Source organism: Crinia signifera, chromosome 7 (assembly GCF_055691185.1).
Source record: "Crinia signifera chromosome 7, ASM5569118v1, whole genome shotgun sequence".
Classification (NCBI taxonomy): domain Eukaryota; kingdom Metazoa; phylum Chordata; class Amphibia; order Anura; family Myobatrachidae; genus Crinia; species Crinia signifera.
Genome location: NC_139223.1, coordinates 71,126,746 through 71,270,924, shown reverse-complemented (window position 1 = coordinate 71,270,924; position 144,179 = coordinate 71,126,746). Strand labels below are relative to the sequence as shown.

The window sequence follows — 144,179 nt, the reverse complement described above, 5'->3', positions numbered from 1 at the left end:
AGTGGGATTGTCCTGTCCTGACTCGTTCCCTGATGACTCTAGTTCTGAACTACTATAATGATTGGTGTTGGGTGGTGTAGGTTTTTTCTTATTGAAATTCCACCTGTAAACCCGATCACTAAGGAAGTCGTTTACATCTCTTTGCATCTTCCCCTTCTTTCTGCTAATGACCTCCTTTTCAAGGTTATCTATCTCGCTTTTGAATTTTAGGAAGGTCTTTTGAAATTTATCTAACCCTTCAAAGGGTTTAAGTTTGTTACTGAGGGTGGAGATATCTGCAGAGTATTGATTCAGAACGGTTTCATCATGTTTGACTAAAATGTTGATAAGTTCAAAGGAACAGTTAGTGAGGGCTTTTTCCCATTCATGCTTGAGTGCAGGTGTTGCTAGCTCGAATGAGGGAAAGACCCTGGGTCTTAATCCCCTGGGTGTCACCTTCTGCTTTATATAGCTCTCGAAAGTCATTTTGTTCCAAAATGTCTTGGTTTGTTTTATCAAGATCATTTTGAGTTGTTGGAGATCATTCATCCAGTCTTCCTGTGAGGTGTTAAATTGAGACAGGTCTTTTTCTAACATGGTTTCCCTGCATTGTCTGAGGGTGGCTTGTCTGAGGTCTAATTCGTTGCTCAAACTGAATGGGGGTGTCACGCTCATGGGTGTCTCTGGGTTGAGCATGGTACAGTAATAAAATATTTGATGAGGGTAAGATTACACTCAGAAGTCAGTCGGGTTGAAAGTTCAACAATTTCTTAGAAATATGCAGTAAATAGTATTAATTCTAAATTAATGTCCGTGCTGAATAGTGAAGAACGTGAAGTAACTTCACAAACAAGTTTGGGCACAAGAAGGGGGGTTACTACTCGCACAGGACCCTCATAGTGGTTTGAGGATTATGGGTGGACCCCCAAAATTATGTATACACTTGAAGTTATGTAACGTGTACTGCAGGGGGTGTGCTACCTCTGGACATCAAAATTGACACAAGCAAAAAGGAGAAAAGTATGTCCTGATGTGGTGCACCTACTAGGACTCAACGAATAAAAATTAACTTTTATTAAACATTTTAAGAATAGCGAAGTATAAAAACACACAAACAGAAAACATGAACGTGTTTAAAAAACGGCGCCTCCCTAATCCCACACTTTGTTTGGGCTGTAAATAGTGTTAATACAGGAATACTGTTACCGACACCATTCGTAATGTTGTGAATTCTTAATATCTTGGTGTTTATCGGCTGTAATCCTCTGTGCATAGGCGCAGTCTCGGTGTGATAATAAAATTACCGTGGGGTGGCACAATATTGTGGTGCAAACCACACAATCAGAGGTGTTAACCTTCTATGCCTATCCGAGTTACTCCTATTGGTGCAGATGCAGGTATGACTTAATCTACTCTAAACGAGTTGACACTAGAGTCGACCACAATTTTGGCCCACTCTCATGCTTTAATTTAAATAGTGGCAGGTCATATTCAGTGGCAAAATCAAATATCTAGAGCTCTCCAAGTACACGTGGGAGAGAATTCTCTTTTTGAAATATGTCAACACCGATATCGACCGAATATCAGCCAGCACTTTAACAGAAAAGGCAAGCGAATTTGTAGATTTTCATCTACGACAATACGTTGTCACCTTGCCCTCCTATGTCAGAGATACCATGGATGTCCTCAGAAAGATACAGGATGTGGTTTTAAATCAGAACTCTTGGCTGGTGACTTGTGATGTCGAAAGCCTATACACGAGTATACCACACCGACAAGGCATCCATGCAGCACGCTATTTTCTCAGCATGGACAGGAATAATGATTTACATGATATCATTATCCAACTACTACGTTTCGTGCTTGAGCGAAATTATTTCGTGTGCAATGAGGCCTTCTACCTCCAGGTACGGGGGACCGCTATGGGGAGTACTTGTGCTCCGACATACGCGAACCTGTACCTGGGGTGGTGGGAACGAGAGGTGGTGTTTCATGAGCAAAATGAACCGTACACTAATCACATTTTATTATGGCTAAGATACATTGACGACTTGTTAATTATCTGGGAAGGGGATGCAGATGTCTTTGTTAAATTCATTAATATTCTAAACACCAATGAATTTAACCTGCGTCTCACTTACGAGATGAGCCAGAAAGGGGTCAACTATTTAGATCTACGTCTAGACATAGAGGAAGATGGGACCATCTCCTCTGATATGTACCGGAAAAAAACCGCCACCAACTCACTCCTGCATTTTGAAAGTGCCCACTTTCCGCCTGTCATTAAAGGACTCCCTAAAGGGGAATTTTTGCGCACAAAGCGCAACTGTTCACATGAGAATACGTTTATTAAGAGAGCTGACGAACTGGGCGGGCGCCTTAGAGTGAGGGGTTACAGTAAACGGGCTATCAAAACTGCGTACAACAATACTAAAAGGATTAAAAGGGATTCCCTACTCACACCCTCTAAGAAGGACAGCACACAAGATCAGAAAGTCAGATTTATAGGGACTTACTGTCAAGAATGGCGTGACATCCAGAGGATTCTTAATCGACATCTGGACATTCTCAAAACAGATCCTGACTTGTCCCCAATTCTAGGTAATAGAATTGAAATTAGCTGGCGCAGAAGTAAGAACTTACGTGACATATTAGTCCATAGTCACCTGGATAAGACCAAGGGTCCAGACAAAATGAAAGTCGGCTCGCATAAATGTGGCACCTGTAAGGCCTGTACCTACATGATTATCAAAAAAAGCTACCAAGATAAATTCAATTTTACTTGGAAAATCAAGGACCACATCACCTGTGACACGGCAGGGGTGGTGTATGGTCTCCAGTGCCCGTGTGAAAAAATCTATGTAGGCAAGACCATCAGACCCCTCAAGAAACGGATAATGGAACATGTCAATAGCATCAAAAATGCCCCCCGAGACAAAAAAGCCATGAAAACTCTGACTCCTGTGGCCCGTCACTTTTACCGCTACCACCAACAAGATCCCTCTGGGCTTAAAGCCTATGGCCTACTTAAAGTTAATCTGGGCATCAGAAGAGGTGACCTAGATAGTGAATTATTAAGACAGGAAACCAGGTTAATATTTTTACTCGATACTATGTTCCCAAAGGGACTGAATGAAGAGAACAAATACACAGCATTTCTCTGAATAGAATGATTAGAGGTTTACACCATATATTAATAATCTTGACCTATGTCATATAAAATTGTCAACCACATATTATCTGATGTAATATCCATCTCTATATTTCAAACCGGACCCTTTTTGTCATCAAACACATTTATAATATAACTCACCTTATATGGCCACACTGTATCTGTCTTGCATCACTGTGTAGTTCTTTTCACTTTCAATTTTTTTTTTTGTTTTTTTTTTGTTTGTTTGCACATTATCACTATTATGTTTAGTGTGGGACAACAACTATTGCTCACCTGATTTCTATCTCTACTTTTGAATGAATTATACTATATTCACTTTATTATATGATATATTACATATATCTTAATCCTTTCACCAACCATTAACACTTGACACTCCCAGAGATTCACATGTCTGATAGATTCACATCTATCAGACATAAATTTGTCATCATCTTTTTCCTATAAACTTTTATTTTATTTTTCACGACTAAACACTTCTTATTGTTCTGTCACTAGGGCAGTATATGACAATTGCCCTATTATAACAAATGATATGATATTTTTACAGATGATATGTCATCATAGTGAGATATACATAGGTATACATTTTGAGGTGTACTTCATCATAATTCAGGGTTTTCCCTTCATTACCCAACATCTGTGATATACAGAGTAGTCATACTCTTTTTCTTCACCTCTCCTCCTGCCTCTCTTCATTGAGTCATCAATATAAGATGACTACCACAGTCACTGAGCAAAGCTCAGAATGTAGATTAATCTTATCGGAACTTAGGAGCAAGGAGCTCTATTATGGATTTTTCCAACTGTTCTAAATTTATCTCTATAACCTCGGATGCTGTAAAACAAAATAAAATAAAATAAGATGACAGGGAAACAGCCGTTCAATTATACTTACCTGTGTAATAATCCCACGTCCTGGTGTACACAACGATATCAATGAGGAATGCAGAATCAGCTGTCATCTGCGTATACATTCTGCATTATCAGAACACATGTCATTGAATGGGAATAACCGCTCACTACGTCAATAGATGGAAACTCCATTGACAAATACAGAGAACCAATCAATGTCGCGGCACACGCGGGGCGGCCACATCATTGGATGCGGGAACCGCCAGTCATCAGTATTGACTAGCCGCGCCCACGGCTGGATCAGCGGTGCACGATCTTTGGGATCAGAGAGGCGGTTGGCTGCGGCAACTGCCAATCACGCCTCTCATTACCACGCCTATTATAGGGAGGGTATTTAAACAGCTCAGATTGGCCAGTCGGGTTGGCCTTGAAAAAGCTACAGCAAAGCGCGCGCCGGCTAGCGGTGATGCTCTCTATCCCACACTTATTGATAGGATGTATTTTGATCTGTAATTCTTCTTTACAGGAAGCCCTGCTTATGTGCATTAGACGCATTACTTGATTGTGTGAGGACAGCCTCACGAGTGTGATTGGGCGCAAGTGGTGTCATTCTCAAACCACAGTCTCAGGGGAAAACTCTCAGTGTTACCACTCCCACGTGGCTACACTGTTGCAACTTGTTACAACCATAGGTGCCTGCACTATTTAGAAAAGCGTTATCAGACACAGCCCATGCATTATATGTGCTGATTAAACGGAGACTGGTACATCCAGCAGTTACTTACTGCTCAGTGTCTACAACGCTTACTGCAACTCTGCCATAACATTGTGTGTCATTTATGATCTGTTGAATGAACCTATAACACAGTAAACTACTTTAGCAGTCCAGTTCTATCTCTAGGGCTTATACTAAGGAGCTGACATGTATAATTGATGTATATAAATTGACTCTGGCATTATTATAGCCTAAGATTTTGATACCAGTTGCTGGCCGGCATTCAGTCGACAGAGGTGTCAACGCATTGAAATAAAAGGATTTCTCTCTTGCAGACATACGAGAATTTCTATATATTTGACCCTACTACTGATTATGGTCAGCCAGTCACGAGATTAATGTATAATTAAAAATCAGTATTTTGGTCGACATCAGTGTCAACTCATTTGAGAGAATTTGAGTCTCATTCGCATCTGCAACATAAGCAGTAGCCCAGATAGAGATATAAGGACATTACGTTTGATATAGTGACTGACATAAAAATACTGTGTTACTGTACTGTCACACCACAATCATACTGATACCATAAATTATACCAGTATGACAGGGCACAAGTGGTAACATTTTCTAGTTGCAGTTACAGTAGGGACACGTGGCCTCATCACTCCCACCTGACTGCACTATCGTTGTTGCAAATTAATAATTTATACAGAGCAACTCACAGTTGTATCCCACCAGAGACTTCCCTTCTGTCCTTGATATCCTTTTTGATGCTATAAAGTGACATAGGCTTTGTTATAGCCATTGATACTGACACTAAAGTGCTGGCTGATATTCGGTCGATATCGGTGTTGACATATTTCAAAAAGAGAATTCTCTCCCACGTGTACTTGGAGAGCTCTAGATATTTGATTTTGCCACTGAATATGACCTGCCACTATTTAAATTAAAGCATGAGAGTGGGCCAAAATTGTGGTCGACTCTAGTGTCAACTCGTTTAGAGTAGATTAAGTCATACCTGCATCTGCACCAATAGGAGTAACTCGGATAGGCATAGAAGGTTAACACCTCTGATTGTGTGGTTTGCACCACAATATTGTGCCACCCCACGGTAATTTTATTATCACACCGAGACTGCGCCTATGCACAGAGGATTACAGCCGATAAACACCAAGATATTAAGAATTCACAACATTACGAATGGTGTCGGTAACAGTATTCCTGTATTAACACTATTTACAGCCCAAACAAAGTGTGGGATTAGGGAGGCGCCGTTTTTTAAACACGTTCATGTTTTCTGTTTGTGTGTTTTTATACTTCGCTATTCTTAAAATGTTTAATAAAAGTTAATTTTTATTCGTTGAGTCCTAGTAGGTGCACCACATCAGGACATACTTTTCTCCTTTTTGCTTGTGTCAATTTTGATGTCCAGAGGTAGCACACCCCCTGCAGTACACGTTACATAACTTCAAGTGTATACATAATTTTGGGGGTCCACCCATAATCCTCAAACCACTATGAGGGTCCTGTGCGAGTAGTAACCCCCCTTCTTGTGCCCAAACTTGTTTGTGAAGTTACTTCACGTTCTTCACTATTCAGCACGGACATTAATTTAGAATTAATACTATTTACTGCATATTTCTAAGAAATTGTTGAACTTTCAACCCGACTGACTTCTGAGTGTAATCTTACCCTCATCAAATATTTTATTACTGTACCATGCTCAACCCAGAGACACCCATGAGCGTGACACCCCCATTCAGTTTGAGCAACGAATTAGACCTCAGACAAGCCACCCTCAGACAATGCAGGGAAACCATGTTAGAAAAAGACCTGTCTCAATTTAACACCTCACAGGAAGACTGGATGAATGATCTCCAACAACTCAAAATGATCTTGATAAAACAAACCAAGACATTTTGGAACAAAATGACTTTCGAGAGCTATATAAAGCAGAAGGTGACACCCAGGGGATTAAGACCCAGGGTCTTTCCCTCATTCGAGCTAGCAACACCTGCACTCAAGCATGAATGGGAAAAAGCCCTCACTAACTGTTCCTTTGAACTTATCAACATTTTAGTCAAACATGATGAAACCGTTCTGAATCAATACTCTGCAGATATCTCCACCCTCAGTAACAAACTTAAACCCTTTGAAGGGTTAGATAAATTTCAAAAGACCTTCCTAAAATTCAAAAGCGAGATAGATAACCTTGAAAAGGAGGTCATTAGCAGAAAGAAGGGGAAGATGCAAAGAGATGTAAACGACTTCCTTAGTGATCGGGTTTACAGGTGGAATTTCAATAAGAAAAAACCTACACCACCCAACACCAATCATTATAGTAGTTCAGAACTAGAGTCATCAGGGAACGAGTCAGGACAGGACAATCCCACTCCAGGAACATCACATAGGAATTTTTTAGGGGCAAGCCCTGGATTCATCAGGGAAACTCTAGGCAGAGACATGGCAGGACAAGGAGGGGGCAGAAGAAAAAAACGAGAGGTGCGAGACTGGAGAGAGGACCACAGGGAACGGCGGAGATACCGCAATTAGAGGATTCCCTTAAAATTATAAATCTTACCAGCCATATACTCACTGACTCTCAGACTACGGTTTTACAGAAGGGCCTATCCTTTTCCCCGTCAGAATCCTTTGATAGGTTTAATTACGAGAAAGATGTTCATCTCTTTGCTCGTAAATTACTCCTTAAGAAATTTTACAGTAAAAAGGATAGAGATGGGGACTTAGGGGCTAGAGAGATTTACCATGAGACACCAGACCCCACTAATCTAGGACCTATTTTTAATTTGTGGTACACAGAGGAAGAAAGGCAAGCTCTAAGAGCATTGGAAGATCTCCAAGAGGAGAGTATCTGTGGCATTATTGAAGAGGAAACATCTCTAGAAGGTGACAGTCACATCCCTCAACTTAAGAGGAAGTCAACTTTTTACCCAGATTTCTCTATATGCCCTGTCGTCAAAACTTATGTCGATGTAGTCAGTAAAGACCTAGATCAACTACAAAGAGACAAACGCTGTTACCAATTTAAAAACAATCTTAGCAGTGACGAACAAAGGGCCATAAAGGAGATTAAAAACTGGACCGACACCATAGTAAAACCCTCAGACAAAGGGGGGAATGTGGTGCTATGGTCTAGGGAACAGTACATTACAGAGATGGAGAGACAACTGGGGGATGCCACATGCTATAAAAGATTGACATTTAACCCCACAGATGACTTTCTTAAATCTTACTCTGCAATGCTAGATGCAGCCTTCAAAAATGGTACTATTACAAAGAGACAGTATGAATTCCTACTAGTTAAAAATGTACGTATCCCTACGCTATACCTTCTTCCAAAGGTCCACAAACATGAACAGATCCCACCTGGAAGACCCATTGTCTCTGGCATAGGAGGTTTAACAGAAAAGGCAAGCGAATTTGTAGATTTTCATCTACGACAATACGTTGTCACCTTGCCCTCCTATGTCAGAGATACCATGGATGTCCTCAGAAAGATACAGGATGTGGTTTTAAATCAGAACTCTTGGCTGGTGACTTGTGATGTCGAAAGCCTATACACGAGTATACCACACCGACAAGGCATCCATGCAGCACGCTATTTTCTCAGCATGGACAGGAATAATGATTTACATGATATCATTATCCAACTACTACGTTTCGTGCTTGAGCGAAATTATTTCGTGTGCAATGAGGCCTTCTACCTCCAGGTACGGGGGACCGCTATGGGGAGTACTTGTGCTCCGACATACGCGAACCTGTACCTGGGGTGGTGGGAACGAGAGGTGGTGTTTCATGAGCAAAATGAACCGTACACTAATCACATTTTATTATGGCTAAGATACATTGACGACTTGTTAATTATCTGGGAAGGGGATGCAGATGTCTTTGTTAAATTCATTAATATTCTAAACACCAATGAATTTAACCTGCGTCTCACTTACGAGATGAGCCAGAAAGGGGTCAACTATTTAGATCTACGTCTAGACATAGAGGAAGATGGGACCATCTCCTCTGATATGTACCGGAAAAAAACCGCCACCAACTCACTCCTGCATTTTGAAAGTGCCCACTTTCCGCCTGTCATTAAAGGACTCCCTAAAGGGGAATTTTTGCGCACAAAGCGCAACTGTTCACATGAGAATACGTTTATTAAGAGAGCTGACGAACTGGGCGGGCGCCTTAGAGTGAGGGGTTACAGTAAACGGGCTATCAAAACTGCGTACAACAATACTAAAAGGATTAAAAGGGATTCCCTACTCACACCCTCTAAGAAGGACAGCACACAAGATCAGAAAGTCAGATTTATAGGGACTTACTGTCAAGAATGGCGTGACATCCAGAGGATTCTTAATCGACATCTGGACATTCTCAAAACAGATCCTGACTTGTCCCCAATTCTAGGTAATAGAATTGAAATTAGCTGGCGCAGAAGTAAGAACTTACGTGACATATTAGTCCATAGTCACCTGGATAAGACCAAGGGTCCAGACAAAATGAAAGTCGGCTCGCATAAATGTGGCACCTGTAAGGCCTGTACCTACATGATTATCAAAAAAAGCTACCAAGATAAATTCAATTTTACTTGGAAAATCAAGGACCACATCACCTGTGACACGGCAGGGGTGGTGTATGGTCTCCAGTGCCCGTGTGAAAAAATCTATGTAGGCAAGACCATCAGACCCCTCAAGAAACGGATAATGGAACATGTCAATAGCATCAAAAATGCCCCCCGAGACAAAAAAGCCATGAAAACTCTGACTCCTGTGGCCCGTCACTTTTACCGCTACCACCAACAAGATCCCTCTGGGCTTAAAGCCTATGGCCTACTTAAAGTTAATCTGGGCATCAGAAGAGGTGACCTAGATAGTGAATTATTAAGACAGGAAACCAGGTTAATATTTTTACTCGATACTATGTTCCCAAAGGGACTGAATGAAGAGAACAAATACACAGCATTTCTCTGAATAGAATGATTAGAGGTTTACACCATATATTAATAATCTTGACCTATGTCATATAAAATTGTCAACCACATATTATCTGATGTAATATCCATCTCTATATTTCAAACCGGACCCTTTTTGTCATCAAACACATTTATAATATAACTCACCTTATATGGCCACACTGTATCTGTCTTGCATCACTGTGTAGTTCTTTTCACTTTCAATTTTTTTTTTTTTTTTTTTTTGTTTGTTTGCACATTATCACTATTATGTTTAGTGTGGGACAACAACTATTGCTCACCTGATTTCTATCTCTACTTTTGAATGAATTATACTATATTCACTTTATTATATGATATATTACATATATCTTAATCCTTTCACCAACCATTAACACTTGACACTCCCAGAGATTCACATGTCTGATAGATTCACATCTATCAGACATAAATTTGTCATCATCTTTTTCCTATAAACTTTTATTTTATTTTTCACGACTAAACACTTCTTATTGTTCTGTCACTAGGGCAGTATATGACAATTGCCCTATTATAACAAATGATATGATATTTTTACAGATGATATGTCATCATAGTGAGATATACATAGGTATACATTTTGAGGTGTACTTCATCATAATTCAGGGTTTTCCCTTCATTACCCAACATCTGTGATATACAGAGTAGTCATACTCTTTTTCTTCACCTCTCCTCCTGCCTCTCTTCATTGAGTCATCAATATAAGATGACTACCACAGTCACTGAGCAAAGCTCAGAATGTAGATTAATCGTATCGGAACTTAGGAGCAAGGAGCTCTATTATGGATTTTTCCAACTGTTCTAAATTTATCTCTATAACCTCGGATGCTGTAAAACAAAATAAAATAAAATAAGATGACAGGGAAACAGCCGTTCAATTATACTTACCTGTGTAATAATCCCACGTCCTGGTGTACACAACGATATCAATGAGGAATGCAGAATCAGCTGTCATCTGCGTATACATTCTGCATTATCAGAACACATGTCATTGAATGGGAATAACCGCTCACTACGTCAATAGATGGAAACTCCATTGACAAATACAGAGAACCAATCAATGTCGCGGCACACGCGGGGCGGCCACATCATTGGATGCGGGAACCGCCAGTCATCAGTATTGACTAGCCGCGCCCACGGCTGGATCAGCGGTGCACGATCTTTGGGATCAGAGAGGCGGTTGGCTGCGGCAACTGCCAATCACGCCTCTCATTACCACGCCTATTATAGGGAGGGTATTTAAACAGCTCAGATTGGCCAGTCGGGTTGGCCTTGAAAAAGCTACAGCGAAGCGCGCGCCGGCTAGCGGTGACGCTCTCTATCCCACACTTATTGATAGGATGTATTTTGATCTGTAATTCTTCTTTACAGGAAGCCCTGCTTATGTGCATTAGACGCATTACTTGATTGTGTGAGGACAGCCTCACGAGTGTGATTGGGCGCAAGTGGTGTCATTCTCAAACCACAGTCTCAGGGGAAAACTCTCAGTGTTACCACTCCCACGTGGCTACACTGTTGCAACTTGTTACAACCATAGGTGCCTGCACTATTTAGAAAAGCGTTATCAGACACAGCCCATGCATTATATGTGCTGATTAAACGGAGACTGGTACATCCAGCAGTTACTTACTGCTCAGTGTCTACAACGCTTACTGCAACTCTGCCATAACATTGTGTGTCATTTATGATCTGTTGAATGAACCTATAACACAGTAAACTACTTTAGCAGTCCAGTTCTATCTCTAGGGCTTATACTAAGGAGCTGACATGTATAATTGATGTATATAAATTGACTCTGGCATTATTATAGCCTAAGATTTTGATACCAGTTGCTGGCCGGCATTCAGTCGACAGAGGTGTCAACGCATTGAAATAAAAGGATTTCTCTCTTGCAGACATACGAGAATTTCTATATATTTGACCCTACTACTGATTATGGTCAGCCAGTCACGAGATTAATGTATAATTAAAAATCAGTATTTTGGTCGACATCAGTGTCAACTCATTTGAGAGAATTTGAGTCTCATTCGCATCTGCAACATAAGCAGTAGCCCAGATAGAGATATAAGGACATTACGTTTGATATAGTGACTGACATAAAAATACTGTGTTACTGTACTGTCACACCACAATCATACTGATACCATAAATTATACCAGTATGACAGGGCACAAGTGGTAACATTTTCTAGTTGCAGTTACAGTAGGGACACGTGGCCTCATCACTCCCACCTGACTGCACTATCGTTGTTGCAAATTAATAATTTATACAGAGCAACTCACAGTTGTATCCCACCAGAGACTTCCCTTCTGTCCTTGATATCCTTTTTGATGCTATAAAGTGACATAGGCTTTGTTATAGCCATTGATACTGACACTAAAGTGCTGGCTGATATTCGGTCGATATCGGTGTTGACATATTTCAAAAAGAGAATTCTCTCCCACGTGTACTTGGAGAGCTCTAGATATTTGATTTTGCCACTGAATATGACCTGCCACTATTTAAATTAAAGCATGAGAGTGGGCCAAAATTGTGGTCGACTCTAGTGTCAACTCGTTTAGAGTAGATTAAGTCATACCTGCATCTGCACCAATAGGAGTAACTCGGATAGGCATAGAAGGTTAACACCTCTGATTGTGTGGTTTGCACCACAATATTGTGCCACCCCACGGTAATTTTATTATCACACCGAGACTGCGCCTATGCACAGAGGATTACAGCCGATAAACACCAAGATATTAAGAATTCACAACATTACGAATGGTGTCGGTAACAGTATTCCTGTATTAACACTATTTACAGCCCAAACAAAGTGTGGGATTAGGGAGGCGCCGTTTTTTAAACACGTTCATGTTTTCTGTTTGTGTGTTTTTATACTTCGCTATTCTTAAAATGTTTAATAAAAGTTAATTTTTATTCGTTGAGTCCTAGTAGGTGCACCACATCAGGACATACTTTTCTCCTTTTTGCTTGTGTCAATTTTGATGTCCAGAGGTAGCACACCCCCTGCAGTACACGTTACATAACTTCAAGTGTATACATAATTTTGGGGGTCCACCCATAATCCTCAAACCACTATGAGGGTCCTGTGCGAGTAGTAACCCCCCTTCTTGTGCCCAAACTTGTTTGTGAAGTTACTTCACGTTCTTCACTATTCAGCACGGACATTAATTTAGAATTAATACTATTTACTGCATATTTCTAAGAAATTGTTGAACTTTCAACCCGACTGACTTCTGAGTGTAATCTTACCCTCATCAAATATTTTATTACTGTACCATGCTCAACCCAGAGACACCCATGAGCGTGACACCCCCATTCAGTTTGAGCAACGAATTAGACCTCAGACAAGCCACCCTCAGACAATGCAGGGAAACCATGTTAGAAAAAGACCTGTCTCAATTTAACACCTCACAGGAAGACTGGATGAATGATCTCCAACAACTCAAAATGATCTTGATAAAACAAACCAAGACATTTTGGAACAAAATGACTTTCGAGAGCTATATAAAGCAGAAGGTGACACCCAGGGGATTAAGACCCAGGGTCTTTCCCTCATTCGAGCTAGCAACACCTGCACTCAAGCATGAATGGGAAAAAGCCCTCACTAACTGTTCCTTTGAACTTATCAACATTTTAGTCAAACATGATGAAACCGTTCTGAATCAATACTCTGCAGATATCTCCACCCTCAGTAACAAACTTAAACCCTTTGAAGGGTTAGATAAATTTCAAAAGACCTTCCTAAAATTCAAAAGCGAGATAGATAACCTTGAAAAGGAGGTCATTAGCAGAAAGAAGGGGAAGATGCAAAGAGATGTAAACGACTTCCTTAGTGATCGGGTTTACAGGTGGAATTTCAATAAGAAAAAACCTACACCACCCAACACCAATCATTATAGTAGTTCAGAACTAGAGTCATCAGGGAACGAGTCAGGACAGGACAATCCCACTCCAGGAACATCACATAGGAATTTTTTAGGGGCAAGCCCTGGATTCATCAGGGAAACTCTAGGCAGAGACATGGCAGGACAAGGAGGGGGCAGAAGAAAAAAACGAGAGGTGCGAGACTGGAGAGAGGACCACAGGGAACGGCGGAGATACCGCAATTAGAGGATTCCCTTAAAATTATAAATCTTACCAGCCATATACTCACTGACTCTCAGACTACGGTTTTACAGAAGGGCCTATCCTTTTCCCCGTCAGAATCCTTTGATAGGTTTAATTACGAGAAAGATGTTCATCTCTTTGCTCGTAAATTACTCCTTAAGAAATTTTACAGTAAAAAGGATAGAGATGGGGACTTAGGGGCTAGAGAGATTTACCATGAGACACCAGACCCCACTAATCTAGGACCTATTTTTAATTTGTGGTACACAGAGGAAGAAAGGCAAGCTCTAAGAGCATTGGAAGATCTCCAAGAGGAGAGTATCTGTGGCATTATTGAAGAGGAAACATCTCTAGAAGGTGACAGTCACATCCCTCAACTTAAGAGGAAGTCAACTTTTTACCCAGATTTCTCTATATGCCCTGTCGTCAAAACTTATGTCGATGTAGTCAGTAAAGACCTAGATCAACTACAAAGAGACAAACGCTGTTACCAATTTAAAAACAATCTTAGCAGTGACGAACAAAGGGCCATAAAGGAGATTAAAAACTGGACCGACACCATAGTAAAACCCTCAGACAAAGGGGGGAATGTGGTGCTATGGTCTAGGGAACAGTACATTACAGAGATGGAGAGACAACTGGGGGATGCCACATGCTATAAAAGATTGACATTTAACCCCACAGATGACTTTCTTAAATCTTACTCTGCAATGCTAGATGCAGCCTTCAAAAATGGTACTATTACAAAGAGACAGTATGAATTCCTACTAGTTAAAAATGTACGTATCCCTACGCTATACCTTCTTCCAAAGGTCCACAAACATGAACAGATCCCACCTGGAAGACCCATTGTCTCTGGCATAGGAGGTTTAACAGAAAAGGCAAGCGAATTTGTAGATTTTCATCTACGACAATACGTTGTCACCTTGCCCTCCTATGTCAGAGATACCATGGATGTCCTCAGAAAGATACAGGATGTGGTTTTAAATCAGAACTCTTGGCTGGTGACTTGTGATGTCGAAAGCCTATACACGAGTATACCACACCGACAAGGCATCCATGCAGCACGCTATTTTCTCAGCATGGACAGGAATAATGATTTACATGATATCATTATCCAACTACTACGTTTCGTGCTTGAGCGAAATTATTTCGTGTGCAATGAGGCCTTCTACCTCCAGGTACGGGGGACCGCTATGGGGAGTACTTGTGCTCCGACATACGCGAACCTGTACCTGGGGTGGTGGGAACGAGAGGTGGTGTTTCATGAGCAAAATGAACCGTACACTAATCACATTTTATTATGGCTAAGATACATTGACGACTTGTTAATTATCTGGGAAGGGGATGCAGATGTCTTTGTTAAATTCATTAATATTCTAAACACCAATGAATTTAACCTGCGTCTCACTTACGAGATGAGCCAGAAAGGGGTCAACTATTTAGATCTACGTCTAGACATAGAGGAAGATGGGACCATCTCCTCTGATATGTACCGGAAAAAAACCGCCACCAACTCACTCCTGCATTTTGAAAGTGCCCACTTTCCGCCTGTCATTAAAGGACTCCCTAAAGGGGAATTTTTGCGCACAAAGCGCAACTGTTCACATGAGAATACGTTTATTAAGAGAGCTGACGAACTGGGCGGGCGCCTTAGAGTGAGGGGTTACAGTAAACGGGCTATCAAAACTGCGTACAACAATACTAAAAGGATTAAAAGGGATTCCCTACTCACACCCTCTAAGAAGGACAGCACACAAGATCAGAAAGTCAGATTTATAGGGACTTACTGTCAAGAATGGCGTGACATCCAGAGGATTCTTAATCGACATCTGGACATTCTCAAAACAGATCCTGACTTGTCCCCAATTCTAGGTAATAGAATTGAAATTAGCTGGCGCAGAAGTAAGAACTTACGTGACATATTAGTCCATAGTCACCTGGATAAGACCAAGGGTCCAGACAAAATGAAAGTCGGCTCGCATAAATGTGGCACCTGTAAGGCCTGTACCTACATGATTATCAAAAAAAGCTACCAAGATAAATTCAATTTTACTTGGAAAATCAAGGACCACATCACCTGTGACACGGCAGGGGTGGTGTATGGTCTCCAGTGCCCGTGTGAAAAAATCTATGTAGGCAAGACCATCAGACCCCTCAAGAAACGGATAATGGAACATGTCAATAGCATCAAAAATGCCCCCCGAGACAAAAAAGCCATGAAAACTCTGACTCCTGTGGCCCGTCACTTTTACCGCTACCACCAACAAGATCCCTCTGGGCTTAAAGCCTATGGCCTACTTAAAGTTAATCTGGGCATCAGAAGAGGTGACCTAGATAGTGAATTATTAAGACAGGAAACCAGGTTAATATTTTTACTCGATACTATGTTCCCAAAGGGACTGAATGAAGAGAACAAATACACAGCATTTCTCTGAATAGAATGATTAGAGGTTTACACCATATATTAATAATCTTGACCTATGTCATATAAAATTGTCAACCACATATTATCTGATGTAATATCCATCTCTATATTTCAAACCGGACCCTTTTTGTCATCAAACACATTTATAATATAACTCACCTTATATGGCCACACTGTATCTGTCTTGCATCACTGTGTAGTTCTTTTCACTTTCAATTTTTTTTTTTTTTTTTTTTTTGTTTGTTTGCACATTATCACTATTATGTTTAGTGTGGGACAACAACTATTGCTCACCTGATTTCTATCTCTACTTTTGAATGAATTATACTATATTCACTTTATTATATGATATATTACATATATCTTAATCCTTTCACCAACCATTAACACTTGACACTCCCAGAGATTCACATGTCTGATAGATTCACATCTATCAGACATAAATTTGTCATCATCTTTTTCCTATAAACTTTTATTTTATTTTTCACGACTAAACACTTCTTATTGTTCTGTCACTAGGGCAGTATATGACAATTGCCCTATTATAACAAATGATATGATATTTTTACAGATGATATGTCATCATAGTGAGATATACATAGGTATACATTTTGAGGTGTACTTCATCATAATTCAGGGTTTTCCCTTCATTACCCAACATCTGTGATATACAGAGTAGTCATACTCTTTTTCTTCACCTCTCCTCCTGCCTCTCTTCATTGAGTCATCAATATAAGATGACTACCACAGTCACTGAGCAAAGCTCAGAATGTAGATTAATCGTATCGGAACTTAGGAGCAAGGAGCTCTATTATGGATTTTTCCAACTGTTCTAAATTTATCTCTATAACCTCGGATGCTGTAAAACAAAATAAAATAAAATAAGATGACAGGGAAACAGCCGTTCAATTATACTTACCTGTGTAATAATCCCACGTCCTGGTGTACACAACGATATCAATGAGGAATGCAGAATCAGCTGTCATCTGCGTATACATTCTGCATTATCAGAACACATGTCATTGAATAGGAATAACCGCTCACTACGTCAATAGATGGAAACTCCATTGACAAATACAGAGAACCAATCAATGTCGCGGCACACGCGGGGCGGCCACATCATTGGATGCGGGAACCGCCAGTCATCAGTATTGACTAGCCGCGCCCACGGCTGGATCAGCGGTGCACGATCTTTGGGATCAGAGAGGCGGTTGGCTGCGGCAACTGCCAATCACGCCTCTCATTACCACGCCTATTATAGGGAGGGTATTTAAACAGCTCAGATTGGCCAGTCGGGTTGGCCTTGAAAAAGCTACAGCGAAGCGCGCGCCGGCTAGCGGTGACGCTCTCTATCCCACACTTATTGATAGGATGTATTTTGATCTGTAATTCTTCTTTACAGGAAGCCCTGCTTATGTGCATTAGACGCATTACTTGATTGTGTGAGGACAGCCTCACGAGTGTGATTGGGCGCAAGTGGTGTCATTCTCAAACCACAGTCTCAGGGGAAAACTCTCAGTGTTACCACTCCCACGTGGCTACACTGTTGCAACTTGTTACAACCATAGGTGCCTGCACTATTTAGAAAAGCGTTATCAGACACAGCCCATGCATTATATGTGCTGATTAAACGGAGACTGGTACATCCAGCAGTTACTTACTGCTCAGTGTCTACAACGCTTACTGCAACTCTGCCATAACATTGTGTGTCATTTATGATCTGTTGAATGAACCTATAACACAGTAAACTACTTTAGCAGTCCAGTTCTATCTCTAGGGCTTATACTAAGGAGCTGACATGTATAATTGATGTATATAAATTGACTCTGGCATTATTATAGCCTAAGATTTTGATACCAGTTGCTGGCCGGCATTCAGTCGACAGAGGTGTCAACGCATTGAAATAAAAGGATTTCTCTCTTGCAGACATACGAGAATTTCTATATATTTGACCCTACTACTGATTATGGTCAGCCAGTCACGAGATTAATGTATAATTAAAAATCAGTATTTTGGTCGACATCAGTGTCAACTCATTTGAGAGAATTTGAGTCTCATTCGCATCTGCAACATAAGCAGTAGCCCAGATAGAGATATAAGGACATTACGTTTGATATAGTGACTGACATAAAAATACTGTGTTACTGTACTGTCACACCACAATCATACTGATACCATAAATTATACCAGTATGACAGGGCACAAGTGGTAACATTTTCTAGTTGCAGTTACAGTAGGGACACGTGGCCTCATCACTCCCACCTGACTGCACTATCGTTGTTGCAAATTAATAATTTATACAGAGCAACTCACAGTTGTATCCCACCAGAGACTTCCCTTCTGTCCTTGATATCCTTTTTGATGCTATAAAGTGACATAGGCTTTGTTATAGCCATTGATACTGACACTAAAGTGCTGGCTGATATTCGGTCGATATCGGTGTTGACATATTTCAAAAAGAGAATTCTCTCCCACGTGTACTTGGAGAGCTCTAGATATTTGATTTTGCCACTGAATATGACCTGCCACTATTTAAATTAAAGCATGAGAGTGGGCCAAAATTGTGGTCGACTCTAGTGTCAACTCGTTTAGAGTAGATTAAGTCATACCTGCATCTGCACCAATAGGAGTAACTCGGATAGGCATAGAAGGTTAACACCTCTGATTGTGTGGTTTGCACCACAATATTGTGCCACCCCACGGTAATTTTATTATCACACCGAGACTGCGCCTATGCACAGAGGATTACAGCCGATAAACACCAAGATATTAAGAATTCACAACATTACGAATGGTGTCGGTAACAGTATTCCTGTATTAACACTATTTACAGCCCAAACAAAGTGTGGGATTAGGGAGGCGCCGTTTTTTAAACACGTTCATGTTTTCTCTTTGTGTGTTTTTATACTTCGCTATTCTTAAAATGTTTAATAAAAGTTAATTTTTATTCGTTGAGTCCTAGTAGGTGCACCACATCAGGACATACTTTTCTCCTTTTTGCTTGTGTCAATTTTGATGTCCAGAGGTAGCACACCCCCTGCAGTACACGTTACATAACTTCAAGTGTATACATAATTTTGGGGGTCCACCCATAATCCTCAAACCACTATGAGGGTCCTGTGCGAGTAGTAACCCCCCTTCTTGTGCCGTTACTCTTTTTAACATTTCCCACCCCTGTAGAAGAGTATCAAAAAATAGTAAAAAATCAATGCTCAGTGGATTTCAGATGCTTTCACTTGACAGGTCCATTTGGTCTCTTTTCATACAGTACTGTATCTTGTACCTAAAATTACTCCCTTCATAATTTAAGAACATTTATTTCTGTGACCAATTATTTGCATTTGCTATGGATTTTATTAAAGACTGTGAGAAGATAAGGTTATTCTTACTATTGGGAGAGTTGAAGACTATATAAGGAGGTAAAGCGGTGTTCACATAGTGTGATTTTGCTTGCAATTCAATCAATTCGATTGGGATTGGATTGAATTGACCGGCAAGCAAAACGCATTTGATTTGGACAATTCAGTACAGATCTGTACTATAGGGTGTTACTGGCACAGTACTTTTCTATTTGATTTCGATGCAGCGCGACTGCACATTGGGATCGAATTGGCATCGAATGCGGCTGAAAACCATTTGATGTCCATTTGATTTTGCTTATATAAGTTCCTATAAGAACCAAAGGATTGCACAAATGCGGTAACTGCAGTATGGACAAAACTGTAAAATATAATAAAGAATATCTAATTTCAGACTTCATCACTTGACACACATTGGAAGTCTTTTATTTAACAGAATGCAGCTGCAGTCTGGTGTATATAGGAAGAATCTCAATAGCACTAAAAACTAGAATAGCAGAGCATATCCGCAACATAAAGAAGGTTTGGAGACCCACTCTCTAGTAATTCATTTTTAAAAGGAACATATTTGTTCTACGCATTATGGGCCTGATTCAGACCCATTCGCTAGGCTGCGTGTAATCGCAGACCCCCCCTGGTGCCCGAATCCCCATGCTACCAAGCGAGGGGATGTGTACTCCAACACATCTCCCACATGCGGCCAAACAGAGGAGAACTCATTCGGTGGTTGCTGCCCATCAAATGATTTCTGCAGCCTTCGCTCTGTAATGTAAATCCATACTTACTTTTCAGATGTCCTGTATCTGCCGATTTGGGGACGGGTGCTGACGTCATATGACGTCAGCCACCCGACCCGAGTAGGCATCGCCATGCCTGTGTTCTCAGGGGAACGTCCAGTGTTGAAAACAGAGCAATAATCTAAGAGATATCTTAGAACACAGCCATTTTGAAAAAATATCCAGGCCTACCATCATGAAAAAAGGCTCATACAAATGTGAGACATACAAGGCCTGTACCATAATGGTCCAGAAGGAGTCATGAAAGATTCTGTAAGACATGGAAAATGAGTGATCACATGTAAGACACTGGGGGTTATTTATAACCCGGAGTGTCCCTGTGGTCGACGCTACATAGGGAAGACCAAAAGACCTCTAAAAAAGAGGCTACTGGAACATTTATTGAACATCAACAATGCATCAAGAGATCAACAACATTTTTAAATGCTCACACCGGTAGTGAGACACTTCCTTAAGTTTCATCAAGGAAAATCTACCGGTTTGAAAGCCTATGGCATGTTGAAGGTGGATATGGGCATAAGAATGGGTGAAATTATTAAACAAAGACACTAGTCTCATTTTCCTTATGGGAAACATGGCCTCAAGGGCATGAATGAAGAAAACAACTACAATGTTTTTCTGTAAATTATAATTTTCTCCAGTGCAAACCGTCCCCCATAAACACATCTCCCTTGCAAACCTGTGTCTCTTCCTCCTCCCTTCTGAGGAAATATATATATTTGACATTAACACTGCTCATTCGTATTTTTCCTTTTTCTCATTAAGCAAATAAACTTTCTGACACGAACCGTTTCCCATAATACTTTGCCCTGTAATTTTCTTTTCCTCCTTCCTCTCAAATATATTCACATTAATCTTATTTCTCAGCATTTTCTCCTTCCTTGTGGAATATATGTATATTAGAGGGTCCTATGAACAATCTAATATGTATGTTCATGAGATGTGAAGATTTATCTCTCCTCCTTCTATTGGATTACACATATCTGACATCCATACCTGGATTCTACACTTCCCGCTTTACTATGGAAAACACATATATAATAAGATCTCATAGATGACCAACCATGTAGATCCTTTCCTGGATATAAAAATGCCCCAAACAACTTAGGTATACTGTTAAATAATGAGGCTGGAAATGAGTATAAATATTACCACATACTGACCTCGTTTAGACTTTAGGATTTAACACACTGACACCCACATAACTATTCTTTGCAGTGTAATATACAGCTCTAAACACCTAACCCCAAATATATGCACACACTTTCCCTCACAGTAATTCTCCATAATAATGTCACCCTTTTCTTTATATTCTAGGTAACACTCTCATTGCACATCTATTTAGGCTGCTGCTTGGGTACACTATTACAATATGTTCCAGTAACACATACAGTGTATCATATATTTGTTTTTTTTCACTGTCACAGACTTCTTTATATATTTATATATATATTTTTTTTACCATTGTTTGCTTTCAAAATATGCACTGTTAATTTCACATAATGATATACGCTCTCTCTCTCTCTATACATATATTATATGTATATTGGATTGTGTTGTTTAGATCCATATTTTTCTTCCTAATTTTCCTATCACTTAGTTCGGCTGCGAAGGGCTGCACCCATGGGAACAACACATTTGCCTACCCTCCTGCATTCTGCAGGAGACTCCCTGAAATAGCAGCAATCTCCCTCTCTCCCTCATTAGTCTAGCAATCTCCCTCATTTCACCTAGCCCACAATACACTGTTACATTTTTTGGGGAAAAAGGAATGAGAAATAGAATCATCTGTGCCACTTCCCAGCACTTTAGTAAGTACAGTATCTCTTACTAACTGCTTTGGGGCTTATCTACATTTGTATATAAGTCATTTTAAAAGATTTTCCTTAGATGTAGCAGTACACACCAATGATTGTGCCACGTTCACAATCTCTATTCACATTCTCACCATATATGGAACTAGACACGCCCTTTGGGTGGAGCATTACACGCCCCCTCAATGGGGCACTGTGCAAAATTCTACTACCAACTATAATCTCCCTGAAACTAGTTTTCAAAAGTAGGCAAGTATGGGGAACACCCACGGTTTTTTGGGTGTCCCCATGTAAATTTGGCAATGACGTGGGTGTGGGGACAGGCAGCTGATGTCAGCTGCCCGCCCTCTTCCCATACAGAGAGCCCGCAGATCTAAGACACCATAGAGGTGTCTTAGATCTGCGAGTGCTTGCAAAAACATTCGATGGTCGGCAACCATCTAATGATTTTGTCCCCGCACGCAAGGCCATGAATAGATGTTTAGGCTAAATATCCATTCACATGCACACTGGGATATTTGGCGTGCGTGCAGGGTCAGGCGTGCATGCAGGTGGCACATACAGTACATATACATATAGAGTGAACACTGGAGAGCCACATCGAGTAAGGAGTATATTATAATGAACATTACTAATCATCTCCTGGAGGGAATGTTTTTATATATAATTAATAGTGACTGAAAAAATGTTAACCTCTTATGCAGATAATCATATTAATGTCCACCATGTTGCTAATATTCACACTTCTACCATATTTAGGGTGTCATAAATCACATCCATATCTTCTGAATTTAACTATATTAAAACCCATGTTTATCTTAACTCTCTCATGTAGAAAAACTCTAAATATAGTTGTCGACCAACCTAGATATTCATATTCAGATATGCTCAAAAAAAAAAATATATATACTGTATATATATATATACAGTATATATTCCAAATGGTCCGGCACTCCATATCCTGCGAGATATACTTGCTCCCGGTGCCCTCCACTGACTATGGTGAGTCAATATGCAGGTAGATAAATAGCGGCACTCGGCAGGCTTACTTGGTGATATAAAAATCCTTTATTGCGCCCAACGGCGTTTCGGGGATCTCTCCCTCGTCTTCAGGGGCTTGTGGCTTAAACGCACTATTACATACAGGGTTTAAATAGCATACTATTTAAACCCCCCGTTGCATTCCACCAACTTCAGATATTATATTCAATAATCCAAAATTGAATCTTGTGTTGACAACATTTAATAGAAATACTGATAGGCCCACATAACTATTATCTATCAATAATCATTTTCACTCCCCCCACCCACACTGCTACACCCACGGCTGTGTATGTGCATGCGCAGTCGCAAACTAATGCTCCCCTGTGCGAATTTGCAGGGGAGCGAAGGGACTAGAATAAGGTCCTCATATGTATATGTTAGAGCTGCGGTTTGGTGACAGCAAGAAGCTGGATGTGATGTCCGTCCACCATCCATAGCTGTTTCACCTACGACATACTTCTTTCATATTACTACTCACACCTGGCTTTATTAACCTGCTTCATGTACTAAATAAAAATTACGCATATCGGTCAGTTACAGCAGTGCCTGCATCATAAGATTTTCTCACACCTCACATATCAGTGGATGCAATGTACCATTCTGGAACGTCACAATGAGCCTGTTTCAGGTCATGACGCAACTTGAAAAAAAGAATTGATGGCTGGAATTTTAGGCATGCACAAGACCCATGCTATGCATGTGCAGTATGGGTGTTAGCGTCCCAGGCGCTCGGCTGCCGGGGGCTGGTGCACAGAGGGTGCACACAGCGCTTCCGCCTGGCTCAGCCGAGCGCCCGTATGTCACTTCCGCCCAGCGGAGTGACAGGACTTCCGCCCAGCACGGACGCGCGGCTCAGGGCTCCTGGCGTTCCCCTGCAGCTGCTCAGCGGTTGCCTGGCAACCGGGGACGACGAGGGGCTCGCGCGCGGTCATCCTGACATGTAGTTCTTCCGGAGGCGGGCTGTGTACGGCGCCATTGATTGGCTGCACCATCCTTCTTAAGGGATGGGCGCAGCCAACATGGCGCCGGTTATAGCCTTCCAAAGCTATTCCTGGTCGCGCTTCCAGCCTCCCGGTCTTGTCTCCCAAGAGTCTCTGGTTCAGGAGTCTTGGTGCCTTGATTCATCTTGTCCAGCTCCCTCTCCTAGGGCCACGTAAGTGCTCCTGTGGAGCCTGGTTATTTTTCAGTATCTTTTTTGGTGGCAGATTGCCCTTATTTCTGTTATCATATTTTTGGCTGCCCAGCCCATCTCTTTTGTTTAGGGTTAGGTCCCTGTATTCTCTATCAGCCCTGCTGGTCTCCGTTAGCAGTGGGGCTGGTTCAGGAATTCTCTAGATTCTCTCCCACCTTGGGGGTTCTCGTTAGGCAGGGTATTATTCCTGTTATTACTCTAGTCGTTTTGGGGAATTTATTGTCTTTTGTCTTTGTTTGTGGTAAATCCCCGTGTCCTTCCACGTGATTGCGACTGGGTCACATCCCCGTTCTTGGCCTGGTGTCGGCAGACAGGGCGTCATCTCCAGTTAGGCCCAGTAGTCAGTTTACGTCTTGAGCATACCTCTGACGATCGCTAGCCCTTTGTCCCCACATAAGACCTAGCTGCATCAGGGTTGGAGCATGCCTAACTCGCTCCTTCGAACCCGGGGCCACAGGTGGACACTAGCGCTCGCAGGGGCTTGACATCTGCCAGAAGTACTCAACAGAGTGAGTGTAGGGTTCGCTGTGGCCGTTCTAACCAGCGGTCCCGGCTACGGGCTCACGCCTGACGTCCTGTACCTAGCCTCCTGGCATAACAATAGGTCCTGTGTCATTGAATACACTATGATACATATGTCAAATGATTGACAGTCTGTCGCTGCTTAAGCACAGGGATGGGAGGGGCGGTGATGACCTCTTATCTCCAAAATGGAAGTGTTTCACTTTCGTTTTAAGTAAAGGAGATATCGGCCAGGATCTCTGTCTTCCGAGGGAGATTTACTGGCTTCTTGGTGGGAGCTGCAACATGTGTGACCCCATGGTGTCAAAGGTGATCCAATGCTGCATTCCTGAACACAGCACTGGATAATAATTTCATGCAGGAGGCATCTACTTCTTAGACGCCTTCTGCTGCATTACCATATATAAGCATTGCTGCTGCATGCACCAGCAATGCATCATCCAACCACATCGGAATCAATACTATTGCAAAGTAATTTACCCCTTTATTTGCCATATTTAAGTGAATATTGTAGCCCAGACATTCCTAACAAGCAAATGTAAGCATGTATTAAGAGGTGTTGGAACTAGAATCAACACGCTTCCTAGGACTTACAATATAGCTGTCTTAAGAGCATAGTTCACCAAGATTACACAGCAGTTAAAACCATTGCTGGAAGCAGTGTTCTAAATAGAATTTTTGAAAGGGCACAGGATTATCAACACAAGACAACTGGCAGAGATGTGGTTCTAGCAGAGCAAGAAACAAATCATCAGACACAATTACATCTAAGAACATTCAACCTCACATGCAGAGCATTCTATCTGACCTTCTCAATCCAGAAGAAATGGCTTGTTAACCATGAAACACATTGATTGTTAGTCAATAAAATCCCTTTCTCACTTTGATCCTGCTGCTTTTGATTGTCTTGCTTGACTTGCAGAAGGAGAAATACACGATTCTGAATTCAGCATGTTGTGATCTATATAGCAAGGGCGTGCATGAATAGATTTACGCTAACAACCTTGGTCAACCAAAATTATTGTGTATCTGGCCTGCTTCAGTTTGGATTTAGTAGATACAAAAATCCCTTTTAAAATCAAGCCTATCACTTTAAAGCAAATTCAAAAGATCCAATGACAATGTAACAATCCTCATGCACATAATTTATAAAAGTAGCTGAGAGCGCTCATGTATGAACTTTGCAGTTACATACAAAATTGTCAGTAAACCATCACTAACTGGAACGTAATGGGGTATATTCAATGCGGGGGGAGGGCAAGCGGCTGACAGCGAGCTATACGGTGAGCAGCGGCGTTAGCCCACCCACAGTATTCAACACTCTGCTCCCCACACTCGCCGTTTCCACCTCGCCTGCTCCCTGAGGCGAGGTGGAAACGGCGGCTATCAAAACTGCGAGGCTCACCGCTAAATACAGTGGGCTTCCTCCTTTTCCCCGGAACATAGAATACGGCAATTGGCTGGCGAGGGGGCTGGGCGGTGTGAATTGCTTTTCTGCCATCCTCGCCGTACAAACCACCCTCGCTGCCGCTCCCCGAGGGCATTAAATACTGCCCATAAAGTTAAAAGCGAATTACTTAATTGCTGATTGGTCACACAGATGTGAATCTGAATTTTAGTATATTTGATGGAAGGGGGAGGCCAATCCATCTATCAGGTGTGTCCCAAGCCTTAGGGTACGTTTACGTTAGTTGTTTTTTTTATGATCTCAATCAAAATTGTATTTACACAGCTAAAACACACATTTACTAACTTTAAAATCATCTGTCAGTAAATGTCTACTTTAGCCTCTTGAACCATACATTAATTGTGATCAATTTTGATCGATTGCCATCAATTTTAAATTGACCTTTAGTAAGAAAAACCCTTAGTTGCCTCTAAAATGAATCTTGACTGCACCATTCACTTATTAATTAGGTTTACATTCATAAATTGGAGTCTACAGTAGTCTCTGTCTATACAGCACCCATTTATCAGTTTACACACAAATTGTTAAAGATGTATATTACAGGTCACACCTTGTTGGTGTCATTTCCATTACAGATTGAAACCTTGGGGGTCATTCAGATGCACTTGTCGCAAGTGGCCAGCGTTTAGTTATACCGAAACCCTACTAGAGGCAGGCTCATAATAGCCATAGAATTACTCAGCGGTGCGATGGAAAAAGTCTAATCAAGCTTGGAGCTTTGTTAACCCCCCCCCACACACACACACACACACACACACACCACGACCACCCTAAAATGCTCAGGCACATCTAGCATTTTTCCAGCATTTTCCTAGGCACGCCTTCTTGTTTTTAGCAGTCCCACTAAACGGCCAGTTTCCCCTCCCAGATGCCTACTTCCTGTCAATCACCTTGCGAATAGAAAAAAATAGCAGGATTTCATCACAGGACAGCCCCACGCAAATGCATACTACAGATTCTACACATGCGCTTTGTATCGATAACGGCCGCTGTGCAAATTCCCAGCCATGCTATAGGGTCTGAATTACCCCCCTTAGATCCAGTGGACTTTAAAAAAAATGTCACTGAAATGAAATATTGTGGTTATAAGTTAATGGAATAAACTTTATCCTTAAAGTGTTCAAACATTGCAAAAATATGTCTGTTTTTCACTGATAATTACTGAAGTAGGTATGATTAGAGATTATAGACATAAAGTTTATCTTTAAAGAGCCAGAAAATTGCCTCTCATGAATACCTTATTTTTCACAGTGCCAGAGTCTTTGCTATCTCTTGTGCCAGTACCATCTTTGCAAAGACATTGCTAAGGGCATCAGGTACAGGGAGGGGCTCCCTGCAATGACACAGTGGGACAGTCTATTACTTTGCAGGGTATGCAGAGTGGGGACATCCTTGAGGAGTGGGCCTGTGTGCAAATCACATCCTGCACTCATTATAGATCCTTCTTCAGAGTACAAAGCTGAGACATGACCATTCAGTATGCCATCGCACCCCATCCCAAATGCTGCTCCTATTAAAAAGACAGTATCAAATGAAAGCACGCTTTGACAAAAACACTTCTTATTTCAATATTACTAATAAGTCTCATTAATTAACTAGCAAGTTCCAAACACTTTAAACTAAATTAAAAAGTCTCACCACCTTTTAATCCTTTATATATTTTCCACATTTGTAGCTGTATGTTTCGGACCGACTGGTCCTTTGTCAAGACAAACTGTACAGCTGTACAATTTGTCTTGACAAAGGACCAGTCGGTCCGAAACATCAACTATTCGTTTCATTTGGGCCCTTATTCTGATCGGTGCGTACTTTCCCGAATTCTTACTGAGCGGGCCGCACGCAACGCTATGCGGACATCGTCCGTAGAAACGCCCATTGAGCCTCTGCATTCGGACGGACTCACTCTTTAAGAACAGGGCGTGTGTACGGACGACATACAAACCTTGTGTGTGCGGTGGACACGCACAGATTCTGCACAGTCTTACAGCGTAAGCACGGTCTTACCGCGTCAGAACGGACGGGAAGCTGGCCGTACGCACCGATGCGGAGTATTTACGCTAAATACAACACTATTTATCTGAGCACACACATTGATCACATTATGTGATCATATGCAATTAGCCAACCTCATTAAAAAGGGATTGTTTTCTATTTAAATCAATTACATCCTAATACATACTGAACCACATTACTACTACATTAATTACACACATTAACCCTTACAGCATGTGAACCTAACATACATCTATATACAGTATGTACATTTTGCTAATTTAAAAGATTATAAACAAGTTACACATATACTTTTCCATTTAAAAAAAAAAACACAGACAACTTCGAACTGTAACAAACTATTTATTTAAGGTACAAATGTATTAGGTGAAAAAAAATTAAATAAATTAAATGGCACCATCTAGCAGCTGGTCCAATTCCGCCATGACCTGGCGCATGTGTCCCCTGATTCTTAAGAGGGCCCCACGTAGACCCTCTTCTGCTTGGGCTGGCTCATCTGTGGACATATTAAAAAGGGTCAAATTACTAATGATAATCATGCATACATTTTACATAGTCATACCTAAATTTTAAACATGCAACGTGACAGGTGTGTGTGTATATATATTTATATATATGTATATAGACACATATATAACTATATATATGACACATACAGCTATACATACATGCATACATACTACATGGAAAGCCTGTTTTTTCCCCTCTACCCTTTACTCTGTAGAACACCTCACAGTCATAGTGCTCCTTCTGAATCCAAACCCACCCATGACTAAGCTTTGAGAAGCATGTCATGCGCTGCACCAATCCCAACTCATCAAAAAGCGCTCAGTGTCTGTTACATGATGGAGCGTAGCATGGGACTTAGTCAACTCTCAGGAATGCCCAGTACATTTGTGCAATCAAGCATGGCTTGCCTGCTAATGGTCTGCTCCAGAAATCATTGTCATAATGCCAGTTAGGTGAAGCTGCAGCACTAACCCACTCCCATGCACAAAATCATTACTAAGACCAAATCAACACACAATTATGGTGCCAACCATACATGCAGACCGCAGGGGGGGTTTAGCTAGAGAAGGGCCCAGGGGCACTGACCACTTGTTACTCCATTCTATGCCATGCCTGTCCATACTCCATTTATGTCATACGTAATCTAGTTTAGAAAGATCAATCACCAGTAAACTCTACTCACCTATATGAGGCTACAGATTGTATGCTTGCAGCAGGGACATGTAACCCTTACATGAGCAAGTCATCCCTTTCTTCCAGGATACAGATTAACTACACAGGTTCAGTGGCTCTTACAATCGACCTGAAAGCCATCCGCACAACCTGTGTCATTAATATGTGTCCAGGATGAAAGGGATGGTTTGGCCACCCTATATAAGTGTGTCTGTTGGTACCCTGTTTGTTATATGAATTTATAGTTTTAAAAAACACAATTGAATCACCAGTGCTACATAGCAAATAGTAGATGACAAAAGGAATAATTAATCCTTATGTATACATACCAATTTCGGCCGCCTGCACGACCTCACAGGCCTCCACCTCCTCCTCTTCTTCAGGGGCCTCCTCTGGTGGCACCTCCTCCTCTGCTGGCAGCACCTCCGCCTCCACAGCCCACACCTCCTCCTCCACTTCCTCTGCCACCTCCTCCGCCATCCCTTCCTCCGAAACCACCTCCTCGGCCCTTGCTTCGGCAACCTCCTCCTGGGCCACCTCTGCCTCCTCCCGGGCCTGTCTTGCTCGATCCCGTGCTGTGTTTAAGAAAAAAAATGCCAATTAGGGGTCATTTGGACAGATGTATTAAGCCTTAAAAAAATTAAATCCAAAGGTTATAAGTTGAGATAACTGTACAGCCAATCAGCTCCTTAGTGTCTTTTACACAACACAGCCTGTAACATGGCAGTTATGATGTGACATTTGGGCCATTGTAAACATCACAATCTATAATCCTACACAATCACATATTTTATGACCATTACAGGGTGTCAAACAGGAAGTAGCACACATATAGTGTATGCCATGTTTAACTCATGATCAGGCTGGTTACCTTATTGTGGTTAGGAAAAAAAACAGTTTGTATCCCTATTGCACACTGAATGAGAAATATACATATAATAATTTCATTTGTGTGCTGCCCTGGAGTAGTCAGCCTGTGTCGGCATGTTGGGGGCCCACACCCCAGACCCATACCCAGTGTTAGGGACCCCCAGTGACAGAGACGCCTTGACGTATGGCCTGGGGGCTTAACCCTATATCTGCAGATATATGCAACCAAGATCTCTGTATTATCTGATGATTATTATATGTATATTTCTCATTCAGTGTGCAATAGGGATACAAACTGTTTTTTTTCCTAACCAGATTTACCCCTCCCTGTTGGCACCTGAATGACAGACCTCTGATTGAGCAGCTTACCAATAAAAGTGTTGTGCAGTTGAGAGGCATAGATGGGTCAGCAATAGGAGGGATTGCTGACACCTGAGTGCCATTGGAGAAGCCAGGGGTATCTCCAGGTAAGCTGGCTCTCAGATGTTGTAAGCCATTATCATGTGGCCTTACACTGGGCTATTAGGCCCATAAATTTGTTATTGTGCATGGGATGGGTTTGGGAGTGTGATTCCCCCTTTGTTGGTATGGCTGGTCTGCTCCAGGGTAGCACACCCTAACACTTTATTAACATTTATGTTTTTTCCCTATTGTATGTATTATTTTAATCACACCTTCACCTCCCTACATAGCACTTATGTGCTTCTTATTTAACACCTACTAACTTTCATTTGTGTGCTGCCCTGGAGTAGTCAGCCTGTGTCGGCATGTTGGGGGCCCACACCCCAGACCCATACCCAGTGTTAGGGACCCCCAGTGACAGAGACGCCTTGACGTACGGCCTGGGGGCTTAACCCTATATCTGCAGATATATGCAACCAAGATCTCTGTATTATCTGATGATTATTATATGTATATTTCTCATTCAGTGTGCAATAGGGATACAAACTGTTTTTTTTCCTAACCAGATTTACCCCTCCCTGTTGGCACCTGAATGACAGACCTCTGATTGAGCAGCTTACCAATAAAAGTGTTGTGGTTACCTTATTGGCTTAAATAATGTCATGTAAGCAATCATGTACAAATGGCCATTTAATGTATAAACACTCACATCTCGCAATCCTGGCCCTGATTTGCTGGAGCAAATCCGGCTGCCGACGCCTCAGGTCTGACCACCGCCGCTCCAGCTGAGCGATGGTCCGCCGCACCTGTGTGCGGGCGTATATGCGCCGGCGGGCCACCGCATAGGCATTCCGCTTCTGCCTATTTGTAATAAATGGGCCGGCCCGCCCCAGCCTGGTCTCCATAACGGAGACCAGTGTCCTTAGCTCCGCTGGCGAAAAAGGTGCTGCTCTGCCATAGGCCGCCATCTTAGCAATGGCACAATTCAAGCAATCATGTCCTGTCATTGGTTGATCAGAGTGATATTTGGTATTAACTTTATTGTTCATTTTGACAGTAACAGCGTGTATGCGCCACAACAGACGGCTAACCCATTGCATCGCAAACCCACACTTGCTGTACCTTTGCATAGTTGAGCAGACCATGCCATTACTTACTATCTCCTAAACAGACAGTGTAAAATAAGTTAGGAACCCATTATATATAATCTATTACATTCACCAAACATGGGTATAAGCAACAGGTGAAATAGACTGCATCACTAGCCACTTACACCTAACTCAACAAGGTACTAAACAGCTTTTTTATAGTGAAAGCTATGCAGCAGAAACATAGCAAATAGTGGCAGACCTTTTCCCAATATTAGGCCATGGTGCCATGTGTACACTTACCTTCTACTGGCCCACACTAGAGATGTGGAATGAAAAGTAGCTAGCATCAAGGCTGAATTTGGAGACCTTTCACATGTGATTTGGATGCTAGCACTGATTACTATTGCCTAAGTGGTGGACTGGATTTACATATGGAATGGTTAGTGTCATTTGTACTACATACCAAACAAGTGCTCAGTACAGATGTACATTCACATATACATTTCATGTCTGACCTCAGTTTTATTTGGTCATTGGAGTACATATCTGCAATTACCTACTTAATCAGACTTACTAAGTTTGCTAGGTTTTTTTATTTTTTTTTCGCAGCTAGGGGCGTGGCCTATGCGACGCTGCCGTACGGAACGCGGCCGTACGGAACGCAGGGTGTCGCTGATGTACGCCAATTACAGAAATAGGATATAAAGGTGTGTTAGACAAATGCAATGTTGTTGCAAACATGGCTGGCTCAGATACAGAGGAAGACCAGGTGTTGCAGGACCTGTTTGGCAACATGGACTCCAGCACCACCTATGTCCCCATCAACCCAGAACAGCCATTGGGAGAACAGCAGCCAGATGGGCCATCTACATCAGGCCAATCGGCAGCTGGCCCATCTTCAGCCTCAGCAGAATCATTGGGAACACAGCAGGTGGCTTCCCAACAGAGTAGCCTGCCCAGCACTTCGAGCACAGCGACAGGTGGCCGTGGCCGTGGCAGTGGCGGTGCCAGTGGCCGTGGCCGAAATAGGGCAATAGAGGAACCAACCACCAGAAACATGGCATTCGAAGCGCAGGAGCTTGCCATCCTGGTGCCCCGCGCACGGGATTGGATCGAGTGTCCACAGGACCGGTTGACACACACAAGGAGATGGAAGATCTGGGAGGACATAACGGCGGAGATTAATGCGGTGGCTCCACAAGTTCGTGAGGCGGAGCACGTTAAGAAGAGGCAAGTTCATGTGTGTTACATTTGAGCAGTACAAGACCAGAAATGTTTACATTAGATGTTAGATGGAGTAGGTCAATGGCCGGTCACGTTGCTTGGAGGCACAGACATGTTTGCCATTTCATTTAATTGATAGTTATTGTAAGTGAGTGTGAGTGTATATTCTAAGGGTTGGTTTTCAAATTTAATATAAAGTAAGTTTGGTGTCATGAGGCACATGTTGTAATCTGTTGCAGATTGCAATGGGTGCTACAGCAAACATGAGGAGTGACATGTATTAATATGTAAACTTTGATTGCAGGTGGCACGACTTCAAAACCAACCTCAAGAAGAAATTGACCCAGCGGTGGGAACACAGCCACACCTCTGGGGCTGGCCCCATGCCATCAAAGCTGAAGCTCACCCCCCTGGAAGAGATGGCAGAGTGCTGCATTGCAGTCGAGGAGGTCCGGGGGTTGAGCACCATGGACAGCGAGTCCCCAGCGGAAGTCATGGCTTCTTTGCTTGAAGGTAATTATTTGCCATGCCATAAGTAGCTGGTTCTAATTTTGCATGGAATGTGTTGTAATTGTAATGTTCTCTTTCACCAGCATCCCCACCGCTTGGTCAAGAATCTCTTGAGGAGGTTGAGGAGTCTGTGCCACCTGCCACCAGTACCAGGCCCGTGCAGCAGCAGCAGCCACTGTCCGAGGCTGAATTGAGCAGGTGGGGGCAGGTGCTTGGCCATATTCAGCAGCAGGGAGAGTCGGCATCAGAGCGGGTGCGTAGGACCGAGGAGGTCTTGTAGGGTTTTGTCAGCAGCCACCAGAGTATCGCTGGGAGCCTGCAGGCTATGGCTGTCACCCAGCAATCAATTGCTGCTAGCCTGCAGGTGCTGTCTGATCAAGCCCTGCGGCAAAATGACCTCCTCCTCCACCATAATGAGCTTATGGTGGAGCTAGTTGCCAGCAATAGGGTCCTATTGTCATCAGTTTCTGGTGCATTCCCACCATCAGCACTCCCTGCTGCCAGAGGGGGAAGACCATCCCCCCCCTCCCCAGCATCTGCTCCACCTGGCCCACCATCTGACCGTGGCCGTGGCCGAAGAGCTGCTGCACGTGGCAAGGAGCCTGCCAGGGGCAAACGTGCCCGCAAATGAACTTGTGTCCGCATTAATCTCCACCCTTATGTCTTCCCAAATCTTTCATTGAGCTGTGTGTGTCATCTTCCTGTGTCCATTTCCGTGCAGAGGGTACCCACATTTGCCCTCGTTTCGAATGTCATGTTTGGTTCCCCTGTTGCCCTGTTTCGGCTACCATTACTGTGTGCTGTACTTGAAGTGTTGGTGCTATACTTTTGTTGTGAAGCCACCTGATGTGTTCCTAATGATTCTGCTGTGGCTATGTATGTCTACAATACATGGATTTATTATATATTATTTACTTTTATTCCTGATATGCTACCTTTTAATTTGTGATGGTTTCTATTTTATTTTATAAGTTGATGTAATAAATGTTTTCCCCCCCCCCCCCAAATGTGTGGTTTAATTGATACATGTAGAAGTGACATGTGTATTTGTATTATTAATATTAAGTTGTGTTCATTAGTTGCAGTTTAAAAGTGTGTGAAAAGTGCAGCATATATGTGTGTGCTTAGTAATGTTCCATTGAAGCTGCAATGGTTCCAATTGAAGCAGTGACAAGCGTGTAATTAACAAATAATGAGTAAAGGAGTGGATTGTATTGTGTTCAGCTGACAATGGTTTCAGTGATTAGGCGTTCCGATTGCCTAGCGCATGACCGAGTGGTGTCCGCAAAGCAATACTTGCTTATGGACACCGCATATTTCTTGCCTTTTTGTTCGCGTGCATTCGGTGTGCTGTCCGAATGCACGCCTACCAAAATAAGTGCACTCCCCCATGTCCGCCCATGTTTCCGCCCAGTTTAGCCCACTTTGAAAGTACGCCCCTGTGTCATTCCGCATGACGCCCATAATACGCCCATATTTCCCGAGTGATTGCGGTGCACATTTCTGTACGGTATTAGTGAGAACAAGTACGTAGAACATGCGTGGCACATGCGCATAGCGTTCCCCACGCATGCGCAGACGGCTAAAAAACGCCATCCGAAAGTATTCAGAAATATACGCACCAACCAGAATAAGGCCCTTGGTGATGTATTAAATTTCTCTGATTTGAGACTATCGGAACTTATCAACATATGATGAAAGTCTCGACGAAAGCTGCTGTCAGCTTAAGCAGAGGTAACATCCAAAGTGGCAACAGTGTAACAGTGGCCCCTGTTACACTGTTGCCACTTTGGATGTTACCTCTGCATAAGCTGTACTGCCTTGAGAATGGTCCTAAGGGACCAAAACGTCGGCAAGTATTCTACCTTGACTGAATAAATCTCTTTTGGGATTGGAATCCCCGGTAATCATATCTACAAAGTCTGGTGAGTGCTGTTTTCCCAAACTTGGGAGTATCTGTATTTATATAGCCTTGTGAGCCCTGGCCACATTGTTATGTATACAGCACCCCAGCGGCTGTCTATTTGAAGGTTGAGAGTGTAGGTTTTTGTATGTATATATATATATATATATATATCTGGAGAAAAGGGGATGGATTCCTTCCATCCCCTTTTCTCCAGATACTGTTGGTTCTGTTTGGATCCCAGGACCCATCCAGGTTGGAAGCAGCGGTCAGCCAAACCAGTGATCTAGTGCTATTAGGAATTTGAAGGACAACAGTGTCTGATGAACTACTTGTGTATGAGTATCCATTATTGGACTTTTTGATAAAACCCAGGCTGTCAAGCTAGCGCACCTCCATACCCCCTTTGCAAATTATATATATATATATATATATATATATATATATATATATATATATATATATATATATATATATAGAAAGCAAGGTTCCTAGTACACCATCAGGTAGCCAGGAACAACACGTCACTGCAGCGCTTGATGAAGAAAACGAAATCTTTATTGCATAGCCTCAACGGCTCGTTTCGGGGTTACTACCCCTTTCTCAAGAGGCAAAGCACGCAGCTTTATTCTACTTCTTCGTGGGAAGTGCCGGTCCAGTGTCTGTATATATATATATATATATATATATATATACTGTATATATAAAATACAAACTGATGTGGCACAACCAAACAGGCATAACAGGTCAGTGAGTCGGTGCCCTCCAAAATGAGGACCAACTGGTGTGGTCCCCAACATGTACAGACGGTGGGGGATGGCGGCACTCGAAAATAAATACCCGACACACAGGCAGATGTAGCCAAATAGGCTACATCTGCCTGTGTGTCGGGTATTTATTTTCGAGTGCCGCCATCCCCCACCGTGTATATATATATATATATATATATATATATATATATATATATATATATTTATATAATGGAGAAAGGAAGAGGGCGGCACTCAGAGGTGTAAAATCTTTAGTGAAAAAGGTCACATAAAACCGACGTTTCAATGCTACTAGGCCTCTTTTTCAAAGTGTGAACCTTGAAAAAGAGGCTTAGTAGCCTCAAAATGTCGGCCTAGTAGCCTCAAAATGTCTTTTTCACTAAAGATTTTACACCTCTAAATCCGTGAGTGCCGCCCTCTTCCTTTCTCCATTGTACATCATGCTCTGGGAAGGCAACACGGAAGGGAACCGTCGACCTACTTCCAAGTAGGGTTACCATCCGTCCGGGATTACTCCGGACAGTCCGGTAATTAAGCCTGGTGTTCGGAGTCCGGAAGGGTTGCATTCCCGGACTATTACTCCGGTAATGGAGTCCGGCTGGCCGCTGTTTGTCTCCATGGTAGTCGTTATCTGCCCGCCCCATCCTCGGTCTGGCATAGTCCACGGTGCTGACAGCCAGTAGCAGGGAAGGATGCTGCGGGGAGGGCGGGCCTGTCGATCCACTTCTGCCAGCCACACAGCCTGTCTCCTGCCCTACTTCTGCCCAGCCGAGCAGCAACATCCATTCCGTGAGACAGAGATCTGTCTCACGGAGAGCGATGGGACCTTCACTGAGCAGCACTGCCACGGTAACCAGCCTGCCCAGCACTTCTTATGCCTTTATTGCTCTGAGCTGAGATGTCTACAGAACGCCAAGCCCTGCAGCACAGACTGACTATCGGCAAAGTCGGTGAGAAAACACTTCCTTCCCTCCTGCTTCTATAGGCTTGCTGCTCATTATTGCAATAGACTTCACATACATGAACTGCTTCCTGAAATCACATGCGTGTGTGCTTATATGCTAATTAGAAGCTTGAAAAACTTTCAATAACGATTGGCAATTCTCCGCTTGGCATTTACTCTCCCTCTATCAACCCCTGCTGTGCTATAAGGCTTTTGATTGGATCTTTAATTATTCTGGGCTCACAAACCTTCATTTTAGCTGGGGCGCCAGCATAAAGTGTGTGTTTATAGATATAGGACATATAATCCTATTACCAGACAGAAGGATTCAGGCTGTGGTGACATTTTAACCATTTGAGAATGAATGTACTTTTTGTAGTGTAATTATATTCCAATCTCTATTTATGTACCTTCCTTGAATTGTTTTTATTATTTATCCATCCATATATTTTTTATTTATAAAATGTATATTTTCATATTATAAGCGTGTCCTGTATTATTGTACTTAGCGTGGATTATTATTAATATCGTATTACAAAACTTTTTTACCATTACTACCCAGACAGCGCAGTGTAAAATATTCTTGTATTTTTGCAGCTCAGGTGGGGCTCGGGCTTGCATTGCTGATAGGATGCTCGGTGCTCGCTCAGCTATTGGCTAGTCTAGTCTCATTTGACTCTGAGACAGACAGTCTGTGTGAGCCGAGCACCGAGGGCAGCGATGCAGATGCTGATTGCGCTGTGTGTGCGAGCAGCCACCTGGAGCCGACCCACTGTGCCTGTGCTTCAATCAACTTTTTGTGTGCCTCCCCTCCTATCCCCTGTGGCTTCTGCTGTGTAGCAGAGTGAGTCAGTGGTATAATGCATTACCGTGTTTGGTATAACATGTAATGGGTATTACGGCATGTGTAATGGGCATCGCTGTGTGTGGTGTAACGAGTAATGGGCATTGCGATGTGTGGCATAACATGTAATGGGCATATCAGCATGTAATGGGCATTAGGGCATTTGTAATGGGTGTGTGATATGTAGGTGGCATTACAGTGTCAATATTTGGCATGCGCCTGCAGCGCATACTGTCCCTGTTTTTAGTTTGTCTGACTTCTACACTTTCATGCTGGCTCATAGATTTAAAAAAAATATTGTCGAACCCATGCATAATGTGCAATGGGCATTATAGTGTCCGTAATGTTTAATGGGCATTACGTGTGTGTCGTAACATATAATAGACATTACAGGTGTAGCATAACATGGACATGGCGGTGTGTGTCGTAATGGGCATTACGTGTGTAGCATAACATGTAATGGGCATTGCGGTGTGTGGCGTAACATGTAATGGGCATTACGTGTGTAGCATAACGTGTAATGGGCATTGCGGTGTGTGACATAACGTGTAATGGGCATTATGTGTGTGAAAGATCAAGAATTGAATTGAAGCAAAGGTTAAACCAAAAACCATGATAAGGCGGGTCAAGCGGCGGGGATGGGGGCGTGTCAATGGGTGGGTCACTGTCCGAGAATCTCTCAACAAAAAGGTGGTAACCCTACCTCCAAGAAATATATATATCCAGTGTGAAAACACTGTGGAAGGCACCAGGGCAAGTAAACTGCTCTACTACAGGAGTGCCGATCATTGTCATATATATATATATATATATATATATATATATATATATTATATATATATATATATATATATGCATACCTCCCAACATGACCCTCTCCAGGAGGGACACTTTGCTCTGTTTCTGGACTTCCCTCTTAATGTGTGATTGCCATCACCTGTTTTAAACAGGTTAATGGGTAAGAGAGATGTTTCCACACAGGTGATAGCAATAAAAAAATGAAGAGGGAAGTCCTGAAACAGAGCATTCTGTCCCTCCTGGAGAGGGTGATGTTGGGAGGTATGTATATATATATATATATATATATATATATAATATATATATATGCACACATACACATACACGTATGTATATACCGTAGCAATAGAAAATATGTCATATATATATATATATATATATATATATATATATATATATATATATATATATAGCCAAAGCTTTCTTGTTCGCTTTACATAGTTCGGAAAGAAAGAACACACTACTAGTGCTACATTTTCCAACGATACCAGTCCTCCAGAGACTCCAGTATAAGCCCCAGGTTTACCAATCCCTATACCGATTAAGAAATCTGGCTGATCCTTCGTCCCAGCGCAGAAAGGCAGCACGAATGGATTGCCGATGAATAAGGAAGAAGCGAAGAGAAGAACTGCTGCCGGAGCCGGACACTGCTGTGCACGCTGTACGGGGAGCGCTGTATTCAGGGGCAGCTGCCGCTACCAGTCAGCTAGACAATGGAGGACCGGGAAGTGTTTCTCAGGGCTCGGAATAGGACTTTCACGTCGTTTAACGAAGGTAGCGCAATTACCCTGTGCTGTAATGGGTTGGAGACTCCTTTTTGCTTAGTTTGCTATCGGCCATGTTACACAGGCAGTGGGTGTGATGTGGGTGACATCCAAGGAAAGCAGCTATCCCAGTGACCAGGATCCTTGCGCATATAATTGGCCATATCACACAGCTGCAAGCCTTCAGTGCCAGCAGCTATGCTACTTTACTACTTGGTATACGTCTATTACAGTATGTTTCTACATGTATAGAAGTTCTTATAAACAACTACTTCATATATTCTTGTACATTTATGGTTAAACTTTATAAAATGTGTAATTCTCTGTGCTTTCTGTTTTGGTACATTTGTTTTCTGTGTGTGTATATGTGTGCGTGTGTGTAAAAAAAAAAAAAAAAAAAAATATATATATATTTTTTTTTTCTGAATATACAGTAGTATATGTGAATATACAGTAGTCCATAATACCCCTTTTACTCCAAAATCCCAGATCCGACTCAATATTTGGAACACTGTTCAGACGCGGGATTTTACCCCATTTACATTGCCAGTTTACCTGGGATATTCCCAGGTCAGCACCTTTTATAACTGCACACGGGTGCATTATCTTTAAGGCCAGTGCTTGGAGATGACAATATCTTGAAGCAATGTGAAATCCGCTAATTGGGATACAGTACTTAGGGCGCCTTTGTCACACTAGGGGAAAGCCCAGCACTCTGGAAAGCTGCTGTTGGGACTACCCAAGCCTCTGTCTGTGTATGGTGAATGGATGCCATATTCATGTGTGTGGCATCCATTCATCTTGACACACCGCTGCTGTCTGTGTAGAAGGGCAGACAGACAGTGTACACCCTGCCCCCCAACCTCTGGAAATGACACTGCAGTTGGGAGGTGTTGGCTCTTCCATTGCTGCAAATGGGTACTGGGTCAGATGATCAGGGTTACCTGATAACACTGCCCCTGAACATGGGTCTTACCCATGTACAATCCTGCTCATTGCCCGGGTTGGATTGCTGGGTCTTTGGACCTGGGTTATTTTTTGGTGGGTCCATTTACACTGAGGCCCAGCAATAACCTGTTTTTTGTAATGCCCCCCATACACGGTCCGTTTAACGGATCCATTCTGTGCTGAAACAGCACACATCGTATCGGATCGCATCCCCTGTGCATGCAGTGTGCATGCACTGCGATCCGATACGATGTTTACCTAGTACAAAAAGTATGTGCAGCACATACTTTTTGTACCATACTATGTGATGCGCGGAAGCGCGCATCGCATAGTACAAAACGGAGCCGGCGAAAACGGAGCATGTATGGGCTCCTTAAAGCGCAACTGAATTTGCTGTGCTATGTAAGAAACTGTTAATAAACAAATAAGTGTTGCACATTTGGGTGTAGTTCTTTTCCATCTAAAGCAGTGGTGTCAAACTCTTGGCCCTCCAGCTGTTCTGGAACTACACATCCCAGCATGCCCTGCCAAAGATTTTATATATAATAGATTGCTAAAACTAGTGTTCCCGCTAGGCTGTTTTAGCAGGGCGCTGCGCCCTGCCCGATTTTTAAAGTGAAAAATGCGCCCTGCCCCTCTGGCAGCGCCCCGCTAAACCAGCCTGCCTTTGTCCCCGCTGTTTTGACCGGGAAGCCCGGCGCCGCTGAACATAGCGATGCCCGGCACTTCCCCGACAGTTTACAGCCTTCCGGGTGGCCGGGTCCTCCCCCTGTGCATGACGCTGCCGGCCGCGCCCACCCCTGTGAATGACGCCGCCAGCCGCGCCCACTCCTCTGCGTGATTCCGCCGGCTGGGCACGCCCCTTTTCGTCACGGCGCGGCCCGGGCACGCCCCTTTTGTGACGTTGGCGGCCCGGGCACGCCCAAAATAGTGACGTCGGCGAGCCCGGCCCGACCCCCCCCCGCCCTGCCTGCCCTAGTTCTTAGAAGGAACACTATAAAACTGTGGCAGGACATGCTGGAATGTGTAGTTCCACAACAGCTGCATGGCCTTGAGTTTGACAGCACTGATCCGATGTCACAATTTCATGCCTATATTAATGCTAAGACACGTGCAAAATTGTATCTATTATATAGATGCCTCCAGTAGTAAGAAGCCTCTTAAGGTGCCCACACACTGATAGATTTTCTGAACGATATGGCCGTTTTCAACCAATTTTGACAACTTATCATTTAAAAACTGTCCATGTGTGGGCATGATAATGATGCAATGTTTGTACCATCCGCCGTTTCATTGTGCTTAATGATCCCTTTAGCATGCAGAAAGATAACAATCTGCACTATTTGACACAGACTCTTCTGTTTGTGTGTAGTCATGATCAACCATGTGCCAATGATTTGCAGTTGTTAAACGACCAATCAAATCCTCTAGTCGTTTCCAGAATGTATATGTGTGAGGGGGAATAATATAATTTGGAAAGGAGTGTTCCGGACTTCAAGGGAAATTGATGACCGTTTGGGATGTTCCCAAAACCGTGCTGTGTGTGTGTGGGCCTTTTTTTAGGCACAACTAATATAGTAGCAGGCAGTGCTGCAGTTACAGGGCCTGTAGCGATGGGACCCTCCCTACCTCGTAGAAGCTGCTACTGGGACACCCACCTCCCTATGCCACCACAGTCTGTGTACTATTCTGCAGCAATTTACAGTCAGAAATAAGCATGGTAACAAAAGACTGAATATGTCAGATGTAGGTGTGCATGTGACATTCTTATGAGTTTGATACATGAATTAACATTGGTCCTGTCAAAGTGTTGGCAGGTCCATTATGATCCAGTCATAACAATGTTGCCTAGCTAGGCTGAGGTTTGCAAGGGAATAACTCTAATGGGGCCTTCACATGTAGAGATTTTGGTGAGCGATGCTGGATCGCTCAGCACACAGCCATATGTCCTGAGCAATCTGTCAGGGTCAGTGTTCTCGGATGAGATTACTGACCCTGACCGTCTATCTAAGTATCCAGCATGCCTGATTCTAATTGCTGGGCAGTAGGGTCGCACATCGCAAAAGCTATGGCCCCTACACACGGAGCAATGTATGCCATTTAATCAATCTAGTCAAATATAGTGAGATCCCTTAGAACAGCGGTTCTCAAACTGTGGGTCCCGACCTTCTCGGCATGGGGTCACGACTCCATGTTGCTGACCATCAGGCTGATGACTTTTCTAATCCCAGTCAGTGATTCAAGGAGTCTGTTGAATTATCTGTTATGTTAGACTCCTCCCATCATTTTGTGCCTCCACAATGCTGCCATGTACGTGCTGTCTGCTGACCTCACATGTGTGGCGTCCATTCTGTGGTAAATTGCTGGGGTCCTGTAATTATTTTTATTGTATGATAAAGACCCAGAGCAAAATAATTTGAGGACTCCTGCCTTAGAAAATGCGCTGGAATCTCCCCATTACTTTAGTAAACCGTGTCAGGTAGAAAAGCCCACAGAGGACAAGAATGTACCGGTGCAAAAAATAAACGTAATGAGATTTAGCTGTTCTACTCTGCACAAGTCTTATGCTTATATTATGTTATTTACTACTGAAATGATTTCACTGTTTTCTTGAACTTAAACTGGTCATACATTAGAGGACTTTTCAGAGGAGCGAAGTCACTCTGGACCGCATACAACATATTGCATGCGTTACCAGCCCAGCCTGGCTGCAATCCAATATCCCTCCTGCAGCCTGTGCAACCTGCAGGCTCTTGTGAGATGCACATGGAGCATTGCATCGTACCTGCTGTCAAATCTATATGATTTGGATGCTTATTATGCAATTAATCTCAAGTGACCAAATTGCATGTGTATGGGCACCATAAGAATTTAAAATGACACCATCTTAAAAAAAGAAAGAAAAAACTTCACTGGGATAAAGTATTGTACAAAGGAAGAAGATCCTTGGAGACAATGCATGTCCTATAATGAGGAATGGGATGAGAAGTGCAGATCGTATCTACAGGGGTGGATTACAATATTTTTAAAGGGTGGGAGATATTTTTATATTAGTAGAAGTACAGTATGTTTGTAAACAAAAATGAGTCTAGCAGTTACATAGTGTTTATTCTAGCACCCGCCAGCTTTGAAAACCTATGTAGTTCCTGTTCCCTGCCTGGGGTGTCGCCATCTGCTGTGGTGTTTCTAGCACAGGTCTGGTTTGCATTTCAGTGCTAATATACAGACCACACTGTGCTAGAAGCACTACAGCAGACAGCGACACCCCAGGCAGGGAAGAGGAACTGCATGGGTTTTCAAAGATAGCGGGTGCTAGAATGAACCCTAGTTACATTCAGAATAGTCTGGAGCCCGGGAGGGGATTTTTTGCCGGATGCATCTCCTGATTTTGAACCAATTGTGCATGCATCAGAATAACGAAACATTGTGTGCGCATGTGCAGCAAGATAACGTTGTGCCATATCCGTGCCGCATCACACAAATTGAGATCTACTTGAAGTGGGTGTTTATGGGTCTTAAGTATTGATGGCGGTTTCGTATTAGAATGTTATGGGCCTGCATTACAACTTCTGTCCTTCACTTAAATGTGCAGACCCAGGCGGCACGCCTATTTTAGATGAAACTCTTGCATGGCGCTGGTGGAATACCAGATCCTAATAATAATGGCTGCAGTACGGATGCAAAATGGACAGTGGGCGGTGTGAACGGAACACTTGAAAACACACTCCTGCCATATAAGTACAAGTGGCTCTTATAGCATGTCTTAAGGCCTGACTCCTGATGATTTCCGACATCTCCGATGTTTGTGGTACTGACGCAAAGGCAGAATGAGTCCTGTGAAATCGCACTACCCCCAAGCAGCATGATTCACACTCTATGGTCATTTGGGAGGTTGGGAGTTGTCACTCCCCATTAGCTGGGCCCAGATAACATTTGAGATCCTGGCAGGAGTGTTTTTCTTTCCTTCAGGCACTTCCTGCACATTATGCCCCTTTCCGACCGCACTTAAAAACCGGTATTTAGCCGATTTTTAACCTTTTTAAAACGGTAATCTGTGCGGTCTGAAAGGTGCAGGACCACTTTACCGTTTTACAAAAGCCGTTTTTGTAAAACGGTTAAAATGGAGGGTCCTACCCGTTTCAGACCTGGTATTTTGTCATCAAAATCGGGTCTGAAACGGTATTTAGGACCCAGCCAATGAGCTGGGTCCTAAATTCAGCGCAGTGAATATTTAATGAGCGCTCATAAAATATTCAGAGCACCTGATCTCAGTACAAATTGTTCTCAAATTGGGCAAAACCATGTGCACTGCAGGGGGGGCAGATGTAACATGTATAGAGAGAGTTAGATTTCTGCGAGTTATTTTGTTTCTGTGCAGGGTAAATACTGACTGATTTATTTTTACACTGCAATTTAGATTTCAGTTTCAACACACCACACCCAATTTAACTCTCTATGCACATGTTACATCTGCCCCACCTGCAGCGCACATGGTTTTGCCCATTTGGAAAACAAATTTGTACTGCGATTAGATCTGAATAAGGGCCAAAGTGATGTCTAATCCTTGTGAATACTCTCCTCTCCTACTTTTCAGCTCTGTCCTCTAATCACTAATGGGCTAATAGGGTTCTGCATGTTTTCTGTGCTGAAGGCATATTGGTTTAGGCGAGTAAACTCCTAATAGGTTTATAGGTCCCAGCTTGACGCACTAACTGCTTATTACACATCACTGCTTCCAACCAATCATTCCCTCTCTTCCTGAACTTTACAGCTGCTGGTCACAGGTGGAACCTTCTTGGCAGGCTTGTTGGAAGCGCAAACCATATATACCAGGCATTCCCAACCACGGTCCTCAAGGCACACCAACAGTGCAGGTTTTAGTGATATCCAGGCTTCAGCACAGGTGACTTAATTAGTATCTGAGTGATTCTGATTAAACCATCTGTGCTGAAGCCTGGATATCACTAAAACCTGCACTGTTGGTGTGCCTTGAGGACCGTGGTTGGGAATGCCTGATATATACTGTATATCCTTTGGGATTCGGTATGAAATCCCGACGGTCATAATACCGACAAGGACAAAATCCCGACATTTAAAATACCGACAAGGTCAAAATACCGACACATATAGATTGTAAAGGTGAAACGGTCTACATGACTTTCGGTCGACCGATCGGGAGGTCGACATGTGTTTTTTCACTGTTTTTTTGACCCGAATGTCGACACAGTCGGAAGTGAACTGCAGCCCCTCGCATAGCAGGGAGCCTTGCGCTATTTTATTCTCCCACCAGGCGCTAGTGGATGGTAGGGCATGAAATACCGCCTGTCGGCACGTCGGGTCAAAAAACAGTGAAAAAACCCATGTCGACCTCGCAACCTGTTGACCCAAAGTCATGTTGACTGTTTCACCTGTACATTCTATATGTCGGTATTTTGACCGTGTCTGGATTTCAAATGTCGGGATTTTGTCATTGCCTGTATTTTAAATGTTGGGATTTTGACCTTGTCAGGATTTTGTCCTTGTCGATATTATGACCCATTCGGGATTTTGACTGCATCCCATCCTTTGGGCCATATTCAATGCAGCCGGCAAGGGGGATTAACAGCAAGGATCACCAAAAACAAGCGACCCGCACTGTTTAACGCCTGCGCCGGCCGCTCACCGTATTCAACATTCTGGGAAATCCTCTTTCAGGGGACGGCGAGGATTCCACCAAGCGGCGAGGCCTGCGGCTAATGCAGAGAGCCCGCTGCATTTAGCCGCAAGCCTCGCTGTTTTGGCAGCGACACATGTTATGTCCTCCTTGCTGTTTCCACAGCAAGTGCAGGGGGGGTGTCAGTTGAATACTGACCCGTGAGTTGTGATGGCGAGCAATCGGCACTGCTCGCCGGCACAGCTCGCAAAAGAGCAATTGGCTGAGAGAGCCCTCAGCCAATCACAGGCTGCTCATTCATTGTATGGGCTTTTTTTTTCCAGCTAATGACAGCTCCCGACTCGCCGTTACTGCCGGCTCTGTGTCACTGCCCCCCCGCAGCATCCCCTGCCGCTGCCTCTGCCCTACGAGCAGCGTTCCCCTGCTAGCCGCCTCGCCAACCTGCTCACTCCACCTGCCCGGAGCACAGCTCCCTACTCCGGCGTCCTCATAGTCCCTTGCCCGGCTGCACATAAGATTTTGCAAATCAATTTTTTTTTTTTTTATTTCGGATACGTTTTGTCTAATTTACGGACAGATTGTCGAATTCACGGGCATTTTCTGAAATCCGCGCCCGTTTCCGACCATTTGCACGCTTTCCGACAGTCGGTAAGTTGAATACCAACTGTTGATTTATTGTCTGATCAGATGAAAAACATCCAGGATTCCAACTGTGGGGAAGTTCCAACAGCCCGAATCCCGGATTGAATACCCCCCTTAGAATCACCTCTTCTGTTATATTGAAACTTTACATTTTTTCTGGGGATTGTGATCTTTATTACATGCGTAACTGTGTGCAAGTTGGGTAAAGACCAGGATGTATAATATAGAGATATATTTAAAGTCACCTAAGAACTTTTTAATTCTTTTACTTTCTTAGTAGCTTAGGTGATGGAATATTCATAATTAGAATGAATCGGAGGAACATTTTCCATGAATTTATGCCAAGTTAAAATTATGCCATCTAAGAAAATTATTAGAGCTGCACAATGCTGACCAATTTTATTCACAATGGGAATATACTAAGGACGTGTAATGGCATTCCCAGAATGCACAGCAACTCGCCCTCCCAGGGGCAACAATATTACATAGCTAAATGTGTTTTTCAGTATGTCACGGTACCTCTTTTAGTGAATGGGTTATTTGCATTGCAGCAGAAAACACATAAGCCACTGACTGCCCCAGGAATTGTTTCACTTTGTTTAATAGAAAGGTCAGAGCAGCGTCTACATTTCCACAGTTCGGAGCTTTTTAGAGAATGTATTCTTTTCGTGTACAACTTTCAGCAATACTCCAAATCCATTGCCGGGTAATTCAGATGTTTTATATGCTGGCAGCCACTAGATGGCATCCGATGGAGCACCATTCGGGTACAAACATCCGCCAGCTGAAATAAGCACCTACCTGGCACTTTTCATCGGGCCTGTCGTGGTGCGGCCAGTGTGAAAAAGAAAACCTGCGATATTCCATCATTTTAGCTGGGAGATCGTAAATGCAGCGGGCGTATAAAACAATTGTATTCCCCCATTGTATGTCATCTATAAGACAGGGCGTTCTACTAATAATTGTGTTTGTTTTTGTTTTTGAGATGTCGAAACAGAATGGAAAGAGCCATTTTATTTTATCCAAGGAGCAGACCCACAGTTCGGCCTGATGAAAGCCTGGGCAATTGGAGAAAGCGACTTTGGAGGAGATGAATGGCAGGACGAGATCACATTAACAGAAGAGGCAGTGGATGCCATTAATAAGCTAAGTCCGAAGCCAAAGTTCTTCGTGCTGTGCGGTGACCTCGTCCATGCTATGCCAGGTAAAGAGTCTTGATTTTCCTAATACTTGGAAATGCCTGTAATTGCAGAAATGTATGGAATGATCAATACTTTTTGGTAAGAAAATTAAATGAAAGCTACTGCATTTGAAAAGACTGCTCAATAGAAGTAAAATGTGTTATACGATCAAGTGGCAGTAAGGGTAGTAATCAAAGGTAAGTCCAGCAACAATCTCTTATATTGTATAGGAGAGGGCGCGGCGTGGCAGTGGGTTCCTCTGATGACTATGTCCATTTAATAAGGGGAAGGCCAGATCTGTCAATCAACTGTTTGTATAACGCTGGGCTGAGTCAGACAGTGAACTCCGCCCAGCGTATATACACAGAGCTCAGCTTAACACAGATCTGGCCTGCCCCTTAATAAATGGACATAGTCATCACCACTCACATATAGCACCGCAGCGCCATCCGCATATCGCCCTGCCTGGTGCCCTGCGATCCGAAAGTCTTGTGGTAATTCCCAGAAGTACCGCGGGAACACTACCTAGCCTCCAGACTCACCACCCACATACCAGTCCCGTCCCAAAAACCCAGGACAGTCCCGCAAATAACGGGAGGTATGCCACACGCTACACCACCTGGAGCACAGACATCACTCACACTACCACCAAATGCTACCAGGTAAATCATTACTTTTTTCAGCCGCCCATCACCCAATACTACCAATGCCTGACTGTACACCTCTCCATCCCGCACTACACACACCTCATCATACCACACCCACGCCACCAAGGACTATCTACCACATACAGCACCCCCAGACACCATTCGTACCCCACGGTACCTCTTCATCCGATCCTCCAACACCCACCCAACACACCCCTTCCCACACACACATCACCCCCCCCAAAACAAACATTTTTTACACCACCCTCTCACCCACCAGCACCACCGCTACACACATACAACACTACTGCACACGACCCTACCCCAACCACACTACATTCACACCCCACCCTCCCCTATACATCACACACACCAAACTCAGAAACTTCCACTACAAACACACACTCTGCAGCCCTCTCCCCCAGTAAACATGCAGCACTACCTGCTACCTCTGCACTAGTATTCACAGTTTAAGGCGGCAACGCCCCTTACGATGGTGTGAAGGGCACCCGTATGGCGCGATGAATCACCTAGTAATGAATATGTTGCATGCGGCGGAGAAATCCATTTGTATGACAATTATCATACAAAAGCCAGTAGCACTACTTTACATGTACCTGTAAAGCGAATTAGTCCACTGCAGCCTGGTGATCTTGTGAAAGAAGGCACCCATTCTATCTGCATCGGATCCTCAAAGGAATGCCAGGGAACCGTATTCTTCCAGTTAGGGTCGAGTTTTTTGTTTTTTTTGTTTTGTTTTTTTAAGGTAAAAAAGTCAGGCTTCAGACACCTTTTGCACATCCCCGAAATGACTGAATAGGCATTTGGAAGTTTTCATTTGGCTTAATTAGGTAACATTTACATGTCCATTTGGGGTTAAATATCTCAAATTACCTCAAAATCAAATTTGTTTATGCACCCCATATTTTTTATATTTATTTCACCACAAGCAAATAGCTTTTTATAAAATTGTTTAAATTGCCCCCAAGTCTAGCAAGCTGGTAATTTCCCGGGTGTCTGCTTCCGTGAGAAGCATGCAGAAATCCTGTGTTGATGTGCATTCACATGCTAATATCCCCCCTAATACCCCATGGGCACATGCAGCAATATCCTAGGTTTATGCATGTGTCTGCAAATTGGCTGCTCCTGCTTTATGTAGGCTATAGGTGCACTTAATAAGGACACACAGGACTCGTCGTTAGAGTTGTTACTGCACGCAAGGGGATCTAGAGGGGTTTGATATTATTAGATCATATTGTGTCTCCCTGAGAGATGTGAATGACAAAAAGCTATTTCTATTGGAGATTGAGAGTCCTCAAACAAGCCTCCGTTTCACCTGAATGACTGACATCTGCTGAAAACTCAGCTGTCTTTTTAAATCATAGTCTCTGCAGTACTTAGCAATCTATAAAAAGTGTCACAACGCACACAATAACGGAACGCTCTCCCTGGAGAACATACAACTGTGTAATTAAGCCACAAATAATTACACCATACATCAGGGCTTGCGGTGCAATCAGCTTGATATTAGAATATTTATAGGTAGATTGACGTACATCTTCAAATAGGCTTTGATCAAAAGCTTAAAACTTTTACGATTTGTGAATATTTATTGGAATATTAATGTCACTGCTTATTGTGTATTTGCTAGTCGCATTTGCATTATACCATCATATGCATTACTGTGGAAATAAGAGTCTAGGGGGACAGCTCATTCTGTTTTAAAAATTCTGACCTCTGTGCTATTATTGTTTGAAATGATCATGCGGTTAAAGTATCCAATACCTACAGTACTTAATTTGTATTTTCAAAGGGAAATTTAGTTTTATGTGAGAATTCTGTGGTATTGCCTGAAAAGTCATCTAAGGGGGGAACTCAGTTAGACCCAGTCATTTACTGTGTGTGCAAAAAGGGGGTAGCCTCTGGCTTTGACATCTTTGGCTATTCAATTAGAATCTCTTCTGCACACTGTAAATTACCCTGCTATTGGGCGTTGACCCATAGAATCTGGGATAAGTTCCTGGCACTATACTGTGTTAGCATGGTTCGGCACCCAATAACATGCTATTTATAGTGGATTTCTTTTCGGGTCTACTCAGACCCAAAATGTAATCCCTGATAACTGTAGCCATCTTTCTTAGCAATTTGAATAGGTCCAGGGGAATAACAGGCCTGTGGTAAATGTCTGCGGCTAATTGAATCCCCCCCATAGCTTCATGTGTATTAATAAAATCAGTAAATCTAGAGGCATATTCTGCTAACCGTTTTTCCATCATGCTCCCAATTATTGTTATTCGATGTCTGAATGCTTTTTCGAGCAGCCACTCAACAGTATTTGCATAAATTAGAAAGGGGATATTAAAGTGTACCTGTTGTATACAGTAGAGACCGGTATTTTGGGAATGTGAATGCAGGCTATGTATCCACTGCTAATGGCTTCACGTGTGTAGAATAGAGTTCCTCAATAAAAGCAGGGAGACACAGTGGGTGGTATTCAATGCCCTTTGGCGAGCTGTGATGGCAAGCAGTACTGACTCACTGGGTTTTTCCAGCGAGGTAAAAACAGCGAGTGTGGCCGTCAAAATGGTGCGGCTCGCCGCTATATTCAGCCGGTTCTCTGCATTAGAGGCAAATCCCGCCGTTCAGGGGTATCTTAGATGGCGAGGATGGCTTGTTTTCGGCGATCCTCGCCAAAAACAAGCTACCCTCGCGGCAGAAACCCCCTCACCGGCGGCATTGAATACCGCCCAGTAGGTCGGTGCCGTTGCACATCCCGTGTCAGCTAAACCACAGCTGGCAGTGGTTGCCTCCTATGTGACCGCAACAGTTATTAATGCTGATTTAGGAAAGACAAAATGTGCATCATACCTTTTTGTTACCCATTGTGTAGGCGTGCTGAGCCCAGGGTCTGGGTATTTGGATGCAGACTTCATAAGAAAGCTTTGTCATCAGACGTAGTACTCTAATTACAAATGCTAACAGGAGTCACTTTTTTTTTTTTTTTTACTTATTCCTGAGCAGATATTACTGACATGCTGCTATGCTTAAGCATTGTAACTGGATTGCCACATTGGTGTAGAAAATGCCATTGACATGATGATTTTTATTTTATTTTTTGTAATCATATGATAATACATACAAGTTTGGCCTAAGAAATGTAAAAGCTGTATGGGCAAGCATATGCTGCCTTTTTATTCTATACTAGTAAATAGCTCCAGCCTATGCTGGGTCACCTCGGTCCACACTTTCAAACACTGTCCGCACTATATTCTTACACTGTCCCCAGTGCAGAGTGGTCCTCTATCTTCTCCAGCTGGTCCCATCCCTGCAGTTGAATATAGGGCAGATTTTCCAGCTTTATTCTATAGAAATAAACAAAAGTGGTCAAGTGCCTATAAACTCCTATTAAACCATGCAATCGGAATGCTGATCCCTCCAGGAATGGGGGGTGGCTAATCCCCAAAACCGCGAAGGAAAGGTAAAAATACTGAGCGCACAGTGAGATTGCATAAATTTAAACCTATAATATAATGAAAACATAAAACATGGGATTGGGTCCCTAATACCACTGTGGAAGTTAAAAACGCACACATAAAATGTTTTAAATATATTCTATTCGAATTGATAAATTAAAGGTAAAAGTAGTCCAAACGGCTCATGTAAAAAGGATTGTTAAAAATAGGGGCGGTTGAGACCTGTTCATCTGGGTTCAAATTCATCCCCGTAATGTTTAGGGGTTTGAGCATGCGTGATTCTGCACATGTGCACACCCTGGGAGCAAATGACTTTGTTTCACACTAGGTGAGCCATTCGCTCTGGGAAGGGAGGAGCGGGAGCAGTGAAACGCCCACCGTTGTGTGGGCGTCCTCATAAAAACGCTGGGCATTCCCCTGGGAAGGCAGGCATGGTTGCACGGGGTGGGCGGCTGACGTCACATGGCCCTAATTCTGCGATAGCAGCCAAAATAAAAGTCAGTCTGGAGGGATCAGCATCTCTGGTCACTGATGAAAACAGGGCACTGAGCAGTATATTGCTCAGTGATCATATTGCTCCGCGTGTACACAGCTTTAGAGCAGAGTTTCCAAAAGTCTGCCATTGCAGTCCAGGTTTTAAGGATATACAGGCTTGAGTCCAAATGGGTAAATCAAATTGACTGAGGTGCTTGCTAAGTAACCTGCGCTCAGTTGTTATTCATTTCCTTAAAACCCAGACTGAAATGTCTCTGCTTTAGAGAATAACACGGGCTTGCTCTAGCACAGAACATATAATATTTACCTCCTGTGTATGCAAGCGTTGAGCAGCAAAGATTTGCATCCATAGCATGCTGGCAATATCCGTGGCACAAATGTCATGATCTTAAATATGCCGACATGTCATCCCTTACAAACAGTTCCCACTTTGTGGCGATAAACTCCAGCTGGGTAAAAGTATTGTCCTTTTCATGTAAACTTTTTGGTATAGCAGCCACTGTGCCAAACATAGATAACCGTGCCTGCCCTTACCCTGTAACATTAGTAAGATGCTAATGCTCATGGAAGGCTGCAATTGTTGTGAGTTCGGTGAGTGATGGTCAAAAATGGGTCTTTGATTTAGTTGTGCAATAGTAAGGCTTGTTATCTAGTATAACGCCCTGGTGGGTCCTTTAACCGCAGAAGATCTGCCATTATGCATGTTTCCCATGACAAGAGCCCTATAAGCAGCTATCAAGCAAGATTTGTGGTTGTGTGTAAAGCTTGTTATGGTGTGTACACACTTGTACAATGTGCATGAGATTTTGACTATATAGTCAAAATTTCATCTGGATCTCATGCAGATCGCACAGGTTTTAACCCTTGCTATCCCGATGCGCGCTCCCGTATCGCAGCCAGAAAGTCTTGGCTGCATTGACTATATAGTGCACATCTGCACCATATAGTCTAAATTGTACATGTGTGTACACACCATTACACTAATGGTGTCTAGTACACCCGGTGAGATCCCCTTGCTATTTGATTTAAGATTCGAGTGCTATGCAATCTTTGCTATCTCTGTGCTATTTACATACAAGTCATACAATCAGCATTAGATTTGCACTATATAGTCATTGCTGCCCTGTCTATCTGGGTTTCGATTTGTGCTTTCACGGGAGCGCGAGGTAAAAAACCTGTGCGATATGCATGCGATCAGCATACGATCTGCATGTGATTTTGACTATATAGTCGAAATCTAATGTCAAATCTCACAGCATAAGCAATATATCATTCTGCCATGGAAAGGAGCAATATATTACACCAGGGGTGTCAAACACAAGGCCCGCGGGCCAAATCCGGCCCGCCAGACCTCTTCATGTGGCCCGCGCAGCCGCCGCCAGCCTTCACCTTTTATTCTCGATTTTTTTTTTTTAAACAAGAAAGCCGCCTCTTCAGCGAATGCGCGGCAGCCTACAAGCCAGAGAACGTCTGCCCTCTAGCGCAGTGCCGCCGGTCGTCAGCCCCTCCTCCACTCCCACCTGCTGTATAGGAGCCAGAGAGAGGAAAGAGCAGGTCCGTCGTGGTGAATGGTGCTGCTACTGCTGTGCGCTCCAGGTCACTTACTGCTGATTGTGCACTGTACAGTGACCGGGAGCACGCTGCCCCCCACTCCTGGATAGATAGTGCGAGGAGCGCTACTCACAGGAGGGAGGGGGAAATGCGCCTGTGTGAGAGCGCAGTTGTGTCCTTGGTGGTGGAGCCGCTCAGACTGGAGTGGACGCATCAGAGCGGGTAAGTGTCAAACTCTCTGCCTATGTGGGTGTGTGTGCACTGGCACATTGCAGCCCATCATTAATTGCTGTGTCCCATGATAATAAGCAGGACATATGCCCTAAGACTGAGTGCAGGCAGCGTGTGCCCTAATGCACTGCAGTTCACAGCAATAGCAGGAGGGAAATGCTACTGCTGAGTATACAATAATTGAATTCAGTGACAATAATTTATGATAATAAAGAGTGGACACATAGTCCTACAGATACAACCGGCCCTTTGAGGGTGACCAAACTGCTGATGCGGCCCCCGATGAATTTGAGTTTGACACCCCTGTATTACACGGATTGTACAGTGTACCTGCATACGGATGTTACTTTTTGCTTCTTCCTATTTGGTGTGTTGCACATTAGATGGAACGATGTTATGAACCATCATTCTGCAATGATACATCATGCCATTGTACAACGGATTGCATTTCAGTTCGGCTGGGACACACTTCGTGTGTGCCAAGTTTAAGGTTAACCTTTAAGGTAGCTCTATAACTTTTCAAGAAAGATTTTTGGACAGATTTAACCAGAATCAATAAATATAAATATATGTTTCAATAATGCATAGTATATCTATGGACACATTGGGTAGTATTCAATGCGGCCGGCGAGGGGGTTAAACAGCGAGGATTGCAGAAAACCAGCTATCCTCGCTGTTTAACCGCCTCTCCAGCCGCTCACCCTATTCAACATTCTGGGGAAATCCTTGCCGTCACAGGACCCTGAGAATTCCCCAAAACAGCGAGACCCGCGGCTAATGCAGCGAACCCGCTGTATTTAGCCACGAGTCTCGCTGTTTCTGTAGCCCCATAAGCCCATTCCCCGTCGCTCAAAAAACGGAGCGAGGGGGAATTGGCGTATGAGGGGGGGGTGCGTTGAATACTGACAGGGTGAGCGGTGGCAGGAAGCCCTGCTCGCTGTCGCCGCTCGCCCACGGCATTGAATACACCCCATTAAGTTTTTTGCTGTTTGGAGTTAGTTTTCTGCACTATTTATAACTGGGTAACATAACAAATTTCAAGTGCCCTGATGAAGTCTTAGCACATTTCGCAGGTACAAGTAGTAATCTCCTGACTTCTGCCTCCATAAATATTATTTATTTATAGATCTATATAGAGATAGATTGATGGATGAATGAGGGGGAGAGAGAATAGATGCTAGGCACCACTTGTGTATATATTACTTTGGATGTTTAAGGCGAAGTTAAAAACACCATTTTCTGTCCATATGTCAGAGAATATGAATGAAAACTCCCAAACTTTTCTTTCACTCATGGTTAGTTGTTTGACAATAATGGCTTCACCCAACCACTGTGTTTTTTACTCTTTTTAAATCATAATGACAACAGAAACTACCCAAATGAACCTGATCTGAAGTTGACATACCCCAGTTCTTAATACCATGTATTGCCCCCTTTAACATCAGTGACAGCTTTAAGTATTTTGTGGTAGTTGTGGATGATGCATTTTAACTTACCATAGTTTGTGTGTACAGTCTCAATGGTCGTTGAATCTCTATCCACGTTTTTTAATTTATTTGTCCTATTTGGGAATGTGCGCATGAGCATACCGAAGGGTTTACTGTACAGCTTCTATTTGTCATAGTGTTAAAAAAACAATACAAAATATATTTCTAATTTACAATACAGTTCTCCCTCACCTAGAAATAATGGATTCGGTATGAAATCCCGACGGCTAAAATCCCGACAGGTTCGAAATCCCGAATGGGTCATAATACAGACAAGGACAAAATCCGACATCTAGAATGTACAGGTTAAACAGTCAACATGACTTTCCGTTAACAGGTTGCGAGGTCGACATGTTTTTTTTTTTTCAGTTTTTTTACCCAAATGTCGACACAGTCGACTTGGACACAGTTGGAGGTGAACCGCAGCTCCTCGCATAGCTCTCTTCGCTTGCAATGCTTCGGGCACACTATTTTTATTCTCCCACCACGCCCAAGTGGATGGTAGGGCATGAAATACCGCCTGTCGGCACATGTCGGGTCAAAAAAGTGAAAAAATCCATGTCGACCTTGCGATCTATCGACGGAAAGTCATGTTGACTGTATCACCTGCACATTCTATATGTCGGTATTTTGACCCTGTTGGGATTTTGTCCTTGTCAGGATTTTAAATGTCGGGATTTTGTCCTTGTCGGTATTATGACCCTGTCGGGATTTTTACCGCATCTCGAAATAATGTATAATGACATGCAGACAAATCTCAATGGAAATAATGTCCTTGATATTCCCACTTTAGAGTTGCAACCTTCAAGAAGTCAGTTTGCATTAAATGTAATTAATGTGAATACCCTATTTACACGTATAGTTTAAGAAATGTTAATTAAAAGGAGAAATATTCTTAAAAAGGATATTTACATCTAGCCTCCTTTTGCGCTAAACAGCAGGTGCGACTTGGTAGCGCTGGTTGTCTGTCTTTTTGGTACTTATGTATTATCTGGGCTCCCATGTTAAATGCACCCCATTTTTTCATACCCCTACTATCCAACTACGCATGGAGTTGATTTTATATAGTGTAGCGAGCCACCGTGCCCAAAGTGTGGCGAGCGGACGCGATCTAAACGGGAGCCCAGATATTACATAAGTACCGTCTTTTTTTTTTTTTTTTGCATCTTTTTCCATATATATCAGCTTATTTGTAAAATGAAGGGAATAGGACGCACAAGCAGCTGATTAAAATGATATGTGGCATGTTTATAGACCGTGCGTGACTGTCGATGAATCTGCAAAATAAATGGAATGTTAGTGTTTACCTGGAAAACACTATAATGTAGCCTTTCTTATGCAGATACAGCAGCAGACACACAGAGAATATAGACAACCGGAATATCATTTTAAACAGCAGACTGCTTTTGTGTTTATATAAGACACCTTTTAACAGGAAAAGATGCCCGGTGCTACCGAGTCACTTGGAGCTTGCATCTTATGTATACCGTGACTGGTATCGCATGGATGATAGATGTATGTTGATATATTTACCGGTATGTTGATTTGGGATCCCTGCACGGTTTCTCAGAGTACAGCTTTGTGACCTCCTCTCAGATGTGCATGTATATGTATGTACTAGTTACCAGGCTTTTAAAGTGACAGCACAACAAAACAGCTCAAGCGGAGTAACACCTGAATTGCCCCGTAGGGGGCCACCAAGTGGTCACCCGTGTGCACTAGATGGCTGTGCACTGTATTTAGCAGTTTCAATAGGAATACACCATTTGAAACAAATAGCAACAGCTATTTTTGGTACTTGTGTATTTTGGCGGCGCCCATCACATCGTATACCATAACGCATGCGATGGTATGCGACGCGATGTTGTTGGTTAGTGTACGATGGCATACAACTTTGAAATTGTATGCCATTGTACATGGCATACAATACCATACGATGCGATTAAACATTGTATAAGCACCCTAATGGGTGCTTATACTATGTTAAGCACCCTAATGGGTGCATACAATGTTAAATGCACCCCCACGCCACCCCCCCACTATAAACGTGAACCCGAAGCGTGGCGAGCGGCGGCGGTACGCGTCCTACGACCTTTTCATACCCCCACTATCCACGTCGGCGTGGAGTTGAGAATAGATTAGTGTGGCGAGCGCAGTGAGCCACCGAGCCCGAAGCGTGGCGACCGCACGCGGATACCTGTGAAGCCCGCGAAGGGACGCGTTTACCTGTGAAGGTATCCGCGTCCCCTCGCGGGGCTCGCTGCGCTCGCCACACTAATCTATTCTCAACTCCATGCCGACGTGGATAGTGGGGGTATGAAAAGGTCGTAGGACGCGTACCGCCGCCCCTCGCTGGCTCGCTGCGCTCGCCATGCTTCGGGTTCACGTTTATAATGGGGGGTGGCGTGGGGGTGCATTTAACATTGTAAGCACCCATTAGGGTGCTCAAAAGCACCCTTTAGGGTGCTTATATGATTTTTAATCGTATAGGGGGTCTAAATCGCGTCGCATCGCATGCCATCGGGTACATGGCATGCGATACGATACGTTCATCGTACGATGTACATCGGGGGCGCCGCTATAATACACAAGTAGCCTATTTTTATTTACAGTAAACTTGAAAACAAATCCTAAACCAAAATCCTAGCCTGTCTGTGCATTAACTTGTACACAAGATTTCCCTTTCTTTGTGTGATGATCACCTATATGGCTCAGATGCTGCCCGGCTGACTGCTACTGACCAGTTACCAGTGCTGTGCCACCCGGCAGTGCCGCTGTTCGGGACAGTGATCTGTGCGGACAAGCATAGCGGCGCCCAGGCTGTGCAGCATGACCCCTCACATCATGTCACGCTGCGCAGGCCGGCATCTAGCATGCCGTCAGCACAGATCACTGTCCGGATCCCGATCGCCAAGCCACACTCCCGCTGCCTGTCCGCAGGAGGAGGACTCCTGCTCCTGCCTGTCCCCACCAAATTAAGTGACTGCACTGTCACAGGAGGGATGGGAGGATTGTCGGGGGTGGTTTATTAGGCATTTCTTTTGACATGTGCGGGGCGGGAAGTTTGCGGAGGTCGGGTCATTTTTTCTTTTTATTATTAGAGAGGCCAATCCCGGGATTGAGCATTTTTCAATCCCGACTCCTGGGATTGGCATCCCTAGAGAATATCTATAGATCCTGTTTCAAGATATCTCATTGTATAAATCACTCTGAAATGTTCTTCAAGCTTATTCATAGGGCCTAATTCACCCCAGCCAGGTTGCACAAGATTTGGCCATCGTCCTCTGACTCCTGCTGGAGGAAATGCAGTAACATCTGGAACATTTTCCACATATTTTGGGCGTGCCTGTGGCCTCTCTGGGGAAAATTGTTTCAATTGATGAGCTAAATATCAAACCAACCCATTCCCCCTGACCCAGCTCTTGCGCTACTCCATGTTTTCCCAGTACAACTCTCAGCGGCAGACCCCCTGTTATTTTATTGAAAAAGTCACAATAAAAATGTAATGTTAAAAAAAAAAAAGAAAGGTAATCAGCCTGATGGCTAGCAACATGGAGTCGCGACCCCATGCTGACAAGGTAGAGACCCACTTCGGGGTCAGGACCCACAGTTGGAGAACTGCTGACCTGTTGCATCAATGTTCTATACGCTTACTCCCATACTATATTACATAAGGAGGAGGCACAGTGGCATGTGTGCATTACTGGAGGCTGCAGTGCTGTTTCGGAAATGTCAGGATTACTATACATGTCTTAGGGTCTGCAGAAAGATGCCCTTAGAGAAAATATGTGGACATGAAAATGTGATTTTTGCCACTCTGTAATTATTGCCATTACATACAGTACTTACATTTATAGCCAAAGATTTGAGTGGCTTTCTATTCGGCATGTTAGGAGGTGGGTGTGTCTGCTCAGCTGCAGCTTCACCTTCTTGGAGCTGGTCAGCAAAGTGCACAACATGTCAGGTTTCCAGCCAGTTAAATAAGCAAAGTGCAGTTTATTACGTCCTTAAAGCCGTCTAATAGCATTGGCCTTAATGAGCTTAAATACATAAGGGAAATCCTATTACATATCCTAGAGTCTCTCTTGCGGTCTGTTGTTTTTGTAGTGGATTTGTGTGAATACAGTTTCATTATCATTTAGAGTGTGTTCATTTTGCCGCACCCTAAAATACACTTGGATGTTTGGTGGCAGCTGGTACTACTTGTTTGGCACTTGCTGCAGTATCTTTACAAACAGAATGTGTCCTGTTTGGAGAGTAGAATTTTTTTCCCCGTGTTTTAGTTGTACGGCATTCCTATCCCGTACCAGTACACATACTGTAGGTGCATGTACATCTTCTCCACTGGCACTTCTGTATATACTGGTAGTGGCTTTTCTGCAACGTTCCCATACTGCTCTCCATATTATCAGCAACAGGGATGCTTGGCTTATTTATGTATTTTAATAATGTATATTCACATTCTAGTATAGATTAACCCCTCCCTTGCATGCAGCGGTCATGGACAAATATATTGATTTTAGAACCTGCCATTCTGTATATTCGTTTTGAAAGGCATTGATGGGATCAGCAGTTAGAGGGGTTTGCTGATCCTTGTCTTGTCGTCATAATGAAAGAACCTGGGTTTCATCCATGTGAGTTGGCTCTCTGTCTAGAATTCCATTAATGTATGGACCAATGTAGGTGCTACTATGATTGGATCATCACAGCAGAGCTGCCTTGGCGTGGCTCTCTGCAAATTTCATGCATTGTGTGGTAAGCAGAGTCCAAGGCGTCCTAAATGGCAGCCATACATGGCACAATAAAATAAAGATGTATGTGGACACATCTGTATGTGTGCAATATGTATGGATGCAAGGACATTTTCAGAGCAAGAAAGCTTGTTTTATGTTTAAACTTGGCCTACTTCACTTATAATTGTGTACCAGCCATGGAGGTTTTTCTCTACAGCATGTATATGTTCTTTATTGTCCAAGGCTGCGCACACACAGTGACAGCAAAACCTGCCTTTTCCTAGTACTGTAGGTCTTATAGCACCTTCCATAACTTTTAAGGAGACTTCCCTTCCATCTCTGGTTTTTGTATCTAGTTTTATTTCATTTTCTAAATACGTCCTATTTTGCTAGTGGTATTTTCTTCTTTCTTTCTAATTACCTTCTTATGGTGGTAGGATTACTACCCTCCTTTTAAGACTGTGACAGTTTTGTATATATGGATTCATCATTTTCTTCTCATATAACACAGGAGGATTGTTTTTCAACAGTATTCTACCTATAGCGGCCTGTTTCTGCATAGTGCTTCCTCCACAAAACTCCCTGTCACTGTTGCTTCTCCTTTCTTTTTAGATAACAAATGCAGCAGCTGTCATGCTTTACTATCAGTAATCACAGTTATAGTCCATACCACTTCTGGGAACTATGGTATAATCTATTGCATAGTTAATGATGACATTTCTACAGTCTGCTGTACACTTGCTTGTTCAGTGCATTAAGTAGGGCAGTAGAATATATAGTCTGTGGCTTGGTGAAGTTTATTGGAACCCTGAATAGGACCACTGTTTTGCTCCAATGTATGAAGAAGATATTTCCATCTCTCTGGATTATAAAAATGAATATGTTGCATGTGATATACAGAACATTAGTGTTTTACAGGAAAACACTGTTATATATATATATATATATATGTCACAGTTGATCACAGAATTTAGGCATACTGCATATTTTAATAAGCAGAAGCTGCTCATGCAAATCAATCCATTTTGCAACTAGGATGCATTTTAATTTCAATGATCGCACAAAATATTAAATGGCTGTTTAACATGAAAGGAGGGGTAGGTGTGTGTGTATCTGTAGGGACACTTACACACAGTTTATGAAGGAACTTTGCAGTGTGGTTGTTCCAAACATCTCTGAGAACTAACCACAGATTATTTGTGTATGTAGGCTTGCTACATACAAATCCTTCTGTCTCTTCATGTAATGTTGAGATCGGGGCTCTGTGGGGGCCATTTTATCACTTTAAAGACCCCTTTTTCTAGCTGAACATAATTCTTAATGACCATGGCTGTCTGTTCTTTCCAGCATTGCGGACACCATTAATCCTGACCATACGCCTAACACCATTTGCTGAAATGCAGCCCCGAACTTGCAAGGAAGTTCTAAAGTGCTTTTTACTGGTGTCCTTCGAACAAACTTTCTTCTGTTACAGCCAAATATTTATATATTTTTTTTAATTTCTCATCTAGAGCTCCGGCTGCCATTTTATTTTCACCCCAGTTCCTATGTGTTTTATGCATAATTGAGTTGCTTAGCCCTGTTTTCCCATCAAAGGTATGGCTTTTTGGCCACAAATCTTCCATAAAGAACGCTTCTGGACAGACCTCTCCAAACAGTAGGTGGTTGTACCTTGTTTCTGCAAGTTCTAAGCTGATGGCACTGCTGGACATCTTCTGGTTATGAAGAGAAGTAAGCATAATGGGCCTTATTCGAGTTCACACTTTCTGACAAAATCCTTCTTAGATGGACAAAACCATGTGCACTGCAGGGGGGCAGATGTAACATGTGCAGATAGAAGTAGATTTGGTGATTCTTTGCAGGGTAAATACTGGTTGCTTTATTTTAACACTGCAATATAGATCTCTTTGAAGTAAAACCCCACCCAAATCTAATTAGATCTGCACAAGTTACATCTGCCCCCCTGCAGTGCACATAGTTTTGTCCATCTAAGAAGGATTTTGTCTGAAAGAGTGAACTCAAATAAGGCCTAATGTGTCATTCATCTGATGCACTAAGTTTTCTTGACCAATCACTGCGTCTACAGTCATCAATATTGAATGTTTTTGTGCTCCTTCAAAAGAGCTTGAACAGCACATCTCAAAACCAAAGTCTGCTTTGAAATCTTTGCAGGAGAGGGACCTTGCCGATACAGTACAACTACCTTTTGTCTTGTTGCTGCGCTCAGTCCTGCATTGGTGTATGACCTGTGGTATGAAAATGGCTTCCACAGCCTCCTCTTCGAAGCTGAGTTTGGCTGAGCCTCACCCAATTCTAATAGTGTGTACACACGGTTTGATATGGCTTCCGATGTTGACGATATCGTCAACATCGGAAGCCATATCGCATACATATCGCATACTGATTGTATGCATTGTAAGGGCTTCCTAGCCCGATGCGCGCTCCCGTTTAAGGACAGATCGGAGGGGAGATAGAGAGGGCAGCACACTCTATCTAGCACAAATCGCAAGCATATCGCATGCATCGTATGTGCCTTGCGATATGCTTAAGATGCGATGTGCTATACGATTTCCAGGGCCCTGTCAGTTATCCTGTTGTTAAGTCAAAATCGCTTAGTCAAAATCTTAAGCAAATCTTAAGGCACATAGGAAATCGCATAGTAAATCAAATAGGAAATCGCATAGCAAATTGTATGGTAAAAAGTCAAAATCTTAAGCATATCTTAAGGCATATCTTAAGGAGTAGAGAAAAAAAAAAAAAAGGGAAAAGTAAAAATCGGACAAAACATCGAATCGTACATCGGATCGCACAGAACATCGAACCGTGTGTACACACTCTAAGCCTCCTACACCACTGTTTCTGTTTCCGTTAATGAACGTGTTTTAACCTACATGACATATATGCTCACTAACAATATTGGGGAAATGCACCGCTGAGATGTATTTATATTCACATCTGGATCATCCCTTTTACTATATTGTAAAATTCCCTTCTTTTGATTTACTTCCAATGAATTTGGGTCATAGGGTCGACATTATGAAGGTCGACCACTAAAGTTTGACACATGAAATAGGTCGACACAAGCATTAGGTCTACAGTGGGGAGATCAACAGTCAAAAGGTCGACATGAGTTGTTCAGGGTTTTTTTGTTCCGGATTTCGATGTAAGCCATGCTGCAGGCACTATTATATTGTCCCTCCACGCAGTAGTGGATGGCACAAGTCAGCTCAAAATAAGGGAAAAAACTCATGTTGACTTTCCAACTCTGTCGACCTTGGTTACGGTATATTAGATCTACAATGTATAGGTCTACAGTCAAAAGGTCAACCACTATTGGTTGACTGGGTCACAAGGTGGACATTGAAAAGGTTGACATGAGTTGTTCATGGTTGTTCGGTGTCTAGTTCAACATAGGTCGGTATGGACACCGCCTAAGTGTACCTTGCATGGCTCGCTATTATATTCTCCCACCAGCACGCTTGTAAGATACATCATACAACAATTTCTTCTTTTCAAAAGTTATGTGAATGCAAAATATTAATGGAAGAATTGCCATCTAAAATGGTATATTTTATAAAAAATGCATGTACCTGTAGTTTATCTCCTTTACAAATGCCAGTGACCTTTTTAATAAAGCCTCAAAAGATTTCACTTGTTCTACAGTATGCAGAAGCCAGCGTTGGAATTTAAGTGAACTTACATTTTAAACCTAAACCCATCTTTCATGCAAAGCCTAGCAATAAGAAATATGAAGGATTGTTATCAAGCATGACATCTCATTAAAATCTCTGCATAGCCTTAGGTGTTTGAACTGTTACACTTTAATCGGAGACAGCGCTGCATCCTGGATTTTGAGGGATGTATCTCCTGTAGAGAAAATCAACAATTCTGTTAATTCATGTTCCAGATAAAAGAAGTTTTGCTTGGTAGGATTTGACATGCTGCTAAGGTGCACACAAGTTTGCCTATTAACAGATACATACCATGTTCTTATTTATATGTAAGTGTAGGTTAATTACTAGTAAATTAATATTAAGTGGTTACAGTTTGCCGAACTTAAAGGTAGTTTGTTTTGAGAAAACTATTTTGAAATCACAAATTCCCAACATTACTGTTTGCACTGTAACATAAGTACTTCTTATCATTCTTCATATACAGAGTTCATTGAATGGATAACAGAGTCCTTGGGCGGTATACAACGCCCTTGTCGAGTGGCAGCGAGGGGGATTTGTATGGCGAGGATGGCTCTTATGGATGGCTCCTTGCCGTCCAACCCCCTCGCCGGTCGCTCTCCTTATTCAACGTTCCGGAGAAATCCTCGCCTTCCGAGGATTCTTCAGAACACTGAGGTTCGCCGCAAATGCAGTGAGCCTACTGCATCCAGCAAATTGGAAACGGCGAGTTGAATACGGACCCACAAGCTATCGGCACTGCTTGCCATCATACAGCTCGCCATATAGCATTGAATGCACCCCCTTATTGCAAATGCATATTAATTCTTCTGAGGATTACTCCCTTTTTAATATGCGCTTTCAGAAAATAAATGTTTTTAGACACAAAAAAAACCAACTAATTGGAACTTTTTTTTTTTTCTGGCAAATCGGACACTTCGCCCTTGAGTATAGACATTGGTGAGCTGGTAGTTAATGCCTTGCTCACTTGGCATCAGAGCATGACACAATGTTGACATGTCACATCTAGGCATTCCATTCTTTCTTCTTAGAGCTAATTGGTATAGGACAAATTTCTGCCCAGAATGTGAAATACTGTATCAGCAGTCTCATTGAAACAAAATACAAATCTTTTTTTATACAACGAAGTAGCCTTTTTTTGCATATTATTTTTCACATTTTTGCTGTAGAGATTTGCTTCATTCTTTAATGAATATTTGCCCTAATGATTTTTTTTCAGCATTTTTTTTTTGTAACTTGCTTGTTTATTGAAGTACAGTTTAGCTTTCATCAGTACACATGTGCATCTTACTATTTCCATACTCACAGACTGGTGGTTAAGTTCTAAAACCAGTGGTGGTTTTAAACCCATGATACTGCACTGGCTTCACTGTGACTGGCAGTGACTTCCTATTGGAAGTCCAACCTGCCAGTCACCAAGGCAGTCCCATTGTTCCCTCCCTCTAAGAACGCCTTTCCGTGGGCTGCAGAGCAAAATCCAAGATTGTGCATGTGCAGTACTGATCCCGGTGCCTGTCATCTATATTATACAGGCGTCAGGACCATGATTCCCTTCTATGCACTGTTGCTGGAGCAGCCCATAGAATCTGGCCGCATGCGCAGTACAGAGCTCAGTTGTAGCACAGGTGCCGGTAACTCTGCAGGGACCGGGAGGAGAGGCGGGGGTTGCCTGCATCGCGGTACCCCCACGGCGGCTGCAGACAGAGGGAGCCCCCCTCCCCCAAATAGGTATGAGTTGCCATTGTGTAAAACTGAGATTGAGCATTGAACAGAGGTCCTAACTGTGTGCCTAGGTACCCTGGGGTGCCTTGGGTTTGTGGACCACACATCAAATTATTTATGGTCAAAGTAATAGGCAAAGCCAGTGCTAGTGGCTGCCAATCATAAAACATGTGGACAGTTAGAAGCACAACTGTACAGTACCACATAACTGACCATAAGGATGATTGGGAGGCACAATTAATGTATTTACATTTTTTTTTAAACTGTTTCCATAAACATTTACCCTAAATGTTGATACTCTAGTGCAGCGTGATTCAAGAAAGTTTGTAAATTACTAGCTTTCACTTGTTTATTCCTCCACTCATCCCTAATGCATGTCAAATAGTGTTCTATCATATAAGCCACAAGTCCTTTTCCTGCTTGGCTTCCCACAGCATGTTCAGGGAACGTCTGCTCTCAAAAGGGCTTTAAAATTATCTGCTAAACCAAAGGCTCACATCTATTTCTTGGCTCACGCCTTCCTTCAATTTATTGCATGAATAAGTTGGATGTTGGGTCAACAGTATAAAATTCCTTAGGTAGACATAATACACAAATAGTAAACTTTAATTTGCAGTTAATGTAAGTACTGTATTATTGTCAAATCATATGTATGCATTTAGTTTTAGGCTATAACCTGTTGTTCTCATATAATATCTAATTCTCAATATAAATGTGCATCCTTTTACATATCAAATTGTTACTTTCTAGAATAAAGGGGCACTCTTAAATAGATGGGAAGAAGTCTGAACGCTCCCATAATGAGGAATAACAGTTCTTTTTATAAAAAGTGATCTACTGTATCCCAGTAGATAAAACATCAAAACTACAAAATTAGCACGTACATTATATTTGAATCCAGGTTGGCCTAACGTTTTTGGGGTTCAAAGTGGGCTGGGACACACTGGTATGGCATACCGGCACTTTGAACACTGACTGCAGCATCCCGCCGCCATCATTGCAAATCTGCCACTATTCGGTCACCAACTGTAGCTCTGGAACTGGTAGCCAATCAGTAGAGGCCCCTCCTGATTGGCTGCCGGTCCACAGCAGAGTTGAAATGACTGTGGCATTAGGCAGACTGGAGGCAGAGGGGGGGTGTCACACCAGCTGCCGCTGACCACAGCCGCCTCCGCACCCACCGCTTCCAGGCCACAGCCTCCTCCGCACCCGCCAGGTCACAGCCTCCTCTGCACGTGCTGCCGCCAGCCACTGCCTCTGCACTGCCCACAGCCTCATTTGCACCTGCCGCTGCCGGCCACAGTCTCCTCCATACCTGCCGCAGGCCACAGCCTCTGCTGCAGACCACAGCTGCCACCTTCTCACTACTTCTTATTAAGTAATCTTACCCTGCTGTCACATTATCTGTCCCTGAATTTTGTCTGCGAACCAGTATCTGTTTGAAACAATAGAAAAATGTGCTCTTCTTATAGAGTACATTTCACAAAAATAGCGTTTACATTTGAACCTGAGCAGCTATAGTTGGGTCAGGATTTGCCTTTGTTGAAAAGGAAGCATCCTAAGTCACAGATCTTTAGTATAGTATGACGCAATTTACTGGGTACTTATGTATTACCTGGGCTCCCATGTTAAATGCACCCCATTTTTTCATACCCCTACTATCCAACAATGCATGGAGTTGATTTTATATAGTGTGCCGAGCGCAGTGAGCCACCGTGCCCGAAGCGAAGAAAAACGGGAGCCCAGATATTACATAAGTACCATTTACTGCTGATGTCTGACTGGATATTGCACGGCTACTGTATATACTTTATTTTATGCAACTGTGAGTAATGGGCGTGGTGGAATTGGCCAAACGTACTAATTATATGTACATACTTTTGTTAATATAGTATTTGTAGTTTCTTTTTCACAATTTTTTTTTCACCTTTTTAAGATGTGATTTTATTTTTTATATTTGCTTTAAAAAACCCTAGCACTAACTAATATCTATGGATAAGAGACATCAAAGCCATAATATTGATGATACTATTGACTTATGGCCATGGATTGGGGGAGGGAGGTGTAATTGCTCGACAAATGCCTTTTACTTGATGGACCTTATTCTGACTTGGGGATAACATAAATAACAAATAACTGTGCACCTGGACAAACCATGTTACAATGCAAAGGGTGCAAATATATTTTAAACATAAATTTTGCATGTAGGCTAAATAGTGGCTGCTTTTGCATGTAGTTCACACATGCTGGATAACTTTATGCTGCAATTTACATTCCAGTTTGGATATTTATCTTAAATCTCTCTGCATGTGCTTATACATTTATTGTTTTTGTATTAATCAGGTACTGGTAAATATTTTCAAATTTTAACAGCAAAGTAACAAAGAAATATGTTGAGCAGTCAGTGGCGTTCTTTTGAAGTCGATACTACATCAGTGAAACATGACTTTAATTTTTTTTGAAGAATGGCCACAATTTCACCAAAAACACGTAGATAGTGAAGTAATTTGCTGATCGACAAGTTTTTCTATCATGCTGGATTTTTCAACTGTTGAGAAATTGCCACTTTAATTGAATAGGTTACATTTAAATTCAACCTAAAAACTTCGAAAAGTGACATTCTTTTTCGACTGTGGAAAAAGCTAGCATGCCCCCCTATAGACGAAAGTTGGGGAATTGGTTATTTGCTGGTAGACAAGTTAACAATGGATTTGTTAGGCATGAAACTTGTAAATGTGTACCTTATTCAGGGAAAATTTGTGGTAAATGTAACAAGCGTATAGCGCTGATGAAGTGGCAGTTAGTGGCAACTGGCTATGAAGTTGGGGTACTTGTTTCCTAGAAGGGCGCCCAGTATGCATTTTGCGTACTGGGCTATTCTCCATAGTTGCATCGCACGCCACGTTATAGTACAATGCGATGTCCATAGAAAGTGCAGAGGAGTGGTTATACAATGAAATATCAGATCCGATATGAGTGCACCAGATGCAATACGATATTTCATTGTACAAGTACCGTGATGGATGCTTACAATGTGATGTCATGTGTGCATAGTATGAGATGTGATGGGTGCTTACAATTGTAAGCACCTTTGCCATCGTTTAGTGTCACCCGCAGTGTCAACATCACCCCCACTATCCACGCCACCCCGACGCGTCCTCCGACCTTTCATACCCCCACTATCCACGTCGGCATGGAGTTGATTTTATATAATGTAACGAGTGCAGCGAACCACCGAGCCCGAATCGTGGCAAACAGACGCGGATTACTTTACATGTATTTCGCGGGGCTCGCTGCGCTTTCCACCCTTCGGCCTTCGCTCGCCACACTATATAAAATCAACTCCAGACCGGCGTGGATAGTGGGGGTATGAAAAGGACGGAGGACGAGTTCCGCTGCCCCTCATGGGGCACGCTTCGGGGTGGCATGGATAGTGGTGGTGTTTTATGAACACATTCACCCCTGCAAAATCATGCAACTGACACAGGCCCTTATTCTGATTGACGCGGACTTTACCGCATTCTTACGGATCGCGTCTTTTCGCCGTCTGCGCATGCGTGGAGAACGCAACGCGCATGTGCCACGCCTAGACTCCGTACCAGTTCGGCAAAATCCCGTCCAAAACTGTTGGCCGCAATCAGTCGGGAAATATGGGCGTATTATGGGCGTCATGCGGAATGGCACATGGGCGTAGTTTCAAAGTGGGCAAAACGGGGCGGAAACATGGGCGGACACGGGGGAGTACACTTATGTTGGGGGGCGTACATTCGGAAACCACTCCGAATGCACGCGATCAAAAAGGGCAGAAATGTGCGGTGTCCACAAGTGTACTATTGCTTTGCGTACACCACTCGTTCATGCGGTAGGCGAACGTACGCCTAATGACTACAACCATTAACACCTGAACCCAATAGAATCTACTCCTTTACTCATTACTCACTAATAGGACGCTTGTCAGTGCTTTAATTGAAACCATTGCACTTCAATTGCTGTAAGGGTTAATGTGTGCAATGCATGTGTTAGGCATGCTTGTAAGGATATATTGGAATCTAATTGATTCCAATTCCAAATAAGCAGTTTTTTATGAGGATAGGTAATTGAATAAGTGGGTCATGTGATGTATAGCAGAAGATACTTCATAGTGGGTTGTTTGGCGTAAATACTCCGCTTACGTGCGGTAGCACCGCTTGGCTCCCGTTCGGATGCGGTATTCCCGAGCATACTCTGTAATACTCTGTAATACCGTGCCGAATCTGAGTGTTTCTCCCGCACACGCATGGTTTGTATGTCGTCCGTAAACACGCCCTGTTCTTAAAGAGTGAGTCCGTCCGAATGCGGAGGACACGTGGGCGTTTCTACGGACGATGGCCGCACGCGGCAAAACACCGTGGCGTGCGGACCGCACCGTAAGAATGCGGGAATATCCGCACCGATCAGAATAAGGGCCACAGTAAGGACGACATGTCTTAAATAAGCAGAATAATTTAGTTAAATAAGTTAAGAATCAATAAAATAACATGTAATACAAACAAATCATTAAAAACATGACAGAATAATTAATAAGATGTCATCATAATCAAATAATTTAATAGTCCTTCAGTAACAGTGTCGAGACGTGGAGGATTCGGGTAAAAGGGTCATCCCCACCCAAAGTTTTACGCCACATGAATTCCTCGAGGTAAGACTGTAACATGTGCCTGGCGGTGCCCCGGTGACGTTTTATTGCGCCATTTACACGCGCCCCACATCCTTTCAATGTTCTGCGTATGGACCCCCGTTGATGGGTCGATACAATTGTACCTGTGGTTGACCTGGGCATGCTCGTATCCGGCCAATTGCAGCTGCTCTGTGCTGTACGCCCTCCAACAGTCCGTGTATATTGTCGTCACAGGCTCCACATTGTCGATGATGGCCTACATTAATGTGCTGGCATCAAGGGTGGCCACCTTCATCAGGAAACACTGCCCTGTTTCCCGGCAGATTCCCCCAAATACCCACTGCTGGGGTAACATGCGGCCTAGATGATGACGCTGAAAGAATTCTATTGCCTCAACCTCAGTCACCGGCAATGAAAACTGATTCAGCGCAGATGCCATTTCAGCCGAAATAAGCAAATCGCCAGGAATAAGTCACTAGCTCAAAAATGCACGTCCTCTCCTCTCACAAAATCACATCAGAGTGATTTCTGTGAGGATGTGACAGGGGGCGGGATTACCAGTGAGCGGGAGACAGTGAGCGCGAACGGTACTGACAGAAATCGCATCGCATGTCACTATGGCTGGTTTCACACACTCCGGCTCCTGCCGGACGGTGAAATCCCGCACGGCCAGGGAGCCGTGCCGCACATACTAGTTTATCATGGAAGGGATGGCCACAGCCCGGCAGCCGTCCCTTCCAGTGGTGGGAACCGGCTGCAGCCGTGCGGCCGGGCCATGGCCGTCCCGTGTGAATGGACACAATAGTGTCCATTCACAACTAATGTGTGCGGCACGGCTCCCTGACCGTACGGGATTTCACCGTCCGGCAGCAGCCGGAGTGTGTGAAACCAGCCTATATAGTGGCATGCGATGCGATTTCACTACGTCAGCGTACGTAGAAAATCTGGGCGTCGTGCTAGGAAACAAGTACCGAAGTTGGTTATATAGCGCTATTAGGAGATCTGGTAAACCACTAAACGACTGTCTAGTCTGCTGAGGAACAAATAGTTACTCTGTATTGTGAAACGGACGTCGCAATGAATTAAGGTGTCTGTTTTGCCAGAGGGATATAATGTATTTTAATGTGTTCTTTTTTTTTATTACTATCAATAAAATATATTTTTTCTTTAGGCATATTTCCTGCTCTGAGGAAAAAGTTCAGACATGCTACTTTTTCATCTGAAGTTCCTCAGAACTTTTTGTTTGTTTTTTCCCTCGTCATCCTTAGCAATATAAAAGTGTTAAGTGATAGTGGGAGTGATGAATGAAGCAATACTTTTTTGAGGAGCATGTGTGCGTTGTGTGGTGAAGAGCTGCTGAAATGAAGCATGGAGGTTATTTTCACAGCACAAGGTGAACCAATAATGTGCACATACAGGAAGCTAAATGGACACTGGTGTATTTCAAAACTTAGAAAAATGCTGCTGAGAAGCTAGTTTAATAACACATAAACTTGAGACATAGCTGAGCAGTCAAAATAGGGCCAGGGATTTCAGTACTGTGCTCTTGGTTACAACATAATTTCTTTCATGCCTTGTTAACTCCCTCACTCATCTCTTCTTGTTCCGTGTGGTGAAATATGCTTGAGACTCGCTTTTTTCGTTTTTCATTTGTTTTTTGTTTGCTTCATCTCTTTCATATTGTAACTTTCACCATCGTACCTATATGCTAACTTGGGTAGGGGTAGCCACCTATGGTTTTAACCATTGGGTACATGATTTCTTGTTTATCCTTGCACAAAGGAACAGGAATTGCAGCTGTACGTGCACAGTTTTTAAAAAGGATGAGAGTTTGTTATTGGACCATTGGTCATTAATTGTAAGACTATTAACCATTGGGAAGAAACTGTCAAGGGTTATGACGAATCAATGACCAATGGCCATCATTATAATGGGATAATGTAAATGTTCACATATTTAAAAAAAAAAAAAAAAAAACTTTCCATTCAGAAATTAAGTAATCATAAAAGGTCTGTATTATAAAGATTTGTGTTTTTTGTGTGCGAATGCATTAACAATTCATTTGTGCTTGTTCAGATCACTGTTGACTGGCAGGGTACGTACTGTAACCCTGAAAATATAAAGTGACGGATTATGTAAAACATGGGTCCTCAAACTGCGGCCCTCCAGATGTTGTGAAACCACAATTCCCAGCATGCGTTGCCACAGTTTTAACACTCCCTTATAGGAAACCTGTGGCAAGGCATGCTGGGATTTGTAGTTTCACCACATCTGGAGGGCCGCAGTTTGAGGACCCATGATGTAAAACGTCTGACTTCTTCTAGTTAAATGATACATTAAGGGATGAACTATTTGGGGTATGATCAGTATCCTAGCGACATGGTCACCGCACCTTGCCAAGAATTGAATTACCCCCTTAGAGTGGAGCCTCTTTTTTGCTGCTGATAAACCAACAGTCCTATTAAAAGTGGAATTCCATTTTAATGTAAAAAAATGTTGTCTAAATGTATATTTTTCTAATCTATTTGGTGAAACACAATTATCTTAAGAATGTAAGCTCTCACAAGCAGGAACCTCTTCCTCGTGTGTCTTTCCTTCTCTTACCTAAACAGTCTTTGATGGCACCAAATCCTGCGGTTTTCTTGCATCCTGATACTTATTTCAGTGTCTTTGGCTGATGCAGGTAGTTATATGTACCCGGTACTTGTCCTCTATTGTATTCAAATGTAAGTCACTGTGGACCCCCTGGTGCCATATAAATAAAGGAGGATAATAACATCTCAATTTTCTTTTCTTCTTCTTTGGTATTTACACTTGTCATTTAGCTTGATAATTTACATTGAAGTTTGGGAGGATTCATTGCTTAATTGAATCACCAGCACATAGGAGATTTGTTTCCATGAGTGGCAAGGTGGTTAGCATTGCTGCCTCACACACTGCTACCTTTTAGCACTGTGGCTATGGCTTTTGATTCTGACAAAAGCACAATACTGTAGTTGTATTGGTATGTGTTCCATTGCATTGGTTGCCTTTGTGCTCTGGTTAAATCCCACAGTCCAAAAGCATACTAGTAGGTTGTGTATTACAGATCTGCTGTTTAAATTGTATCCATTTTTTTTATACCTTGACATAAGCTGGATACACACTGGCAGATATATTGGCCAATCAACTGATTGGCCATTTTGTACCAGCGATATGTCTGTGAAAGCGTTGTTTATACATGTGTTATCGGATGTGCAACACTGGCTGATGGCCAATTATCTCTTAACATATATAGGTGCATCGTGCTGTATGTACGGACAATCCAACACCCGTACACCCACACCAGAGCTGCAGTGATTGACGGCTGAACTGGGCAGGTGCATGCAAATGCGCTTGCCCAGTTGCGACGTCATTCACGACAGATCGGGTAGTGTGTATGGAGGACAATGCTGCCTGATCTGTCCAGAGATAAATCTGCAGATCAATTGATCCCAGTCTAATGGTGCCCATACACCAGTGGTGGGCAATCCCCTGACAGTCTTGTCGGAGGATTGTGAATATTAAACATGTAAAAATATTGGACACAGTAGGGATTCCAGAATAGGACTTTTTTAAGATGCTTAAATTCCCCTGATCCCCCAGCAGATTGCAGATAATCACTGGCAATTGATCGGTGCATCTAGTAGGGGGAACGGAAGATCATCCCTTTCAGCTGATACATGATAGATTATAATGCACTTGCAGTCTTCATCAAATAATGCATTTTCAGCAAACCAATCCCTCAGTAATTAGCAACTTACACTTTAAGTGTTTATATGATTTACTGATCAAAGTGCTAAATAGTATATTTGAACTTAAATTCCTATTCAAATGTAAAGAGGTCAGCATAAGCATGGATACACTTTGTTTCTGGAAGTAGAATTATTCATATTAGTAAGCCTTTGACAACAAAAACTAAGTGAATCCTGCACTAGTTCAGTTATACTGTAGTTCCACCAGAGGATAATAAAAAATATTGTCACATGGGGTTGCAGCCTTATAACAACCAATACGGTCAGTTCACAAATCCAAGAAAAGGTATGATGATGTTTTCAGGGGTGCACAGGAATTATAATATAATGGTTATTATATAGATGTATAAAAAATATAAAGAATTGTGTCAAAAAATTGCAAAATATGAGAACTTGGAAAAAGTATACTTCTTTAAACCCCCATTAGATATTAATTAAAGAAAAGCTATAAACCTATTGAGGTTTCCCACTGTGTCTCTTCATATATGACCTATATATATTCGGTTTACTTTAGTGTGTGTGTGTGTGTGTGTGGAATATGAGCCTAATTCAATGTGGTATTGTAGATCACCCAGGACAAGTTGTCCTATATGTGTTTTTACATATAGACGTCATTTTTTTTAATTGAACTGTTAATTTATTGGTGTACAGATCGCCTTCACATCAAATAAGCTAGTTCTGTAAGGATCAAATACTTGCATGCACAAATCACTAGGGGCCTTATTTTGGTTCATTCTTTCTGACAAAATCCTTCTTAGATGGTCAAAACCATGTGCACTGCAGGGGGGGCAGATGTAACATGTGCAGAGAGAATTAGATTTGGGTGAGCAATTTTGTTTCTGTGCAGGGAAAATACTGACTGCTTTATTTTTACACTGCAATATAGATCTCACTTTGAAGTAAAACCCCACCCAAATCTAATTCTCTCTGCACATGTTACATCTGCCCCACCTGCAGTGCACATGGTTTTGCCCATCTAAGAAGGATTTTGTCAGAAAGAATGAACCAAAATAAGGCCCTAGGTCTGAAAGCTGTCAATACGGGTTTGCAAAGTTAATAGTCCCGAATCAAGCTACAGTTTTTTTACAGTGCAGAAATCAAATGTCTCTGCCAGTTTTTACCTAGAAACCATCTGATCTTCTCTTCTAAAGATGTTTTTTTAAAGTCTTGTGGTTCATCAAAATTAAGTTTGATAGTAAAGAATATAGTCTGATCGTGTTTCTATATTTGTATTGCTTTTTCAGGAATCGAATGGAAAAAGGCTCAAGAACGTGATCTGAAAAATGTTCTTTTGAAGACCAACCATGAGATCCCCCTGGTGTTTGTGAGTGGAAATCATGACATAGGCAACGACCCAACCCCTGAAACCATACAGAGCTTCTGTAACAACTGGGGTGATGACTACTTCTCCTTCTGGGTCGGTGGAGTCTTCTTTCTTGTACTCAATTCGCAGCTTTTCTTTGATGCTAGCAAATGCCCTGAGCAAAAAGAACGCCAGGACAAGTGGCTTGCTGATCAGTTGTCCATAGCCAAAAAGCGGCAGTGCAAGCAAGCCATCATATTTCAGCACATTCCTCTATTCATTCAGGAGCCGGACGAAGAGAACAATTATTTCAATCTGGAAAAGTCCTCTAGACAAGAGCTATTAGAGGTCTTTCATAATGCAGGTAATGCGCTGTAATATTGATAAAACAATGTGTCCTTTTCTGCTTTGTTAGAAGAGAAATATGCCATTGTATCCCCAGTATATCTTACTGAAACATTATTGATGTGTGATCTGCCCTCAAACAGGGAGAAACACATTTTGGCCTTAATCCCTACTTATTGAATCTGCCAAAAGGCATACATTATGCTTTCATAGATACAGATATTGTCAGCTGCAATGACTCCTAGTAAAAAACTGTTTCATTAGGTTTTCATTCAATAGGTTCTGCGTTTAAGTAGCTAGCATAATAGGTCTATTCAATTAGAGTCGGAAAACTGCACTTTCTAACTTGAGTTAGTCGAATCCATGATTCGACCTATTCAAATTATTATTGTTTTTTTTCCCCAACAGATCAGAATGCTTCCCACATGTTTTTGTCCTAAACGGGGCCAAATTTGACAGGTTTAGGTTTGTTTCCGATAATCTAAATTTGACTTTAAAAAAGGTGTATTGAGGAATTGAGGCAGGGAGGATGGCATCGGGTGAGCAGCAGTGGTGGGTACTACTGCTGCTGCTCACCTGGCATCATCCTCCCGCTGCTGCTTACCCGGTGCTGACGGACATCATCCCGGCCAGGCTCCTCTCTCCCGGCAGCCCTCCTCACTGTGCAGACAGTGAGTGTGGCTCCCTCCAGCAGCTCCCTGTGATTTCACACACTGGGAGCTTCTGACAACAGCACAGGACAGGATACATGAATGGTCAAATCCAACAGTCTGATTTGGCCGCTCATTGAATAGGGCATTTCGGATCCATTCCGTCATGCATTTACCTCTAAGTCAGCAATAACTCATAAGGCAAAACTAGCCACTGTCGATTTTAGCTGGAAACTTGTCAAAAACACACTGGGTCCCTAAACTGAGAATATAATCCCCTAACATGTTACTTCGCTCATAGTCCCACCAATTTGTGGAGCACTGGAGTAAACGGCCAGTAACCGAACAACAATCTTACTGCTGTTATTTGCATTATTTTTGGGAACTAATTCCTATAGAAATTCCTTCACTAATAAAAATCAACCCTAATGTACAGTATATTTGTTGTGACTCGATTGTAGAACTTCCATCCCTGAGGACTAGATTTGACTAGAAGGAAAGTATAATATGCCCTTTTTAATATTTTTGTTCTGTTTGTTTGTTCCATTTTAGAAGCAATTCCGTATCTATAATCTATTTTATCTATGCAATAAATGTGGCATTAGTACTGTATATAGGGATAATTCTACAAGTTGGTGGGTGTCAGCTCCTTCCACTCATTTGCAGACCTCTACGTGTCTTTGGACATGGGCATGACCAAACCGATGTATGTTAAAAATGTAGATAAAACCTAGGAGTAGTCGAAGCATGTTCCCAAAGCTTCCTTTAGCTGTAGTGAATTGCCATTATTTTGTACCAAACTTGTAAACCTGTAATAGCAACAGCAGAAATACCAACTGTATCTGTAGTGAATATTGTCTTCGGTTTTTAAAAATTTGCTCCACAATATATATTAAAAAAATAATAATAAAATATATATATATATATATATATATATATATATATATATATATATATAACGACACCGATGAGGCCAGCACTCCTTGTCCAGTACAACTTTGGCGGTGCCCTCCTGGTTACCCTGGCTGGGGTTTCCACAATATTCACTTTGTTCGGCGGCACTCGCTCAAATAAATCGATCAAACCACTGGAGTATTCATCAACGTTTCGGAGCTTTTATTTATGCCCCGTCATCAGGATATATATATATTTTAGTGTGTGTTTAGACTCTGCCTATGTAACAGGGTGTTTTTACCATTACAGAGCTTAAGGACCGGTTACTTTCTGTCTGGTGCCCAAATTTATTTTTATATATATATATATATATATATATATATATATATATATATATATATATATATATATATATATATATATATATATATATATATATATATATATATATATATATATATATATATATATAGCAAAAGCCCAACAGTGAGAACACTGGAAGACGGGACCAGCACACCCTTTGTAATCAACGTAGAAAAAATTAATTGTGAACAATGCATCATATCATAAAAATCTGTATACTCATCCAAGAGTTAGCTGAAGACAGCAGCATATTCAAATGCAGAGATAGCCCTGACGGGCCGTTTCGGTAACCAAGTACCTTCCTCAAAGGGATGCCCTTTGAGGAAGGTACTTGGTTACCGAAACGGCCCGTCAGGGCTATCTCTGCATTTGAATATGCTGCTGTCTTCAGCTAACTCTTGGATGAGTATACAGATTTTTATGATATGATGCATTGTTCACAATTAATTTTTTCTACGTTGATTACAAAGGGTGTGCTGGTCCCGTCTTCCAGTGTTCTCACTGTTGGGCTTTTGCTATATCTATATTGCCCTTGCACCCCGTCCATACCAATTGGAAGTGTGCGTCTCCCTACATAGACACTCTATATATATATATATATATATATATATAAATTATTATTATATTTATTTATTTTTTATTTTTAAATGAGCAATAGATGTGTTTTCCCCAGGTTTTAATATTTCACTTAAACAATCTGTATCATTCGGGTAATTCTGATGAATTAAATATATGTAGAAAGTACTTTCCCTGTGAGCTTTTCCTACTGATCCGGCTGAAATATTGTCACTATACAGTGACCTCTGTAATATAAAGGTTATCTGCACGTTTACCTCTGCAACCTTCAAAGGGAAGGTCACTTGGCAATTGCATTATGTCACCAAGGGTAAATGTTATAACAGCTAGTAAGAGATAATGTGAGCTAAAGTTTAAAATATCAATGGCATTACATGCTGTACGTATTCCCCTTTAATACAGTTTGATGCCAGTACCATTATAAAGATCCCGAGGGCTCTGACACTCTGCGTACACTTAAGGTGACGCATATTTGCAAGTTAACTGCAATTATCCGTAGACCTTTAGTGATCTTAAATGGGTTAGACAAATTTTAATCACCAAAAAAAAGTATACAGGGTTAGAACTATTAATCATAATTAACTATAGTGGATCAGTAATAAATTGGACAGCCATATTGAGTTGCCGATTTTTCTAGTTTATAACAGATAGGTATTAACCTCATCTGGGTCATTACACTGCAGGATATTATATATAGGTTGAACTTGATGGACTTCTGTCTTCTTTTTTTTTTTTTAAACCTCAATTACTATGTAACTATATAAGAGTGTATACTTATTTGCAGAGTTCCTCTGCATGGTTACACTGGTATCCTCTAATGAGTAACCACATGTGCAATGTCATTTTAATCCCATTAATTGCATTTTTCATTGAACTTTGAATACTAAAGCATTTGCCAGACATTTTGCTAATACAGATTTAAACGGTTGCGTACTTGTGCAGTGTATTTAGCATGTTTTCACACTGCGTGTGTTGTGGAGCCTTGCAAATGCACTAATGAAAGCGTCCTATGCTTTTCATTTGTGCTGTCTGAATAGATGCAACATGCTCTAACCCAGAATTTATCAGTGTTACTGAAGCAAAGGCCAAATATAATAAGTGTACATTGACATTTTTTAAATCACTCAAGACAATTACCAGTCTGTTACTCGGTATACCTAAATAATGGGTATGTGGAAGATAAAAACATTGTACAGTTATGGCAACTACATGGCTTAATGGGATGCTCAATTATGGTCGAATTACATTGGGTCGACCACTAAAGATCAACACCTGACATGGCTAAGGTTGGAAGGTCGACAGTCAAAAGATGGACATGAGTTTAAAAAAAAATTTTTTTAGCCTAATGCTTGTGTCGACTTTAGCGATGTTGACCTATTTCAGTTGTCAGTTGTCAACCCAACATATGTCCACTAGATTTCTATAATGCACGTTTCCAGTACTGATAGTTTCTTCGTGCTGCTTCATGTTTACTGTCATGGTCCGTGTGTATCGCTTACCAGTCCGGGTGGTGCGGCGGGATTTGGTCCAGGTGCGTGGTCTCCGGCGTCTGAGCAGCACGCCAGGAGGACGCGGGCAGTCACCATTATACGTGGGTGACACTGCCCGCTCTGACTGGGTGACCTGCGCTAGCACGGAGTGCCCTGTCCCAATACCCGGCGTTGTCCCCTCACTCTGGATGCGGTCACCATCGGAGCAGCAGCTGCAGTGCTTCCGGCCGCCTGTGGGGACTTCACTGACGCAAGGCATACTACCTCTGCCGCAGCGTCTGCGCTGCAGGCGCCATCTTGGTGAAGCCAGCCAATACAATCCAGGCTGAAGTCAGCAGCCTATCAGTGAATCCCAAGGGGGATAAAAGACTCCTCTTTAAACCAAGCTGGCACCAGTTCTTCGCTTGTCAATCCTTAGGGAACACCAGCGTCCTGAGCTCTCCTAACTACCTGTGCAATCAGCCTCTGATCATCTGTGCACCTCCAGCATACTGCTTCAAGGTGCAATCAAGCCTGCTTACCTGTGTACCTTCTGCCTGGGTGCAATCTGCAAGCCACCTCCTGTGCACCTTCCGTTTTGGTACAACCCCTGCTATCACCTGTGTACCTCCTGTCTGGGTGCAATCTGCAAGCAACCTCCTGTGCACCTTTCCGTTCAGGTACAACCCCTGCTATCACCTGTGTACCTCCTGTCTGGGTGCAATCTGCAAGCAACCTCCTGTGCACCTTCCGTTTGGGTACAACCTCTGCTATCACCTGTGTATCTTCAGTCCGGGTGCATTCTGCAAACAACCTCCTGTGCACCTTCCGTTTGGACACAAATCACCACCAGTCTCCAGTGTACCTTCCGTCTGGCTGCAGCCTGTCACAGTCTCCTGCGCACCCCTTTATATGGATATAAGCCAAATGCATCGATATATTGCAATGAAATACCTATAATAAATAGCCTTTATAATCATAAATCAGCCCTGTTTTAAATCATCAAAATGTATTGGATATGTAAACATATATATATTTTTATGTTTTATACATAATTGTAAAACCGCATGTGCATTCCATTAATGATAAAAAGCGCAACCACACCAAAGTAAACATAGGAACTAGAGTTACATGAGTAATAAATTCCCAGCAACAGGGAACACTATCTTATGCAGCACCCGCTCCCCGAGTATGGAGAGAGTCCGGGGAAACAGCTAGCTGCATTACAATATAGCCGGAAGTAAAGATTCGGCCATCTTTGAAAAGGGCAAAAATCGCCCTAACAACAGATATCCTATACACAACATGGGTGGAACGCATATGCGGTTCACCAACCCGGAAGTGACGTCACAGGACGTCCGGAATCGGGTCTCTATTAATTTATGTTTTATCTAATTTTCTATGCTTTAGAATGCTCGTTTTTTAAATCAAAAGGTATAGGAAGGTTCAGTTTTGTCTCCTATTAACAGCAATATAAAGATAGATAAATAATGTTGTGGTAATAGAAACCACACAATCAACATGCAACAGGTGCAAATTGTTTCCCCCTCCCATAGAGGGTATATAACTCCTACAGTGAACACCCCAGGTATCACTTTGACAAAGCTTATTGCGAAACGCGTTGGTGAAGAGGAGCAGGGACACCCTTATTCTACAGGCGCCCCACATTTTTACCATCCTGAAACCGGACCAGTCTCCAGAATCAATCCACTCCTGGGAACCAAGCGGCACCACCACCAAGCCCACCAGGTAGAGCACCTCACCCCATCAGGAGCTCCCTGGTTAGGAGAGTCACATCTCCCCCACAAAGGAACCAAGTGGCAACAACATCAAGCCCACCAGGTAGAGCACCCTGCAACATCGGGAGCTCCCTGGTTTGGAGACATACATCTCTCCTAACACAAGTACCTTTGGCACTCCTACACAGGACGGTATCTGGAGACATTATAGGAACGGACTAAGGACACCCCTACGGCCGAACTGTTGGTGAATATCCCTGCTCTCTGTATTACTTGTGGTACCCCCAATCTTTTAAATTGATTTAATTTATCATATAGATTTTTTATGTATTATTCTTAATAAATGTTTTAATTACACCTGTTGCATGCTTTTTAGCGAGCGCGGTCTCAAATCCACCTTTTCTCCTGCGCACCCCCTACCTGGGTGCTACCCACTGCCTGTGTATCCTGGTCTTGCTACGACTGGCTCTGATTCCTGTTCATCATCTGGTCCTTCATCATCTACCCAGTGGCTAACTTCTACACGTCAGTGTCCACCAGCCCCGGGCTCCTCCCCGGTCCCGAGAAGGACTTATATCTGTCCCGCTATCCTGCAAGCTACCCCGGTTCCTGGTAGTCTCCCGGGTTCACAGAATTCCCAGGTACTGACATTTACATTTTACTGTACTCAGGACTGCTCCCAAAGGTCCTCACTATACCTCTACCTGAAGGTCTACATGTAGTCTGGTGCAAGCTTATATGGACGATGATGATATGTAGCAAAGGAGGCTTACTGTACAAGATGTGTACACCTATGGATATGTGGACATATAGGGAAAATATAATATGCATTTATTTTCGGCCATGAGAAGATATACTGTCTAAAGGGCCCCATACATCAGAAATCACAATTTATGGATTTCCAGATCCAGGGATTTTTTGGCCAGATAAATGGATTTTACAATCTATCTGACTTTGCCCACACATTACAGATTTATTTCAGTGATCGGCAGATTTTTCCATCTAAAGATTGCATCTTCATATCTGGAAATTGCCCAATCGATTGCTGTTCATAATATAAATAGATGAAGAAGACGAATTGGGAATGCCCACACATGTAAAAAAGATCTGCAGATAATACCAGATTATTAAACATGTTTAAAAACCTGATTAAGCAATCGATTGGCGATTTTGATTGGGATTGCCAAAAGGGGGAGCCCACACATCTAAAATTAATTGTGGCAATCATCTCCATATCTGAAAATTGTCACAATTAATTGCTGATGTATGGGGCCCTTAAGAGAAATGATTGTATTGGATATTGGTGCTGTTGCCAATTGTATTATCAATTATATAGTTTTTTTTTTTTTTTTTTAAGTGTATGTATGTATGTATGTATGTATGTATGTATGTGTATATATTTGTGTGCTAAAAGATGTCATACCAGAAAGTAAAAGCTATTTTTGCAGGTACACCGATCTGTTTCAAACTTGCTAGATATGGAGAGAGGGACCTGTGAAGACAGAGGGGGAAATTTACAAAGATGAGACTTGTACTTCAGATGAGGGGTTGGAATGGGCAACCAATCCGATACTATCTATCTTCTAGAACAGTAGTTCCCAACCTTTTTTGTCTCCCATACCCCTTGATTAGGCTTTTCATTTATGAGTACCCCGTCGTGTCAAGCCGCGCGTGAAAAATGGGGGGCGTGACCTAAAGTGGGTGTGGCCTCGTTTGAAGGGTGTGGCTTAACAGGGGCAAGTCACTCCCCCATTTTCACTGTGGTGGTATGTGCCATGTCTTCAGATTAATTTAAGAGCATGCTGATGTATGATATCCAAAAAGATTCTAGTGCCCAGTTTATACTACAAAAATCATTCTGGTACCAAATATAAAACATAGCGTTCATACTGGCAATGACGAGAAAAAAAAAAAAGTGCAACCACTTGACCACAATATAAGCTCAGCCCATTCTGCAGACAGCATATAAAATAACAGAACACTGTCAAATATCTATTACTGAAGCAACAGACATTCCAAGGGATCACGTTAGCCTTCCAATAGTGCCAGATACACATATGCTCCAATGGTGCCACGTATGCCCCCACAGTGCCAGAAACAGGAATGCCACCACGGTGCCAGGTATGACCCTATGGTACTGAGTATGTGCTGACAGTGCCAACAATGCCCCTACAGTGCCAGCAACAAGTATGCCCTCACAGTGCCAGCAATATGGTATGCCCCCACAGTGCCAGCAATATGGTATGCCCCCACAGTGCCAGCAATATGGTATGCCCCCACAGTGCCAGCAATATGGTATGCCCCCACAGTGCCAGCAATATGGTATGCCCCCACAGTGCCAGCAATATGGTATGCCCCCACAGTGCCAGCAATATGGTATGCCCCCACAGTGCCAGCAATATGGTATGCCCCCACAGTGCCAGCAATATGGTATGCCCCCACAGTGCCAGCAATATGGTATGCCCCCACAGTGCCAGCAATATGGTATGCTCCCACAGTGCCAGCAATAATATGGTATGCCCCCACAGTGCCAGCAATATTGGTATGCCCCCACAGTGCCAGCAATATTGGTATGCCCCCACAGTGCCAGCAATATTGGTATGCCCCCACAGTGCCAGCAATATTGGTATGCCCCCACCGTGCCAGCAATATTGGTATGCCCCCACAGTGCCAGCAATATGGTATGCCCCCACAGTGCCAGCAATATGGTATGCCCCCACAGTGCCAGCAATATGGTATGCCCCCACAGTTCCAGCAATAAATATGCCCCCACAGTGCCAGCTATATGGTATGCCCCCCACAGTGCCAGCAATGCCCCCCACAGTGCCAGCAATAAATATGCCCCCACAGTGCCAGCAATATGGTATGCCCCCCACAGTGCCAGCAATATGGTATGCCCCCACAGTGCCAGCAATGCCCCCCACAGTACCAGCAATGCCCCCCACAGTACCAGCAATGAATATGCCCCCACAGTGCCAGCAATATGGTATGCCCCCCACAGTGCCAGCAATGCCCCCCAGTGCCAGCAGTAAATATGCCCCCACAGTGCCAGCAATATGGTATGCCCCCACAGTGCCAGCAATATGGTATGCCCCCACAGTGCCAGCAATATGGTATGCCCCCCACAGTGCCAGCAATGCCCCCCACAGTGCCAGCAATGAATATGCCCCACAGTGCCAGCAATGAGTATACCCCCACAGTGCCAGCAATGCCCCCCACAGTGTTTCCCAGCAGCAGCAGCACACTCACCATTGATGCTGCTGCCGGGGAGAGGACAGTCCAGTGTCCCCCTGCAGTCACTGACATGTAGCTGCCGCCGCTGCCTTCTTCTCTCAGGGAAGGAGAGTACAGCACACTGCGCATCTCTTCTTCCCTTCACTGTGACTGGGCTGCCCGTCAATCAAAGTTCACGAGCCAGCTCTTGATTGGCTGCCGGCCTGCAAGCTCTGATTGGCCGACGGGCGTCCCAGTCACAGGGAAGCACGGTGAGGGGTAAGAGAGATGCGCAATGCACTCTTCTCCCCTCAGGCTCAGCCCCCAGCAACCCGCGTCTGACTGACTGTCATCCATCCTTTTAAGCCGCAACAGCGTGACCCGGCATACTGCGCATGTGCCGGGTCACGCAGCCGCCATTAGAGGCTTCTGGTTTGCGTACCCCCTGAAAGACCAGCGCGTACCCCCGGTGGTACGCGTACCACGGGTTGGGAACCGCTGTTGTAGAAGGTGCTAGAAAAATGTATATTCTGATTAGTTTCCCATAGCAACAACCCATGTGAAATAGAACTCCCATCTTAGTCAATTTCCTCCAGAGATTGGAGGTAGGAGCTGATAGACTGGGGGTGGGGTGGAGAGTTTGTGTGCTTAAAACTGTCACAGCTCAAAGTTAAAGTGGTACTTATGTATTATCTGGGCTCCCATGTTAAATGCACCCCATTTTTTCATACCCCCACTATCCAACTACGCATGGAGTTGATTTTATATAGTGTGGCGAGCGCAGCGAGCCACCGTGCCCGAAGCGTGGCGAGCGCAGCGAGCCCCGCATGGGGACGCGGTCTCATAAGAAAAACGGGAGCCCAGATATTACATAAGTACCGTTAAAGTACATTGCAGTAGTTGCAATTTTGTTCAGCTTTAAACTAGTACTATCCATAAAATGTTGTCTTTGTAAATTGCTAGTCACTTTCAGTTTTTGCAATTGCAAAAGGTTTATTACCTTGTTACAGTATTTGGAATTAGCCGTGCTGCTATTCTCTGCTGCCAGACAGATAAACCAGAGACACAGCTGCATCATTGGTAAGAAAAAGGTGTACAGCTTGTAGAAATGCTCTGTTTGCAGTATGTGTATAATGCTGCTACTGTGGTAGCAGAGCTGAATGCAGGAGTTCTAGTTGGATTTCTGATAGCTTGATTTGGAGCAAAGTGAAAATACTTGTTGTGTTTGTACATAAGTTTACCATACTATCCCTATAAACCAGGACACATGAATTAAACAGGTTTTGTGGCTAGATGAATTTTAAGCCTGCATGTCTTCTGGTTTTAATCAGTCACTGAACCTGTGTAATTCATGAGTGTTCTGGTTTAAAAGGGATAGTATGTTAAGCCTATTCATACGTCGCAATTATGCATGATTCCGATTTGTTATTTATTCACAAATCCTCTCTTCGGACAATAGTATAACTGGTTTACACATTCCCTGCATCTGCCACACTGTGTGTTTCCAGCCTGGGACTTAGATGCTCATATCCTGTGGTTCTACTATAAGGTTGGCATCCTGGTCCAGGACAATGTCTGCACTTTCCTGAGCTGCATGGGTGCAGCCATGATGATCTGATTCCGTGATTTCTAACAATTAGTAACTACCTATTCTTTGTTCTCACCCTCTAGTGCAGCAACCAACCTGGGTTACTCTGCTTTTGGGTACTTAAATAATATTGCTAATGGCAGAATAAGAAGTCACCCGTTTTCATGGAGACACTTTATTTTCCATCTGCAGCGTCATCAGCATCTCCTCATGCTTTTGCGTGACCAGCAATCCACTGCGGTGTTTTATTGTCCATATCAAGCCTGCATACCTAATCCGATAGTCAGTGCTGCAGTGTTGTCCTGTTCAAGTCTGCTGTGTGCTCTAATTCCAGCCCAGTTCAAGTTTGTTGTTTCCTCCAATTTGGTTCAAGCCTGCTCTCTCTGGTTCTAAACCAGTTTAAGCTTGCTGTCCCCTATGGCCACAGTCTTGATTGAGCTAGAAGTCCCCTCCAGTCAAAGCTGCTGTTTTCTCCAGTTCCTTTCTGATCCAAGTCCAGTTTTATCTTGCTGTCCCCTCCAATTTAGTCTGCATATATTCATTCCGGTTCCAGTCCAATGACACCGTATTTAAGCACCAGGCAGTACCATCAAGGAGGTCTCTGATTGGCTCCAAAATTTGTTCCACAGCAGGACCATGATCCCAAGCACACAACCAATGTCCTTAAGAACAAGGACTCCTGAGCAGCATGGACAGTGTAATGGTTAGCATTACTGCCTCACAGCGCTGAGGTCATGGGTTCGATTCTGGCCCTAACTGCGGAGTTTGTATATTCTCCCCGTACTTGCGTGTGATTCCTCCGGGTACTCCGGTTTCCTCCCACAATCCAAAAATATACTGGTAGGTTAAATGGCTCACAACAAAATTAACCCTATAATGTCTGTGCGCGTGTATATGTGTAGGGAATATAGATTGTAAGCGCCACTGGGGCAGGGACTGATGTAAAAGTGTTGCGGAATATGTGTGCACTATATAAAATAATATTAAAAGTGATGATAAGGCCCCCCACAGAGCCCTGATCGCAACATAATTTAGTCTGTCTTCAATTACATGAAGACACAGAAGGATTTGAGCAAGCCTATAGCCACAAAAAAATTGTAGTCTGTTCTCCTAGATGTTTTGAACAACCTTCCTGCTGAGTTCCGTCAAAAACTGTATGTATGCTTTTAATTTATAAAAATAAACTATTAACACTTCTATTTTCAAAGCATTCTTATTTTTGCTGAAATTTTCCTACACTTCCCTAAAACTTTTGCACAATACAGTATAAAAAAAAAAAAGTAATTTTTTGTCATGGCCTCGTATCCACTGAACCCCTCAATTGTCCAGTGCACAGCTGAGCTTCTGGGCAATATGGAAACCCGCTAAAGGTGCCCTTGCATAGCTTTTACTTAAGCCAAGATGATGATATGGTTTTTTCAGCCTCTGCACATATTTAATGTTTGACAGAGACCACTGTGACTCTCATTATTATTGCACTCCCACTGCTGTATGTGTTATTGGTATAAAACTTGTAAAGTTCCAGCAGCATATTCATAAGAAAATTACGGGGTTGTTATGACATTGAATGATATTAAATCCAGCGACCCATTCTAAAGTGATTTACTTATTTTGGTTTTGGTGGTAGGACTTTTCGATGTCATCAATTGCATTCTACTTTTCTTTTGACATTTAAGACGTAGCAGTCTCCTGACTGGATAAGTCAGCTTGTTGTTATCTAACTTTGATATCACGACTTTCATCTGTTATGTTGGCAGGTTTTTTTTTACTTGTATCACGCTTGTCAGAACAGTTTTACAGAGAACAAATGATATCTTCTTAGACCTTGATACAGTTTTATTATTGATAAAGATGGGCAGATATTACACATTGCCGAAATCCCCCCTTTTTCAGCTGTTGTAATTAAAGATAATTTATATTGAACACAATTTAGCTGATACAGCACACCATGTTCCAATAGATCATAAAAAGCCAAAAAAATTGTTAGAAATGTTCCGTTGTGCAAACTATTTTAAACAAATTTCTTTAGTTTGAAATTGTGAGAAACTTACTTGAGTCGCGCTCATGGGTGTACCTGCCCACTTCACAAGCATAATTGTTTTCTCTGAAGGGTGACTGGAACCATTTCCTCATCTCTACTGACTGCAAACCGTCTAGAACAGGGCTGGGCAACACCGGCCCTCCAGATGTTAATGAACTACAAATCCCAGGATGCCTTGCATCAGTTTCAGCATGGCCACATAGCAAAACTAATGCAAAGCATCCTGGGATGTGTAGTTCATTAACATCTGGAGGGCCGGTGTTGCCCAGCCCTGGTCTAGAACAATTGTCACGTAGCTTATAAAATTAAAGAGTGCATTCATCCCATCCTTTCACAGCTCACAACATAAATGAAGCTACCCTGCCAGTAGGCTGTTTATTTTGCAATCTGCTTCTAGTAGAGTACAGGTTACTGTGTTTACAAGACAGACACAGCACTTGCACTATGAAATGAAACTTTATCACATATGCTTAGAGTTTTAAGGTGCATACACACTGTACAATTTTTTTGACCAATTTCGTTCATTTTGACCCTTCTGAACAATATTGGTCAAAATATCTTTCAGTGTTTATGCGACGAATGATGATGTGCATGCCCGGCAGTTGTTCATCAAAGTTGTTCGTCAACTGTACATGCAGCTCAATTTGGATATCTTTCAAAAAAAGCCTACAAACTGTTGCTAGATCTTTTGTTTTTCATCCAGGGCACTGGGTTCAAGGGAAATTGGTCATCAATGTCTTTCAATAAATTTTGGCAAAAAAATGCAATAATTTCAGAAGATGGGACTATCTTCACTCAATGGGTTTCAAATATTCTATTTAAGTTTGTTTCTTGGAAAAAGTTCTCACTAGACGTAATGTAACAATTTTTATTAGCCTAAGAATGTGTAGCTGATGAGGGTAGTTACACCATTTACAGATTTAAACCTTTTCTTTGTATTCTGGATCTTTGAGTTACCTTAGGAACAGATGCAGCTCCTTTTCTTTTTTTCTTCTTTCTTTTCCTTTATGAACCTATTTTTTGCATTCTACAAAACACTATGGAAATGTACAAATAAGCAGTTATCACGGCAGGACAGATGCACAGATGTGTACTGACACCGGTTATTTTCTCCTTTTAGTGTCTTAGCCAGTGATAATCAATTTCCAGCACATCCTTGGTTATGAAATTGCCTTTTCCCTCAATCAACTCATGCATACTTGGAGGGCGAAGAGGCAAGACCGTAAATAACTAAAATTCATCTCCTTTTTTTTCTCATTTTTCTTTTCTACTTTGACTTTTTTTTTTTGAAGTTTAAGGAGCTTAACCTCTTGATCGTTTAATATTTATGCCAAGTTTCTGAACCTAATGAACAAAATTATTCTGTCTTTGATGAAAGTTATTTTCCCCGTACTTTCTAGGATCTGTTGCTTTTTTTTGCCTAACTATATACTTATTGGAAGGGTTTTAAGATAAGTAAACTAGGTCAGCTGGTAATTATAGAACCTGAAAGGTAGAAAAGATTACATTTGTAGACTGTGTTCCAGAAATGGAAGGAGAACAGTTTTGAGAAATGCCTCAGTAATTCAAGCATCTGTTTACTTACCATAAGGAAACTCAGCGCAGCATTAAAGTTTCCATTTCGTCTATTTTCCTTCCATTTTATGTTGAGGATATGGGGATTACACTAGATTTATGAAGATTTTGTCTAGCTTAGGGAAGTTTTCAGAACTTTGTAATTCATATTAAAGTCTGGATTTTTATCAGTAAGTAATTCTTATACTTGGTTGCTATCGCCATCAGCACTTGTAAATGGTGATAGCAAATTATATTAATAGTAGTATTATCTTATTTCCACATTTTGCATCCAAGTCTATATTCAGCAAATGGTTCCCTTATTAAGTACAGCGGTTATCAAGGTATTGCTGCTGGTTTTTCACTATTTCACCTAAAGCTTTTGGATAAATAAGGTGTCCTGCCATTACCCCCTTCAAAATCTTTTTTTTCTTTGCCTCACCATGCATAATATCCTCTGTAGTTTCTTATGGGTTTTTGTGTACCTGTAAGCTACCTGTAGTTCTACCTGTAAAACACATATTACAATAAAAACACACACTTAAAATAAAACTTTAAAGTGCCATTGCACACTTGCATACATACAGTAGGAGCAAGTTTCATCTTTACTCTTTTGGCCATGGCTAGCCATGGCTAGCCATGGCTATTCTATTGTTCTCAGCTGCAATACGTATTGTATTGCAGTTGAGAACAATAGATTAGCCATGGCTAGCCATGGCTAGCCCCGCCCAAAGGAGCAAAGATGAAACTTGCTCCTACTGTACTTAAAACTTAAACTTACAGTACACACATACTTACATTAGATGTAGTCCTTCGGTCCTCTTCTCCATCCGTAATCCATAGGGTACTGGAAAAAAAAATACTCCCCTATTTCAGTGTAGAACGGTCCTCTACGTTCCAAGCTGTCTTCTCAAGGATTAAAAATGAAAAACAAAGTCCTGAGGCCAACAAACTGAAGGGAACCCATGTAAATACATGGATTCTCTTCTACGTGACTGGGGGCCCTCCTCAGGAATTCTGTCACTTTGAGATCCATGAGCCAATCAGAGAGTGCCACATAGTAGCTCTCTCCTTTTTGGCTGAGCTCTGATGAGCTGTCACTCAAGTTCAACTCCTATCCTTTTTATGGGGAAAAATCCCCATAGAAGAATATCTTTGGGAACCTTGCAATTTGTGGTAGACTATAAAATCAGTTAGGTCAAGCTAAAAAAAAATTCAAATAAAATGTCTGAAAATAATTGATTGGGTTTTTATTTAGGTTGTTTTTTCCAAAAAGGTGACATGACCATTAACAGTTGGCTGTTCATTTATCATTTGTTTTTATTTGTAATTTTAAAGCAATAAATATGTTTATATTCATTTTATATTATTTTGCAGAGTATTTTCTTTTCATCATGTATGTAAATGGCTGTCCCTTATCAGAGGAGAACTGAGCTGTAAAGCAACAGAATATATAGTGATTTAATGACATACTGATGTATAATTCTAGCTATAAGCGCCTCATAGATTTAGCTGGGAGAACAGTATGAGCTTGTTTGCTATTAGTCTAAAACAGATCCCGTGTCATTCTTTGTTTTGCCAGAAGGAAGAGGGAAAGTAGACTTTAATGGATGCACACATTGGGGCTAATTCTGAATCTAGGTGCAAGTACAATGCGTATTGTTCTCGCTGTTTTCACTGTACTGCGCATGAGCCAAAAAAATAAATCATTGACTCTGCATTCTCCAAATCAGAGTTAAGCACACATATGGAGTTCACTAATGTGCACTGATTGAACCATTTTTCAACAAAGCACACTGTGGGTAATTGGGAGGAAACCATACTATCGCAAGGAACTGAATCAACTTATGGGAATGTTGCCTAAGTTTCATTAAGATATCCATGTTGCTGTGTGTGCATGTAAGGCTTTGGGACAGTTTTTGCACCGAGTATGCTGGAGCTGGTCTTAGTAGAGATGGAGGCTACAGTAAAAACACTGGATGAGATATTCTTCCAGAAATAGTCGCACAGAATTTTTAATACAGGTCGAGTATCCTGTATCCGGGCATCCATTATCTGAATGATTCCAAAAACCGTGGTTTTTGGAATCATTTGAATAATTATTATTTTTTTCCGCCCTAACCCTCTTTTCATACTTACCAAGTCCCAGGGCGTCCATAGCAGGCCTCCGGCATCTTCTCCAGGGTCTCCAGCGGTCCCAGGAATGCATTGCGCGAGTGTGCGCGCGCGCCGGTGACGTCACCGGTGCGCGCGCACACCCGCGCAATGCATTCCTGGGACCGCTGGAGACCCAGAGAAGATGCCGGAGGCCTGCTGTGGATGCCCGGGGACTGCGTGGACGCCGAGGGACCACCAGACACCATCAGGGGACAGGTAAGTATGCCTTAAAAAAATTATTCCAAAAAACGAAAAATTCCCCTATCCGGAATGCTCGTGGTCCCGAGCATTTCGGATAGGGGATACTCGACCTGTATACATGGGAAGATCCTTGCATTACTATAATGTAGTTGGTACGCAGCTGCAGCTTGATGAAAAAGAGCTTGAGTACTGAATGAGCCCCCTGATTCAGATTTGGTGCAAAGGGCCTTGGCAAAACTATATTACACAGCATATGGGACTGGTTAAAAATGTGCAAAGGCTTTATTTTTGAGAAGAGCCTGTGCAATGTGCATTTCAAATATACAGCTGTCCATTTATGGGTGGCATTCAAGTCGCAGTATTTTGCCTTGCATGCAAAACAAATTGTAATAAATATATAAACTTCCATTGGCCCTAGTATTCGAAGGTGGGCTTTAGTGCAGCTGATAGAATCATAATTAAGTCTAAATGTGTCAACACACTAGAACGATTTTTTTTTTGCCGATTTCTGAACGATCGGCCAATTTTTACCAGAAATCGTCCGATGCACGCTCCTGTGGATCGTTTGCTAAATCTTATGATCTTACATGCTGCATGAAGATGAAGATGTGCGACTGCCTGAAATCTTTGGTCCAGGACGGACAAATGATTTCAAGGCTATTTTATGCGCACATCTTATGATCGCAGATCTTTCTAGTGTGTGGGCACCTCAAGTGTGCACAAGCAGGATGTCAATGGGTGCTTGACTTGCTGATGTTCGGTATTGAGGAAGGCTGCAGAGCTGTGATTTTGAAAAAAGAAAAAGTACTCTCTCTTTTTGGGTGCACACTTAATTAGTTTATACTAAAACTTAGTTTTTAATTTAATTATTATAAAACTGTAGAGGTTCAAACCACAAAACAAAAACATAAATACAATCAATTCCTCTTATTGTTAATTTAGCTTAGTGTTAAACAAATGTCACTAAGAAAATATAAGGTAGTATCCGCTCGTGAAAAATATTGAGGGATACCTTTTTATGTACAGTTTGTGGTGGTTGCACCAATGGGAAAAACCAAATACATATGAAGAAATATATACAATGGATGTATCTCTGTACAAATGGTTAACCACCTTAAGAAGAGATCAGAGGGAAATATTGTATCACAAACTATTGCAAGTTTAAAGAATACCAAGTATATATTTGTAACTATCTGTATGCTTACAGTAGTACTGAAAATTACTTTGAAAGAAATTCTCTATGGGTTATTTAAACAGTTAATCTGATGCTTCTGCACAAAGAATTTTTTTTTCTCAAAGCTATTGATTGTACAGAAAAATGGTATCAATAATTCTGGACTTATTATAGGAAAATTTGTTAATTTCAATACACCCACTTCAAATATATATATATATATATATATATATATATATATATATATATATATATATGAGAGATAGTAACAGATATATATATATATATATGAGAGATAGTAACAGAAGGACATGTGTGTCCTATAATTTACACCGTATACAATATATTACTCTCCTGTTAGGTTAGTTGTTATAATCAAAACAGTGTCACCTTAAATTACCGGTGACAATAAAGTTTATTTTAGGTTAATTGTCCACGGTGGCCTTAAGAGGATAGTAAAGTATGAGAGAAGGCTCCACTATACCCTTCTCACCACTGCTTCTTGCCGGGCACCGTTTACCTCTAGGCGAGTCATAGTGGTAATGTCACCTAAGTGGAGTTTAAAAAGATATCTGCTGTCCGGGTTTCTTAGCCAAAAAATCCCTGTTGGGTATTGACCAGTGCAGGGAGATGTTGGCCAGATAATCCGGATGAGTGTATCCTAGAGTAGAGGCATATAGAGGAGATATAATGGTATATACTTCCACTTAAAGTAAGCGCCGCTTTCCCTAACTTGTCAATGGGCAGAGGTGGAGAATGAGCGGCCCCAGTGTGGATGTAGTTTACCCGAAGAAAGTTTATATTGGGAGTTTTCTATAAAGAAAGAAAAAAATGTGGTCACCACGGTTACCTTTTATTGTTGGGTAGGTCTACTACCTGTATACTCAGGTTGTGGCTGGCAGTTTTTGTATATCTGGTGTAGATCTGCTCTGCAGCAGAACTGCTCTAGAGGGGGGGGGTGTAAGCAATGGTTGTGGCCGCAATGGTATGGTGAATATAGCCGCTGTATGCTGCGGCAGGCCGGTATAGGGTATAGATCTGCTCTGTAGCAGAACCGCTCTAGGGGGGGGTGTAAGCAGTGGTTGTGTCCGCAGCGGTATAGTAAGTATAGCCGCTGTATGCTGCGGCGGGCGGCTCGTGGTAACAGACTCTACAGTCTGAGTGTCTTGCGGCTCTATAGAAGAGATGCGGGCAGTTATTGTGCCGGCTGGGATCGCAGTCCCAGAAGCCGCTGTGATCTGGGAGGAGCGGGTTTAGTTTGTGCCGCACTTACTTGTTTTTGAAAGGACTGGTTGTCCTATTTTTCTCTCTCTCTCTCGGGGTGTATTTGCCTGATGCAAGTCCTGTGCCGTAATCGGCAAAAAAGTTTAAGTGTAATCACTTAGGACAGACGTACCGTTTCGCTGCTGCTTCATCAGTGCACCTCCACTACCCTGATCTGTATACACCAGTACATAACTTTTCTTACAGTACAAAGTTCCTCCATGGTTTTCCTATCTGCACTTTGTACCTGCAAATTAAGAGAGGATATAGAGATTAGCCTGGTTTTTGACCTCAGAGACCATGAGTAGAAAAGCCTGTAAGACAGACACTGCAAAGGGGAATTAAATATTGCAGGCTTGGAATGGACAGGATTTTATTGGAATGACTTAATCATGGGAATCATGTGTCTCCCAGACAATGGACTCTGTATTCATTACTGCATGGTCTCTGGATAATTTGTGCATACAAGCTCTAAGCCCCATACTATAATGCCACTGTATAGGTCATTGGTACGACCTCACCTAGAGTATTGTGTTAAGTTCTGGAGGCCATATCGCCAGAAGGATATAAATACATTAGAGATTGTACAAAGAAGAGCAACTAAAATGGTGCATGGCCTACATCACAAAACGTACCAGGAAAGACTAAAAGATCTTAATATGTATACTTTAGAGCAGAGAAGGGAAAGGGGGGACATGATAGAAACTTTCAAATATATCAAGGGTTTTAACAAGGTACAGGTGGGAGACATTCTTCATAGGAAGAGGAGCAACAGAACACGAGGACATGCACTGAAACTAGAGGGAGGAAGATTCAGGGGAAATGTGAGGAAGAATTACTTCACAGAAAGAGTAGTAGATAAGTGGAATAGCCAACCATCAGAGGTGGTAGAGGCAAATACAGTAGTACAATTTAAACATGCTTGGGATAAGCATATTGATATCCTTACAAAAAAATAAGGATCAAATATGGTTTGAGGTAACAGGTTTAAAAAAAGGGGCAGACTAGATGGGCCAAGTTGTTCTTATCTGCCGTCAAATTCTATGTTTCTATGTTTTACTATTGCACCCACCGTAGTGCATCCTGCAGGACTCAGTCCCACGCTGTTATTTTCAGGAAAAGATGCTCATGTACAAAAGCCTGGCAGTGTAGGCTGATTAAAACGCTACTATCATCCAAGCTCCTTTACCATCTTAACATCTTTGCAAGAGAGCAGGCGAGCGGCTGACATCATGTGACGATCATGTGTCATCCAGCAGGCCCTGGCACACATTGTCCCGCCAGCATTTGAATGGGAACGGCCAGCGTTTTCATGGAGATCCCCATTAAAACCGCTGGGCGGTCCCATGTCCCAGCGCCGTCACCATCCCACCCCCCTCCCTCCCCGACATTGTAAATCGATGAGGCCGTTCGCAGTTGAGGTTTGCACAAATGCGCAAACCCTAACCATTGGGGCAAGGGCCTATTTTGGATCATTGCAAATGAACCAGAATCGGCCCCATGGTTTCTTTTTCTCCAAGGTAAGATTCTTACTCATCGGAAGAAAATTCTATATTCTAGTGCAATTTTACACAATTTAGCAAAGTTAAAATTAAATAAAATATGCTGTTATGAAATCGTGAACTTTTGCTTTCAGTCTGCTTTGAATTTTTCCATTATTGTTTCTTACTCTGTAAGATTTATGGCTGCAATTTAAACCTTTTCTCATATTGTCACATTGAAACCATACTATTTAAATAGAGGTTGATATGATTAGTACCACTTGTGTTGAGAAAATTTACCCCTCACTTCTTAATCCGCCTAATGATGCAAAGATAAAATATCTATTTTTGCAAGCTATAAAAATACATTTAAACTCTGTTGGTGCTACCTCACAATAAAACCAATTTCTCCTTTGCATACTGCTTTACTAATGTGATGGCATTTATCATTTGCCTAGATGAAAGGCCGACTGCAGAAACTACATCTGGTGTTTGGTAATGAAACACATTTCTCATATTTGAGGTACATTTAACATTCAAGTTAATTGAACAGAAAATAATGTCTTTATGATAAATATTATTAAATTGAAAACACAACTCAGTTTTTCTTAACTTAAGCAGTTATGTCTGGGTTTAATAGTCCATTGTTTCACAGTGAAATATATGAAGGCTGTTCTAGACTACTGTTCTGGAATTCCTTGCACCTAGGACCACCACTGCCTCTGGCATTACCTCTAGAAACACTGATATATCATTGTAAATTTCCAACATGGTTTGCACGCACACAATTTACACCTGACCCCATTTACCACTTCTTAGTAAACTTACGTAAGGCATAATTCCCAATATGATCCTTTTTAGGAGGGGCAAAATGCTCTGTTCCAGGACTTGCCTGCTAATTAATGACTGCAGTAAACTTGGTCTAACTAGTTATTTAATGAGAAAGCTATTTCACCGCAGGTGATGACTATCCTACATTAGAGGTAAGTCCAGGAACAGAGCATTTTTTCCGTCCTGGAAAAGGGGGTCATGTTGGGAGCTAAGCATACGATTTCACATTTTCCAGCCCATCATTCGTACTCAGCTAGCTGAAAGTTGACATATGAGCCAAGAAGTAAGAAACTAATGTCCAAGATCAAAGTACTGCTTCTGTTTATAATAAGGAAATATTCTTAGACATCTTCTATGTTTATCTAGCTAAGCTTTTTAACTCCTTCAAAGACAGAAGTCCATTTTAATTCTCCTCACAGTCTACATCTCGATGACCCTAACAAAAATACTACTTGGATGATTTTCTTTCCCATTTTCTTAATAATTATCAGGGTTAGAGAGACTTTCATTGTGCCACATCTGTGAGTTTGTACGTGGGTAAAAACAGTTATTTTGCTATTGAAGTTGCAGCTTAAAATCTCTGGTACATTGCGAGCGACTACTCGCTATGTCTGCGATGCTACGAAAGTGCAAAATTGAAAGACCTATTGTATATGGTGTGCTATTTCTCTTGGAGCTTCTCAGTCACACCAGATACCTTTTTTTATAGTGTGCACACAACCAGTAAGAGAGGACATGTCTGTGGCCACCGGGTTTGTTTTTTTTGGCGAATCGCGCTGTTTTTACTCCTTGCAGTGAATTGTTTTCACTGAAAATATGATTCACCCTATTCAATGTTCACCGAAAGCGAACAGTGAATGCCGGCCAGTTCTCCATTTCATGCTCGCTGCAATTCACTGGTCTATTTCAATGGGGTTTTCACTGGGATTCGCCGAGAGTGTATTCAATGCTAGGATGGCAAATTGCTTTCTCCTTGAATTTTGCCATGATTCACCATTTTGCATTCGACATCTTTTTAAGGTGAACTGGAAAGTGATCTTTTAAAATAAAGGGTTTTTGGTGGGGGGTGTCAAAAAATCACCTTTTTTTCTGTGAAGGGGCATGCTATTTTTATTCATGTGCTTGAAGCACATTAATATATATTTAATTTTTATTTATTTTTTACATTTTTTTTTTTACACTTTCACCAGCAGGGGGCCGGGAGCCGCTCATTAGATATTCATACTGTATATTTACTTCACTCTGGTCCCGGCTTGTTACGTGCGGGACAAGAGGAGCGGCTCCCTACCTCTGCCCCTCCCGGGGGGCATCCTCTGCTGCCTGTGCCCTGGGAGCCCTCCCCCACAAATTCTGGGGCAGGCAGGGAGGCTTACATCTCCCTTCCTGCCTCTGTCCCTTGGTTCCCTGCGGCATTCGCCTCAGGGGTTAAAATCCGCCAGCAGGGGCAGCGAGCCCCTGCTGCATTGAATAGGCTGACAGGGAGGGCTGGCAGTGAATGCTGCAGCTCTCCTGAACCCTGCGAATGTGCAGCGAATCCTAAACAGGATTCGCTGCACATGGAGAAAAAAATAATTGAATACTCATATGTATGTTGTTACATGCAAAGGCTATAGTCCACAATGTGTGCAATACTAGGCCATATCCTTGGAAGGCCAAGTTTTGGAAGATTTTTTTTTCTGCATGATTAAAATAAAATACATTCCCTTTTATGTTACATACAAATAGCCATAATCAGTGGCGCTTTTTACCTATGGGCTGCAGTCCCTCAGGAAAAATCTGCCACTGTAGTGAAGCCAGATGCAGTAGAAGCAGCAGTGGCAGCTGGAGCTGCGGTGGTGACAGGGGGGTGCCTGCATCGCTGTACCGGCCAGAGGCAGCCCTCCTCCCCAAAGAAGGTACCAGCCGCCACTGGCCATAATCCAAATATTTTGGAGCGGAAATAACTTTACATACATTAAATGAAAACCTCACAAAAAGTAAATGTAGCTTTTGGTGCACACTTGTATATGATCTTTTCCCAAAAGCTCCACAAATAATTAAAGAAATAAGTGTTTACAATAACTTCTGCTGTGTACACACTGGTCAATAAATTGGCCGCTTAATTGCACATAGCATGGACTATTAACCCCTTCACTGGTGTTTTTTTGTTTCATTTTTTTTTAGAGAGCGCTCCCCACAGGGCAGGGTTTTATTTTGAGAGAGCTCCCTAGTAAATACTCACAGGCTGTGTCTCCCGGGCAGCGCTGCTGTGCACTTTATCAGCCGCTGCCCCCGGCAACCCAGCTGTGTGCGGCATGACTTAGCAAGTTTACGCCACACACAGCCAGAGGAAGGAGCCAAGGAGGGGGGGATACTGTGGCAATTCCAGATTTTCCAGGAATGCCAGTGTTACCACTTAAGCATAGCCTTAAAAATTTGTGGGATTGCCAGTGAAGGGGTTAAGACATGTTTTGAGTTTGGTGCAGGAGAAAGTGACTGGCCCCGCACAGAACTTTGACCTCAGTCCTATCGAGCACCATTGGGATGACCTGGAACAGATTGGGAGCCAGGCCTCATCAGTGCAGGACTTCATAAATGCGCTGCGGAATGAATGGACACAATTTCCCCCAAAAAGATTCCCCCCAAAAATCTGTGATTAACCTGTAAAAGAGGGACCAATTCTACAGTATATCGAGTATATGTATTTGAATACAATATCATTACAGTCCCGTTGGTGTAATCGTCAGGTGTTAGAATACTTTTGTCCATATAGTGTAGCGTCCTTTAAAAAATGAACCTTTTTATAGTCTTTGTTTTTCCCTCATAAAGAATTCATTACAACATGTTCACATATAAAAATGGCAAACTGAATATTGTGGGAATGGGTTTGATATAATCCAGTTGAATTATCTTTCTTGCCAGCAATAGTGTTTAAAGAAATCGTTACTGAAAGATTTATTCACAAATTGATTTTCTGCTGCTGGTGACAGTGTTGCACATTATTTATATTTCTATTCACCAGAGAAATTCCAATGTCAGTATAAAATCCTCCTGCAGTACAGGAAATAGACAGTGTAGCATAGATTGCATTCTCAAGCAGGCCTCATACTGTGCATAGTACAACAGCAAACAGAGCCGGAGAATGAAAAGTTTTGAGAGTGGCTTTTCTAAGGTTTCTTTTATTGCTTTGACTTCAGCTCACTTGGAAGTAAATTGAACGAGAAATATCTCAAAACGTAGCCTTTTTTTCTTTTAATTTATTTTTTTAAAGCTATTTGTCCTGGACGCCAGTAGATCCCTTGCCCATCCATTTTGTGGAACAACTCCGGCTTTGCCTTGTCAAACCCAGATAGCACAAGACACTGATGGTGCCTTAAAATAAAGTTTCGAAAAATCTTCCATGACAGTGATAGTGGTGGTGGGGGGAATCTGACTGTCTGCACGCCCGACAGTCAGATTCCGGGCCATTTTTCATTGCTTCCGACAGGAAGTTGACAGTCGGTATTCGATTTACAGACTGTCGAATGTCGGAAAGTCTGTAAATCGTCGAAAACTGCTGCAGATTGTCGGAAAACAGCCGTGACTTTGACGATCTGTGGCCGTTTCTAAACAAACAGATCCGACTTGTTTTAAAATAGGCGACGGCCGCTATCTCCCTTAGCAGAAATACCGCCCTGTAATTTCCTATTTCATAGTAATATGGCCCATAAGGGTACAGAGGAAACTCCTGTTGGACCCTACTGCCACATCCATTGGATCACCACCTAGCCAGAGTGAAATCCCTCCCCTTGCTAGCCTGCAAATGGCTTGCGGAAAAAAAACAGGTCGGTGATTATCTGCAAATCCATTCATGGGCCATTCATGCACAATTCTGACACTTTGAACAGTTTGGGCTAAGGATTAGGGTATTAGGTATATGGTATTAGGTTTAGTTTAGGGCAGTAGCTCCCAACCCCGGTCCTCAAGTACCCCCAACAGTGCATGGTTTCCAGGTCTCCAAACAGAATCACAAGTGACCTAATTAGCTCCACCTGTGGATCTTTTAAAATGTGTCTGAATAATGATTGCACCTGCTGGGTGACCTGGAAAACATGCACTGTAGGGAGTACTTGAGGACCAGGGTTGGGAACCACTGGTTTAGTGGATAAAGTCGTGACATCACAACGAAACATGTTAGGCAGCACTTGCTACTTTTAAATTGGACCAGAAAGAATCTCTGCCTCTGCTGGCCCCCCCACCCTTGCATTTTCCCTTTCATTGTCACCTTCAGGATTGCCCTCCTAAATCCCACCCCAGTTGGGGAATCTTCTACTACCACACCGTGGACTCCATCATTCGCAACATCGTGAGGACCCTTCAATTAGAAGGAATCCGATCATCCTCCAGCGAAAAACCAACTACAGTTCCATTCCAAATCAGCGCAACATAGTGAGGACCCCACAATTGGGAACCAGATCATCCTCCAGCGTTCATTAACACCATCCAGGACGGCATCCTGCCAACCATCATCTTTTTGGGCATCACTCAGAGGTTAATAGCCCCCGGTACTTGTGAGTTATCTGGGCGTCCGATTTTTTGATTGTATGCCTTAAGTTAAGGCATACAATCAGATGCGATGCGATATCGCATCGCATCGCATGCGACCATCGGATGCGATGACCCGATTTTTCCATAGGAATCAAAGTTAAAATGGACTGAGTCCATTTTAACATGGAATTCAATGGGAAAAAGGGGTCCTTTTCATACCCCTACTATCCAAGTTGGCATGGAGTTGGATATAAACCTGTGGCGAGCCACCGAGCCCGAAGCGTGGCGAGCGGACGGTATTCCGTGTCCCCTCGCGGGGCTCACTACGCTCGCCACGCTTCGGGCTCGGTGGCTCGCTACGCTCGCCACAGGTTTATATCCAACTCCATGCCCACTTGGATAGTAGGGGTATGAAAAGGACCCCTTTTTCCCATTGAATTCCATGTTAAAATGGACTCAGTCCATTTTAACATTGATTCCTATGGAAAAATCGGGTCATCGCATCGCATCCGATGGTCGCATGCGATGCGATGTCCCGATCCGACCCGATTTAAAAATCGGACGCCCGGATAACTCACAAGTACCTAGCCCCCTAATTCTAGGGACATAACGGCAGCTTCGCAGAGACATAAGTATCGTCTTCCTTGTCCTTTCTTTTTATTGTTATTGTCATTGACTTAAATGCTATTGTTTATTCATGTATTGTTTTTAAAATATTTTTAGATTAAAAATTGTGATATCCAATTGATCCACCTAGCGCTCCACCTTTTTTTCCCCATTTTGCATCCACACGAGGGTTGACATCCCTCAAGTAGGAGCAGCTTAGCAACACACCCCACAGGGCGCCTATTCCTACTCTTAGTATCCCATCTTGAGTATACCCCTATTTACTACATGTTCCATATTTTAGTCAGAAAAAGCTGCTCGTGCCTTTTATTCATGTAGCAATGCAATAAGATGGCCAACTGTAGCAGAGCTGCCCTGGAATTGCTATCTCATTCCCACCAGACATCTGGCAGTGCATGGCATTTGAGGCTTGTTTTTTGATGACACATTTGTATTATGGATAGACTATTATGATTTAGGCTAGGGCACTAAGGTGAGGGTAGAAATGCTCTAAATCCTGGGCTTACTGTGATTGTAAAGGATTTGGGTATGTGCCCCAGCTAGAACAATATATGACTAAAATTTGCAATACTCTAGCGCTCCCCTTAAACATTCACTTGTACACCAAGTGTGCGGTGTGCAAAACCCTTCTGTATAATAAGCCTAGAGAAAGTTCCACAAAATGAGGTGATCAGGGATCGCTGTCTCCTCTTATTTCTTGAAACAGTAAATATATTATCCTTCCATGTTAAACTTGGAAGCATAAAAGCTGACCTATAATTATATAGAAATGAGTCAGTCCCTTGCCACTATAGCTGTCCTTCACCATTACTTTTTACTTTACCTTTCTGTTCTGAAGAAGGCTTTGCCTTTTGTGCTGGCTATGTACATTAACAATGCGCTAGCTAAGTCAGGGTTGCCGACCCTCCCGGAATTACCGGGAGGATCCCGAAAATCGGGTCCTCCTCCCGGCCCCCCGGAAAGGTGGGCAACCCTCCCGGATTCCGGGGGACCCCCACGCCACCCCCCGATTGTGCCATCTTCCCCCATACCTTTGAATTGAAAACCATCAATCCGCGGGTCTCCGGGAGGGGGCGGAGCTAAAATTGCGTCATTTTAGCCCTGCCCCCTTCACCGAGATCAGTGAATTGGGGTTTTTACCATCCTGGGGGCGGGGCTTAATGATGTAAAGCTCAAGCCCCGCCCCCCGAACTGCAGCTGGAAGTCTCCTCTCCGGGCTTCTCCCGAAGAGGAGACAGAAAAAGTCGGCAACCATGAGCTAAGTGGAATTGTGTGCACATTATATTGGGTATCATTGCTGAACACAGGGCCAGGACATTCATTCCTTAAGGCAGACATGACGAAACTATGGCCCTCCAGCTGTTGTGAAACTACAAGTCCCATCATGCCTTGCCATAGTTTTGCTATTAGGGAATGCTATGACAAGGCATGCTGGGGTATGCAGTTTCACAACAGCTGCGGCTATTCCTTCAGAATGCATTAGAAATCACCATAGACTGAACCGAGGGCCTGATTTAGCAAGGCTCATGGGTCTATGCAGAGTTTATGCAATTTGAACACATCAAGCTGTAATATGGGGTGGGAAGTGGCGGTCTCGTGTCAGATCAGCTTCACATAAATGTGTCCCATGTAATGTAATACAGCATATATATTTGTATAAACCTTGTATGCAGTGATTCCATCTATACACTGTGGAGAAGGTGTAAGCCTGGAGCATATGCTGCCAAAGCAGAGGGATACATACCTCGAGATGCCCACGGAGAACTTTGCTGCGGTTAGAGTTCCTTTATTTGTGCACTGTTTACCTGTAAACAAATTGCCCTATTTATTGTCAAACAATATAGGTTAGATGTTCCTTCTCAACATAGGAGGCATAATAGAGACCACATCACAGAATAACAGGGGTTATTCATCGACTGAAAGGGAATATACCTCTCCCATTCAGATATGTCACCACCTTCTTTTATCTAGCATTACATATAAAATAAACACTTGATTTGACAGTCCCAACAGTAACCAGTCTTCATTTTGCGGCACGTCTGTGACTATATTAAAAGTTTCATTGGGTGACATTATCATTTCATATACTATCCTGGGAGAACACAAACCATCAACTCTCAGGTGAGATTATTAATATTGATTTGTTCACTCTCTCTCGGTCCTTCTAAGTATTTATATATAATATATTGTGGCCATCACCTCTTTCTTGCCAATTTCTCTTTTAATTCTGGAAACATGAAAAAGTTTTACGAAGACTTTTGATATGTTTTTTTTTTTTTTTTTCAATTACTTTGTTGGATCGCTCCAGCTCTGCCAAGAAAAAAAAAAAGAAGAAAAGACTTTTGAAGTTTAATGCACTGAATTATAGATGTAACTGGTACCCTAGGTGGATATTCATGACTTGTACAGAATAAAGAAAACTCCATCAGCAAATGAAAGTAGTGTATCCCATTCATCTGACAGAGGAGTTGCTTTTGAACCAATAACGTACATCTTTATCTTATTGTTTTACGTAGTGAATTTTTAACTAAACTGATTATGTAGGCATTCCTGATAAAGTATACAAATCTAGCTCATTTAATTATTTATTAAAGCCAATATTTGACCTTTTAGTACAGGTTGAGTATCCCGTATCCGAAATGCTCGGGACCACGAGCATTTGGGATAAGGGATTTTTACCATTTTTAGATTTTTCTTTTTTTCTTTACATACTTACCTGGTCAGCCGGCATCCACGGTGGCCTTCAGGATCGTCTTCAGCGATCCCAGGGATGCATTGCGTGAGTTTGCAGGCGTGCTGATGACGTCACCTGCGCACCAGCGCAATGCACTCCTTGGACCGCTGAAGACGATCCTGAAGGCCCCTGTGGACATCGGGGGACTTGGTAAGTATAAAAAAAGGGGCGGGGTATAAAAAATAAAAATCCGAAATATTCTAAGAAAACACGGTTTTTGGAATATTTCGAACAAGAGATCTCCAGATACGGAAAACTCTACCTGTACTGATGAAATGTTTGTACATTATTTTGTATTCCTCTAGAAGATTGCTAGATGAAGACCAACAGGTTAATATGGCTAAATGTATAATTAGATGTTATTTGTAGTGGGTGAATGTGTTCTGTGTGTATGTGCAAAACATAAAGGAGCAAATGGAAGAATGGTTAATGTTCCTACCATACTTCATTCTTCGGAGAGTATACTGGGTGCTGACTTGCAGAACTTTATCTATCCCTTCCAACGCCATGGGCCAAATGTAATAGGGTGAGAGTTTCAGAAAGTGAGAGATTTTGGGAGAGTTTTCCCATGTTTTTTAAAGCAGCAATCAATTACATGGCAAAATCACCCTGGTTTTGCAGTGTAATTGATTGCTGCTTTAAAAAACATGGGCAAACTCTCCCAAAATCTCTTACTTTCTGAAACTCACCCTATTACATTTGGCCCCATATGTCCACATATACAGCACCGCTGCCAATGCTCTGGTTTTATTAAGAATGCCAGAAAAAAAGCAGGAAGGAAGTTTGCTTGATGCCCAGCAGGGAATAGAAATGTATTCAGATGTAAGGGTTATTGTTTCTAAGAGCACTTATTTCCGCACAAAATTTCCCACTGCATGAGCGGTCAGAGATGCGTGCATGTGTGTGTGTGTGTGTGTGTGTGTGTGTGTGTGTGTGTATATATGTATGTGTATATATGTATGTATGTGTATATATGTATGTATATATATATATATATGTGTGTGTGTGTGTATATATATATATATATATATATATATATATATATATATATATATATATATATATATATATATATATATATATATATAGTGCAGGAGATATGGCACTCGCGGCGACTTGGATAAAGAAGATTCAGGAGACGGTGTGTGAACCAATCAACGTTTCATTCAATCAAGAATTTCGTCAGGATTATATCAAAATATTAAACATTATGCTTACCTTATATCCCCCATTCCACGCTGGATTGTCCGTCCCCTGACGCTGGACCCGGAAGTGGCGCTTCCAGATGACGTCATGACGTCTGCAGCCCGGCCCGCAGACGCTCTGACACTGTTCCACGTCCTATCCCAGGGTCAGTTGCCATGGAGACGGTGCGCTGTCAACCAAACAGAGTGTAGATAGGGATAAGGCAGCTATATATACAAACATATAACATTACAATATCAAAAATAACCACCAACTATAACATAAAGCAGACTAAAGTTCAGAAACATATCAAAACAGCAAAAGTATATACATCATCATAGATGCATATTCATAATAAACAGGAAATCGGCATAGTGTCATTTAATCCTCTAGGGTGGATTGTGTCCAATTTATTAATCCAAAACGCCTCTCTCCGTAAGAGAACAAGATTTCTATCACCACCACGGGACAGCGGGGGGATGAAATCTATCATGCGATATTTTAGAGATGTAAGACCATGCCGAAGTTCAAGGAAGTGTCTCGCCACCGGTTGCTCACTGGAACCGGAATTGATGGCGGCTTTGATGGCCGATCTATGTGCTGTCATTCTCTCCTTGAACTTACGGCTGGTCTTACCCACATACGAGAGCCCACAGGGGCAACTTATAAGGTATACCACGAATGAGCTCTCGCATGTTAAATGATGGCGAATCTGGAATTTAACCCCAGAATGAGGGTGACAGAACACGTCTCCGGATATTAAAAATTTACAGGTGGTACAAGGACATTTAAAACATCCAGGTTTTTTATGGGAGAGGAAGTGGCCCACAGGGGATGAAGCAGGTTGTAATATATCTGTTTTCACAAGCCAACTGCGAATATTGCGGGGGTTGGAATAGCACGGCATCAAGGTGGTATTATTAAGATTAAGGTCCTCATCAGATTTTACAATACTCCAAAGACGTTTAGAGATTTCCTTAATCTGTGGTGCTGAGGTATTATATTGGGTCACCCAAGGTAACCGATCTACATTGGTTCTAACCACCCTGTTATCCAACAACTGTCTTCTATCCAATCCCAGTACTTTAATCTTGGTCTCCACCAAGGACTCACGTGGATAACCTCTAATGACAAATTTTTCAATTAATTCATCTATTTGATGACTGGCCATAGTTATGTCGTTGTTAATTCTAAACATCCTTAACATCTGTGAATATGGCAATCCTGCCTTCAGACTTCTAGGATGACAACTATCCCAATGTAGAAAAGTGTTCCTATCGGTCTTCTTGATAAAAACAGAGGTATTGATGGCAAAATTGTTAACCCTGATGAGGACATCAAGAAACTCAATTTCGCATTGGCTGCTTTTGTATGTGAATTTCACAGGGTGAGCAGCACCATTAATATGAGCGAAGAGGTCAACAAGATCACCCAACTCCCCCCGCCACACAAACAGAAGATCGTCTATTTGTGTGGCGGGGGGAGTTGGGTGATCTTGTTGACCTCTTCGCTCATATTAATGGTGCTGCTCACCCTGTGAAATTCACATACAAAAGCAGCCAATGCGAAATTGAGTTTCTTGATGTCCTCATCAGGGTTAACAATTTTGCCATCAATACCTCTGTTTTTATCAAGAAGACCGATAGGAACACTTTTCTACATTGGGATAGTTGTCATCCTAGAAGTCTGAAGGCAGGATTGCCATATTCACAGATGTTAAGGATGTTTAGAATTAACAACGACATAACTATGGCCAGTCATCAAATAGATGAATTAATTGAAAAATTTGTCATTAGAGGTTATCCACGTGAGTCCTTGGTGGAGACCAAGATTAAAGTACTGGGATTGGATAGAAGACAGTTGTTGGATAACAGGGTGGTTAGAACCAATGTAGATCGGTTACCTTGGGTGACCCAATATAATACCTCAGCACCACAGATTAAGGAAATCTCTAAACGTCTTTGGAGTATTGTAAAATCTGATGAGGACCTTAATCTTAATAATACCACCTTGATGCCGTGCTATTCCAACCCCCGCAATATTCGCAGTTGGCTTGTGAAAACAGATATATTACAACCTGCTTCATCCCCTGTGGGCCACTTCCTCTCCCATAAAAAACCTGGATGTTTTAAATGTCCTTGTACCACCTGTAAATTTTTAATATCCGGAGACGTGTTCTGTCACCCTCATTCTGGGGTTAAATTCCAGATTCGCCATCATTTAACATGCGAGAGCTCATTCGTGGTATACCTTATAAGTTGCCCCTGTGGGCTCTCGTATGTGGGTAAGACCAGCCGTAAGTTCAAGGAGAGAATGACAGCACATAGATCGGCCATCAAAGCCGCCATCAATTCCGGTTCCAGTGAGCAACCGGTGGCGAGACACTTCCTTGAACTTCGGCATGGTCTTACATCTCTAAAATATCGCATGATAGATTTCATCCCCCCGCTGTCCCGTGGTGGTGATAGAAATCTTGTTCTCTTACGGAGAGAGGCGTTTTGGATTAATAAATTGGACACAATCCACCCTAGAGGATTAAATGACACTATGCCGATTTCCTGTTTATTATGAATATGCATCTATGATGATGTATATACTTTTGCTGTTTTGATATGTTTCTGAACTTTAGTCTGCTTTATGTTATAGTTGGTGGTTATTTTTGATATTGTAATGTTATATGTTTGTATATATAGCTGCCTTATCCCTATCTACACTCTGTTTGGTTGACAGCGCACCGTCTCCATGGCAACTGACCCTGGGATAGGACGTGGAACAGTGTCAGAGCGTCTGCGGGCCGGGCTGCAGACGTCATGACGTCATCTGGAAGCGCCACTTCCGGGTCCAGCGTCAGGGGACGGACAATCCAGCGTGGAATGGGGGATATAAGGTAAGCATAATGTTTAATATTTTGATATAATCCTGACGAAATTCTTGATTGAATGAAACGTTGATTGGTTCACACACCGTCTCCTGAATCTTCTTTATCCAAGTCGCCGCGAGTGCCATATCTCCTGCACTATACATTATCCCCCTCTGATAGGGGCACCGGGTGCAGTTATCTCAGTCATTGGGAGTGCCGGGCTTCTGCAGCTATATATATATATATATATATATATATATATATATATATATATATATATATATATATATATATATATATATATATATATATATATTATAATATAAACAACAAAAGTGGAAAAGCGCCAAATGATCTCTTCAACAAGAGATGACTCAAAAAGTTAATAACAGTCCATGACTTGAAATGTTGTAAAAATAAGTAATAAACTGTTTGTCCGGTATCTTTATTTGATCGTGAAGTTTTCGTGCATAATATGGAAGTGACCCAACGCGTTTCGTCTTATCAATCAAGACTTCATCAGGGTTATTAGTCTTCCAATAGAGAAAATTGTGTTTGATTTGGTATTTTCCAGATTTGTCAATCCCACATTTTTTTGGGATAGAAAATGCCCTCTAGGTATATGACTGAATCATAGAAGTTAACGGAACAAGGATTTCCACATTCAAGTAGTAGCTGGTACCAAGAATAATCAAATTCCAGTGGAGCGGTCTACCAAACCGATTCTCCACCTTCAGGGAATCTAAGTGGATCATCGGCCTATCCTATTATATACTTTTTACTCATTTATAATATATAAAGTGTCATTTAGCGGGACTAGGGGTATTGTTGGAAAAAAAATATATATATATATATATATATATATATATATATATATATATGCATGCATGCATGCGCATACACACAGTGCTGAATTTCCCATTAGACATGTTTGGGGGTGGCACTTGATGCTTCTGTTGGTGCTGTCAGCCTGAAATGTACCAGTAACAGCACAATATCCACTGTACTGCACCATATTTTTATATTGTATAGAGTGTACATGGATAGGGCATGCAGATACTGACCCTGTAAACTGTCCTACTTACCTATTCTATTAAATGAGGGCTTAATTAATAAAAATAATACAATTAGGCAGGGGGGCGGCCATTATTGTTGTGCCTACGGGCGCCCTCGCTCCTAAATCCGCCCCTACACACACACACACGGGACCCCACTAAAATAGAGGCCACCACAACACTGCAATGAGGCATTTTCTACTCATTAATGTCTGATATATTTGAGTACAAAAAAATCATCCCGCTCTATATTCCATCATCCAGGCTTATGCTTGTCCATTAGGACAATATTTTCTCGCTCAGAGGTTCCTTGTAATTTTATTAGCAGACTTATACGGCTATTCTGCATTCTACGCCTGTGGGCAAAAATGACAACAGTGGACTGTTCACTGTATTTTTCTGCATTTAATTCTGGTGTAACAGATCAGCAAGTGGATGTGATATGAGGTGAAGAAGAAACCCTTGCACAAAAATGCAATCTATTTTCATGCTCTTAGATTTGTGGAGGGGTTTTCATATTGGCACAAAGAACTTTTTGCATTTGACCATTTTGGACTAATTGTAGTTTTAGAGCCTGCTTTAGTTGAAAGATGATGTCTCTTTAAAACTGGTTCAAGAAAAGTCGATACTGTGCAACAATCTCGTCATTATTGCAGATGTCCAGCTTTGTGTCTGAAGCCTATGTCTGATGTCAGTATTGAAAGTCTCTGGTTAGCGTAACCATGATTATTTAAACTGCTGGTGGATGAATGTCAACAGACAGATTATATCAATTGGCCATGCCCCCCTTCGAGACTGTCTTCGTGTTCTTGGTCCATATACATACTTTATGTATTTGTGATGTTTGGATTTTATTCTAGATAACATAAAATAGTGGTCACTTTTCACTTGGTTCTAACTTATTTGGATTCACATTTATGTGTGTGCTGTTTTTTATGGACTGTAATTTATTCTTGTGGTGCCCAGGTAAATTGCCAGATTTGTGTGTGATTTTTAAAACCTTTTTCATTTTGCATTTATATTGTGTTGTAAGCAGAATGTTGATAAAAATGCAGTGACCTTTGAGAATCCTCACTTTTACCTACAAAAGTAGGTTCTTCTTTTTCAGGTTTTTAATAGTATTTAAATTATTTATATTGTTCTAAGAATAAGATTTTATACAATAATGTCTATGCATTACTACCATTCTTTTAGGTGGATAGTTTTGTATGACTTCCATTTTTGAGTTGCTGTACGTTTTTTTGTCTAAGACTTCAAATCATTTCAAATGATTATGGAAATATACCAGTGGTTCCCAACCCTGGTCCTCAAGTACCCCCAACAGTGCACGTTTTCCAGGTCTCCACACAGAATCACAGGGGTGGATCTTTTAAAATGTGTCTGAATAATGAGTGCACCTGCTGGGTGACTTGGAAAACATGCACTGTTGGGGGTACTTGAGGACCAGGGTTGGGAACCACTGAAACATACAGAGAACAGCACAGCTTAATTTTATATGTGGCTATGTAGATGACCGCCCGGTCATTGAGCTTGGTCTTAAAATGGATAGATCGATTTTTAAGAAACCGGAACATTTGTTGTGTTTTTGAACATTTGTTGTGTTTTTATTTTACCTGGTGAAAGTCTAGGATAACAGATGCAAACCACATTCCATTTTATTGAGGAACGGACTAAACACTGTTAAAGCTAAAAAATAGTTTACTGTAATAGGTTAAAGAAGCAGAATATGTTTGAGTAATGCAATCCCTAATCTTGTCTGCTTCTGTGAAACATTTGTGATATCAGGAAGTGGGTTGGGCCTCCTACTGAGTGAATAATGGAATATAATTAACTTGATAATTACACTTGGTGAAGAACAGTTGGTCCATTAATTTTCCTAAATTCCGGCTTTCTATATAGAATCCCGTTTTTTTTTTTTTTTTTTTAGGTAAATCATAAGCAGTACATAACTCTGCCTTTATTCATTTAGCATGATCTGTTCATCTCTTTCTTGCAGGAGTGAAAGCCGTATTCTCGGGACATTATCACAGGAATGCCGGTGGAATGTATAAAGATCTGGATATGGTAGTTACATCCGCTATTGGCTGCCAGCTTGGAAAAGACGAACACGGTGTCCGCTTGGTGGTGGTCACCGAGGATAAGATTGTGCACAGATATTATAGCTTAGACAAGCTGAAAACTGAAGGACTTGAGCAGGATCTTGTTGACCTGCTTAGGAAGAAGTAGTATAGCTAAAGTAAAGCTTTTATAAATCTTTTAATGGCTTCTTCTATGCATTTTGCCCCAAACAATAAGTGTTAGTCACACACACACATTTCACTTCCTGATTCCCAGAAGGGCTACGTGGCCAAAATTGCACTAGGGTTGCAAATACTTTATATTTACTTCTCCATATGGACAGCAATAGCGACTGTCCCATACAGATATGTCCTTCTACATCTACAGTAGCTTCAGTACTCCATACAGTGTGAGATGCTTGGTGTGTTAGTCATCAAGTTGTACACAGATATAGAAACCTCAAACATCAAATTAATCAGCACGGTCTTGTGCTTCATAGTAGCATTGTATTGAGACCTGAGACGCATTTAAAGAAAACTAGACACCCAACACTGTACGAGTCTCCGGTGACATGGAGTGCCAAGAGGGGCTGTTTGATGTGACTGCAGCAAAGATGTATGCTGACGTATCTGTATGTAGTAATACAGACATCCCCATAGGTCCAGTAATAGACATCTCCATAGACCGGGCCCCAGGCAGGGAAAATTAAAAATGAAATGTTGCTTACCACAACTCTGTCAGCGCTGGCCAACATTTGTGGGCATCCCTTCTCCCCCTCTACTCCTCCAATGGTTTCATTAACATCAACACATCTGACGATAGGAACACGATATAGGTGAGGTTGTGTAGGTTAAGGCCTCAGGGCCTATAATGCTGTTAAGATATCCTTAAGTATGCCCAGTAAAACAGACAGCTCTATATGTGCTGTAATATAGACTGCAGGTTGAAGTACTGCCGAGACACGGAGACTGAGCTGTGAATCACATTGTCTACCTGACTACAGTCCAAACGGAGGTGAAAGGATTAGACTGCTATGTGCCCTTACCAGCATGCTGCAGACCACATCCTCAATTCCATACAGTTGAGAGTAAGTAGGAATATTACCCAGGATTGATTTAACCTTTTCAAGTCCATTGTCTAGTCAGGCTTAACAGCCCTAGCGCTAGTAGCAGATCCAATAGTGAGCCACTTTAAAATAAGAACATTAACATAGTTCAACATTCAATGTAGACCATTTTTTAATAAAAAAAATATCAATACAATTTAAATATTTAAACCAGACTGAATAAAAAACAAGTGGACTGCAAAGGGTTAACTATGTCACAGCGCTTCCACCTGGAAGATCTTTTCTGTAAACCTTATATCTGCTGCTGGTTACTATTCTAATAAAGACTGAACGCACACTGGAATAAAAAGTGCAGTGCCTGTTCTAAAATTGCCACTACTAGACTGGCAGCTTATTAATATTTCTTGTATAGTTATATATCAGATGTGCACTCTGTTGGCCTGGTGATTGGTTACGGTGCTATGGAAATGAGGATTTGATACCAGGAAATATAGTGCACATCAGAGCTATACTGTGCCAGAGAGAGACATGTAATGCAAAATCTACTTACGACTTTTATAAGATGGAACAATCTTTGCGCCATTCTGGTACGAATAGCTAAGGGGGATACATTTGAACTTGCGTTCTGCTACGTTATCGAGTTGAAATGTGCAATAAGTCAGCACTCTGTGGGTTTAGCCATGCTTGGCTAAACTTGGCACTACTGGGCGTGCACCCCCCTCCCCCGTAAGACTTAAGATAACAGCTTTATGCACAATTTAGATTGAACACATTCTTCTGATTTACTAAAAATTGCTAGATAATACATTGATTTGACTGGACAATATGCCCTCAGGTCAAAATATTCATTGTCTAATGTGTTATTTAACAGATAGTGATGAATGAGCTAAAATATGCAAATTCGTATTTAAAATTTAGCTGAACTCTAAAATCATGGATTAAGGGTCATACAGTTTATTAATGACTTCACAGTCTCATTAAGTCATGGCATGCTGGTTCACCCTGTAAAAAAAAAGGATCATTGTCTGAAATTGCTTTTATATCTAATGCATCTGAAATGTAAATGTAAGAGTGGAAAATTATCGAATTACTTTTAAGATGAGTAACTGATGAAATATAGGCCAAACGCATAAGGAGGGGGGTCATTTTCTAAACTGCTTAATAAATCTCCACATTTACGGTGATTCTTGGTCTGAATATTTCAAAAGTTCACCTAGAATGGGAATGGGATCTCTGAAACTATACATAGTGTACTATACTGTATGTATCTTCTAGAGTCACTGTTTGGAGGGTGATGCCAGGGTAATATACTGTGCTGTATTATACACAATTAATTGTATGTGTAATGATCTATATTTTAGATATAATGTTTCACATTATGGAAAGTTCCTTATCTGAAGACACAAGTCCTGATCATAGATCTCCTGTCTTTCACATACAGTGTTTCACATACAGGTTTCAACAAATTATATCCCCCCCCCCCCCCCTGCATGTTGCAAGAAATCACTACACCACCCCCCCCCATAAACAGTACTATATCACTACACTGAATTCACCCTTATATGCCCCAGTACACCATTAAACTAAACCTCCCTTATATGCAACTACATCACTACAATACTCCCCCACCCCCTCTTTATATTGTACTACATACGTGCACTGCACTACATTCCTAACCACATTGTTAAAACATCCCAGTGCCTCCCTCCATGAATTTTTTTCATAAAGGGATGTCCTCTGTCCAATAGAGCTCCAGATTAGAATGTGGGTGAAATAATGGAGTGGAAGGAGGCGAGTGGGACACCTTTTCAGGTCGAGAGACAGCAGGGATGAGGGGATGAAGCAGGTATGAGCCTGGTCCTCTGGCTGGGAGAGAGCAGGGTAGAGGGGAAGAGAGCAGGCCAAGAGGTGGTGGGCTTGGTACGTAGTTCGGGAGAGAGCAGAGTAGAAGGGATGACCAAGGCTTTCCTGGTCTTATGGACGAGCAGGAGCACTGCAGAAAGGATGACGGAGGCATGCATGGTCCAATGTATCTATAAATTCAAGGCTGGCACAGGGCTCTCCTCCCCTTTTGACTGTCTAAATCAGGGGTGGGGAGCCTTTTTTGTGCCAAGGGCCGTTTGTATGGGGAAAAAACCCTTCGGGGGCCATATGTAAAAATGTATCTTACAAATTGTCATGCTGCAGGCGTCCCAGGTTCCGGCGGCTGCCACTGAATAGGACAGACAGTCTCCAGCTGCTATTGATTAAGAGGAATCTTGCGAGAACTACCATCCTCTCGTGAGCATTCCCCTGTACTTGACTCCCGGCAAAGCCGCCAGGCGGGTGGGCGGGCCACTCAGACCGGCTACGGGGGCCGCAGGTTCCCCACCCCTGGTCTAAATACCCAGTTTGTTTCGTTATGTTTACCAATTGTAAATCGCAACAAAATTTGCTGCGCTATATAAGATACCAGAGGGAATAACTGGGGCTGGCTGTGGGGATGAATGGTCCTGCTATAGTTGTCCCTTAAGTACAGCCACCCCTCTTCTCTCCTGCGTCTGGATGGCCACTTCCTCGTTTACAAGCCCTCAGCGATTGGCCTGCATTCTATAATGAGTCACTTAGACTCATTATTAATACAGCTGATATCGCCAGCTGCGGGCCCTGTCATTGCCACAGGTCTGGTGCAATGTACCATCTATAGTTCCACCTTTGAATTTGACCGTGATCAGGAATAGTTTCTTTAAAATAAAAATCAGCATAAGCCAGAAAGCCCAGAGCAACACACGAGTGAAATAACTAAAGTGTTAGTAAGTGTAAGAAGCCAGAGCTATTTACAAAGTGATGAATGTAATTACAATTTTAAAGGAAAAGTGTTAATGATGAGATTATACATAAGATAATTTTTTTTTTTTAAAGAATGTAATAGTGTGTCACCCAGGTACACCAATCCAGGGGCACCATAGCCCAAACCCATCTTCACCCCCCAAAATTAATTTATTTCATTTTGGAATAAGGCTGTAACATAAAAAAATGTTAACTTGCATTGTACATTATCATGGTTAATTATAGGGCATATTCAATGTGAAGAAATTGTCCATATCAATAAATCAGCTTCTCTCGTTTTAAAGTTCTCTAAATGATAGCTAGACACTCATTGGTTTCTGTGTCAACTTCTTCACTTTATCACTCTCAAAGGTTAAATACGTCTTCCCCCAAAATAGAAGTACAAACAGCCAGCAGTAATAATTGGATTGTCTGGTTGCTTTCCATCCTGTGGTAGTGATCAGCAGATCCCAGGATTGGTAGTGAATGTCACATGATCAGCTCAACTATGTCACATTGTACCCAAGCCTCCCAACCAATATTCATACATAGTACATTTTGGCCAGGAATCTCTTATCAAGTTTGAAGTTACAAATATTCTCTAGCAATTATTATTTTTAATACTCTATCGGACTTTGTTTTATTTTCCTTATTTTAGCAAATTATTAATTTAATACTGTGTCTGCTGCAGGGCCATCTTAACATATGGGCTCACTGGGCAGCAGCCTAGGGGCCTGTGATTCTAGGAGCCTTTGAGCAGCGGAATTCAGGGTCCAGCATTTGCCCCAGGCCAGTGCATCCAGAGCTCATTGGGAGGCAGGTAGAGGGTGCTGTCCAATTGCTCTAATTGTGAATGAAAAAGAGTGGCCATTCCGTAGTCTCTACCTGCATCCCAGTCTGCCACCAGACAGTGAATGACTGTCAGAATGCTGATTGGTGTTGTCCACCATGTAGTGTGCATACAGACATTTACTGTATGGATGCATGTGAAGATATGGTGAGGAGTTAAAGGAAAGTAAGTTATTTTAATTTATTACGAGAATCTATGGACTAATTCAAAGTGTTATGCAGCTCAAGCCAAAGCCCCCAAATATATTGAGTTATGCTGACCCCTAGGAAGCTGTTCTTCTTCACACATATTGTTCTCAAGCCATCTCTGATAGGCCAGAACCAATTTACGCCCCACCTAATCTCCACCAGCAGGTACTTGTCTTCCCATTAACCTGGCTGAAATAGTGAAAAACAATTGGGTTCTTGTTATTTATTTGTCTTCAATCATTAATACCATGTGTGTTTACATTCATGATTTTCTTTATACCAACTTTTTTCATTCCTCATTTACATAATTGAAATGTCATTGCTATATTTAATTCATTAACCAGTTAATACTAATGCATATTTTTGTATCCACCCCCCAAAAAATGAATTGCCACAGTAAATGGTCATTGAACTGATAAACCTGTTTTATATAAAAGAAAAGTTAATAATATATAAAAGAATTAAAGAGGTGATGAATGGGGAAGGATTTCCTGGTGCACTTCAGACTTCCTGGTATGGGTCATCTTAGTGCTCAGATCAGAGGCCAACGCAATAATAATAATAATAATAAATATATTAATTGTCGGTGTCAAATATCTCAATTCCTATATTTGTTTTTGTGTCGGTTATAAAAACTTGTTAAAATGTAAAAAAAAACGGGGCTGATATTACTGTCTGTGAATCATATTTGTTTTTACGGTTCCACTGTCAGTTTGTTTTTCTTTTGACAATATTATGATGAATAATCTATGCAAAATAAAACCACGTTTTCTGGGCACCAACTGATTCAATTCTTTTTTAATTCAGGTAAATGTAAAAATAACACAGAGCAGCAGTACCCTATAATTAAGGTTGTTCTTGCCTATAAATTGACCAATTGAAATTAAGTAGTGTAAATGAATGAATTGAAGGAGATTACTACACAATGTGTATATCCATCTGCACCAATGTATATTGAGAAAAAATGTTTAGAATGAATATTTCCTTTGCATGCCGATGGGGGGGAAAAGACACATTTTTACGGGGTTTTTAAATAATTTTAATATGATCTGGAGATTATAGCAGAACCCTACCTTACTTTTTTTAGATTTTGCAGAGATCCTGAGTTTTAAAAACTCTCTCACCAGGTTATACCCAGGTACTGTATGTGTGTACTGCAGTCTGCACACAGGGCCTAATTCAAACCTGATTGCTGGGCTGCTACTTTTTGGAGCTCTGTGATCAGTTATATGCCACCTTGCTAGAGTGCCCCGTGCAAGCCTGCCACTTGGTTAGCTTGGCTTGGGAAAATTAGCTGGATCAGCGAATAGCAAACTGTTAACTATTGAATGAGTTTTCCACTGTGTACAGTCTGTGCATAGCCCAGGACTTGGCAACTGCAATAGTAACAGGCTGACCAGGAGCTGAAGTTTAAATGCCTTCCCCCTAAATTGTCTGGGCACACCTGCATTTTCCCTGACACTCCCAGAAAATGGTCGGTTACCACATTAAAAGACCATCTTTCTGTCCATCAACTTGAGTACGGCCAGTGATCATAAAAACTAGCAGGTTTTTATTGCAAGATGGTCTATTGCATACATACTACGATCTGTACCCATGCGTCTATCTTTATTTACCTGGCCTGCTGGTCTGAATTAGGCCCACAGTGTCTGTTCTAGTTTCCTGTTATAGATTAGGCTCTCTGACTAGGGATGCCAATCCCGGGGCATTTTTTCAATCCCGGGAATCGGGATTGAAAAATGCTCAATCCCGGGATTCCCGGGATCCCAGGATTGGCATCTCTAAATCAGTTTAGGCCAAAAAACAATAAAATAAGAAGCCCAGTCCCCCCCCCCCCCGTCCCCCCCGCTCCAGCCGCCCCGCGCATTCATTTACGTACACCAGCGGCCGGGAGCAGGGCAGACAGGAGCGGGAGGCGGCGGTAGCAGCAGCAGAGCCGGCGGCTGATGCTGCCAGGTCCGGTCCAGCGGGCGGCCGACGCTGCCAGGTCCGGTCCAGCGGGCGGGCAGCAGAGCGGGCGGCCGACGCTGTCCAGGTCAGAGATGATTCTGGAGCAGGTATGGGCAATCCGACCTGCGCAGCGTGATGGTCAGAGGTCACGCTACGCAGGTCGGACTGCCCATACCACCTCCAGACTGCAGTCTGGGGATCAGGAACTCCTGGGTAGCGTCTGAGCACTCGCTCAGACGCTGCCCGGCATTAGATATGCGCATGCGCATATAATCCCGAAATCCCGGGATTGGAAGATCCAATCCCGGGATTCAAATCCCGGCGTTTTTTAGGCCAAATCCCGGAATCCCGCCGATCCCGATCCCGGGATTGGCCACCCTATCTCTGACCCAGTCTGGCCTAACTCTTAAGGCGGTGTACACACAGCACAATTCTTCTAAGCGCTTTTGACTAAATTTCTTAGTAGGCTTGCCTGAATCGCCCTGTGTGAACACAGCGGGCGAAAGCGATGTGCGGCCCTGCACCATCGCTATCACCCGGCCCTGCACCATCGCTATCACCCGGTCAAATAGTCAGTACAGGCAAGAATATTCTTGCTACACTGTATATTTAGCTGTGACTCCCGGGGCTGGCAGGAGGTAGTTAGCTGTCTTTCTGAAGGCTTGACTACATCTTGATATACACAAGGCTCAGTCGAAATTTAGCTGGGATGTGTTGCGAGTCTGGTGGCCGTTTTTGCCTGTTGAACATGGATATTTAAGGGGCCGTAAATGATTGCCCCTTTAAAAAATGAACTCTGAGTTTGGCTGGCATCATGCATGGCAGCCGGATTTGCAATGCATTACATAACATTACGTAACTACACCGCTCAAAATGCATTACAAAACAGTCCGTAACTACACTGCTCATGCTGGAGGATGTTGCAGGCAGCACAACGTTCTCCTTGGCGTCTCCAGACTCTGTCACGTCTCTGTCATGTGCTCAGTGTGAACTTGCTTTCATCTGTGAAGAGCACAGGGCGCCATTGGTGAATTTGCCAGTCTTGGTGTTCTCTGGCAAATGTCAAACATCCTGCACGGTGTTGGGCTGTAAGCACAACCCCCACCTGTGGACGTTAGACCCTCATACCACGCTCATAGAGTCTGTTTCTGACCATTTGAGTATACACATGCACATTTCTGGCCTGCTGGAGGTCATTTTGCAGGGCTCTTACAGTGCTCCTCCTTTTCCTCCTTGCACAAAGGCGGAGGTAGTGGTCCTGCTGCTGCTACGGTCTCCTCCACGTCTCCTGATGTACTGGCCTGTCTCCTGGTAGCGCCTTCATGCTCTGGACACTACGCTGACAGACAAAGCAAACCTTCTTGCCACAGCTCGCATTGATGTGCTTTCCTGGATGAGCTGCACTACCTGAGCCACATGTGTGGGTTGTAGATAGTGTTACCACCTTTCCCCTTTAATTCCGGACACATATTAATTACACAGGTTCTGTGGCTGGCTGACTTCAAGACTCCATTTCACCTGATTTTAAACTTCCACAGAACCTGTGTAATTAATGTGTCTGGAATTAAAGGGGCAAGGTGGTAACCCTACTTGTAGACCAAGCACCGCCAGCTTTTAAAAGTGACCAAAACATGAGCCAGAAAGCATAGGAGCTGAGAAGTGGTCTGTGGTCACCACCTGTAGAACAACTCCTTTATTGGGGGTGTCTTGCTAATTGCCTATAATTTCCACCTGTTGTCTATTCCATTTGCACAACAGCATGCAAAATTGATTGCCAATCAGTGTTGCTTCCTAAGTGGACAATTTGATTTCACAGAAGTGTGATTGACTTGGATTTACATTGTGTTGTGTAAGTGTTGCCTTTATTTTTTTGAACAGTGTATATTTTTATTTGACCAGTTTCAAGTGGTTTTCCCTCAAATGTAAGAAACTCTGTTACACGCATTTTAACAGACAGGTGTGAATGAGACCTAAAGATTATCAATGCACTTATCAGCTGATGACTGAAAACCACTTTAACAATATAATATGTGATTTTTGTTTTGTAGTCATTTCCTTAATTACATAAAATAATATTAAACATATGCCTTATTCTGATCTGATCGCAGTACAAATTTGTTTGGAAAATGGGCAAAACCATGTGCACTGCAGGTGGGGCAGATGTAACGTGCAGAGAGAGTTAAATTTGGGTGGGGTGTGTTGAAAACTGAAATCTAAATTGCAGTGTAAAAATAATTCCGCCAGTATTTACCCTGCACAGAAACAAAATAACTCACACAAATCTAACTCTCCGCACATGTTACATCAGCCCCACCTGCAGTGCACATGGTTTTGCCCATTTTCCAAACAAATTTGTACTGCCATCAGATCTGAATAAAGGCCATAGTGTATTCTTTCTATGTTAATGCAAGCTACCAGTACAATACTTTGTATTACTAAAATAGCTTTCAGACCTGTTTACCCATTTTCCCAGTGCATGTGTGTAACCCAAAAGAATTTGAAGAAGGGTCAGGCTGTGGGGGTAGATGAGGTTAGAGTTGGGCTGTGGGGATGGATGGTTAGGAATAGACTGGGATAGGACTAAAGTTAGAATACTTGTCATTATCTGTCGGAATTTTGACCATTGGTATTGTAATGGCTCCAACCCATGTAAAGGGTGGGGTGACAACAATAACATAGACCTGATAGCAGTAAATGTGTGTTCTTTATGTGTAGCAGGTTAGCAGGTCTCACAGTAAGGATATACTCCAGAGAACTTCTAATGTAATCCCCACCTACCGATCCCCTGCTCTGGACAAACTTATAAGAGGAAGTAACAGGTGCTGTTAATTAGCAGACAGGGATTTACAATGCATCTTAAAAACCTGGATTGGATCTCTCTAACCCTGCTGCTGCTGTTCTAAATTCTGGACTTTATCTTCCACATTACCTTCATGTTGAAGTATGCTGTTCCTGCTACAGTGGAAAAGCCAGCACATACATACTGTATAAACAAGCAAAACTACCTGTCCGCAGAAGGCCACAGGAAAACAATGTTTAAAAGTGCTGGTTTAAAAATAATATTGTATCCACAGTGAATGACACTTGAAATCCAACATAATCTTGTGTGCACTGTATACTGACTACCTTTCCTAGCAGACTGTATCATTATAAACCATAGTTGTCAGACTTAATGTTGAAGCAGTTTCCCTTTCTAGTCCATCACAAATATGCATGGTCATAAAAAAAGCCATTGTGTCTATTCTTTTTTTTTTTTTTTTTTCCTTATTGTTACTTTGGAGTATATATTTTTTCTGCCCTATAACCTAGTAACAGAAGTTTGACGACCCCAGAAGACATAATTGCTCAATATTCAGTTAGTAGATGCATTGTTTGCTCATTAGTATTACTCTGTGCAGTTCTGATTAGCATGTCAATATTTCATTGACTAGCAGGTTCTACTTTTAGGATTTAGCTGAATGCACCTTAGCGATGCTTGGCAAAATCAAATGGTATCCCTTCCATCTGTTACAAAGTAATCCCATCTGTTTCCCTGTAAAAGTCTGCTGAACACTTTGTGAAAGCTAATTCAAGATCTTTTTAAATATAATATACTTTCAAATAAAATGTTTTCTTGATAGAAAGCTGATGTGATATTTTCAGTTGCATGCCTTATACTTTATGCCTCTGTGTTGTGAATTGTACCAGTTTGTAATTTTTAAAAAATCTCAAAATTGAGCGGTTTGTTATGTGCATACTTTCACAAATTCTAAGTACAGTATTAAATGGTTTGAGGATTGTTGCATAGCTGAATATACTATATTATTATCCTTTATGATGTCAACATATTCTGCAGACACAAATTTCTTGGTGAAAGTATTTTTTAAAGGTGTAATCATAAAACTCCCTATTAGTTTTGAACTAATATTCTTTTTTGCAAAAGCCTTAGCAGTGTTCACTGGTCTTATCTATCTTAGTCAGGGGATGGGGGTGTGGGTATGCGAGAAAGGTAAGTGCTGTGAATGCTGCTAAGGCATTCATCATCTTTTTTTATATACACAGGAAATAAACCCAGTTGTACACACTGGTACCAATCAGCAGCACTGAAGGAGTAAGGGCACCTTAATGAATAACTCTGCAGCTGCTGCACTACATTTCTCACATGATGCTGGCTATCAGAGCGGCCTAGGATTCCCTACAGCAGCCCAGTTGCCTAGGGACCAGTGGGGACCGTCGAGCATAGTGCCCAAGTGACATGAAACCCCAGTCACCCAGTAACGGCTGGGAGCTGAAAGAGAGAGACCAGCCATGGCGGAGACACCGTGTAACACTTGGGTACAGTTTACAATGTTAAACTGCGTTTCTGCAGCCATAAGAGGTAGTCAGACTCTCCCGAATGTGTAAATATAAAAAAAATTGTGCAGTGCTGAAACCTACAGATGGAACCGGCCTCTTCATTGCGAAAACGTTGCCAGCTCCCGCCAGGGGGCGTGCAGGCATGAGATGCACGCGCGCCCCATGTCAACAGAGCTTGCCCCGGGTCGCCGCCGGTCCCCCTCGCTGACCCGATTTCCCCCCCCCCCCCCCCCGGCAGGGACCCGCTGCGCCACCGTCGAGAGACTGGGACGCACATGCATGTGAGACGCACGCGCGTCCCAGTTCAGTGTAGCCGCTGGCGCTCGCCAGAGGGGAGGCTCTGGTGAGTCCTGGCCAAGGATGACAGGGGCTCCATCTGTAGGTAAAAAAAAATTCTGATATTGTAAAATGTATCTGAAATGCCATTGATTTGCAAATACCCACTTTATTTCCAAATATATTTTAGAAAAATACTGCCATGAAATGTGTCCTGATATTTGGAGTATTGAGGGATGATGCAAAGGGAAAACAGAGTGCATCTTACCCAGAGCTATACCTTAACCTTTCAGAAGCATCCTCTAACCGTATATTTTTCAACAGGCCTGCCAGTAGATAAAACTGGGGTAATGTGGCAGTCCATCCACTCCCTTCTGCCCTCCAAAATCATCCCAGTTCTCCCATCGCATAGGCAGGGGCTTCTATTCCAACTTCATCCTGGTTCAAAAACTGGATGGCTCATTCAAACCTATCCTCAACCTGAAGTTGCTCAACAGGAACATACTGGATATCCAGGATATCGATTCAGGCATTTCCATTTGGTTTTTCCACAGCTCCTCATATCTTCATAAAGATAAAAGATGGACACTGGTAACAGAAGCATAAACTCATGTTACACGTTTCTCCACTTCAAAAACATCAACGGCTCCTCAGAGAGTCCAAATTATATAGGCTTCATAATTCCTTACTAAGCTATTGCATAGGCCCAAAGTCCAAATTGCTAAATAATACCCCTTTCAGACAGAAAAGTCTGAAATTCCCGGCACATACACGGCATTTCAAATGCCATGTCAATTTGACTGGAGCAGCTGGCCCCCTTCACACAGAAGAACAAATTACCGGGTTGAAATTTCTTCCCGGTAATTTGCTGAATAACACGGGTATTTCTCCTGTATGAAAGGGTCAACACAGGTCATAAATCCCGTGTCCTCGACCCTGGTCATTTCCTGGGTCGGGGACACGGGATTTACTACACAGGTGTGCACTTTCACACAGAAGAAGGACCCGTGTTATTCGCAAAATTACCGGGTAGAACTGCTTCACCCGGTAATTTCGTTTTCTGTCTGAAAGGGGTATAATATAAATGATAAACAACTGCAGTGGGTCTGTTGCCTGGATGTTGGATGTTGGAAATGACATCTAAATACAATTTATAACTTGAATTATATAGATAAGACACAATGGGAACATTGTTGTCCCAGAGCAAGGACTCTAATGTTGACATAGTTCCAACTCAAAAACACTTGACTTATTTTTTCTATTATAACCAGATAATGGCTTTTGTACTTTGAGTAATACATCTGTCAGAAACATAATGCTTTTTAAATCAGTTTATAATATCTATTACCCTGTTCTGGTCCTATTAAAAACACTATACTATATTTATATTACAAACACCAACCAATCTTCTAGAGCGTACGTACTGATATTTGCCAAATTATCTTAAAAATATGATCTAAAAATGTATCCGAATTGTCAGCATACAAGTTGATGTAAAGTATGTAATAATTAACTACTATTTCATTCTCAATATTGAAGCTATATAAGTAATCTATATTTGATGCAAAAACAGACTAAAATCAGGCAAAGAAACTATATTTTCCTCACTCACTGAAACACAAAGCCAGACTTCATTCAGCTCCTAGTTCTCCACAAGAACCTGCTGGGCCTCAACTTGATGGTGTCTCAACCACTTGAATTTCAGACATGTGTTTCTTTCTTTAAGAATGTGATACAGAAGATAGTTTAAAAAAAACAAGCATTTTCGTGAATGTCCATGGGGGGATAATCCACATTGAAAGAGGAATCTGTTCAGGACATGCATAAAAGTTTGCTTAACTCACCAAGGAAGTCCTCCTCACGGCAACTATCACAAGAGATTGCACAATTCGGGAATGGAACATCAAAGAGCCAGTAGATGATATCAGCTACTCATAGCTAATCAAAATGTTTCCAAACATGGAGCACTGGACTGCAGTAAAGAAGTGCCATAAAAAATTCTAACTCACCAAGGTTTCATGAGACATTGAGTTTGCAGATTCTTGATCAGTCTCCAGAGAATATTTTCACACGTGTTAATTAACTGCTGCAAGGTCACAACCCATTGAGTATCCACCAGGACACCTAAGGACCTATTCATGATGAAAAAACCCGAAGCGTGGCAAGCGGACGCGTATACCTGTGAAGTTATACGCGGGGCTCGCTGCGCTCGGGCTTCGGGCTCGGCGGCTCGCTGCGCTCGCCACACTATTCTATTCTCAACTCCACGCCGACGTGGATAGTAGGGGAATGAAAAGGTCGGAGGACACGCACCGCCGCCCCTCGCGGGCTCGCTGCGCTCGCCACGCTTCGGGTTGGCGTCTATCGTGGGGTGACGACAGGGACATCTATAATGTGAAATGAGTCATATTGGCCCATTTCACATTTTTCACATTTTCTCACGATTTCAATGTTAAAAAATATTTTAACATTGAAGCCTATGGAAAAATCGGGGGCATCGCGTCGGTCGCGTCGGGACCAATGTTAATGGTCCCGACCGACGCGATGCCCCCGATATTGTGCCTTAGCCGGCAAAATGGACCTGATTTCAAAGGAAATCGGGTCCATCGTGTGGATCGTGTACCTTAACTTAAAGGTACACGATCCACAAGCTTGTGGCCGTGCTAGGAAACAAGTACCAAAAAATCACTTGTGATAATTTAATTTGTGACAATTTAATTTGAAACCCGCCATGAGTTATTTGGGGTAGTACCGATGGTGTAATGGTTAGCATTACTGCCTCACAGCAGTCATGGGTTCGATTCCCACCATGGCTCTAACTGTGCAGAGTTTCTATATTTTCCCTGTACTTGCGTGGGTTTCCACTGGGTACTTCGGTTTCCTCCCACAATCCAAAAATATACTGGTAGGCTAATTGGCTCCCAACAAATTAACCCTAGAATGTCTGTGTGCGTGTACATGTGGTATGGAATATAGATTGTAAGCTCCACTGGTGCAGGGACTGATGTGAATGTTCAAATATACTCTGTAAAGCGCTGCGGAATATGTATGCGCTATATAAGAAACTTTTAATAATAATAATAATAATTTGTAAAAATCAATGCCATTCATCATTCTCTTGCTTCTAAAATATCCATCTCAAAAAGCTGCTCCTTCTGTGAAGATAGCCTTTCAGAAGTGAGCTAATATTCCTATTTAGTACGGTCTCCTGAGAATAACCAGATATTTTTCAGGCTGTGCATGTGCAGCACCAGATGACCAAAAAGCTGGAGCTAGGGAACAGTCCAAAATACATTGTTATGAACTGTGGAGGGGTGCATGGTACAGAAAATAATTTTTTATGGTACTTGTGTAGTTTCACGCTGCGGGCTCGGTGGCTCGCCACGCTATCTAAAATCAACTCCATGCCAACATGGATAGTGGGGGTATGAACTATCCATGTTGGCATGGAGTTAAGTTAGTTTATTTTAGATAGTTTGCCGAGCGTAGAAACCAGAAGGGTACTTGTTTCCTAGCACGGCCACAACGATTTGGATCTCAGGCATCGCAGGTAAAATAATCGCATCGGTCGCGTCGCATGCGTGCAAAAAATCACATGCGATGCGACCGACGCGATGCCCGCGATTTTACATAGGGAACAATGTAAAATGCCTCAATTGACCCAATTAAATATAGGGAACAATGTTAAATGGCCCACAGACCCCAAAAATCCCCCCTGAAGTGTTAAATGGCCCCCCAAAAACTTGTTAACGCGACCCCACGATCAACGTCAACCCGAAGCGTGGCGAGCACAGCGGTACGCGTCCTCTGACCTTTTCATACCCCCACTATCCACGTCGGCGTGGAGTTGAGAATAGAAAGTGTGGCGAGCGCAGCGAGCCACCGAGCCTGAAGTGTGGCGAGCGTACGCGGATACCTTCACAGGTATCCGCGTCCCCTCGTGGGGCTCACTGCGCACGCCACGCTTCGGGCTCGGTGGCTCGTTGCGCTCGCCACACTTTCTATTATCAACTCCACGCCGACGTGGATAGTAGAGGTATGAAAACGTCGGGGGACGCGTACCGCCGCCCCTCGCGGGCTCGCTGCGCCCGCCACGCTTCCGGTTGACGTTGATCGTGGGTTGGCGTTAACAATTTTTTTGGGGGCCATTTCACACTTCAGGGTTTTTTTTGGGGGGTCTGTGGGCCATTTAACATTGTTCCCTATGTTAATTGGGTCAATTGAGGCATTTTACATTGTTCCCTATGTAAAATCGCGGTCATCGCGTCGGTAGCATCGCATGCTTTTTTTGGCCGCCTGCGATGCGACCGACGCGATTTTGACCTTTTCAATGCATTTCAATGGCAAATCACGGGCATCGCGTCGGTCGCATCGCATACCATTTGAAATGACCCACGATGCCCGCGATTGTGGCCGTGCTAGGAAACAAGTACCACCGGAAGTAGCACGGCGCCATGAAACTACACAAGTACCATTTTTATTATAAATCCCAGGGCAAGTACTTAGAAGTGCCAGTGGAGGGGGACAAGGAGTATATGAGCAGTGTATAGAAAATATGGAGGAGGAGCTCCAATATGCAGCACAAGAGGAGATAGCAGGGAGACATTGGTAATCCGCAGCATGTGGAGACATTCGGGGGACTGTTGGCATATAGGGCCTTAATCTAGTTCACTCTTTCTGACAAAATTCTTCTTAGATGGATCAAAACCATGTGCACTAGAGGGGGGCAGCTGCAAAATGTGCAGAGAGAATTAGATTTGGGTGAGTTATTTTGTTTCAGTATAGGGTAAATACTGACTGCTTTATTTTTACACTGCAATATAGATCTCACTTTGAAGTAAAACCCCACCCAAATCTAATTCTCTCTGCACAAGTTACATCTGCCCCACCTGCAGTGTACAGGGTTTTGTCCATCTAAGAAGGATTTTGTCAGAAAGAGTGAACTAGAATAAGGCCCATAGTTTCAAGTTCTGAAGTAAAAGCATTTTTCGACTTAAGGAATCACAATTTCTTTAGACTTGAGCTTATCAGGGCAGATTATGTAATCATGAGTGGTCAGTGATATCTCCTGCATTTACAGAATAAAAAAGAAGTCTGGTAATTAAAACATTAAAAAAATAATTCATTTAAGTCATTTGATGAATATGTCCCTTGATAAGGCCAGACATATTTGGAGGGGATATTTTACTGTAGTAGAATAAAGCAGCGAAGCTAAGGGCACTTTTGGAGATGGCTGTGGTTACAGTAAGTAGAGGCACATCCTGAGGTGCTATAAGGAATGTTTGGGGGTGCGTGGCATGTGGGTGGCGCAAATTCGCAGGTGTCACAACTGATGTGGTGGGAATGTATGCGGCTACAATACCATGCACGACAGCAGTGTTTCAGCACTCACAGTTTCTTAGGTCTTGCAGCCATACTGTGCATCTATAGGGCTACTTTGAACTTCAATAATCAACTGATCTGATCACAACCGCTAGGAGCAGTGTTAATTTCATCAACCAAAATTTAGACTATTCTGTGACTAAAATGTAACTATAATGAAAATACAGTAGGCATTTTTTAATTACGAAAATGTTGACTAAATATTCGTCCATGTTGTCATTACTAAAATTGACTAGGACACCACATTTTACGAGTGATTGATTTTTGGGATTATTTAACTAACTATACTGTATTAAATACCCCTTTCCCACTGCAGGCTTTACACGGTAAAATGCCGTTTTTTTTAGCCTTTTTAAACGGCTAGAGCTGCAGTGGGAAAGCTCCAGGTTGCTTTACACGGGTAACAAATACCGATATTTGTTAACCGGGTAAAAAGCAGTGTTTTTACCGTGTAAGAGACGTTTTTTCGGCAGTGGGAAAGGGGTAGCCCTTTACCCGTTAAAAAAAAAACGGCATGGGGTCCCCCCCCCCCACTGCCGTAACCAGCACCAGGCTGAAGGAGCTGGCATTAAAAAAATCAGGAAACCCGACAAATAGGGGTTCCCTGATTTTTTACAACCAGCCCCAGGCTCCAGGTCCGGGGCTGGTTCCCAAAATACGGGGGACAAAATGACTAGGGGTCCCCCGTATTTTAAGAACCAGCCCCAGGCACAACCAGCCAGCAGGGTAATGCCACAGCCGGGGGACACTTATTATATAAGGTCCCGCGGCCAAAGCATTAACCCTACCGACCAGTCAGCCTGGCCAGGGGTCCTGGGGAAGTGGGGACCCCCCCAATGAAGGGGTCCCCCCCTCCAGGACTTACCTGACCAGGCTGAAGCCTGGTGCTGTCCCCGATGCCCCTGGGCGGTGGGCATCGGGCTGATGGAATGGTGTAAAAAATAGAATAAAAACTATTGTCTTTTACTGGTGAACTATGAGTCCCAGCAAGCCTCCCCCGCAAGCTGGGACTTGGAGAACCACAAGTCCCAGCCTGCGGGGCATTAAAGGGCCCGCTGGGTCTTGTAGTTCCACAGTAAAATAAATAGTACAATAAACACACTGACACACGTGAAAAATAAAAGTTTAATACATAAATAACACATACATACTGATACTTACCTATCTTGAGCCCGTAGGTAGCCCTGGTCCTGATGTCCTGGTCCGTGTCGGCATCTGTATCCCTGTCGGCGGTCCGGAGTCCGAAGAAATCCGTGTGGGAATCTATGGAAGGAAACCATACTCACCTGTGCCAGCGCGACGTAGTCCAGGTAAGGGTCTTTGCAAAAAAACAAACCGAGAATGCGAAACCAGCCCGGACAGCAGGGAGCCGCACGGTGTTTGTGTACATCGTGCGGCTCTGCCTCCCGAATGCCGCTATTGGCCGCCTTGCGGCCTAGCGGCTCCTGATTGGCCGCTAGGCCGCAAGGCGGCCAATAGCGGCATTCGGGAGGCGGAGCCGCACGATGTAAACAAACACCGTGCGGCTCCTGCTGTCCGGGCTGGTTTCGCGTTCTCGGTTTGTTTTTTTGCAAAGACCCTTACCTGGACTACGTCGCGCTGGGACAGGTGAGTATGGTTTCCGTCCATAGGTTCCCACATGGATTTCTTCGGACTCCGGACTACCGACGCCGACAGGGATGCCGACATGGATACAGACGCCGACACGGATCAGGACCAGGGCTACCTACGGGCTCAAGATAGGTAAGTATCAGTATGTATGTGTTATGTATGTATTAAACTTTTATTTTTCACGTGTGTCAGTGTGTTTATTGTACTATTTATTTTACTGTGGAACTACAAGACCCAGCGGGCCCTTTAATGCTCCGCAGGCTGGGACTTGTGGTTCTCCAAGTCCCAGCTTGCAGGGGAGGCTTGCTGGGACTCATAGTTCACCAGTAAAAGACAATAGTTTTTATTCTATTTTTTACACCATTCCATCAGCCCGATGCCCACCGCCCAGGGGCATCGGGGACAGCACCAGGCTTCAGCCTGGTCAGGTAAGTCCTGGAGGGGGGGGACCCCTTCATTGGGGGGGTCCCCACTCCCCCAGGGCCCCTGGCCAGGCTGTCTGGTCGGTAGGGTTAATGCTTTGGCCGCGGTAACTTATATAATAAGTGTCCCCCGGCTGTGGCATTACCCTGCTGGCTGGTTTGGCCTGGGGCTGGTTCTTAAAATACGGGGGACCCCTAGTCATTTTGTCCCCCGTATTTTGGGAACCAGCCCCGGACCTGGAGCCTGGGGCTGGTTGTAAAAAATCAGGGAACCCCTATTTGCCGGGTTTCCTGATTTTTTTATTACCAGCCCGGCTCTTTCAGCCTGGTGCTGGTTACAGCAGTGGGGGGGACCCCACGCCGGTTTTTTTTTTAATCCCCCCCCCCCCCCCCCCCATCTTTACACTGCTTAAACGGGTTTTTAAACGGGTAAGTGTGAATGTGACAAAAACAGCTTTTAAACGGTAATTTACCGTTTAAAAGCTGCAGTGGGAAAGGGTCTTTATGGCTCTTACCCGTTTAAAGACCCGTTTAAAAAAAAAACGGGTCATTACCCGTGTAGGCAGTGGGAAAGCAGCATTATACAGTTTTATCTGTCCTCTCTGGCCCTAAATTTACTTACTTGTGCTGGGGCTGCACAACTCTTTGTCATGGGAATCACTCAGTCAGTTTATGTAGTAAGCTAGTTACAGTAGCTATATATATAGTAATCTGCATACTTACACCTTCATTTTATTTTGCAGCAGATTAGTACTGCACTACTTGTATCAGGCAGGTTGTATTTTTCTTTAACTATTTAAATTACATTTTTTAATTCAAAACAATTGTGTTCTTGAATTGATATTTGCAGAAAATAAGTGACATGTTGTGAAGGAAATAGCATTTGTGTTACATTTGTTTTATACCTAGATTACTAAACTCATAGTGACAGGTAGATATACAATGTTTTCAAGGGAATTATAGAGAAATGATCATCAGCAATATCCATTACAGTATCAATAAACTGCAAAGCTATTGTATGACTAAATCAATGACTAAAATTACACAAAAATGTTCCTCAAGATCCACTAACTAAAATTTGACTAAGACAAAATTTTAAAAATGTACTCAAATGTGACATTCAATTTCGTAAATTGGAAAGTGACTAACACTAAAACTAAATTGAAAATTCCTGATGAAATTAACACTGGCTGGGAGTTGTAATTCCACCGGTAGGCATCAGCCACATTTGCGTATTCATAGCAGTGAATGCATTTGCGTATATCTTGAGTCAGGCCCTTTGTGACATTTATGACTAAATTAAAAAGCCATTTTAAGGTGACCTCTAATGCACCTACTAATGAGTCTGAATATGCTTTTCTGTACCAATAGAGACCACCTCATTTTATGAGAATAAACTGAATTTTTATATTTGGGTCATTTCGTTGTGATATGCGCTTTTGTGTCTTTTTTTTTTTTTTTTTGTAGTTTATTTACTAAAATCCCACCTTACTGTTCACACCACATTTAAACACAGGATTGCAAATAATGAAGCAAATGACAATGACTAAGCAGTTTGCAAGGTCTGTATGTTAATTAAAACAAAATTATGCAAAGGCTGGGAGCTATGTAAAGTTTAAAAGTAAGCGTTAAATAAATCTCTGTTGGTCTAACCTCCTTACCATTAAACTTGTGGATCTGGATTTCATCCCTGACTAATCTGTGCGGGTGATTCTGGTTTGTTTGCAAAAGCAAACTCCTTTAATGGACAAAACCATGTGCACTGCAGGTGGGGCAGATGCAACATGTGCAGAGAGAGTTACATTTGGGTGAGTTAATTTGTTTCTGTGCAGGGAAATACTGGCTGCTTTATTCTTACACTGCAATTTAGATTCAATTTGAACACACACCACCCAAATGTAACTCTCTCTGCACATGTTCCATCTGCCCCACCTGCAGTGCATGTGGTTTTGTCCATTAAAGAAGGAGTTTGCTTTTGCATTCCAACCAGTATCACACCCTATGTTCCAAACATATGATTGGAGTATTTTGTGAATAAAAGTACATTGATGCCCTATATATGTACTTTTTTGTTCCTGATGTAGATTTTTACTTTCATATTTGCACTTTAAATCTAGTTGGCAAAGTCTCTAAGTCATTCTCAATTGTGCATATTTTAGGAAAATCAACATTGAGCTGATTCTCACAAAAGATTTGCTTAGAATCAAATATACAGTAATGTTGCATTCTATTCAGGACATCGTACTGTATATGTCAAAGTGGAAGTGCACCGTTTCCATGCTTACTGTCTTTTGGGGGGATTGTGGTAGTAAGGCATAAATGACTTGGACCATAATTTTTTTTTGCATGACAGGATAACAGCGGTGATGGGGAGACTGTGGGCGACTACAGAGGCAGGGGTGACAGGGAGATGGGTGACCCCTGAGTAGTCCCTGCTGCTCACATTGAACCTTATCTGCTGGTAAGTGCTACATTATTACAGTGATGCTAAGTACACTGGAATGCAGCCACATGCTCAGTAGCAGGGTCCGGAGCTCACTCTGCAGCTCAGTTGTGTCAACATTCCAGCAGTTGAGGGCCACACTCCAAGTATGATCCTGCCGTTCCCGTAGTTGTATACCTCCCAGCATGGCTGTTGCACATGTTGTAGTTGCTTCCGGCATGCTGGCTCTGGTGGAAGCAGTCTGCACACGGGGACATGCAGCATGTCCAGCAGCACTAGTAGAAGGCCCTCCTTGCCAGCAGTGATCGCCACCAGTTAATGGCCTCCCATGCCGATCGCTCTGTGCACCGCACCCAGTCGAGGAGTTTGTTCTTCTGGTCCAGGCTCTGCTTTCCCTCAGATCAGGTCACTAGTCTGCATTCTCGGCTGACTGCCAAATCTTAGGAGTCACGCTGGTAGTAAGGGGCAGCCTGCTAGCTACTTGCAGTGTATTATACAAGTGTAATCAATCGTGTTTGAATATACTTGTAAAGTGTCAAATAGTTTACAGACTATTCCTTACTCCAGTCTGAACTCTAGCGGACATGAGAGGATGGGAGACAGAAGAAAGGAGTCAGTGCAACTGTGATCCAGGCACCCTCTCTTATCCTGCAGCCAGCAGCGCACAGCAGTAGATTGGGATAATGAAGAAGGGCGCCCCGCAGACCCCGCCAGTGTTAGCTCCCCCAAGCCACCGCAGGGTCTGCGGCACCATTGTTACTCCACTGTAATAAAAATATTTTATGTTCTGTTATTCATGTGATGATAAAATACCAGTTAGCTTTTCCATCCTTTAGTCCTGTGTTTGTTACACGATTCATCATCAACTATTAATCCATCCTCCCAATACCCCAAGGGGTCCCCTACTACAGTATGTCACCAAATGCCCACATCGTGCATCCCTCCATGTCATTACCATGTCTTCACACCACTTCAATATACGGTAAGGGGAACATTCTGTAACTGGGAGCGATAAAAATGGGACTTAGTTATAACACTATATCCTACAGGATTTCATTTTGGGATACTGTAAATATATACTAAATAATAGCTTGGAACCTGAGTATATTTCCTCTAATTGTTTTTTCCAGCCAATACCGTTTCTGATTTTTTTTTCATTTATTATTTAATAATAATAACTTGTGCCAAACTGACATTAAATAATTCAGTCTAAGTTACTGCATTTGGACAAATAAGTTGAAAGGATGTGAACAGAGCATTGAGGGAAATGGGTCACAGTGGATGGTCTGCAGATTTGCATTATTATAGTAAGTGCATAACGAATGTTTGTCCTTCTGCGGTTGCTATGAAACAAGTCTGTGGTTTATGCTGAAGAGGAAAACACAGCTTTGTGCACAACCGCGGGGTTTAGTTTATGCCAGAGTCTGCATCCTCCAAAGCATTTGTCTTGTTATTTCCATGAACAACGTACCATGTGTGACACTTAGTATCTGGCTGACGCAAATTTCTAGGAAAGCAGGAGGTTATTGTGCAGCCCATGTGTGACACAACAAGGAACAAGAAGTGCAAAGTCACGTGTACTGTACTGTACATTATATTTTAGGTTTATGTTTTGCTTTTAACATGCTTTTGGCAAAATAGTTGACTAGGTTGTTTGAATACATATTTTGTGATTATGGGCTGAAATTGTTGTTTACACATCTGTACACCATACCAGCGTATGTGTAGATTAGGGATAATAACATCCCAGCATGCCCTGCTACAGTCTTGCTATGTGGCCATGCTAAAACTGTTGCAGGGCATGCTTGGATATGTAGGTCAACAACAGCTGGAGGGCCGAAGGTTCCCCATCCCTGCTGTAGGTGGAAGAATCTTGGTTGAAGGACTTTGCTTTAGCTCAAGCTGTAAGTAGATATCAGTTTGGTGGATGTGGCTCAATCAGGGAATAAATATTTTTTTGGGAAAAAAAAACAATATGTTTATAAAACAATCATATGGATTCTCTTCTACAGTGTAGTTCTGCTACATATGTTGCATGTCAGTCATGAACTTCAAATCAGTGAAAGAAAACTCAAGCAGCTGTTCCTCTTACATTCTCATACTTAGGAGTAAAAGCCCCCATACATTATGCGATTTTGGCCAGATTTCACCCGATTCTGAAGGATCAAGCCAAGAAATCGAATGAAATTGGCCCAAATTGCTTGTGTATGGCATCCGGTGCACAGCCCCATGCGCATCAGATCAGAGTCAGAGGTTGGACCTGCTGCCTATCCGACCTCCGACTCTGCCCCTCTCCCAGCGATGGGGAACTGGATCGCATTCAATAAGTCACATGCAGAAGGACCACATGCAATGTTTTGCATGTGTGGATCAGATGGCCATGCACAGCTGCGACTTCTTTCAGTAGTGTATGGCCACCTTAAGGGGAAGATGTATTAAACCTGGTGAAGTGATAAAGTGGAAGATGATAATGCATAAGCCGGTAAACTCCTAACTGGGTTGGAAAAATGGCAGAAGCAGACTGGCTGCTGCGTTATCACCGGCCAATCACTTCACCAGGATTAATAAATCTGCACCTAAATTTACTAAAGCTTCTAAAACTGAAACGTAGGAGTGTCGCCCATAGCAACCAATCAGATCCTATATTTAATTTACCCCTTCATATGTGGAGAAAACAAGTCAAGCCATTATCCTAGTGCTTGACCCCCGTGTGTCTCTTAAACATTTTTTTTAGTTCTTCTTTATTCCACTGAAACACATAAGATCTAATAGGTGTCAGTCAACTAGAGCTTTACTGTGATTTGCAGATTCAGTGCCACTGATGATGCAGAGATAGGGTCCGATTCAGAGCTGGTCGCAGAGCACATTGACACAGCAGCAATGTGTTACACTGCTAATGCAGAGGAGGCATCTGTAGGAGAAATATGATGAAGCATTGGTCCCAATGTTGGCTGCATTGGTCATCTAGGTAAGCCGGTGCTTCCTCAGAGTAAATGCCAGACCTGCTGAGCCGGACACAGGTATTGTGCATCAGAAGAAGCAAACCCTTATCTTAGGACTTCCAAAAAACAGATGTAACATGCCACCACTTTTCAGGAAGACTCTACATGTTTAGCCCCAAATACTGGCAGCCTGGCTTTAGTGGTCACTGCATGTTCTGCACATACGCAGTCCGATCACCATAGGAGAAGTAAGCTGACCGTCCAGTTATCATACATCTCGGAATCAGGTTCCTAGTTTTGACTGGTCTTTGTAGTCTGTTATGCAGTGCTTCACTGAATGTGATTGTGGCTTTTTTTTTAAATAGTGTATACATATAATAACTGGAAAAGCGTGGTTCTTCCACCTGCACCCCGGGCCACTAAAATTTTACAACTCTTGGGCCAACGGCTGATTGCTTCTCCACTCACTCTTATTTATTTATTAACAGTTTCTTATATAGCGCACACATATTACACAGCACTTTACAGAGCATAGTTATGAGCAAAAACACATAACGAATTACAGCACAAGACAGTTTAGGACAAGTACATGGTTAATGCGGATAGTTGCATCAGGGGAAAGGACACTGAAGCAATCATCAGGGTGGCAGTGGTTTATATATTCTAAGAAAGGCATATGAGGAGAGAGGGCCCTGCTCATGAGAGCTTACAGTATATTCTAAAGGGGAGGGTTAGACAGACAGGGGTGACGCAGAAAGGGAAGAAATTGCTGGCAAGCGGTGGGATAACCCAGGCGGCTTTTCGGTCACCCGATTGGAGAAGCCAAGTTACTCAGGGAGGAGTAACTGCAGCAAGGAGAATGCGTAAGATGGCGGACTTCAATGGAATGTCAAAGGATGACCTCGAGATCGTGTGTCCGGAAAAGGGTGTGGAGATCCCTTTGAAAGCAACTGTAAGCGTAATGAGGACTGCGCTCATGCGCTTGGAGGAGTCGAGTCGGGAGGAGGTGCAGCAAGCTGATGGTGACCGTGTAAAGGAGGACAGCCACACAGAGGACCTTCATCTGGACCTGGTGAGACTCACAAGCCCCGCCCCCTCTAGCAGCAGCCACGTTTCCCAACATTCCCTAGCAAGGCCAGGATCCCTGCATCCCGGGGTGGCATAGCCTAGCCTAGCGGTTAGGATAGCGGAACTAGGGGAAAGGGGGACGGAACAAGAATGCATGCTCATCATTCCGATGTGGCATGCAGAGCGGGCACCACAGGCCATGGTACCCCGGGGGCCGTTGTCCACTACTACACCCAGAGCGGGATGGATCCAGTTTGCCAAGTTTGCCGACAGCGATGGGGACATTGGTGCATTAACACCTGTCTCCTTCTTCAGCTCTATCCAGCACCACTGTGTGCTTCCTGCTTTAAAATAAATCAATAAGCTAGTACGAGCAGTGTGTGCACCCCAGTGCTGGACTTTCACCTCTCACTGCTGGGCATAGGAATAGTTCAGTGGCTGTTATTGTGCACAGCAACAAAGGCAAGCAGCATAGCTGATCCCAGGGAGGAGAAGGAGGAGGAATAAGGTGCTGCGGTTCTACTATGGCATAATGTGTATAAGGGTCTCTACCATGGTCGCAATGAGTATAGGGGCTCTACCATGGGTGTAATGCATATAGGGGGCTCTAACATGGGCACAATACCACACCACTGTGTGAATAACTGACACTGCTGTGCAGTGTAAAGTGATTATTGGATACTGCCATGCTCTGTAATGTGAGTATCAGACACTGCTATGTGGCGTAATGTGTATAACGGGCACTGCTCTGTTGTGTAATGTGTATAACGGACACTACTGTGTGACGCAATGTGTATAACAGACACGCCTCTGTGGCATAATGTGTGGAATGGACACAACTCTGTGGAACAAAGGTCCTCAATCGCAGTCCTCAATGCTAACTAACAGTCCAGGTTTTAGGGCTAGCCATACCTTTGCGCAGGTGAGTTAATTAATACAGTACCTGTTAATTTGACACTACTCTTTGGTGTAATGTGTATAACGAACACTACTCTATGACTGGGGCCACTAGCTTGTGTTTGCCCCCCAGGTTGAAAGTTGCCAGCCAGCCCCTGCAGATCGGGCAGTGATAAGCAGATAGATGGCTTTCTACAGGAAGCCACTAGCTCCCTAATCGATAGCCCTAGCTGGTTTTTATGTCCTCCCGATGAGGCAGTCCATAGAAGCTGGGTACGGAGGTAGCAGCAGCCCCCCTAGTACAATTAGGTAGAAGCTGCCACTGGTGTATAATGAGACCATTGCAAATCTAGTCTTTAGTGTAGAAATTAGCTAAGGAACAGCTTACTATTCACAACTTAAAATGTTGTAGTCATAGGAAACAGGATGCGCAGTAAAGTAAGGTAAATAACTGCACTGTAGTAAAACATACACACAGCTGTGGCAAGTCAGGTCATATTCCTTTCTATGTCAGTAAATAGATATTATAAAGTGATCGCACAGACTGGCCTGGGAAGTGGTAAGCTTACCGTTATCTGAGATACCAGATTTACTGTATGTCGCTGTAAGTGGTGATAAAAAATATACTTGACACCTAAATCCCTTATATTATCCATTGTAGAATAAATTAATTAGCACAGAATTGGATGCTATATACACTCCTGACTTATCATTCTTGCTGTAGTAAGGAGTAAAAAACAGTAGGGTTATCTTAAATGTCCAATGGCGCCCAGGCCGGAATCTCTACTCCACTGCAATGGCAGCTCCTCCACCTAGCATGTAATGGGATAGAACTCTATGAGCATGCATTGAATAATATTAATGTAAGTTTCCACTCACACACTAGCATAGCAGAGAGAATGTCATACTGTGGTGTTTCCTACTGTTTGTAATCAATACATGAGCCCAAGATCAGATTGTTCAGGTTACATGCTTATATTTCTGCATGCGATGTCCTACATGAAAGGAGTATTTCCTAACCATTCCAAAACAGGTTGTTTATGGTAAAGAGCAAAATTCACAGTTAGAGGACTGTCCGACATTGATGCGTCACAGAGATATGTGCTGCGTTTGTTGGAATTTTGTTCTGTTAACTGCACATGTGTCTGCTCTCTTTTCTTCTGTATAGAGAGCAGGCCCTGTGTGTCAGCGGGTGCAGCTGCTGCCCCTTTGCTGGCTTTGATATTGTTTCATTTCATTACCACAGTCTTTCTGTACTTGTCTATGGGCGCTCTTCTCACTTTTTGGCTTTATTTTATTGGTCCTTTTTTACTAATCCTGGATAAACAGTGCATAGGGAGCTAGCATTTATCCTAAAATACATTTTACAGATCAGACATACATGTTGATGCACATGCAACCATAGCAATGATCCTTTTAAGCAAACAAAAGTACTTTCTGGTCCTGAACATTGGATGTTACACTTGTGTTATTGGCTCAGAGGCGTAAGTCCATCCCAGTTGCCCAGAGGCAAGCCATAGTTTGGTGCCCCTCCCCACTTTCAAAAAGGGAAAACAAGTATGGGACATGTGTGTGTGTTCTACATATGTGTTAAGGAAGCGCTAAGTGGACACTGCTGACAGCAGCGGCAGAATTTGGAAAATATTTCAAAAGATAGGCCTGCTGCTGATTGGCTGAGAGTGCTCTCTCTCAGCTAATCAGTGGTCTTGCTGCCTCGCCACTGATTGGCAGAGAGAGAAAGGACTCTCAGCCAATCAGTGGCAGGCCTATCTTTAGAATTATTTTTCAAATTCTGCCACCGCTGTCTGCAGTGTCTGCTCAGCGCTTCCCAGACACTGTATATTGCCCACCCGGCCGTAATGCTGACCCACTTCACATAGGTGTGTGCCTGCAGTGCTTCACCGCTGGCACACACCTTTGGATCGGACCAACACATCATGGTCACTAAAGAGAACCCACAATGTGCCGCTTAAGGGTCCGATTGAACCTGCAGCAGGTTCAATCTGTAGGGTCTGACCCAAACCGCATAGGACTGCTCATCGGATCGAATGGCATGTCAATTACATCCATTTTGGGCCGATTTCTCAGCCCGATCCGTCGGAATCGTGCCAAAATGGCCCAAATCGGATAAGTGTATGAAGACCTTCTTAAACCTACATGCCTTACAGAATTATATACATAATGCTGAATCAGCCTCCACCATTGCATCATTCCATGTTTCTTGCTGCAGCACAGGCTGAGCTGTACCAGGTGGGAGCTGTCCTGTCCCTTATTGCACGTGTTAGCAGGGCTCCTGGCACAGAGCAATATAACTATGCAGCAGCAGAGTGCGCACTGCAGAGCTCCACTGGAAGAGCAGTGGTCACACTTGATTCCCACACCGGTGCTGCTCTACATGCTGGTGCCCCTTCAGGGCTTGGAGCCCAGAGGTATGTAACTCTATTGCCTCTGGGAGTTACGCCACTGTTATGGCTGCTGCAAAAGTTTCAGAAATAACTAAGGCAAGACTTATATCAAGTAGAATACACCTAACAGGGTTTGTTTGTTTTTGTTTTCTTAAATAACAAATATAGCCAAAAGTCAATGTACTGTACATATTTGCCCAATTTGTTTATTGAGATGAGAAACAAAAAACCTACGTAAATAAGAAATGCAATTAAACACAGAAAATTCAATTAAATGGTTGCATGTTCTCTTCCACTGAGTGATGTGCAGAGTGGGGTATTCACAAAGGAAAAAAAAGTCAATATTTAACATGGAACAAAAAGACAAATGCAATGCAATCACAGACAAGTATGTATAAATGAGGTGAAGTTTTTCTTTTTGGATATCTTGTTCTCAATCAGGCCACCTATTTAGTAAATTGGTGTTATTTAGTAATTCTTGCTTTGTTATGTAGTTTATACTAGGCTACATGGAAGTAGTAGTTGAACTAAATGTTACATTATATTTTTAACTAGACCAGCGTATTTCAACCACTGTACCATGGCACAATAGTGTGCCTTGAGCTGTTCTCAAGTGTGCCACCAGATCTACAGATGCCCAAACCAGTTTTCATGTAATTGCCAAAGTATTTTATTTGTGTTATCTGTAGGGACCAGTGTAATAGTTTGTACATGTGGGGGTCAATAGGTTTGGGTTTTTTTTTTCCTGTGGGGCAATGTGTTTTTCCCTGTGGGGGTCTGATGGTGTGCCTTGGCAATTTTAAAATCTTGATTGGTGTGCCGCTATTTGAAAAAGGTTTAAAGACACTGAACTAGACCATACATAAATACAAACAAAGTCAGACAGGAAGTGGGGCCAAAGGAGGCTGCTTACATGGGTAAAAGGGGAGGATGCACCTGATAAGGAATGAAGTATGGATATCTGACATAAGATTTAAGAAGCAGCCCACAATGTAGTCATGTTGCATGGCGTACTCAGTGGAGACGAGTAAATATAATTACCAAAGGCCTATGTGACCCCCTCACGTACCTCGGGTAAGAAACTGGTAATGATCAAACTCTTAAAATAAGAGAACAAATGGCTGTACAATCTTGGAGCTCAGTTTCAAAGGCCGATGAGATAGTCCATGGACAGTGCACACTAGTCATAGAAGGTGCGTTCAAGGATCGCTGGTGGACCGAGATTACCACCTTATGACTGTGAGAATATACTTATACTGCACTCTGAACCTACATAAAAGTTGGAAGAGCCAAATACTAGGGTAAGGTATAGGTCTTGCTGGAGGATTATGTCGCAGTCACTATCACCTTATATTTGGTCCTAGTGGATAAGAAGAGCAATTTGTAAATAGGAGAGGGGATGTGGAGGGTATGAGAAAAACACATGGGGCGAAATGTAATAGGGTGCGATTTTTAGACATGTGCGATTTTTGGTCAAAAAAGGCCGAAATCGCACATTTTCCGAAAATCGCACATTTAATAGGTTGAAAATCGCGGTAAAAAATCGCACTTTTTACCGCGAAATCGCACTTTTAGAAGTGCGATTTTTAGTCACATTTCAATTCGCATCCAGATGTTTTCCCATTATAAAGTATACAACTCGCAAATGTAATAGGGTGTGATTTTTGGTAAATGTTACCAAAAATCGCAAAAAAAATAGACCAGGTTCTGACAGGCGAATTTGACAGAACCATGCACAGATCATTGAGATCTGTGCATGGTCCTGTTAATAAAAATGTGTAAAAGTGTTTTTATAAAAAAAAAACGGCGTAGGGTCCCCCCTCCTAAGCATAACCAGCCCCGGGCTCATTGAGCCGGACCTGGTTCCAAAAATACGGGGGGACAAAAAGCATAGGGGTCCCCCGTATTTCTGAAACCAGCCCCGGACTCTTGGACCGGTCCTGGTTCCAAAAATACGGGGGACAAAAAATCTGGGGGTCCCCCGTATTTTGAAACCAGCACCGGGCTCCAACAGCCCACGGTGTCATGCCACAGCCGGGGGACACTTTTTATACAAGGTCCCCCGGCCAAAACATGAGCACCGTGGCTGGTCAGCCTTGGACGGGGTACCTGGAGGAGTGGGGACCCCCCCAATAAAGGGGTCCCCCCCCAGGCTTCACCCGAGAGAAGTAAAAGTTTATTACACACACACACCTCACTTTTACACCAGCGTTACTTACCATTCCTGGATCCAGCGCTGGTCTGGCTGCTTCACAGCCGGCTCCCCCCGCACTGACAGGCAGCGGGGAGAACCGGCTTTCTCCGTTGCCTCTAACAGCTTCTGTAGCGCTGTCCGAGTGCTACAGAGGCTGAGAGCGCGATTGGCTGAGCTATGCGTCTCCATGGAGACGCATAGCTCAGCCAATCAGGACTGAGCTATGCGTCTCCATGGAGACGTATCGGCCAATCGCGCTCTCAGCCTCTGTAGCGCTGGAACAGCGCTACAGAAGCTGTTAGAGGCAACGGAGAAAGCCGGTTCTCCCCGCTGCCTGTCAGTGCGGGGGGAGCCGGCTGTAAAGCAGCCAGACCAGCGCTGGATCCAGGAATGGTAAGTAACGCTGGTGTAAAAGTGAGGTGTGTGTGTGTGTGATAAACTTTTACTTCTCTCTGTGTGTGTTTTTTATAAACATTCTTTTTACAGGTGGACTACAAGTCCCAGCGGGCCCATTAATGCCCCGCATGCTGGGACTTGTGGTTCTCCAAGTCCCAGCATGCGGGGGAGGTCTGCTGGCACTTGTAGTTCTCCGGTATAAAGCAATGTAATGATATGTATGATTGATTTAACCCTATCAGGCCGGCGTCCACTGGCCACGGACGCCGGTGACAGCCCTGGGCTTCAGCCCTGGACGGGTGAAGCCTGGGAGGGGGACCCCTTTATTGGGGGGGTCCCCACTCCTCCAGGTACCCCGTCCAAGGCTGACCAGCCACGGTGCTCATGTTTTGGCCGGGGGACCTTGTATAAAAA

The 144,179-nt window shown here is 42.7% G+C and overlaps 1 protein-coding gene across 2 annotated transcripts; it reads left to right on the top strand.

The window, feature by feature from the left end:
* Nucleotides 1-39,599: 39,599 nt before the first annotated feature.
* On the top strand, nucleotides 39,600-115,069 carry CPPED1 (calcineurin like phosphoesterase domain containing 1). Of its 2 annotated transcripts, none has more exons than XM_083153317.1 (4): nucleotides 39,600-39,790; nucleotides 48,051-48,227; nucleotides 75,910-76,332; nucleotides 112,471-115,069. In XM_083153317.1, exons 1-4 carry the CDS (start codon nucleotides 39,730-39,732, stop codon nucleotides 112,698-112,700), a joined length of 891 nt encoding a protein of 296 aa, XP_083009443.1. In that variant the 5' UTR covers nucleotides 39,600-39,729; the 3' UTR covers nucleotides 112,701-115,069. The 2 variants fall into 2 exon arrangements, with proteins under 2 accessions (XP_083009443.1, XP_083009442.1); XM_083153316.1 differs by having other exon boundaries at nucleotides 39,604-39,790; nucleotides 48,009-48,227.
* The last annotated feature ends 29,110 nt before the right edge of the window (nucleotides 115,070-144,179 follow it).

Coding starts and splice junctions, on each gene's coding strand:
- CPPED1 (XM_083153316.1), top strand. CDS start 39,730: ATGGAGGACCGGGAAGTGTTTCTCAGGGCTCGGAATAGGACTTTCACG. Junction 39,791..48,008: donor TTTCACGTCGTTTAACGAAG/GTAGCGCAATTA, acceptor TTTGTTTTTGAG/ATGTCGAAACAGAATGGAAA. Junction 48,228..75,909: donor CCTCGTCCATGCTATGCCAG/GTAAAGAGTCTT, acceptor TTGCTTTTTCAG/GAATCGAATGGAAAAAGGCT.